Source organism: Vigna unguiculata, chromosome 1 (genome assembly GCF_037176805.1).
Source record: "Vigna unguiculata cultivar grain cowpea cultivar isolate G323 ecotype 2 chromosome 1, ASM3717680v1, whole genome shotgun sequence".
In the NCBI taxonomy this organism is placed as follows: domain Eukaryota; kingdom Viridiplantae; phylum Streptophyta; class Magnoliopsida; order Fabales; family Fabaceae; genus Vigna; species Vigna unguiculata.
In genome coordinates, this window is record NC_140792.1 from 45,122,967 (window position 1) to 45,264,613 (window position 141,647).

The following is a 141,647-nucleotide window of genomic DNA, read 5'->3' on the forward strand; positions in this document are numbered from 1 at the left end:
TCACTTCCCCTGTCGGTAGCCTTGCTACCATTCTGTACTTTGAATGGTTGTTAAATTTTCTGTTCAAAACAAACACGTATTCTTCTCAATTAGTATTATATTTATTTGATAATTAATTTTATGAGTTCTAAGAAGAAAGGACATTGAGTTACAAAAAAAAAAACACAAAAAGTTTACAATTATTTTATAATAATAAACTATGATTCTTTTTCGAAATATAAAAAATACTTGTATATGCTTTAAACTCATCATTATTTATGAAGTCTAAACTTCATAAAATAACTTACGAAAAATCAAAACACCGACACAAGATATTAAAATAATAAATTTATTGATTTTTACACGTTGATCTTGTTCCTAACCATGTGGATTGTCCAAATACAAAAACTAAAGATCTGGTTTGAAATTAAGGATATTGTAGAAAGGAGTCATACTCCATCCATTCATGGATGTAACTAAAGAGGTTATATATATATATATATATATATATATATATATATATATATATATATATATATATATAATTGAATCTGCAATTGATGAAAGATTCCAATAGTGACATAATTTTGTGGAGATACAATGATAAAGGAATGGTTCAATAATCGGAGTGAGAAAGTTTAGGACAATTTAGGGCCCAGGAAGAAGAACACCTACCATCAATCCTTATCATCTATGATGGAGATGCAAGGACATGTTTAGAGCCATCTCATAAATTCAACCACTCAATTTTTTTTATCAGTTTTTCTGTGTTATCTCCTTCTTTTTGTGGCTGCTATACCCATTTTAATTACAATATCTTCATGGGAACATAATTCATTCCACTGCAACTTTAAAACATTTCAACTTAGAGTTTCAGGTTTATTGTCATTTTTCATTTTTATTTTAATCAAATTGTCTTTTATAATATTCCACTGTTAGTTAATAATTAATAAAATATTTAATCTTCAAACAAAAATAGTAATAATTGATAAACTATACAATAGTTAAATTTTCCATGAAATGAAAATAGAAATATAATTTTCATGTCTTTTTTTTCTTTAGTACCAATTCATTTTTAACAGCTAATTTTATGATACACTTTAAAACAAGTTAATTTCATAAATGTTAACTTTAACTTTAACAAAGAAAGTGTTAAAATTTCAATTAAATTATGAATTATTTTTTCCAATTACAGCCTAGATAAAATTAATATCACCATTCATAATTAGCATCACGTGATACATGTCACATTGTTTTTTAGATATACTTTTCTTCTAAAAAAAAAATATCCAATTTAGACATGGTTTTTCAATGACCATAAGATATTGAAAGTTTGAGATATATTAAATACCAATTATGTACTGAAGTTCTTTTTAATAACTACAGAAATTTGAAATATCAATTGACTAGTATACTATCATTGCCTTTTTGTCTTTATCCTACGCTACGCACTTATATTAGAAAATATTGTGAAATCTTATCAACACTTACATCTTTAATTTTTGAATTTTTGTTTTGTTCGTGAAAATGCAGCTTATTTGTCAATATGCATCCGACCCATACTATACAAAATTAAAATTATTCAATCTTATTATAATTTAAATTTTTACCAATAATTTTAAAAACATATCTTATGAAACGTTAATTATGAAACACCACAATTTTAAACTTAATAAAATATATAAATTACATACAAATTACTTACATCCATATATATATATATATATATATATATATATATATTATTACGCATAAAGTATTAATACATCCTTAAATAAAAAAGTATAATTTAAATAAAATTGCACAAAAAATTAAAAGTGATTTGTACCTCAATAACACAACTATTTAAGCTCGTATATGGTGATAATACTCAAATCAATTCTTCGTTAATTTCTTATCATTTTTTATATTAAAAGATGAGATTTAGGCCGATGAGTTGTGGTATTCGTTCTTATAGTAGGCTTCTATATTTTTCTTTGTCATATTACTCAATTAAACTTTAGTAAATAACCACGGGATAGCCAATCTATATTATACACTCTCTAATATATATATATATATATATATATATATATATATATATATATATATATATATATATTTGAATTATGTAAAATTTTTGACCAATTTTAAAAATTGTGTAATCATATACTACTACCATCTAGGAATGGTAAAAATACTCGCGTTGGTATCCATTGATAAAATTTGCGGCACATAATTAGTACCTGTAGATATTTTTAATATTCGTTTATAAACGAATCGGATCGGATCGAATGTGAGTATCATACTACCCGTACCCGCAGGTATCCGTCATTTGCAAAAAATTAAAATTAAAATTTAATTATATTTTATTAAGTTAAATTTAATTAAATTATATTTTATTAGGTTAATTTTAACTAAAATTTAAATTTAAATTTAATTTAATTTATATTTTTTTTATAACTTTATTTAAATTTTATTAAAAAAATATAACTTTTTTTTTTATATTTGTGGGTATGCGGGTATCCACGGGTACCCACGGGTTCAACAAAATTTGCAAGTATTTTTTAAACAGATACGTGACGAGTAAACAAACAAATAACAAGTGATTTTATTTTTTTACAGATAAAGTTACATATAGGTACTATCCGTGTCCGACCCGATGCGTTGCTATCCCTACATCAATCTCTAATATTATGATAGCCAAATTTGATAAATAAAAAAAGTGAAGTAACATATTATTATAAAGAATTTTATAATAAATCCCTACCGATTATAGACATGTTATCCATACAAAATATATAATAATAATAAACATATTTTCAAATCTTTATATTAAGTTTGAACGTAAAAACTAACATGCATCATAATATAGATTTCATCTAGCAATATCTGATGACAATGTGGTCATGTACATATCTTGTTGAGCTTTAGTGACTCTTCGACATTCAATTTAGGGTCAGAAACCTCCATTGAATTTCATCATATGACCATCATTTATATGACTCAATGTATCTATGGAATATGTTATATTATCCCATATCATAACTTGATTTATCGATAACTCATTATAACTACAAAAACATGTATGTTTAACACATTGGTTATTACTCATAACATCATCCATATATGTTGCAAATTCTTTTTCAATAATAAACATCATAATTATGAATCACATCATCAACATATCATATAATGTTGTTTGAGTGAAATACTCTAGCTTGAACGACTTATCTTCTCTAAATAAGAAAAAAAATCTCGTTTGAATGAGAATGAGTCATTTAAGAGAAAAAAAAAATCATTAGATAAAAAGGAAATTTGTTTGAGTAAAAATATCTCTTAAGAAAGAAAAACTACAAAGAAAAAATAATTAATTGTTTTGACATATTTTCTTCTTAACAAATTAAAAAAAAAATAAGAATTAAAAATTGTAGCAAAATATAACTAAAACATCACTCAAAGGTTTTAATTAAATCCATTTTGAGAAATTAATATTTGTGAATAAATCCTAAATTCCTAAATCAGTTGCACCATAGATGTCCAACTCCCAAAATTCAATTATATTACCATGTTTCTTATGTATTTCCATGTCAGTTGCGATAAATATTATGATCATACAACCATTTCTTTAACCAAAATTCAAATTTTTGTTCCGAAAAATACAGCTAATTGGTAAAAAAATTGGAAGAAATGACAGTGGAGAGGGTTTGATATTTTGGAGGGAATACATAAAGTTATTCAAGAGCTTTATTTGACAGAAGATAAGGTAACAGACCACTTTGGATTTTCGAATAGTTCCTTTGCAATACAAAATAAAATAAAATGAAACATGTGACAAAGAACTAGGTTTTCCTTTCATAAAAAAGTTTAAAGAAAATTTTGATAAGAACCAGTACCCATCAATATTTACTTACACACACTTACGTTAAATAAAGTTATAGTATGTATAAAACTAAGGATTAAATATGTTTTTTTGTACTTTAATTTTTAATAAAAGTTGAAATTAGTTTCTTTCATGAATTTTGAACCAATTTAATTTTTTAATTCTGTAAATACATGGATTTAGTTTTTTTAACTAAATTTTATTAAGTTTAATTGACGTTTCAAATACATTTTATTATAATATTTTAGTTTGTTTACTTTGATACATTCACATCTTTATTTCAATATTAATTGAGAGACGTGTTTAAAATATCAAATAAATTTATAAAATTTTGATTTAAAAGACTAAATATATTTCCATATATAAGAGATTGATTTAAAATTTTTAAGTAAAAACATATTTAATCTTAAAATAATTAATTCATCGAATAACATATTTAATCCTAAAATAATTAATTCATCGAAGAAGGTACTTATCGGTGCTTCTTGTGCAGCCACGGTACCATTGCTTCTCGTTTTTTCTTTTTAATTGTATCTACAGTACTTAATGATGTTGAATCATTATTATTAAATAAAGGGAAAATGTTAAAATATATTCTTTTTATAAAATCAAATCATTGTTAATCAACCAACATTTTCATAATACTTAATTAGTTAACAAGACTTCTATCAGAATAAAAAAAATAATGTAAATTGTAGTGAGTTGAAATTTTGGGACCACAGTATTGACATCCAAACAAAAGCAAGAAATCCAGATGCAGCAATGAGGGGAAGTTCAATTTCTAGTTATAGCAACTGCATTGTAAAAATTTTCCTTAAATGCTTAAAATAAGGAAGAACCCTAATCATAATGATGATTAATTTATATAAAATTGTTTGCAACAGATCGATGTTGCGTAGTGATCCCATATTTTGATATTTTATTTGTGATTCTTAGAGCTTCTGCATTTCGATGTGGGCCGCAGATTCGACAGTTAATGATATGCAATAATTCAGAATGCTTCTCTTTCCTTTGTTTTTTTTTAATTTCCTATACATGTTTTTTTTTTAATACAAAACATATGATGTTGTTGATGAGTTTGTAGATGAGCTAGCGTTGAGTTGCAGAATATTCTTTTCCATTTTTTAATTATATGCAGAAGCTTCTTAATTCTTATCCACCTGAGTTTCTGTGTAAGGATACACATAATAGAAAAAGGTGCAGAAAGCACGAATGGTAAGCTATAAAGAAAAAGAAAGAACAGAACAGAACATGGAGAATGAAGCTGTTGTGCTTTAGTTTCATAAAATATAAATATACCTGCTTTTCTGTATTTTTGTATGTGTATATGATGGAACCAACCTAAAGTATCATCGTTATCGTGCTTTGTTCTTTCTCTTTTTTGTTTTCTTTTTACCTTTTGATTATTCAAAATTAATAATTTAATTGAACCAGAATATATTTCATATATAATTGCTTATCAAATGGGGCAGACCATTTTTTTTTACAGAACATATGAGGTTTACGCTTTGAATATCATGCCTTAAACAATATTAACCTTTAAATACTTTATAAAAAGTCTTACAAAAATCATTTTATTTAATACATTTTTTTTAATTTTCTAATAAACAATAAGTATCATTAACATGACAATTATGTTCCAATAAGTGATGAATACCTTTTATGACAGTTGTATAATTAGATTTTGAATATAAAAAGTAATGTAATACTTATTTAATATTTAATGACCCGATGCGACTGGTCAATATTAATATATATATTTAATAGTTTAAATACATTTTTGGCAGTTAATTAGAGAAGAAAAGCTAAGCACTCTCATATGATTTGTTCAAAGAAAAATTGCATATGTGGTGAACATACAACTGCAAATTTTTTTTTTCTTATGTAGGGGTCCGTAATGGTGCTACCTTATAGGATTAGTCAACACTCCAACTGTTTGTATTATGTACCAAGAGAAGTTGTATTGTAACTTGTTCTTATTTCTTTCCTTCCTCCTATAACTCTTGGAGTATATCCATTTTCATGCTTCATGTACAAGCATGAATTGTAGTAAGATAAGTCTTTCCCTTCATAATACTACCACTGAAATTGCCCCACCTTCCTAAAAGAGACATCAACATTCACAAGTCATACTACCGATATGACATCTTATACTGTTTTTCTGGGTAAGCCCAAATTACTTTAATTCAAAGTTAAAAACTATTTTTTCAAATATTAATGTTTTCTTAAGCAGATAACTCTTTCATTTTTCTATACATTGATTTAGATATTAAACATCTGGTACATGTATTGATGCTTGAGATATAGTCGTATGCCACAGTACTGTTTCTTAACCCCATTCTTCTGATTTTATCATGGAGCTAAAATGAAGCTTCCCTGGCTCCAAATCCATCTCAATACGTACACATACTTTTAAGAGAAAAAAGAACGAAATAGAAGGAACCTTAGCAGTAGTGAGTACTGATTATGACATCTCTTTGGGACCTTCCTCTTATATTAATTCAACTCCTTTTCTTAGCTGCCACTTCATTTTCCTGTCTTCAATTCACATAATCTCTCTCGCTCTCATATTCTCCCTATCACAGTCTGGCTCAGTGCCACTCCTGCTGACATTTCACCTACACCTACACACAAGTTCAATTCAAGAACCCATCAGTTAATTGGAAAGGTTCACCCCTCAGTGTTGTGGGGTGAGAAGCTACCAAAAACTACAAATGGGAAGACATTCCTGCTGTTACAAGCAGAAACTTAGGAAGGGTCTGTGGTCACCAGAGGAGGATGAAAAACTTCTGAGGCATATTACTAAGTACGGTCATGGTTGTTGGAGCTCGGTTCCTAAGCAAGCAGGTACTCCAACACTCTACCACCTCATCTACCGAAAAATCAAGGGAAGAATTTTTTGTAAATTTTCCTGTCAATGTCGTTTATTGGCAGGTTTGCATAGGTGCGGCAAGAGCTGCAGGCTTCGCTGGATCAATTATCTGAGGCCTGATTTGAAGAGAGGTACATTTTCACAAGAGGAGGAAAACCTTATCATTGAACTTCATGCAGTGTTAGGGAACAGGTAAATCCATTCCTTCTTTTCATGATTAAACTCTTCCGTTTTCTTCACGTTTAGTCTCTGGCTCTTGCCCAATCATACTTAGCCATAAAAAATAAAGAAAACTCTTCCATCCTGGATATGTTGACATGGACATTCTTTCTTTTCTCAGATGGTCTCAAATTGCAGCACAATTGCCTGGGAGGACTGACAATGAAATAAAGAATCTGTGGAATTCTTGCCTAAAGAAGAAACTGAAGCAAAGAGGTATAAACCCTGTGACACATAAGCCACTGTCAGAGGTTGAGAATGGTGAGGAGGACAAAACAAGGAGCCAAGAATTTTCCAATGAATTGAACCTCTTGAATTCTGAGAGCTTCAAGTCGGATGAAGGGTCCTATGAGCAGAGAGCATCTTCGATTGCCCCCAAAGCCTATGAGATGGAAGGTTCCTGCAGCTCTAAGATTAAGACCAAAAACGACACCAACTTGATAACCAATTGTTCCAACAAAGACTTGTTCCTAGACAGCTACACCACTACTTGCCAACCCTCAGATTTGATGGGAAATTACCCTCTTCAGATGACTGATACTCTCCCAACCAATTCAGACTCCAGCCATTGGTTCAGTCCAACTGCAAGACCCATTGATATAAACTCTGAGTTTACTTCCGATGTTATGTCCATTCTTCCACCTACAACAGCCTCATTTCTCCCTAGCACTTCTTTTTGCTACAAGCCATCACTTGCCGTCCCTCCAGAAGATATTTCAGCACCTTCTTTTGCTTTGAATGGACCCAATTACTGGGAACCCAGTGCCTCCAACAACAGCAATGGCAGCAACACAAGTGATGGCAGCAGAGAGTTCACAAGTAGCAAGAACAGTGTTCTTTCTTCGTGGGGACTGACAGAAGAAGCCAAGTGGTCTGAGTACCTCCACAACCCAATGTTGATGCTGGCAGCTCCTGAATCATTGTGCAACCAAACTAGGCCAGCCACACATTTGGTACCTGATAACACTTTAGGGTCCATAATTTCTGGTTCCAAGGAGCAACACCAGTCACAAACTTCTACCATCTTTTCCAAGGACATCCAAAAGCTAACAGCAGCCTTTGGACATATATAATAGCATCAGGATTTGATATAATGAAAAATTTTAGAAGGGGTTCCAAGGGATTTATTTATGTTCTCAGTACAGGTGTGTGAAACAACAGATTAATTTTGCTCATGTATATAAGCCAGGTCCGTCACAAAAACATTTCATTTTGGTAATTTTTATTGTGAGCCAACTCATCTGTCTTTTACCTTCTCCTGTTTGGGTGGAATATAATTGCAGAATAATAAGGATTGCTCTGCTTTGTTCTTTCTTTCTTTTGACTGCAATGCAATGCTGCATTAATTTCCATATCTATGCCATCACAAATGTTCACTACTGCACGGGAAGTATCACTTTATTTTTCAACGGGACTCACTTTTAGTTACTTTGCTTACACACAATTTACCGAATCTCTTTTATCTCACCCCATACCATCTCCTATTCTTCTCTAACCACACCACACCATCTTTTAGAGTACTAAAAATGACACCAAACCTAGAACTTTACCCTATCCAATATTCTAAGTGTTACCCATCATTTTCTTTACACAAGAAGGACCACTATTTTATCTCACTTCCATAAATAATAGCCTAAGCTCGAGACTTTCCCATCTAAGAAAATTTTAATTTTACCGGCACAAGGAGGAGGCTAGAGCTGTTCTCCCTATAAAACTATATAAGTGAATAATTTCCTTCACTCATGAGCAAGAAAGGGACAGGAGCAAAGATTAAATGTAGAAAAAGATGCCCCAGGATAACCTTTGACATTTGCGAGCATTTTGCTTACTTTTAATTGATTTCTTGAGACCTTGTTGGGTTCTCCCTTTCACAAGTTATTGACGCAAGGGAAGACTATAACAGGATCATGTGCGTGTAAGTAGTAATAAAGTGGCACCACTAATGCAATGAATTGAAGTTGAAAGTTGCTCACTTGGTTACGGTCCGTACGATGAGACATGGACAGCTAAGTGAAGGAGCACCTTATATGTGTGCAATGTCTTCTAGCCCTTTGAACACTCTTCAAAACATTATCTCAAAACAACCTTTTGTTTTGCAAGTGAGTAACTTGTAGTTCCTAGAACCGCTACTACATAATTCCAAGCCAGTTTCTGCAAAACTGGTTTGTGGCTAACCACATCCCCGCCACAGGTGGCAACATCAATGTCTCCTTGGCTTTCGTGTGCCAATTCACCTGGCGTGTAAAATATCTACTGCAACCATACTTTAATTATTGAGGGTTTCTCAAGATTTCATAATCCACAAATTTCCACAAGTTATTTCATTTATTTGTTTGTCTCAATTTGTTGGGAATAGTTTAAGTATGAGTCAAAAAAGTTCCACATTTGATAGAATAAATAAAGTTAAATACTATATAAGAATAAAGACCCATAATACCATTGTCATAACATTTTGGTGTAAATCTGATGTCAAATATCTTATATTTATAAGACTAATGTCATATATACAAAATTAGAATTTCTCAATGATTATGACTATAACTAACACATATATGAAAAAACATATATAACCCCACAATACGGAAGGATCCAATTTTCATTATCAAAACATAATTTCAAATAATTGCTAAAACTTGTTTCAGTGTGGATAAAGCAAATCCAAATCTATCATCAACGTTCAAATTGAAATTAATTTAAATAACTTTCATTCTTTTCACATTCGAAATGTCGAGGCGCACACACCTTTTAAGTGTTAATTGACTTCGTCATAAAATCTATTGAATTGTTTTAGTATGTATCTTTTTGCATTTTACACTTTTTTCCTCTAGTGCCTCTTCAACAAATTGATATTGTATAACTATGTGTTCTGTTTTGAAATTAAAGGTAAGATTCCTTCTATCGTGCAGGAAACTGAGTGTCACAATATACAATACTCATCTAAGGTTAATGTCCGAGTTTTTCTACTAATCTTTGATTTCAAACAACTTAGATAGTTTTGATGTTCTAAGCTTTGATAGTAGACAAAACATCGTGTAGCTTTGATAACTAATTTATTGTACCTCCTTCAAGTGTAAACACATAGCCATCAATGCATCTTATTTTATAAAGATTACTTGCAAAATATAAATTAACATAGCTCTTAGCAACAAATTCTAATATTTTAAAAGGCTAGAAAACATATGAAATTCATTTGACACATTTAAGGATTTTCTTATCATTATTCTAATATCTCCACTTAGATTTGTCATGAATCTACTTATTGATTCCATTGTTTATGTTTGATCTTGTACTAGTCATGACATAAAATGATCACTATAACGGATACACTTAAATATCAAATCTTTTAAGCATGTATTTTCACTACCATACTTTAATAACTACACCATTGTTTAGTACTTTGGTACTAGAATGATAATATTTGCTTGCAACTATAATCAGATACAGGACACGAAGAAAAAGAGTAACAATGAGCATGAATAAAATTTCACTCATACAATATTTTTTTAAAAGATTCAAGGTTGTAACAGTAATATTATCTTCGTTGAAAATAGCTCTCATGCACTAGTGTAAAGGAAAGAAGAGATTTTTGGAGTGATATTCAGAAGACATCATCAACTCTTTTGCATAAGAATAAATTGAGGCAAAAGATTCATCCTACCGATGTGCGATTCAACACTACTTTTGAGTACTTATTCCTTAGGTTTTGTTGGACCCACCAAAACAATTTTGGTACAATGACAATTGTAAATAAGGTGGAAAAACAAGTAGTTTGGTCTAGTTTAGTTTGATAGACCACTTGTCATTTGATGCAACTCATATTGTAAATGTATTGTAGCTTTTTTGGGTGTTTAAAATATGTTTATGTTTTTTTTAGATACACTTATATTTTTTTAACTTTAATTATATTAATGATTAATCTTTTTTATAAATGTAATAATTTGATGTATAAATAAAGTTATTGTTATATAGAATAAGTTAGTTCACAAGTTTTTTTAATGAATTTAATCTAATTATGAGAAAAAAAAAATCTACTCCAATTTAAGATACAACTTTTATTACCTATCCAAATCCATTGTTTAGACATTTTAGACCTACGTATTAAGTCTATTGAACATTCTAAAGGTATATAATAAGTGACAGCATCCCAACTAACCTACCTGAATACTTTCCAACTTTCTTTAATCGAAAATTATTTTTTAACCTTTTTTTTTATAAATGTTTGACAATGTCAACTTAACCGTATCTCATTGGATGAAAAAAAATTTAGCGTAGCTTGAAATGAAAAGAGAAATATTTAGTGTGACTTGAAAAGAAAACTTTATCAAAATTTATCAAAACATCATTTTACTTCTTTAACTGTGTTCACTGTAATATGAAGAAAAAAAAGAGTTTAAAACCAGTCTTTTGACTCTTACTTTGGTTCTGTTTTTCATTTTTTTTTTTAACTGCGTATGTGCAAAAAGCCCATCCAGGCAATATAAGAAAGGGCCTAGGGACACTGGCCGAAAACATTTGAAGAAGGGTCTATCTTCGTGTACTTCCAAAATTCTTTTTACACCTCCAAAAAAAGTTTAAAATAAAAAAAATACTCTTTGACCATTTAAGTAAAGTCATGCACCTCCAAAATTATTTCTGGATGTCGACTCTCGAAAGTTAATTTTCGAAAGTCAAAATATATTACCGGAAGTCGACTTTCGAAAGTCAAAATATATTACTTAAAGTCGACTTCCGAAAGTCAAAATATACAAAATATATATCCGGATATATATATATATATATATATATATATATATATATATATATATATATATATATATCCGGATATATATTTTGACTTCCGAAAGTCTACTTCCATTTATATATTTTGGAGGTGTGATGTTCGTGACTTTATTTAAATGGTCAAAGAATATTTTTAAAATTTAAAAAAAATATTAGGAGGTGTAGATAAAATTTTGCAGGTGCATAGAGAAAGATCCTTCGAAGAAAAGGCACCAAAATAAACAAAAAAATATTAGACAAAAAAAAGTAAAATATAGTACAAGCCCATATTATATCTACCGTCACCATATTATAAATGTATTGTCACTATCTACCGTCACCATATTATATTTCGAAAAGACAACGCGTGTTTTCCAACATTAAGATGAACAGAGAATTATGCACAAGATTTTGCATTTTCCTTTCACTGTCAAACAAATTTTCTATCCTTTGTATTCAAATAAAAAGTCAAAAGCCTTAATCTTCGGTTGCTTCTTAATTAAGCACTTTCTCTACCCGATAATGCTACTGGAGAAGAAAATTTCAGGTCAGTTTAACCACTTTTCATCACTGGTGAAACACAACAAAAAATAATATATATAATATAACAGTCATATGATAAATAATATTTAGGGTTTTCAAAGAAAGAATCTTCCATTGATATCAATCAAACTTTTATAATATTGTGAACAAATCTATATAAAAAATTGAAATATTATTTTAATTCAAAATTTTAAATATTTTAAAGATAATAATTTGTAGTTTTTTATTTATATATTGATTTTTATTTTATTCATTTACCAGTAGACTTCGAAACTGTTCCTGAAATACTGATATAATATGACCAAGAAAGATGAAAATTAAAAAAATATAAATAAGATTGTGAAAGATAAATTGTAAATCTTTTTCATCAGTTTCTTTCCTTTTCAACTTCATCTACATTTCTTTACTTACTAAAAGGTTCATTTTCTTTTAATCAAACGAAAGAAACTATTTTAAAATCATTTTTCAATTATAATTCGTTATTAAAAGATTAAATAAACATATAAAAATTTATTGAAATAAATAATTCTCACAGTTAATCGATCTATTTTCTACAAACCAAATTTGTTCTTCATGGTAAAAAAAAAGACTACAAAAAAAAGTATAATTAATGATTGATTTTAATAATAAAAAATAATTATTTACTATAATAACAAATTTAGATATTAATTTAGAAATTAAAAATTATTAATACCAAAATATTTTTTAAATTGATAATTATAATGAATTGATATTTAAATTAGTCACTCATATTATTAGTTAACAAAGTTTTAACTTAAAAAAATCATCTTTAAATCTGTTTTATTAGTGACCGATTTATATACAAGACTAAATTTCTTTTTATAACTAAAATATTGATAACTGTAACCAAAATTAATATCGGTCATCAATTTAGAAATGCAAAAGGTGCATGTGTGATTTACTGCTGTTTTCAGTAATCAATAATATTTTTGGCACGGAATGTATAACAAAAAATGTTGTTGATTTTGATGAGTTAGTTGAAATTTGGGTGTTACTATGTTGTAATGACATAATATTTAGGGTTCATGTTAATAAATACTATTGATTAAAGATCCAGATTCAACCACCACACATTTTTTGGTTGCTATCTATAGATCACAATTCTGATAAATTTCATCAATTCAGACAACTCCATTTATTATTTGACTTTATTTCTGAACTTTGTTGCTCCACCTTTCTTTTCTTTCTTTCTTGTCACTTTCTGGGAAGATACCAATGCTTTCATTAATTGCTTCTGCTTCTACAAATATCTATACAAGTACTTTCCTTCCTTAACTACCAATTAATTATCCTTAACTATAACGTATCAATTTTTGAGCATAGTTATTTCGTTTAGTATATATATTGAGTTTTACTAAGTAAATATTTAAATTAAAAAGTACTTCCAAATCTATCAATTTATGCTTCCTTAAATGAAGAAAGTATATGTCTTGAAAGAAGACCTTAACTACATTCAATGTGTAATTATTTTCAAATATACACTAAAATCACAATCCAAACACATGACTATATTCTTAATTAAATGGTGCCTTATTTTTCGGCTACAAAGAAAACATTACGAAGACTGAACTAAACCTAGTGGCACTAAGTCAAAAGGTTTCGACCTAAACATGACTTTATATTGTTCCAATATTATATATATATATATATATATATATATATATATATATATATATATATATATATATATATATATATATATATATATATAATATTTAGAAGTCTTGCCAAAGAGAATCTGTGCATGGGTGGAGCAAATGCAATGTTAAAAATGTATTGCATAGTAAAAATTTAAAACCCGAAAAAACTTCCTTTTTTTTTCTTCGTCAACAGTATATCACCTCATCCAAACACAGTGTTAAATGAAAAAACACTCATAGTTTCGAACAATATTAAGTCAACAATACATATATTTTTTATAAAACTTATCACGAGAGTTATGAATCTTCACTAAAAATAATATGTTTAAAGTAAAGGTAATTTTAATATATAATTTCTGTGTCAAATTATTAAAACTTGCACATAGTAACAAGATAGGGTGTACATCTCTCTTTTTCCTACATATTTTTTATATCACTCTTACTTTACATATGAACTAATAATATCAAAAAATATATTTTGTAATCACCAAAACATAAGTCTCTAACTTTACTCTCTTAAAAATATCACAAAATAATATGAGAACAAAGTTTGAAATTGAAGTTATCTCACTTAAAAACAGACTAAAATATATATTTTCTTATTTGTTAAAATTTGTTTTATTCTTCTATCATCGTTTATTTTAGAATTTTTTCTTTTAAATTCAGGTGAATAATATCTCTTAGCCAATTTTAAATAAACAGTTTAGTATTTTACTAATATTTAAAATAATTAATTTTAACAATAGTAATACTTTTTCGTCCATCTTATTCACTAAAAGTTACGAATATTTTTATGAAGTCACAAATCAATTTTTTGAAAAAATGGTGAAGGTTTCTTTTTGTCTCTCAAAATCAGTAAAAACTCTTCAAAGTATCTTAAAAAGGAAAAAAAAGTAATGAAGAAAAGAAAAGATGCAAAAATAAAATAAAAGAATAAGAGTCAAACACTATATATTTTTTTTATTAAAGAATGGGCTTGGTTGATAACTATAAAACTTATGCCATAATTTTACGCAAAAAATAAAAATGTTCTTCTTACATTAAAGTGTCTATATCTAAACAAGCAATAATTGTTTAAAGTCTAGCTAAGTTATAATTCAAAAAGACCTTTGGATTCATGAAGGCTGGATTATAAGTTGAGATGAAAACCAAAATTTAAGTGTAGCATTCAAAAACGGGTGAAATTAAAATGTACATCCTGGAAAAAAAATATATAAGTATAATCAAGAAGAATAAAAATATTAGTGATATTATAGTATAAAAATGTAATTAATTGATCAGTGACCGATAAAATTAACATGTGATATAGGAATAATAAAATTATTAAGAAAGCTGATTATGGTAAACATCATAACAATTTTAAGTTATATATTTGCTGTTATAAATAATTATTGTTTTTTTTATTGATTATGCTTCACTTATTTTTTATGTTCTGTTTTATTTATGTTGTTCTGGTAAGATATATAGTATTTATTTTAATTGTATACAAACAAACAAATTGATTTAATCAATAAACAATGGTAACATAATTATAATATTTTTATAATTAAAACATATACAGCAGAATAAGATCTTACTTTTTTTTTTGTCACGGTTAACGTATTTATTTAATGGAAAAAAGCAACAGACAGTCTAATATCTACTTCTGTTTGCATTTAGATCTGTAAGTACCAAATTTTCTAAAATAATTCATCAATTGTAGAGTACTGTCACTTCAAATCTCTTTTGTATTTGCAAAAATAATTTTAAATCTATATTTTCTCCCTGAAATTTCTTTTAGTCAAAGAAATATAACTTATGTGTGTACTCAATTTTAATAAAAGCTGTTACATGTTATTTTTATTTTACGTTTTTACAAACCGTTATTTGATTTAGGCAGCATCTTTAACTTAGTTAAATTGTTATATTAAGTACAAATAAAAATTTTGAATAAAAAAAATTACAAATTTAATGTCTCAAAATTTTGAATTATATTATAGATGACAATATCTTATATGAAATTTGAGCTAGATTTATTGTTGGGCACAATATTTATCTGACTAGTCGAACCTTAACAAATATGAGTACGAGTGTTCCTTATTTAGAGGTTATAATCATATTTGTACATGATAGAAATTGTTAATGATATAGTATGAGTGGTTTAAAAACTTTATGTTATACTAATCCTTTGAATAGAGGTGAATTGAGTTGGCAATTAATTTAAAGTGTTATTGATAGACAATGATTCTGACTCATCAAACGGCTAGGGACCCAACGTGTCCATCATGTCCCTTTACTCATCATTCTACCATGTCATCCAAATTTCAACCACCATTTTATCACCACACATTTCTTATATGATCATCCTGCAAATCTCGACTTCTTTCGTTATTCATTGTTTCTCTTTTTGAAAATAAAATAATATATATCTTTTTGAAAATAAAATAATATATGTATATTCTAAAATTAACTATGATATCTCTTACTAGTAAAGTAATAAGACAAGAAATAAAACTTCCGTTTTAGTACGGGGTGTCGTTGTTAAACTTGGTCGTAAAATTAATTTTTTATATATTTCAAATCTTAATATAAATGAATATTTAAATTTAAAAATTAGATAAATATAGTTTTTCTAATTTGATTATGTTAAATATTTTACATAAATTAAATAATATTTTAAAATAATATTTAAGTTAAAACGTGTTAGTCCAGGACAAAGTTCAATATGTATAAAAAATTAATGTTATTTGAATTAAAATCGACAGAGTAAAAAAATATAATGTTATCGAATTAATATTATTACATTCATTATTTTTATAATTTGAGAATCAAATTTCAATTTTACATTAAATTTAGAGATTGGAAAAACATGTTTAATCTAAAATTTAAAATAATTATTGGAAAGTCACTTTTAATAACATAATATGGCTATAAATTACTATAAATAAAGTATAGTAGACTAGATTGAACCACGTTATAAATATGCAAACATTGAAACTTAATTAAGTTGTTAATCATACAAAGTGTATTCTACCTGTTTCAACCAGAAACTGTAAAATTGTTCCTCATAATTTATAGGTATATACAGTTTTGTGCACAGATGATGTTGTAGGTTTTTCAAAGAAATCCTGCTTTCCAAAAACGGCATTGATTTTTTTAAAGTTGTTAAAAATTGTATTTAATGAATGATTGAATCTCCTAACATTCAAAACCTAATTGAATAGTTTTAATTAATTAATTAATTAATTAAACACTGACAGAGGAAGTATTGAAATATTCAGATGATTAAATTTTGCAGCAGAGCAACTTCTATACATATTAAGATTCTATAAATGTAGCATAATTATTTTAACATTTTAACATTGTGAATTGGAGAGAGCATACTACTATGTTTTTATTCAGTGAACCACATATATATTCCAACTCAATCACGTGATTCAATTTTTTAGTTTTTTTTTTTTCTCTTAGTACGTAGTATATACTTAAAATTTTACATGTCATTTCTCATTTTAATTTGATAATCTTAAATGAAACAATGTACGTTATTCTTTCAATACATTTAAATTTTATATTTAAAATGGTAGTATCATTATTCCAATTCTAGAATCAAGAGTAAAAATGGTTGTAACTTGTATGAATGTATATATTAAAAGATATTAGATAGGTAAGTGAGACTTTTAATATATTAGAAGAATTTAATTGTATATAACATTGATAAGTAAGAGCTGAAAATGTCTCAAAAAGAGGACGTGTAAACAAGTTAATGGCAGATTTAATACATTCCAACCGTCCAAGCTTCCTTCCATCACTGTTCATGCTTTATCAACGGTCGGTGAGCGTCCCTGTGTTAATCAACGTAGTCTCACCAAAAACCCCATTCAAATTCATTTAATTACTCACAAATCCAATTTTTAATATTCTTTTTCAATAGTTTGAACTTGGACAGTGACAAATTCCCTAAAAAAATATAAATAGAAAAGAAAATGGGTGGCTAAAGAAAACGTTAAAAAATGAATATCCATGATCTTATGGCCTGCAGGTTTGCCTTGTGCAACTATACCCCAACAATAGTGAAACTCAGGGACCACTTTCTCTATCACTCCTATTCACATCTTCTTCATAAATTATTCTATTTTGAATAACAAATTGTTTTTTAATATATATTTCTGGTTAGAAGGGGTTTTTAAGATCATATGTACCTACTTATATATTATGAATTAATCATACGTGAGACTTTTAATATATCTATTTACACCAAGGTATATTTATAACAAAATGTTCAAAAATGTTTATTATAATAGACTCTAACTTGATTATGATACCATGTTAAAAGTGAGTTTTAAATCTAACTCAATTCCACAAAACTAATTTATAAGATGATGATTACACCTATTTTATATATTGTGAATTGACCTTATTTCTTATTTTTTATTATTGATAAATAATAAAAAAAATTTAGAACCAGCAGAAAAATGATGAAATAAAAAGTTAGATATGCGGCATGATTATATTTGTTTAGAAATAGAAGGTTTCAATAATTTATGAAATTTTCTTGTTGTCTGGAGAATGAATCATTACGATCAAGCGTTGGATGCAGCGACGAAAGGGCACGTGGTGCAGACTCTGAGAGAAGGAGACAGGTACACAGGGTGGGTCTGTTTTGTTGTGCGACAGTGAGTGAGATTATCAGTGTATATCTTCTTTCCTTTTTCTTTCTATTAATTGTTTTTTGTTCAAATGTAGAAACATAACCCAAGGTGGTCACATTCATCCCATAAATAATTTATTATTATTTGTAACGAATAGTGAAAATTAAAAGCGTAATAAAACGTGGACAGGTGTCTCCAAATTCCCTCGGAACAAACGAGGAAAGGGTGAAATTACGTCACCGGAGTTGCACGTGGAGAAAAATTAGGTTTTTGTTTTGTTTGGGTTACACCGAAATAATTAGTTAACTAATTAAAGTAACATTTTAAAAAAATAAAGCGAAGGTAAGAGCCCAATTCCAATGGGCACCACAAAATTTCGAGGCTATTCTTTGTTTGTTGGTTGAATGATTGCGTCCCAAACCAAACAGTCATCACTTCAACTCCTAATTCTTATCCTTTTCCATCCTATATTACTCTTCACAAGTTTAGATTTGGATAAACCACTATTATAAAATCAATTAAAAAATCAAACTTTAAGCCTAACATTTTTTTTATTAATTTTACTAATTTAATGTACACAATCAACTCATTAAAAATCACTCCAGACATTCTTTGAGTAATTATACCAAAACTCAATTGTTTTAAAACACAAGAAAATTCGTTTTTTTTTTTACTTAGAAAGATTAGTCCAAAGCTTTTGGTATTGAATAACATTAACACGGTCAACTGATTTTAATTAAGTAATGTTGAGTAAGTGTGAGGTTGATGATCTGAAATCTCCGCGTAGTATGCGCGTTCCTCGAAAGTAAAAAGATGATGGTAACATAGAATAATGAGTGTAAATGGCACACCACACTACAGATAAGAATATCTGAAGAATAAGAATAAAATGGAATGAGAAAAAAAAATATGGTGCCACATAATGAGACGGTTAATCAGGTAGTCAATTATTACTTTTGCTTTAACTAACCCCAATCTCCTTCACTATCCATTCTTTGACCGCCAAATATCACCTTCTCTTCCTTTTAGTCCAAATTAAAAAAATACAGAGAGCATACGATAAACTAGTGAGGTATATGTATATAATTTAATTTATCGGTCTCGGAAAAATATTAATAATAATATTAAAAAAAAAATGTTGCGTACAAAGTTTTAGCATAAATAGGGTGGTTGAGTGAAGGTGGTGTTCTACTACTTCTCTTCTCTACCTTATCATAAAAAGCCAGAAACGAATGATTCACATTAGCCAACACTAAACGCCGCTCTACAACTCTCTCTGTCTTCTTTCTTACTTACTAATATATGGCTTCGGATGAGACCATGACCTTTCTCTCTTCCTTACACGAAGAGGATTTTGACGATGACGATGACGATGATGGATTTGATGACCATCATCTCCGACAACCTCATCCCCACAACTTGTCGAGGCTGTCAGTGTGTACCAGCAGCACCTTTGGCGTAGACGACAACGACGATGATGTTAACAATCTGGCGTCCATGTGCGTGTCACAGTTGTCCATAGAGAGCTTTGATGCAGACGGGGAGTTATCAGACGGGAAGGAGTTATCCTCGGATTCAGAAAACGAATCGGGAAGTTGTTACTCTTTGCCTTCCACGCCCCCTCAGAGGAGGAAAGAGGTTAAGGAGTACGCGAGTGACAATGGAGGAGAGGGAAAGGGCACGAAGAAGAATGATCCTCGGAGGAGGAAGAGGAGAATGAGGAGAGAGAGATGGGGGTTTGAGTTTGAGGAAGTGGAGAAGAGTAAGAGGAAAGAGGAGGAGCATGTGGGTCAAGGGTTAAGTGGAGAGAGTGATCAAAGTGGGGTGATGGTAATAACCAGGCCAAAAGGTGGGAAAAGGTCTCTCTGCATGGATTTGGAGGAAGTAAAAGCTTGCAGAGATCTTGGGTTTGAGTTGGAACACGAACGCATGCTTGAGATCCCTTCTCGTCTCTCTTTCTCCAATTCAACTTTTGAAACTAGCAGTGGTAGCAACTCTCCCATCGCCAATTGGCGTATCTCTGCTCCAGGTATAAACAAACATATATGTGCTTCAAATCATACAGTTTTGTCTTGTGTTTAATTGGCTTCTCATGCGACTTATATCAAACATTGTGTGTGCACAACTGTGTTATTAGATTTGCATTGTGGGTGTTGATGGTTGTTTAAGGAATTGAATAGTGAGTGTTTGTGAATTAGGTGATGATCCGAGAGACGTGAAGGCTCGGCTGAAGGTGTGGGCGCAGGCGGTGGCACTGGCATCTGCATCAAAATACAGCACATGAATTCGATTTTCCCCTAATTCCTATATACTCGGTTCCTCTCAGAGACTATATAATATACAATAGGGTACTATAACACAAGTTTTTTAATTTTGTTCTCACTATGATTATTGGTTATATAATTTTGTTGTAGGAGTGTTGAGGTTGATTTGAGGTGGAAGTTTCTTTTTTGAGTGGTGGTCGCTTTTGCTGTGTACAGTAGTGTTTTAATGAGATGAAAAGGCCTTGATGAAAGAAATTAGGGTGTGAATAGCCAATAAAAATATGTAATACAAAAAATGTGAATTGAGAAAGGTGGAACTTTTATGGGAATTTTGGATTCATATACACATCTTTGGTTGTTATTTTATTTGTCGCCGAGTTTCGGAAAAAAGTGGTCAGACAAACATACATTATCGAAAGATTTTTCTTTTATCTTCAACAAACCGACAAATGGTCAATTATTAAACAGTGTTAGTGCCGTAACCAATACTTATTTGGATGTGTTTGAAGCGTCAAAATTCAAATTCAAATCAAGTTTCGTGGTTTAATTTTTTGGATTAAACATGCCTCAAATGTCATTTCAGAATACTTATGGTTAGGAATTTAAATGTATTGATCAGAAATGAAAAAATAAAATATTATATATAAAATAATTATAAATTCATTGTCTCAATATTTTAAATTAAAAATAGTATCAATATCAATTCAGATCTTATTGATATTATATTTTTTAGTAAAACTACGTGTGTAGACCTAACACTTTTATAACATCATAAGTTATTTTATTATTTTAAAAAATCTGAGTTTAGACAAAATCTTCATTGATTTTCCTTTCCCAGACGTTTTCATGGGATACGATTCTATTCTTAAATTATTATTGTTCAGCAAATAAGACAAAATGAAATAAACTGTTCCCTTTTTTTTTTAACATTCTTTTCTTAGTTTATTGAATATAAAATAGTACGATTCTCTTTTTTAAACAAATAATGACATCCAAATGATTAAAAAAACATTAAAAATAAACTTGGATTTTAAAATTATTGTGTTCATTTACCCTGTCGGCAAAGCAACTTATTAGTCGAGGGATGGGAGTATGTGATTTCATTTTTAGAATATTATCCATTTATTTGTACATTGACAAAGTATAAAAAGTTACCTCATTATATTTTTCAGACAAAGAAATTACGGCAACAACTATAATGATGGTATATCACAATGCATAAATAGTGTGTTACTAAACATTGATATACTAATCGGTAAAAAAAATATATTGTATACATATTAATCGAAGTAGAAGTTTTCTTTTTATTTTATATTAGTATACCATAACTAATATAATTCTCAATTTTCTCATATTCACAAATAAATTATTATAATCCTAGAGTTAAAAACTATAATATGTTACCATGTTTTCATAAACATAATTATATTGTAAATGTAATACAATCATATCGTAATATATACCTATAAATAAAACCGTTAGATACTTTTATATGTGCAGCAAATGTAATATTTAATGTTTTTATTTGAGAAAGTATTTATATACTTTTTGATACATTGTTGTTTTAATGTTAAATCAAACATTATTAAAAAATATGTTTGAAATGTCAAATAAATTTAACAAAATTTAATTTAAAGTACTAAATTCATGTATTTCAAAAATTAAAGGACTAAATTAGTTTAATATTTTAAAATTGACTAATTCTAAAATTTATCAAGAACAACAACATATTTAATCCTATTTTTTTAAGACGTTTAATATATGAGAAATATGTTACAATTACGGTGGTGAGTCCTGTACACCCACTAGTTATGGGTTGTGTTGTTTTATGTATTGACCACAGATTCATGTCTTAACTAAACCCACTAAACACGTTAGACTTTATGTGTCAATGTTTGATCCGTGAGTCCAAAAAATTAAGAAAAATAGAAAATAAATAGCATTTGGCACTGTCTATGGAAAATAACTTTAATGAGTGATAATGATATTAATTAATTTTTAGGACAGATCTACTCAATAGAATACCAAATTTATGGCGCTTCATTGATTTGACATTAACAAGTCGCCAACGATAAAATTATTGAAATAAATGAATCTAAGATTACGAAACCAAATCAATTGTATTTGGAAACACCAATTTATTTTACATCAAATTGTATCAAACGCAGTTTTCAATTTTTTTTACTTTATAAAACAAAAACGAAACCACCATTAAAAACACGTTTCAGTTTAATTATAAATAATACTATAATATGAATACAATAACACTAGATGATATTGGTTATCCAAATTGTTATCGTCTAAACAACGTTACATCACTAAAACAACATATGATACTCTAATAAAATACTACAAATCATTGGAGCCATGTAGGAGTAATAATTATACGTGGTTTAGTGGTTTTTCCTCAACATTCATTACGTTATTTATTAAAGTGCTAAATGCCTCTTAGTAATACATCACTTTCATTTCCATTTCCATTCTCATTTTTTTTTTCAAAAGAATCTATGTTTATCGTTGATATAATGTACCTTCATGCCAAATATTAAATTTATCACTCTTAGATCATGTTTAAATATGTACTGCTCCATTGTTCTATCGAAGACGTTACATTTTTTTGTCTATATTTCTTTATTTTACATTTGATGTTTTTGACTAACTCTAAAAATTTCTGCAATAAGTTACGAAAATAATTTTTTAAATTAATCTAGAATTATATATATAAAAAATATAGCTGATGCTTCTATTAAAAAAGTGACTGCAAAACAAACTGAATTAATGTACAGTGTGGACCTTGCCGGTGGTCCATTGGTTTGCAAAAGAAGCATAGTTGGCGGACTCTGTAAGGTGGGTAGGTGTACTGCTTGCCCAACTCATTCAATCAGCCCACTTCATAGGCCCACCTGGTCTAACTACTTATATATGATCTTAACTACTACTCATCCATATTTTTGTTAAATATATTTTTAATTCTTAAAATTAGACGTAAAATTAAAATTCATCTCTATAATAAATTTTGATTCAAATTGATATTTAAACTGATTACATTGATTGAAACATTCTAGTTCAAGTGTCCGTCTCTTGAATACTGTTTAATTATTTCAAAAAGAGTAAAAATAATAGAAAAAAAATATTCATTTATTTTTAAAATTTGAAAATAAGGACAAAAATATATAAAAGTTTAAAATAGGGACAAATTTCAATTTCTTCGTACATAAACCTTTTTTTTTCATCACCATACTTTACTAGTATCTCAATGCTGACAACAAACTGGTGCAAGTACAAATATGTCAACCATTCAATACCCGTGAAGTCAAACATATGGTAGGGAACATATCCAAGTTTGGAAAGCGTGATTAATGATTGTGATGAACATTCACAATAAAGAGGTCAAGAGATTAATGAAATTTGAAAAATTTAATCAGGGGATGAAATGGTATTAGAACAAAAGATAAAGGTAAATTTTAAACTAGTTGTTGAATTTTAGAACAAAGTGAACTGTGCAATTTGCTACAAGTATTTGAGGAGGTACCACCATAGTTGCAGGTTGTTCTTCCTTAACCCAGATTGGTTGTTCGAGTCCTAAAACAGCTATTGCTGACTCTTAACGTGTAACTAATAGCTGACAATGTCCATAGACGGCCATAAGTGACTTAAATGTAAGATTGAATAAGGAGTGGTAAACTGACCATAGTACAGTAGGAGTAAGTAAATAACAATAAAATACTCAGAATATATAGGCTAGCACTACGAGTCAGCCTCGTGGAACGAGAATATGTCATGGTCATGGTAGATGTGTCATCACCACTGCAAAGGAAGAATATGAGAATTTCAGTCTCACTGAGGAATTGCAAAGATGGCATTCAGAAAGGAAAGGAGGGTGAAGTAAAAGTCAAACTAGAGGACTGGTAGTCCACCACAGTAGATCTACCAGCTCTGCAAAATCAGGATATTGTCAATCTCAATGTCACAGTGGAATTGAAGAAAAGACAAAGGGTGCAATTTTTTTATACTGGAAAGGGACAAAATAGGAAGACAACGAGAATGGTTTTTCTTCCTCTGCAGATGACATTGTTAGTGTGTCACTACGCAGTCAGGACATGATGGTAGTGGTGGAAAGGACTTAACAACAGTGAGTTACTCTGGGATTATGAGGCTAAAGGGAAAATTATAGCAGGGCACGAGACATAGGAATTCTCCTTGTAACGAATACAGCAACCGAAATTTATTCCATTTACGTAATTTCTACAATGAGATATATCAGTTTATCATACGTAGAACCCTATCAGGAAATTGATGTTTCCAGGAATCATGTTTCAATCTTTTTTTTTTTTAAAACAAACATCAATCCATCACTTTAAAGGAAGCCTGAAAGGTGGTGTGATTAGTTTAAAAGGGAAACACCCTTAAGGCATAGGTTAGGGGTCCCTGCTAGGCATTAGTACGAGAAAAATATCGACAATATTCAAAAGGTAGCAGTAGAAGCACAAGCTCAATTGTTAATTTTAGGTTTTTAATCGAAAGAAATCTTTTCGACTTATTAATAAGCAGATAGATCTAACTAATTGCAACCTCAATGAAGAACTATATTTATTTTCATTACAATTGATCAATGTTACATACACATGGCAATTACAATGATTACATTGATAAAATATAAAATTGCCACATGAAAAATCAATAAACTTACACTCACTTGAAAACCGAATTATGGCAGGTTTTGTCACAGGGGTAAGGACAGTCTATAGCTTTGACAGTTTTCCGATCAAAATACCATTGTCCAACAGAAATTGCAACTGGCTGCAGGAAAAGAAATATCAACTTATCAGATGACGTTTCTGTAAGAACAATAAATAGTGAATAATTTCACCCAAAGGCATTAGCTTCACTTTGTCTTAGACCTGATCGAAACAAGCGTTTTCAATGAAATGAAGGCTAGATATATTTTGAATGACTGTTTTCCTTTTCATGAAAGGGTCAGACTAAATTGTCATATGTTTAACCATGAAATACATGGATTGAAAATGAAAAAACAACAATATTGAACTAATACGTAATTAGTCAATGATTCTAGCTCCCCAGAAGATTTATCCGCATATAACTTTAAATCTTTATCATTCTACTTTTTTTATTCTATACAGAAATGGTAGCCTCATGCGTTTGATTGTAAATGAATCCGTGCTTCATATGAAGACAAGATCGAACCATAGAGATGCAATGCTTTTTAATTCCTATCAAGATAGTTAGTATTAACGAAATTTTTTTGGATTCTCCATACATGATCTCTCACTGGTCTTTTCATTACTCCCAATTAGAAGAAAAAGTTAGTCTAGAAAACTCTAATGTATTCCACCAGCACAGTTTTAGAAGCATAAAAATCTAAAGCATGCATACCGTCTTGCCGATAGCTGGAGAGTCATCAGCAAACCAAGTATCTTGTAATTCAGAGTGGCAATGAGCAAAACAAGAATTGATGAATAACCCAGTACGAGGTTCCCCTGAGAAGCCTTTGATGTAGTTTAGCATTTGATTTCTGAAGTCTGATTCAGAGAAAAGATATATTATATTATATTATATTATATTTCAATGAAATCAGATGATTGTAGATATATAAATTCACATACACATTAGAGATCAAAGTTACCTTGGAAAATGTGAATTTGAGATGAGTTACAGAGTGCACGATCATGTTTACAATCATTCCAAGAGCCATGGGGATCTGCTGAACGAGAGACCAAACTTTCTTGGACCTAAAGGAAGAAATAAGACTGATTTAGTCCATATCATAAAGAATTCAGATCTAATCAGGTTGCCACAGGTACATACAGGGTAATCATCGATAATCACAGAGAATATATGTTTCTTGCTTAGCTTACCCTATGGACTTTTGTTTACGCATAAAATAACTAACATTCAAAACTAATTAACTGAATGATGTTTGAATTCAACGTGCCTACAGGGCCAAAGCTTTTACTATGGATTGGGCATTGGTAAGAGTCCAAATTAAAATTATTTTTCCTGTACCAAAAAAATGAGAAGTAGAAAAATTCCTGACAGTACTAGGAACGTTTGTGACAGGAAAATCATAGACCACAAATTAGTTAAACAAGAAATCACAGCATCCATACGATAGCATTTTGAGGATAAATGAAGAGATACAAAACATATAATCAGGCACTTTATTAACAAAAAAATTACAAGAGAGTGTATCCGTTAATATCACCTGCCATGAATCATAAGCTGCATTGAGAAGAAACAATGGAGTCTGAACATGGTTGATCAAATTTTGAGGAAAAAAGCACTACAAAAAGAAAATTTATGTTTAAAATTTGCAAGTTTTACAATTTCAAGTTATCGAGACATTCAAAATAATAGAAAAATACCGAAGTTGGGTCCAATTCACTGAGACAACTTTTTGGAAGATTTTTTTGCACTTCCTGCAGTTTCAACAACATCAATGTAATGGCATACTTATACATGTTTCTGAAATTAATATAAAGTAAAACCTGTAACAAGAAAGTTATCGCAAGATTGAACCAAATGACTCTTGAAAATTGAGCTCAGAACAACATATCCATAAAGCTACATTCAATTTCTTACACATTTTTTTACGACATCAAACATTACCTGTAACTTAACTACACCTCCAAAGAGATTCCTCATTGTGCGAACCCCAGCAACATCAACCCTACATTATTGAACAGATAATCAATTACATCAAGCTCTATTGATGATGTGCGCCAGTTGTAGCAGTATAAAACAATACAAAACTTACGCATCCAGGAAAAACCCTGCATCACTCAAACATTTCACTTTGGTAGATGGAGGAAATAAGGTCCGGAACTCATCACAGTGTATTATAGATGCTAGACCACCAGCAGAGCATCCAGACAAAAGAGCCTGATAAAAAGAATTAATTAGCATCCATGGATTTTGAAGATTGATTATTGCGACAAAAGGGACATGGTAAACCTGGTTGGCCTTCTTCATCCCCTTTGACAACAATTCCTCCATTGCAGCTTCCCAGATTTTTTGTCCTCGGAATTGAAGCTGTGCAGCCTGAAACAAATTCACATTCCAATATAAACATAAATTCAGAATATTTCCGTGTGCAATCCACCAACTCAGTAACACACATTGGAAAATTCACAATTCAGTAACACATTGTGTCAGTATGTCAGTATGTCTACATTTGAAAAAAAAAAAAAGACATGTCAGTATGTCTATTTCTTTCATAAAAAGCAAATCAATTTTGACACTAAGAAACATTGTGTCACAAAAGTTGCCTTCAAGAGATGCAAACATGGCATATATGAGTGGAAGAATGAAGTAACACTAGGACCATAACTGTGATTCTCCCACTCTTGCAAGGAAACAAAACTCTGCTTCTTTGCCATTGATGAGTCAGACGATGTGAAAATAGATAGCAAAGCTCTACTTACTTACTTACTTCAAGTGACTACCAATTGACTGAATGTTTCAATAAGTATATAGATACGAGGGGAAAAATCTATACTATTATACTTTTTCATACTCTCACTAACCTCGTCTTGACTATCTCCACTGAAAGATGCCCCATCACAGTACCGTACTTTAACTCTGTTCCAGTTAAAGAAATCTGTGCACACACGAAAATATCCGTAAAAATGGGAGCACACAAGACTCGAGTAAGCAAATCCTGTAATCTCAGAAGGAAATAATGCATGAATTTGTAAGGTAAAGACAAAAACCAGGGTTTTCTTCAGCTTTGTTGCTCAATATCCCTGTGAATGCTAGTTGCTTTTCCATGAATTTTGAGGAACCACGACGAGTAGTTTTTCTGAAGACACAACTTCTGATGGTATTACACCATCCTCCACCCTAAGCAAGCCGGGTAGGTAAACATTTAATGAGGTGTACATCATAATAGCGTTATGCCGATAAATTATCACAGTTGCATACAGATTTGAATTTTTTTAAGAAATTGTAAAATCTTTAAAATATTTTTAAAATTCTGATTGAAACTCAGTGTCATGACACCTGGATATTCTGTTACATACCTCCAATTGAATGAGCCAACTATTTGCCCCAGATCCAAATCCAGGATGAAAGTGGTAACCAGGCAACGTTCCATCTAAACAAACTGGCAATTCAGGACAAAAATTATTACAAATCTTGAAAATGCAACTCTAGGTAATGTTTGCGTTCATTTTTTTATACAGCTCTAACATTAATTTGCTTGTAGAATAAAAATAACAAAAAATAAAAATCACTCCACTTATCAATTCCAATCAGAATCCACTATGCAAAATCGACTCCATTAAAAATTATTTTTGCAAACTCTCATCTAAACCCACGCAGTAGAGACAGTCTTTATTAACCTAAATTAACCTAAAAAGCATGCACAAAAATTATATCCATCATACTCGTACAAGTACTATCTTAGTGCATAGACATGCATAGTCCCGTTCAGTGACAGTAAACTAATTACATAACCAGAAAGTGAAAAAATTACAAAGAGAGCATTTGGGGGCACAAGGAAAAAAATGCAATGCCAAGTTCAGAGGATCTTTTACAAAGTGGCTTAATGGTGAAGCCAGCATTCAAATCATTTCAGAGAACTAGCTTTAAGAATTGTCGAGGCAAATTACAAATAATTTCATTCATTCAGAGAAAGAGAGAGAGAGATACCAGCTCCTTTGGAATCAGCTCCCGGAATAAGAGTGAGAGGGACCATGAGAGGCCTTGCAGCCATTGAAACGGCATCGTTTTGGTCCAAAAACTCATACTCAGATCTAACATTGATAACCACAGAAACAAAGGTAAATACTATCAGAAGGAGCACCCTCATTCTCATTTCTGAATCTACTCACTGAGTTAATCACTTGTGTTGTGATAATTATTGGTTTGTTTATACAGAACACAGAGTGTGGGTTTTGGGTATTGGTTTACTCACTACACTACTGCTGAAGTTGTTATATAGGGCTTTTAATTTATCGCCGATAAAACGGAATCAGACATGTATCTCGTTTAGCTGGTAAGTCACCAAGGATACCTCTGTCGGTCCCTTTTTGTTTTTGTCTTAATTAATTTTCCATGTGCTGTATGATCTGCATTTGTTGCCAAGTGGGTGAGGATGTTTTGTCCAAACCATTTTCTCCTTAATGTGGAATGTTCAAGACAATAACTGGAAAGTAATTAAAGTAATGAAACTGTCTTGTGATTGATGAATGTTACCTGCAAGCATTAAAAATAATGAAATCTCAATTTAATATTCTCTTAATCTTCCTAAATATCGATGAAATCAGTTCAAAGTCATAATAAATATATATTTTTAGCAATTTTTTAATTTTCATAAATGTAGATGAATGCTTCCGGTCGTCATTTCAAAATAAAAAAATATATATTTAATAATTATTTTAAACATCCATCAATATTTTATTCTGTTGAAAAATGTAATGGGTAACTTTAATAGACTTTTGGCTGAATTATTCTTTTCACACTTTAAATTATTTTGACGTTTTACTTTTGATGTTTAAATCCTATTAAACCTATTAAACTAATTCTTGAAAGATAGTAGATTTTGATTGCTGGAGTGAGGAGTCTTTATTCATCGGTTCTTTAATAGGACGTATTTACGTTTTATGACCAAATGCACTAAAGTTAATTTACGTGATAAGGAGTTTCTAAAACATTAATAATGACAATTAGTGATACTTTATAACATCTCTTAGAAGTCATTGGAGTTGGTATCTCACTTTGAATGAAATGTCTTGTGAGCATTATTTTTACTATATTTTTATGAATTTTTCGTTAAAAAATTTAATTATAAAAGTCCTTCTACTATTTTTTTTTTAATTTGTAGGCAAAAATAAATGTTTTTAAAGATAATTGTTTTTATTTAACACGAAAATAAAGTTATGTCATATCATATACCAAGAGAAAATATTTTATAAGAGTCGGCTTTTAAATATTTGGCTACAGGAAAAAGAATAATATATACATTCATATTCTTATCGGTATTTATTTGTAAATTTAACTAGTAGATGAAAATAGGAAGATGAGTAATATATAAAATAAAAAAAATTATAAATTTATTATATTTAGATTTTAAGTTGAAATAAAAAATTTATAAATTTATTATCTTAAGATTTTAAATTAAAAATATATCTATTCTTTATTTAAATTTTAATCAAGTTTTATTAATGTTAAATATTTCTGATAATTTTCTTTATAAATGGTGAATCTACAATCAATTTTAATAACGAATTTATACGAATTCAGTATAGTCTCTATATAAAAAAAAATTACACGAAAAAAATATTCAAGTAAGTGCATTCATTAATATAAATTGGAATATGAAAAGATATTCTCAATAATTAAATATTCATAATATATATATATATATATATATATATATATATATATTGTAACTATGTAGTATGTGAATCTCGTAATTCTTTTGCATTTTAGATATATTGTGGAGAGTACTTGAAAATAAAAATATGAAAGCTTATTAAAATATTGCTAAACATTACTCATAAAAAATTTAAAATAATAAATACTTATCAAGCATTTTTGTTTTATAAGACATATTTACTGTAATTCTTCTTTTCTAGGCTCCGTTCATGTGAGATTCTTAGCTCACCAAACACTTAATACATTATTATTTTTACTCGCAATCTATAAAAGGTTGTAGGCAGTAAAATCGAAAGTAATCAATTTTTAGTTCTTCTAATAATATGGATACGATATAATTATTTTTTTTAAAATTTTAAAATATTTATAAAATATCTTTGTAAAGGCATCAACTACCACCGCATATGAATAAATACATGTACTAATATTTTTGAAAAAACAATAATGTTACATAATCTATTGTTTTGGATCATCCAATCAGTCTCATATTGTTTGAGAGTTGAGGTCAAATACAGTTTAAATATTTATTTTTGTTTCCATCCTCTGACATACTTTTTAAAAACAAAACTGTGACAAAAATTCACGTTTCAAAACGAACAATACCTTGAGAACATAGTGATTATTAATGTATAATTTCATCAATATTTTATAAAATTTTATATAGACTAGATAATATATAATTATAATTCAACCTACAAATTAATTAATGCTACATTCTCAATTTATAGTATTTATGGAAGTTAAATTATTTGTATTTGATATTTTCAAGCTACCATATTAAATGCATACATTTGTATGTAATATTATTAAATTAAATATACTAAATAATAGTATTGTGTGTATTAAACATGTAAATTAAATAGTGCAATATTAATTATATGTTATATTTATAGATATTAAAGTTAGTATGTTTTTAATATTTAGATAATGCTATCTTAATAAAACATATGTAATATTAATTATATATTATGGGCAAAAAAGAATATTAATTGTATATAGTTTTAAATAAATAAAATTTGCATAAGATATATATTAGTAAAGTGTGTACAATATTAATTATATATTGCATATTTAATAAGCGTATTTATTTAATGACTAAATACATGTGTGATTTTGTAATAATTACATTTTATTTAATATATGTTTCTAAAATATGTAAAGTTCATAATTTTCTTAAAATAAATTATATTTAGCAATATCATTGACTTAGTCCTGTACTATATTTCATTAATGTGTTAAATGATATTATTTAATGTTTATGAAAATGCTGAATTAATAACTTTAAATAAATAACACGTTAAGCTCTATCAAGTTTAACAATAATATAAATGTATATGCTAAAGACTTGTCAATTTTATATTTCAAGACAAATCATCGTCGTTTGGAGTGTGCTTTCCAAGGGACGTTGTCCAATTTACAACTTTAGATTTTTTGTTTTTTTGTTTTTGTTTATAGAAACCAACTTTAGACTTTAAAAGCACTAACATTCTAGAAATAATAATTTTATGTGGTCCTATAACTATTTTTAAATGAAACACAAGACAGGTATATTTCTGTTCTTTGTCCTTAACTTTATGCAAGGGAAAAACCCTTTTGAAACTATTTTTGGTAATTTGGGTAATTCAGTGTTTGATGAAGGATTTTGGACTGAAATTTAGATCAAAATTTACTATTTTGCACACTTGTCCAAGAAAATAAGTTTGGGGGTAGAATTCACCTAGGTGAATGTGGCTCTAAATAGGTTAAAAGAAGATTGGATATGGGCTGGTTGCTATGCTAATTCGGGCCTGGTCCATAGGACCTTATCCTTGTGTGGGTTGTTTCTTCCTGCACCCCACAAAACCTAATAACCCAATTTTACCCCTACTAAAATTATATTAAAAATATCAAATTATATTCCTAATCATTCTCCTCCCTTCCCTCAGGCTATGGTTTTCAGTGTTTGGATCATCTTTGCATTTCATTTATCCTTTTTTGTCTGGATTTGGATTTTTTAACTTAGAAAAACTGCACTCATTCGGGTTCATGGTTGGGCTCTTTGTCTTCGCATTACAATGTCTCCAGCAACAGTGTCCGTTGATGGTTGGATGTTGATTGGACGCTTGTACTACTAAGCTCCTTTTGAAAATCATTATGTGCAAAAGCTTTTAATGGTTTGAGGGAGAAATATAATTTTTTTTAATTGTATAATTTTAAAGTTATTTTGATTTTGAAAATATTTTTCAAAATACATATTTTGGAATCTATTTTTTAATGTATTTTGGAATGCATATTTCAAAATTTGAAAATATTTTTCAAATGTATATTTCAAAATATTATTTTCTTTAAATATCTTTCGGATTTTGAAATCCTATTTCTGGATCGAAAAATGCATTCTAAATTATACGTTTAAAAATGTACACTACTAAACAAATTCATATTTCCTGCCAATTTCTTTTTTATTTTTTTTAGAAAATACTTATAAATTTTGTTATGAAAAAAATTTTACAGGAAATTGCTGTCAATTTTTTTGTAAAATATTTTGTATAAAACACTTTTCACAACAAATTTTGTAGGAAATACTTGCGAATTTTATAATTTTGTAAAAAATAATTATCTACGAAAGAATTACCTCTCAATCAAAATTCTTAGAAAAAATAACAGAAAAAAGTCTTTTCTTACAAATTTTTTAACAAATTTGCAAGAAAATTTCATATTTAGTAGTGGTATTTTGAATACATCGAATACAAACATGTTTTTAGTTCTAGAAATATCTTTCAGATTAACAATGTGTAAGTATTAAAAAAAATTCAGAGATAAATTTTACTTTTTATAATATTTTTACTTTTTATAATAATTTTAATGAAGGATAATTTGGAATTAGTGAATTTTATGGATGTGCAAGAAAAAAAGAGACATAGAAAGAAACAACCATGTGTGTGTTGTAATGAAAAAGGAAAAAACACCGGATAAATCCTAAAAGGATCTCACTATTCCTACACACCTATTTATAAGTAAGGATGGACAAAAGATATAAATTGTAAAATTCAATATATAGAAATCTAATCCATATTAGTTAAGTTTATTTAAATAGATTTTTCCAAAATCAAATCTTTATTTTTGGATTTTAAATTCAATCCACTTAATTTGAATTAGATTGAATTTAGATTGAACTATTTTTTAGATTTGAAAATCCAAAATCAAAGTGTGTTTAAATCAAGCTAAAGTGGTTGAGAATTAGTTTTAAGCAAGTCAGTTCGAGTCAAAGGTCGAGCAGATTCGATATGAGTTAAAGGTTGTGCTAAGTCAACCTAAGATGAAGGTTGAATCAAATCAGCCAAAGTAGAGTCAAGGTCGAGCCAAGTTAACATAGATACAGACTCAAGTCGAGTCAACCTAGAATGAACACCGAGATAAGTTAGTTTGGATCAAAGATCGAGACAAGTTGGTACAGGTTATTAAGAAGTGGACTTTAAGTCTAACTCAACATTATTCACATCGAGGCATATACATCTTGTGCGTAGAACTATAAATGGGTGGTCCGATAGTGGGTGATGTTGAGGTAAGGCGACCCCGACCCAAGTCAAGCTAAGTGAACCAAATCCATGTCGAGTTTAGTTGACCCGAGTTCAAGTCAAGACGAGCTAGTCTGATTTTATGACAAACCAAATTGACCTAACCAAATCTAATAGACCTAATAATCTTATATATTTATTCGATCTTCCTAAATTTAATTTAATTGACAAAGTGGATTCAATTAAATTTAATCCAATTTTATTGAAAAAAAGTTCAAATAGAATTCATCTAGCTAAAATAACGAGTTATAGATCTAATTTATTCTATTATATCTATATGGAATCTACTCTTAATTTTGGAAAATCTAAGACTAACCTTATTTACAAGCACCATCAACTCTATAACCTGTCTTATTCAAATACACTAATACATTTTGGTGATCTTTATATCTTGACAAAATCTTAGTATTCAAAGAACGACTAACTCTTTTTTAAACATTAGATGAAATAAAAATAACCGCTAATCTACAGCATAAAAATGTTAGTCAATTATCTATATAGTAAGTGTTTTAACTATAATATTTCTTATAATTTACATAAAATTTGGTTTTTGTTTTGTTGTTCTTGTAGACTTCTTTTGTTCATATCAGTTGCTACAAATTTTCTTGGCCTAAGATTATCTTTTTTGTCAGTGCTCTTAGGAACAAAATGTGTGGCTCAATCACTGGCTAAGCTCGATACATAAAACACAACGAATGGGATGTTACCTAAGCCTCTTTTTCCTTCTAAGTGGGAATCAACGAATATCTTACACTCTCTAGTAAGTAATGTACTTTGGGATGAATTGTGAAAAGGAAACTTATTCATCATTAACTTCAATTTTAAATAATATCTGTGTTACTAATTTTCTCTTAATGGTTTTTTTATCAGCAATTTGCTTTTAAAGTATTTCATTTAATTGAAAGTGATTGGACATTGTTATAAATCTTCATATTTTATGTACTCAACTATAAGCTTAAAATACGGAAGGTTTTAACTGACAGAAACCAGATATTCCATAAGAGAATAATCTTTACAAGGGAGTCAACTAAAATTTGAATTTTCATTGAAAAAAAAAGGGTTTTTATTTAGTATTTGTTCTGTGTGGATAACTGTCTATGAAGGAAAGTACATACAAAAGTAAGAAAAGAGAAAGAAAAATTCCACGCATTTGGACAATTCCTCAGGAGTTTCGGTATCTGATTTGGTTGCAAAAGGCATAAAGTAAAAAACACTGTGAGGTTGATATGCTTCTTAGGGTTACAGAAAACAACGTTGATGCTTATAATATTCCTCATGAAAAGGAATAAACCTCATCTTCATCACCCATCTCTACATCCAAAGAAGAAAAAGATTATCCTATTCGTGTGACAAAATTTATATGCATAAATGGAGAAGATTGATTGCTGCCTAACTGTGCTTTTGATGAGGTAGCACACACATGGGCCACATGCATTGGACCATATATTTATCATAATTAAAAAATACTGAGTCCTAAGTTGAAAGTTGTGGACTTGATGAATGAGAGCAACAAAATTACAAGTGGTGCAAAAAATTCCACCCTTTATCGTCACCTCGCACATTCTCACTTGGTGGCGGGTCTTTCTACAACTTCATGCACGCATGCTCTCGTATAAATAGATTCACGTGAGTGTGCTACTACCTAATTAATTGTTCCTGCTACCTTCAAACACACCACAGCACAAGTGTTGTTTCGTTTCTTTGCGAATTATTGTACTTTCTTATTCTGTTCTCTAATTAATGTCTTGTCCTTGATTCTCCTCCTGTGCGTAGCCTTCATAATTATTTTTTTCATTATGCGGTTCACATCCATGATTGATGTTTATCAGTATCCGACCACATTAAATAACTCACTATAGGCTCTTGTTTTTATATTTAGGTGGAACCTGTTATACTGAGCTAGAAATTGAGGTTTGGATCATATATATACCTCTATATACTCACTTCATCTTCTTCATTGGTTAACCAAGTAAGTCTTCAGTACATATACACTATAACACCTCTGGTAACCTTGTTCTGAAACTTGTTTGTTTTTGTATGTTTCGTTTACCTTTATGATCGATCTCACTTAAACTGAAACCATCAAGTTACCGGAAGTGATGTATTTGCATTTCAAATTTAAATGGCAAAAGGAAAATATAATATTAACGCTTTTCGATCCACTCCCATATATATTTTTTCATGTTTACTGAGATGTTAACAGTTGCTGCTTCTGCATGCCATACTTAATTTCTTACTTCTCAATGGATTTCCACACATATTATGGTTTAGTGAGCAGGGTTTTTGTGAACATTGGAATTGACACATTTATTGCATGTTGATGCAGATTATAATTTGTTTGAGATGGATGCTTCTTGCGGGATTGTTGGATTCAAGTATGATTGCTTGCTTTTCGGTATGAATGATGCTACTCTACTACTGCGCTCTTACATGTTTCCCGAGCTGTACAATTTAACGAAACTGCACGTGAATTTACTATTTTTTGAATTTTTGTAAGCTCTGTAAACATTATGATGGTAATGATATAATCAAACAAAGAGTAGGGACGCGAAAGTGTGGAATGATAACTCAAGATTTGGATGAATTTTATTTGATTTTGAGAGAAAAAGAAAGAAGGGAAAGTTTAATACATTGGATAGTGACAGTGCGTTTTTCTCCTGCATAAATTGGAAAGAGAAAATTTAAGAAGAGGAGTTTCGGAGAGACAAACAAGCTATTATTTCCCTCTTACAATTTTAAAGGAAAACGGGAAGTGTTATTTATGTATGGCTCCAACTTTTCCACAGATATGGACGATACTCTCTACCCATTGAGCTCAGGTCTCAATTTGGCATGTCGGAAGAACATAGAAGGTACAAACACTAACCATGAAAATTACAATACCTCTAGTGTCAAGATAATATGCAAAATATGTACCTTAATCAAACCAATATTGTTTACAGAGTACATGTTAAAACACTTGCATATGGAGGAAAGTGAAGTACCAAAGATTTGCCTGGACTTCTACAAGGAATATGGGACAACTATGGCAGGACTAAAGGTAGAGAAATATCACCATTTTTCTCGGTTTCCTCTTCATCGTTCTTTCCTTACTAGAGTATCAATTTCAGGCCTTTGGCTATGAGTTTGATAATGATGAATTTCATGCCTACGTGCATGGAACACTACCATACTGGAAACTGAAGCCAGATCCAGTGTTAAGGAACCTTCTGCTTTCCATGCCTCAGCGTAAAATAGTATGTGTAAATATTATATATTAGTCTGTTCAGCGGAGAGCATTCCGTATAATTCTAACTAGGAAATGGTCATCTCAGATATTCACCAATGCAGATGAAGCTCATGCACACCAAGTGCTCAACAGATTGGGCTTGATCGAATGTTTTGACAGTGTCATATGCTTTGAAACGCTTAATCCTCCTGATCACACAGATAATCCCGTGCTAGCATGGGGTAACTCGTTGAACAAAGAAGGTTGTAACCAGGTAGAGAGTGGATGCTTTAACAAGACACAAATCCTCTGCAAACCCTCTGTTGAAGCCATTGAAGCTGCCATTCAGATTGCAAATGTAGACCCAAGGAAAACGGTACAATCAAATTACATGTGTTTTGTGTAGCATATAGTGTAGAAATAAGCATGCATCACTTAAGCATTTACATGTCGCTTCTGCGTCATTTTAACCTATATGACATGAAATTATTGACGGATGCACGTTTTAACAAAAAAAGCAAACACACTATATAAACTAAGTGACGCATGGAAATTATGCCTTTGTGTTTATTTATATTTATAGAGTTTGGCCATTTAGTCTTGGAATCATCTTACTATAGTTATTTGTTGTTCTCTCTTTTCCATCCTATGCAGTTGTTTTTTGATGACAGTGCTAGAAACATTGCAAGTGGGAAAGCTGCTGGACTTAACACGGTTATTGTAAGCTATAATTTATTATTCATGATTCCTCTTGGGAAATTTTAGAAATCGAATAGCTATATGATTTATGCACATATCTAACTCAAGTTACCACTTTGGCGGCAGGTGGGACGCTCAGATTTGGTGCCAGGAGCTGACCATGCACTGAACAGCATTCATAACATCAAAGAAGCATTACCCGAGATATGGGAAGCTGAGGGAGATCAACAGCAAATGATCCAATCTCAAGCAGTTGAAACCATGGTCCTTGCATAGATTTTGCTTTGAACAAGCAAATTTTTACTATCTATCAATCCCAACCATGGTGCATAGCAGTTGGCTCCCCACTAATAGTGATGCTTAAAAATGTAAATCATGTTGTTGGGAGCATGTGATGTAAACCCAAATAACAATAGCATAAAGAAATGGAAATGAGAATATTATTGTTCTAAAGATTAAGCACGAGTCTTGCCATACAAAATATGGGTAATTAGGCAGCAGCTAATGACAATCCAAACCCATTAACATGACTAATAAGGGATAATCAGAGCATTGGGAAATGAACTCAAAATCAGATGAAAAGTAAAGGAATTCCGGGTAAGGATCAGCCCTCTATAGGCAGTTCTCCGCAATTAACAATTCTGCAAGGCTTCCGAGGGGCATCTAACCTACTCGTCTCCTGGGATTCAAGTGTTCTCACAACATCCATGCCATCAATGACATGTCCAAAAACAACGTGACGATTGTCTAGCCATGGAGTCTGCATAAAAAATAAAGACAGTTAATATTTTATAAAATTCAACAATTTAAAGATTCATGCATTTTAGTTTAATAATTCAGTACTGAATACGATAAATAACACCACAACGAAATGGTCCAGATCTGTGAAGAAAACATATCTTAGATCAGGAAAAAGACTTGATAAATACATTCCCTAGTGACTAGTGAGGCTTTTCCAATGAACAACCACTCAGTGGATATTGATGTTACGCTTGATTTTGAGTTTACTTTTATTGAAGTTTATCTATCATTAACTTGAAATAATCAGGAGGGGCAGTACATGTCTCTCACCTTTACAGTGCAAATGAAAAATTGACTACCATTGGTGTTAGGACCAGCATTTGCCATGCTTAGAACTCCAGGACCCGTATGCTTCACTGCAAGAAAGTGTTGAAACTAGAAATGTAAGCAGACTAATTAAACTGAATTTTAAATACCAATCAGGCAATCACTATTAAAAATTTATAATTAAATATTACTATCCAGCCAGAATAGAGAGACATACAGGCAAAACTCTCATCTTTGAAACTTGGACCATAGATACTAATTCCACCAGTTCCCTGCAGCAAATAAAAGCACAATGTAAGCGAGAATAAAACTCAGTAGCCTCTTTGATGCATATACATGGCATGTCAGTTGGAAAGTAAACGCACTCATCACTACATATATGCAGGCATACAAACAAAAAGTAGAGCTCACATTTCCTTCCGTAAAGTCTCCTCCCTGAATCATGAAATCTTTGATTATACGATGGAAGGAGCTTCCTTTGTAACCATATCCTTTCTCACCTGTTAAAAGATTATTTAGCTTGATATATAAAATTCAAAGTTACACAATCCATTTCAGAGAAGAAATCCAACGGCAGCAAGAAAAATGCTGCAGAAAAACTTGATTGCTTGCCTGTGCACAAAGCACGGAAGTTTTCAGCTGTTTTGGGAACATCATCTCCAAATAGACCCAAAACAATCCTACCAATAGCCTCACCGCCAACTTCCACGTCAAAGAAACACTTAGTTGTCACCTTGGCTTGAAGCTCAATAGCCTAAAGAAAACAAAAGCATGCAAGAAAATCACGTTAATCACAGCAGAAGATAATATTGAGCATTGTCCAGACTTTTTTACATTAAACCATTGAATATGATTCCAAACATGGCGTCGTGAGTATGAACAATCACAAATCCAAATACTGAATGATAATTCGATCAACAAAAGTTCTAAATTTTAAAAACTATTCAGGGTCTACTTGGTTAAGAAAATGTTTTCTCCTTCTATTTTCTATTTTTGATAATTACAAATACCACCTTGTTTTGTTTTCACTTGGTTTGCTATTTTCAAAAATTTGTAAAGAAAGTGTGAAAACCATGTTCTTTTCACAGTCTTGTAAGGACGTCCAGTGGAACAGAGAGTAAAGTTTAAGAGACCCTGAAGGTTTTATCCTTTAGCTTCTCCACTGTCTTGTAATAATCATAGTTATTCTTTCAGTAAACACAATCCCAAACCAGAAATTTCAAATTAGAAACTTACATTGTCTGTGGCGTTGACACATGTCATGCTCCGGTATCTAATTGACCTTGCTCCAGATTGTTGCCTCACAGGGAACCTCAAGGCATAGTGCGACCTAGATGCCAATGCTTTACCGTAACCAAGCTGTGACCCTGTAACGCAACAGACCACACGTGGCCTTTGAACCTTTGACACATCTCGGCTCAAATTACCCTGAAAAAATGGTAGCAAACTTCCATCACTGTTAACAGTTGACACCTTTGCAATCCAAAACCCCTAATAGGCAAAGGTGTGAAAAATAATCTCTTTCATACATTACATCGAACAAAAGCGATTTGGGTGCTTCCAAAAGGGAAAGTCAAAACGGTGCACTTAACGGTAACGCATTCTTGATAATTGTTAGTATTATTGAAGGATAAAGAGAAGGAGAAAGGAAGCAGAAGAGACCTGAGCCCGTGGAAGTGAGTTCTGACAGTGAACAAATTGAGCTGATAATGAAGACGCCATACTCACTCGAACCTTCCCTTGCTGTGCTGAGCGGTGTTGATATTGAAGAACAAGACCCAAAGAGATAAAAGGGTTATAAGGATGTGTACCATTTTATATGTAAAGAAAAAACTGAAAGTATATGCAGTTTTACATTTTAAAGCATATTTTTTTTTATTTTAAAAATAATATTTTGTCAATTAAATTAATTATCTTTTAAGTGTGTATTTAATCGTTTACATCTAATATGTTCTGTATTCTAATATCTAATAAAAAAAGGGGGAAACTAATAAAACAAATAATAGGCATGCTTGCCTTCAGATTTTTTTACGAACAGTCTAGAAGAGATATTGAGGGATTAATAGAAATAAGAGTATAACATTAGTTTTTTGTTTTACATAATGAAATGGAAGATAAAAGGAAGGGCATGTTTATGTTTATGTTTAATAGTCTCCAATTTTACTAAAATTTACAAAAAAAAAAAACATTTTAGATGTTTTTATAGAGTGGATTGTAAATTTTCGTCAACGGTGTTGGGTTTGAATAATTTCTTTTGACTATAGTCTATATACGAATTCCACTACTATTATATAGTATTTTAAACCAAAAAATCTTTCTAGTTTTCTATACAATTATGACACTTTGATTTTATTAATTATATAAGATATGATATTAATAATAAGTATAATTATTGTTTTGCTTGCTGGTGCTGGTCTTATCATCAGCTGCACTCACCTTGATTTCTCAGCCACCATTTGTGAATTTAAAATGTCGGAATGATTAACGGACAAAAGAAATAATCAGCAAATAATTTAAATATGCATAATTCTTATTTTTCTTTTTGTGGTCCATTCTAAACCAGATTTTATATTTGGGCTTTCACCAAAAACAATAAAAAAGAATTTCAGCCCATAAAATGGGCCAGGCTTTGAATACAAACAGTGCTTCTGTTAGAGCTCCAGAACAAAAAACTCCTCCCAGAAAACGTGTCTGCTTTTACATTGATTAATACAGAAGAAAGAAAGTTTTATATAGATGTTAAGTTAAATGAAAAAGTCAGTTAAGATATTTAATTTATTTTAAAAAAAATTATGTCAAGTATTTAACGGGTACTTGAAAGTTATTGGTCCTAGTTGTTAGGTCTTTTAATAGTTTTTTTTTTTTTAATTAAGTCTTTTCTTTTTGTTATTAATGGTTCAACATCTAGAATGGAGTGCAATTCATTCTCCATAGTCTTCTTTCTCAAAAACAAAATACATATTTTCAACTTTCTATATTCTAACAATCTAACATCGTTTTTGACGAACTTTCCTCTGCAGGGGAGCACAATTTTATAAACATTACTAGAATTGAAAAAAAAAGAAAAAAAAGGTAAACCCTAAATGGATGAAAATGGTATACCAAGGATATCCATGTGACACAGCTCACAAAAAGTTGTGATTTTTCACCGTATTTACGCATATACATACATATATATAATAATAATAATAATAATAATAATAATTTTTCAAACATAGAAAGGACCACCTACTAATAAATACACAATAAAACTTTTGATAAAAAAAATAAACTAAAAAATTTTAAGTTCCACCGTCAATTTAAATCCGTCTAAAAAGGAAAACATGTGCGTAATGCAACCAAAATGTTGTTGGATTCACATTGACAATAAAATTGACTATCTTGTACCAAGTGTGGATACATAATGATGCGGAATTATGTTGATTAACCCTAATAAAAGACAAATGTAATAAGGAATATATATATATATATATATATATATATATATATATATATATATATGATGATCGAGCGTAAAAAATCAACATGCCTTTAATATTCCTGATATAAGTTTAACACAGTTTAAAAATATATTTTTAGTCTTATACTTCGATTAAAAATTGGAAATCGTTCCTTTTCGAAACTTTGATCTATTTTGGTCTCTAAGTTAAAAAATAAATAAAAATATTTTTTGTAACCTAATTATGTTAATTTTAATTTTACATATTAAGCACATTTCATGTTAATAATAAAGTTATTTACACTGTTTGACATATTTTCGATTCAATATTTTTTAAAAGATGTATGGACAGTTAAAAAAAATTAATATAATTATGTTAAAATAACTATATTAATTTATTTTTAAAATTTAATGACCAAAATATATAAATTTTTTGAATGAAACAAAGACGAATTTTAATTTTTAAATCAAAATTTAAGTACTAAAAATAGTTGACCCTCCAAATTTTTTTAACAAAATAATGAGAATTAAAGGGTTTGTTGGGTGTATTAAAAACGTTTGTCTCACACGTAACATAGCATCCATTACATGTCATGTTTCGCATAAAACAAATAAATGAAAGTTGAAACCTGGTTGGATCAGTGACGTACATTGTTTCATCCAACAGCTTTAATTAGTGTATTCGTTCAGACTTTAAAATAAACTTCAACACCCGTTCCTCACAAAATATTTATTATACGTTTAAAAGTCGCAGCAATAAAAAATCAAGCAGGTCCTACTTTTTTTAAGACAATGTTTCTTAAAATTTCACTAAAAGATAAGACCAAATTCACTTGAGACAGAATGTACTCTCATTGTCTTTTCCCTTTACCTCATTATTTTTCACAGAGCGTTGACTTTGTTTACGCAAAAATCATTTTTGTGTAGGCCTTAAAATAGATATTATGTCAAATAATTGATAGATTTTTAGAGAGGGTAACGTTGAAAAATATAACAGTAATGAGACCTAAGCTTAATCATTTACTGACATATCATTTTTAACTCAAAATCTTAAGATAATTAATTTATGAGCTTTAATCTTTGTATGATGTTCTACTTTCTCATTTATAATTAATGTGGGACTTAGACTCACACTTAAATTTCTAACAATAATATTTCGGATAATTCTAGGAGGGATTAAACTGCAGTTTTATTTTTTGTTTTTCTTTTTTTAATTTCCCTGTTAGTCAAATAATTCTTGAAGGGATTAAAGTGTAATCCTTCTTTTTTTTTATTTTAATTTTCCTGGTAATCAAATAATTATTGGAGGCATTAAAGTGCAGTTTTTTCCCAAGCGAAACGTGAAGTCAGATATGTGTTTTGTGTTGAATGTTTTATAATAATAAGAAAAGGTTTGAAATGATAGCCACTGAGTTTGGGTCATCCATCGTCACTGCACAGTGCTTCATAGTGGGTTTGGTTAGTAGTGATCGTGGAGAAGTTGGTGCCTATGCTCGTGGGAATCAGTTTTGCGTCACTTTTTATTTAATTCTCTATTTTTTTTTTCTATTTCACAACGGTGTTAATAATTTTATGTTAAAATGAATTAATTAAAACATATCATTTGATATTTTTTTAAAAATGGATACAAATTGACAGTCTAAATGAGAGAGCGAGTATTATTAAATTCTCGTTATTATTATTTTTTTTCTGTTTCACAACTGTAACAGTAGTATTTATTGGATTTCAAACTGCACCAAACTCAATGATGACAGTGTTGGAGTAGTGCCAAATCTCCACCCATTACATTCAATCCTCTTCTGCTACATTTTGGTCGTCACACCAATTATGTTTATCCAAATGCCCCTTCTCAAAAATATGCTTAAATCATAGTGTTTCATATTTAACCTAAAATATAAAATACTCTGTTTATTTAACAATTTCAACAAAAAGAAAAAACTGTAGCTAAAATTGTGATTTGAAAAGAAAACATGCGAAAGGAAAAAGCTTACACGGTTATTATGAGTTTGCAACTTGAAGACTTTTTTGTTTTCACCTCACAAGTGAGACAAAAACGTAACCCCAACATTGGGGCCTTACAATTAATGAGGAACAGTGGTAGGGTAAAGAATTTAACCACAAATTGTGTAATTGGCGAAATTTTGAAATAATGGAAAGAAATATTTTAAATTTGGTATAAGAGAAAGAAGATCTAAAGATCCTGGAGCAGAAAATGCATTCTCAATTATATGAAGCCACAAGTCAAAGAGATAGAAAATTAAGAGTATCATTGCATTTTGTTTTCAAAGTTTTTCGGATTGATTGGTTCATGTCTGCAATTAGGAAACTATTCTCCTATTATGTCAAACATTGAAAAATACCACACCTACACATTTATTTTCACTACAAGTTTAGTGATTTTTTTTCAAAGATTGATGCTTAAGTGGTCAGATAAATAAATAAGAAAAATATTATTTGGTATATTATATATTTTGTAAATGTGTAAAAGAAATTATTTATTTTTCATATAATAAAAAGTGTTTTGAAAGAATATAACAAAATAAAAGCGACGTTAAAAAATTGTTGGGTATGTCCCACTTGATTCCCACCCATCCAATTTCATTGATGAGAGTGATGATGGGCATAGCTAATTTATTGACTTCAATGGCACCAAAAACTAGCAATCATTTGGAGGAAATTATGTATATTGTATATTAATTAAAGTTTGTATTAAATTATACAAAAAACTAGCAATAATTTAATACAAAATTTGTGATTTAAAAGTAATAAATCAGATTTTTCAATAAAAATTATATATAAACTTGTAATATTGTTTTATTGAAAGTTTGTATTAAATTTACCTCCCAAACCATTCGAAACGCAATGAAAGAGACCCTCCATGTTTGAGTCTTATTTCTCATAGTCAAACCAAATCCCTACCAACAACAATTTATTTTATATGTTATATCTTTTTAATCACACACAAAAAAGTTTTTCTTAGTTTTCCATCAAGTTACAGAGTATCTATGGATAAAAAAACAACTTTTTATTTTACAAAATCAAGTGTATTTTTTGTTATTACATTAAAGTTTTTTTTCTGAAAGAAAAAAACTTATATACGCACTCTTCGATAAAAACAAACATGTTACATCAATTTCATATAATTTGAAAGGAAAAAGATATATAAAGAGAATGATATATCTATCTTTTAATCGCTCTTAAACTTATAAATATGACTATTATAACATTATCAGCAGTCATGCTCGCGTATTAGTAAATGCAATTAATTATTAAAAATGTGCGAGTTGTCATATAGAATTAATGCATTTATTTTCGATTAATTATTAAAATGTGCGAGTTGTAATATATAATTAATGCGTTTATTTTTGAAAAAAAAAATATATTATAAACTTAGTTGATTTTAGAATGAATATGTCGACATTTGTTTTTCCAAGTTTAGTATTATCTGTGTAAACAAAATATTGTTTTAGTTAATAAAAATACTTATCACTGTTAATGTATTTGTTAAAAATGAACATACTTGTCATACATTCATACATGGCAATATCAATATTTGTGACGGGATAATAATTTTATATATTCTCAATATATGCGTCTTCGGCTAAAAATTATTTGCTTTAAAATGATCACTAATAATAACATAATATTTATAAGTTTGTAAGTAAACTTAAATGTGTCAGTGATCATTTTATTAAGTTAGTTTTTAATCTTTGTTTGTCGTTAATATATATATAACATCATGCAATTATAGCATACACATATGCGCTACGCAATTTTTAAATATTATAAATGATAGTATTTTTAATAGATGATAATAGTGTAATGTTATTAAGTTAATATATAAAATAAATTTATATTTATTAAAAATGAAATGAGATATTAAAAATAAAGTGAAATGAATAGAAAAATTAATTGTTGATGAATAAAAAAAAATAATTTTATAGAAAATAGATAAAAATAACCATTCATTTTAAAAAAATTAATAAATAATTATATTATAAAAAGTAGAATTGGTATTATGAAACGTGAATACAAAAGAAGAAATCCTCTTTATATATTGTTATAATAATGTAATGTTATTAAGTTAATATATAAAATAAATTTATATTTATTAAAAATGAAATGAAATGTTAAAAGTAAAGTGAAATAAATAGAAAAATTAATTGTTGATAAATAATAAAAAGAAATTTTTTTTATAAAAAATAAATAAAAGTAACCATTAATTTTTTTAAAAAATAATAAATAATTATATTATAAAAGATATAATTAATATTATGAAACATGGATAAAAAGAGAAAAACCTCTTCATATATTATTGTAAATATCATTACTTGAAGACATATCTCAACATTCAAATCTATAATATAAAGTTTTATATCAGAATGAGAATGAGAAAGACAATCCAATTTTATATCATAAAAATCACAATAAAATAAATAATTACATTAAAAATATAAACGACCTATTTAGTATGAACTATTTTACAGATTAATCCCTATTATTTTAATTATATTTCTAAAATACAGTGTCATTTTTGCATAAAAATGTTTTTTCAAGAGTGAATAATTTATATAATGTTATTAATTTCATTAAATAAAAAAATACAAATTTCAATATACATACAAAGCAAAAATAATCTACTAAGTCTTTTTCAATGTTATTATTCTCCTAACAATTATATTTTAAGGTAACTTAATAATTTTAATTATATATTCTGTGAAATCAAAAATATTCAATTAAGTTAACCACATCAACATTTTTAATTGTTTCGAAATTTGGTATTAAATAAATAAAAAAACTTATAAATTATATATTTTTCAAAATACTTTTGTGTATACACGAAATAACATTTCAAAAGCATAATATAAAACAATAAAATATTTTTTGTAAATATAATTTTATAGCAAAATAATTTCTATCGTCTTTAAATATAATTTTTTGTCTTTAAATACATTACGTAGGAAATGTTACATTTCTGTGGCACACGGGTCATGTCATGTATTGGAATGTCATGTTCTATATATCATTTTATTATCTAACTACAAAACTTTGATAAAAGCATTAAACCAGTGGAAATTAAATTTTGAGGGACTAACATATTAAAATGAAATTAAAAACTAAAGTAATAAATGACTATATCATACCCACCCCACCAGTAACATATTTAAACCTTGTATGTGTGATGAAAAGAAAAGATTATATTTATGAGGTATTCTAAAATAGTTTCAGACTACTGGTTTAAAAATAATATTAATAATGAATTGTGATTAAAGGATGATGTAGAATATGTTAGAAGATGATAAGTTTTTATGAGGCATTAATAGTTAATTTATGGTTTAGGTGAGGAAAAGGAAAGTGAAAGAGTAAAAAGAAGAATTAAAATTGGATAGAAAAACAAAAGGCCACACCACACTGCTCTCATCTTCTGCTCTTGTTGTCTTCTCCCTCACTCAGCTCTCCACGGTTAGTCAAACACACACTCACTCCATTTCACACCTCTTCTCAATTCCCCTCAGAACCCTCTTTTCCTTCGTTCATGATTCAATTCGGCCACGCCTTCCTCCATGTTCATCTGTCAGATTCCGCGCCGAAGAAGGAAAAAAACTCTCTCTTCTAAAATGGGTCTGCCTCTCTATTCGCCTCTCAACTCTCTTTCACCGCACCTTCTTTCCAGTTCTTAGATCTGTTTCTCCACCACTGTCCACCAGGTTAGATCGCAACATTTTCCCACTAAAACTGCGTTTCCTGCTTTACCCCTTTGGCGCTGTTTGAGGGATTTTGTTTTTTGATTCAGACCCACTTTGCAGGACAGTGTTTTGGTCTCTTTTTATGTTACTTTATCCCCAAGCAGCAAATGGGTCGCATCGCTTTCAGCCTCGGAATTTGATGACGATGATGATGATGATGATGGTGCATGTTGGTGACATGTGTAATCATGGGGTGTTTAATAATTAGGGCTATATTAGGTTTTCGTCTGGTTTGTATTTGTATCTGGTAATGGTGCTTATGTTCAGAAGCCTTGTGGTGTTGGCATCTCTGTGTCAGGGGTGTTTGCATTTGTTGGAACAATAATGGGCAACGGCACTTCTCGTGTTGTTGGCTGTTTGGTGCCGTTTAATGGCAAAAGTGGGGTTGATTTGGAGTTTCTAGAGCCATTAGATGAAGGGTTAGGCCACTCTTTTTGTTACGTGAGGCCTTCTATTTTTGAATCTCCTGCCATTACCCCTTCAAACTCTGAGAGGTTCACTGTTGATTCTAGCACCCTTGATTCTGAGACATTGAGTGGTTCATTTAGGCATGAGACCATCGAAGAGAGGCCTGGCAAGAATGTTCCGGAGACAACATTCAAGACAATATCAGGGGCTTCGGTCAGTGCCAATGTTTCCACTGCCAGGACTGGTAACCAGAATGCTCTACTTGCTAGTGATGTTCTAGAGCCTGCTGCATCCTTTGAGGGAACATCGTCGTTTGCTGCAATCCCTTTGCAGCCTGTTCCCCGCGGTTCTGGACCTTTGAATGGATTCATGTCGGGGCCATTGGAGAGATTTGCTTCCGGTCCCTTGGATAAGGGTGGTGGTTTCATGTCTGGGCCGATAGAGAAGGGAGTAATGTCAGGACCTCTTGATGCCACTGACAAGTCCAACTTCTCAGCCCCCCTTGCACGTGGTCGCCGAAGGCCACACCTCCAGCGCCTCATGAGAAGTGTGAGTGGTCCTATGAGAAACACTTTTTCTCGGACTTTTTCCAAGCACTCCATGGGTGTCAGTTGGGTGCAGCGGTTATTCCTTCATCCGGTGTCCCAACTAGCTTGGAATTCCAAAGAGGCGAAGTTTCGGTCTGAAGTTTCTAGAAACTGTACTGAAGTTGGATCGTCGGAGTTGGAGTATAAACATACACAAAATTTGCAGTGGGCTCATGGTAAGGCCGGTGAAGACAGGGTTCATGTTGTGCTTTCTGAAGAACAAGGGTGGTTGTTTATTGGGATATATGATGGTTTTAGTGGACCAGATGCACCTGATTTTCTGATGAGTCATCTTTATAAGTTTATAGACAAGGAATTAGAAGGGTTGCTCTGGGATTATGAAGATAATCCTGTTGATCCACTTAAACCTGATGTCCTTAATAATGGAAATGATGTAGTTGCTCTAGAATGCGGTAGGGAGGAAATGTCAGATGCTCATAATAACATTTCAAATGAAGAAAGATCCTGCTGTACAGAAACTTCTTGTCCAGTAATGGTCAAGGATCAGCCATCTAATAGTGAGATAGTGGAGGTAAATGCTGAAATTAAGGTAAATGTTGAACAGAAAAATTGTGGAAGTCCCAGTGTTGACCATCCTGTTCCTGTATCTGTTCCAATTGGACAATTGAGTGGTCAATGCAGAAGAAGTGTGCGACTTTATGAGCTACTTCAGATGGAATCTTGGAATGAACAAGTGTCAGAACAAGGCAAGGATTCTATAGTTCCTGCTGAACTAAAACAAGAAAGGCAGTTGAGGTTCTGCTCATCTGATGGTAAAGAGGATAGATCTGGACACCAGGACGAATGTCCTACTACTTCAGGGGAAAATGGACGCCCTGGGTTTAGTTCGACTAATCTGGAGCCTATAGCTCCCTTTTCTGTTTCAGGACAAAGGCAGAATACAAGAAAGTCATATATTGGTACAAAAATCAGAAAAATGTACAGGAAACAAAAGTCCTTACGTAAGAAACTTTTTCCTTGGAGTTATGATTGGCATAGGGAGGAAACTTGTTTTGACAAGAAATTAGTGGAATCCGCAGGACCCATTAGAATATGCAAGTCTGGAGTAGATCATAATGCAGTTTTAAGAGCAATGGCTCTGGCACTTGAAAGAACAGAAGAGGCATACTTGAAAATGGTGGAGAATAGTATGGATAAAAATCCAGAGCTTGCCTTAATGGGATCATGTGTATTAGTGATGCTGATGAAGGATCAAGATGTCTATGTTATGAACCTAGGAGATAGTCGTGCCATTTTGGCTCAAGAAAGACCAAATGATCGTCATCCTAATCCTTGTCTCGTCAAAGATGACATGAGGCATAGGAATCGTTCTAGAGAGTCATTAGTAGGCATGGAGCTGGACAGAATTTCGGAGGAGTCCCCAGTGCACAACATAAATAAACATGTCAACAAGATAAACAAAAATCGAGAGATATCCATGTGCAGATTGAAAATGAGGGCTGTTCAGCTTTCTACTGATCACAGCACAAGTATAGAAGAGGTGTGTTTCTTTCTCTTTTTCTATTGATGAACTGTAGGTTAATATATTATAATCAAATGTTCTATTTCTAAATTGTGTTCAGATAGTCTTACATGGTTTATTGAATTGTCATGTATATTTGTTGATTTATCTTGTCTCTACATATGTTCTTAACTACCTTTTTGTATTTAAATACCTATGAATGTTCAAATTTGAATTTATGTGAGAAACCCATTTGTGAATAATCATTGGGCATTTGCTAGAGTTTTTTTTTTTCTTTTCTTTCTTTATTCTCATGCTTTTAAACAAAATGAGGAGTAAGATATGGTTGGTAAATGGAGAAATCCATGTTGAGGTGTAATTCTCTGGATGAGATGAGGTCCGGTCAGACTTGTTGGCAATTTTTCTCGAGGAATTTTTTTTTTTTCCAATTTTAAACTGAGTTATCTATCTAACAAAAAATTTAAGCAAATACCTTGAGTTTTTCAAATATTACCTATTGAATACAAAGTACTTCATTTAGAATCACCTTTTCTAAATCTCATTTACCCTTATTTCATATTTCATCAGTAAGATCTGGACCTAGCATATTTTTACTTATATCTTCTGCCTATATTACATCTAGTATTTACGCATACAACATACAGTTGTCAAGTAGCAGTGCGAGTTTCTTATTATTTATATTTGATGCTTTCTGAAATTCAAGAAAAAAAAAATCAAACTGAATAGAAATTTTGGGTAAACAGAAGACTTGGGTAACACCTTATACAAACATTGAATTATTTATATTTACTGTAAAGGAGACTTGATTGTATTTGTTAAAATAGTTTACCAATTTTTTCAATTCTGGTGGCAGGAAGTTTTTAGAATAAGAGCAGAACACCCTGATGATAATCAGGCCATATTTAATGATCGAGTGAAAGGACAATTAAAAGTGACCAGAGCATTTGGTGCTGGATTCCTGAAGAGGGTCAGTTGATCTTCTGACTTTAGCTATTTGAATTTTAGTTTCCTCCAGTCCTTTTGTCCATAGTTTTATTGGTGGGATTCCACTTGTGTTCATATTTCATCCGTTTTTTTTTTCATGACATGGACAATACCCTTTCAGATTTTGAACATAAAAATATACATATTTTCAAATTCATGCTGTCTCCTTTTATATGCGTCTGTATCCTTGAAAGAAAATGCATAGACATTTCTCTTCCAAGGACGAGTATCTCCATCTCCAATCACTGCATTAAGAGGGTTCTTGTTCATTAGAAGCCGATCATACTATCTGATTTTCTCATTTAACCGTCAAAATGTTAACCAAAAAAGGAGTTGGTGGATAACCAGATGATGGAGTCAATTGTGAATTATTATATTTTAGCTTCTCTAGTGTAATCTACTTTAAAGGGTAGGTAACACATATCAGAGATAAAGCATATTCTTTGATCTTCTCTTTACATTTAAAATTTTTAGTGTAGTTTGTACGGGGTGGTCAATGATAGATTTGTCCCTAAAGAATAATAAAGAGGTAGCATGTTGATATGCATCCTTTAACATTCATTTACTTTATGCATGTTGTGTATCACCGAATTTGAATATTAATTTTCTCCCTACTAGTAGTAGTGACAAGACCAACTTTCGGGCCTCCAGTATGCATGATATCAGAGATGCAGAGTTTATGACTTTGATATTATGAAGTTCGTAATCAAATAGTTTATGATAACTCACATTCAGAAAATAATTTACATCTGCATTTTGGCTACTACATTTTTATATATTAAAAAACTCCTACATATTCATCATTGTTGAAACACTTCTACACCAAACTCTTTGTAACACCTTACACATCAATGACTACTTGGGTAACGAATTGAGTGTATGTTCTTTTCTTTCAATAAAGTCTTTGCATTTTCAGTATATTTAGTTTATTTTCAATTTATGTTTATATTCTTGCAATTTACGCTACAAGTCATTATTTTTTACTTTGTTTCTCTTTTCATATTTCTCTTTTATGTATCATTTTACATTTCCATCAATTTACGCTAAAAGATATTTTTGAATATTGCATGTTATTTTCTTTGACTTCGCAATTACTGATTTGTTATCAATTTGACGTGTAATTTGATTTACGTAAGATAGAAACATACATGGTTCATTGTTATTTGCTTAGACCCTAGTTACAAATGTAGATGTCAATAGGAGCATATTTGCTTACAGACACAGTACTAATCTTTTTGATGGTGTGAATAAATAATGAAATGAACAATACTTGTTGTTTTCTGAAACCATTTCTAACTAAAATTGTATGATTTAGCCATGTTTTAACGAACCTCTACTGAAGATGTTTCGAGTTGATTATGTGGGCAACGGTCCTTACCTGAGTTGTGCTTCGTCTGTTGTTCATCACCGGCTATCTTCAAGCGACCGGTTCCTGGTGCTGTCCTCAGACGGGCTTTACCAATATTTCAGCAATGAAGAGGTAGTTGCCCATGTCACCTGGTTCATGGAAAATGTTCCCGAAGGCGATCCTGCACAATACCTTATAGCAGAGCTTCTATTCCGTGCTGCAAAAAAGAATGGTCAGTGTCACCCATGTTATGTCATTATTGTTATTGTTATGGCATTCATTTTTGATGATGAAGATTTTTGCAGGAATGGATTTTCATGAATTGCTGGATATTCCTCATGGAGATCGCCGTAAATATCATGATGATGTTTCTGTCATGGTCGTTTCCTTGGAGGGAAGGATTTGGAGATCATCCGGATAATCATTTTTTTATATTTTATTTTAAAATACGACTCTTTCATTTTTGCATGTTCCTTTCATAATGTAACAATTTTGGGTTAGAAGAAGTAAAATTATTTTAGAAATCAAAATTAGCCTCTCATATTTTTAAAAAGAACCTCTTCTTCCCTTTAATGTCCTTTTCGCTTGACCATTTCTTTACAAAAGTAGTCAATTTAAAAGTGACATTTTTTGTTTAAAAAAGTTCACATTTGAAATAGTTCACTGTTCGGAAAATATTAGTTAGGTTTTGGGTAAAAGGAATGTATGTTGTGGCTTTATTTGAAATGAATTTGTGAAGTGAAAGATTGAAGTTGACTGAGTTTGTGGATGGATGGCGATACACATACTTAATTGGGAATTGGTGACGTAAATTTGACTGACAGCAACGCCTGCCGCGTGGCACCCAATTCATTCTACAATTTATGACCTTTGTGTCCAAACCATAAAAACTATACAAAATCTGGTCATTTTTTCATTTTTAAGTCGTAAATGTTTGGACCTAGATTTCTGAAGGCTAACAATAAAAAGAAGGTACAAATTCAACTTCGATATAGATCATAATTCTGATTTGAGTTTAAACTTGCACTATGATAAGTTGTCCCATTTTGAGGGTGATTTTAAAGTAGAAAAAATATAGCAAGAGAATAGATGATAAACATAATAAAATATTCAAAGTATACGTAATACTAGCATTTCGCACGGGTCTTGGAATTTTAAATATTTAAAATCAAAGTATATTTATTAAATTAATTTGAAATTATAAAAGCATAATTAAATTTAATATAAATATTTTATTTTATAAAATTAAATAATAATATTTTAATTGATCTTGCGAAAAAAATGTATTTAAGTTATTTATATATATCTTTAAGAAAATGTATTGTAAATTCAGTTTTAGATAAAATATTGAGTAGACAATGTAGAAAAATATAATAGTAGATTCCTTAATAATAGAAATGATAACCATATAGAAATTGTTGAATAGATCTTATAAAAATATAAAAATTAGACAATACAAAAGATGTGAAAAGTGAACAACATAAAACTATAAATGATAGATCATGCAATATAAATGTAATTAGTAGATTCTTTAAAAAAATACAAATATTAGATGATACGAACAAAATATAGTAAACGATTGAAAACTACAAAATGTAGACCATGCAAAAAGATATAAAGAGTAAATTATACAAAAGATATAAAAGTTAGATGTCCGGTGGACTCTTCTATTAAAGTCATTTTTTCACAATTTTTTGTATTTTGAATTTTAAAGTTAAACTTTGTCATCATATTTTTATATAGTTTTTTACAATTTATAATTTTAAATTCAAACTTTAATACTTTATATTTTAAATTTCAAATTTGCAATATATATCTTAGTTCAAGAAAAAAAATATTAAAATTAAAATCATGATTTTTATATCTTTAAAAGTTTTAAAAGTTTATAATTTTCACTTTGTAATAATACATTAATGTCCATGTTATAAAAGATATTTGAAAATTATTGTTTAAACTTTTGTGAAATATAAAAATATGTGAAAATTATTTTAAAATATTTAAAAATTCGTTAAAAAGACTTTAATATTTTACAATTTTTTAGATGCTGTATTTTAAATTCAAACTTTGATATGATATTTTTACCAATTTTTTACTATTTTTAATTTTTAATTTAAAGTTTATTACCATATATTTTGAATTTTAAATTTTCTGTATTGTTGACAATATAAATGTTAATAAAAAAAATTGATTACTTCTTTTTCATAGTTTAAATTTCAAATTATAATGTAAGTTTTAAAATGATTATAAAAATGTAACTTATCTGTTTTTTTTTTCTATTTAGTAATAAGAAAGTGATTCAATAACTTAGAATGATAAAAAAGATAGAGCAGTATGGTCATTTGGAAACATAGTCCCTGATTTATTAATAGCTTCGAATGATAAAAAGATAAAGCAGTTGGTCGTTCCACAATTCACATCTTAGATGTAATAACAATCGAATTTTGAATGATTTTTTAAGAATTTCTATTTTTTTATCCATTTCCGAATTGCTTTTCTCTGGAAACCTGTAATAATATCTTAGTTGGAAGCATGCAGACAATTAGATTTAACTTCAACTTTCTTTGGTACCAACTGTTAGTGAATTTTAGTGGTTGAACTGTATTGAAAAGTGAGGTGCTGCCTTGTGAACGATAGAGGAAGGACTGAAAATTGTGAATTTATTTTGTACAGACAAAAATAAAAATAATTTTTGTTGGAAGGACTATACTTTTTTTAGCCCTGTAGCTGATTTTCATATTCTTGTCAAATTTGCTTTTGGATTTGTTAACTCCTGATTAATTAATTGTGTTTGTCTATGCATATAAAATAAAAATGCTTGAATTTTTAAGCCAAAAAATTAAAGGGCTGTGTTAGGTTGATAATAATCTTCTGCTCAAACAGTCTTGTTATCTCTAATTCTAAATCTGGAGTTCTTCATTTGACTGACAATACGCTTTTAAATATTCAGTCTATTTGAATAGCTACCCTTATGAAACTGTAATTAATCAGTTTGATTACACAGATCATAGAGAGTTGTGAGGGACGTTTTCCAGATGAAGAGGTGACCGAAATAGTTGATTTGGTGACAAAATGAGTTTATAAAGTGAAGTTTGTACCTCACTTATATAATACAAAATTATTTTATTAACTATTTTATTTCTAGTTAATGTAGAACTTTCAACATCGGAGAGTTGTGGATATACTTTGAGCAAAGACATGGAAGGATAGTCTATAAAGGTATAAATTTTCACATCTAAATCTTAATTTTTTCTGTGATGATGGAGTTTTCACGTTCTTGTGTTTCTTGTTTTTACTGATGATGCGTTTTTTTCGACAAGAATCTAACTCGATAGTTGAGTTTCTTGTACTATTTGGTCAAATTCACTTTCTTTCTTAGCTTCTTAGAAGGACCTTCCAATATTATACTTTTTTAATACAATAGGTTTGTGATTCTTTTTGCTGTATACTTTTCATCTTACTCTCGCTGCCCAACGTGTAATCTTCCATGTCACTTAACATCAACTTCTTCAAAAGATACATGCATCCTGTTGGAGTGATAATTTTAAGCAAAATTTTCCTTTTCTTTTTAACATAAGTGATCCAAGATGGCTTATTTCTCTTCTTGGCATTAGTATTTCAGAAAATCATTGGCAATTAAAGAAACAATTGGCTATTGAAGAAGAGTGTGTTTCTCAGGTTAGAAATTCAACCATATTGTTTCCTGTTCTATGTCTTAATGTTAAGGATCTGCAGAATCACCATGGAAGAGGAATGTTGTTCCAACTAAGGCTTGGAGCGATGTTACCCCAGCTTCTCTCTTGGTTTTTGGATCATAAATTCATCACCTACTACTTTTATCATATAAGCAAACACCTAATCTACATTATTTAAAGGTCTTCATGGCCAACAAAAAACATACACAATGTGCTGTTCTGCAAATAACTATACTTGTGAGGGTAAATACTTGATTCCCCTTCTGAAGCGATTCGGATATGTCGGTGTTTTATACCAATGTCTAAAATAAATAAAAGATATCAGAAAATGCTAATTAAGATATATTAGTACGTCATAAGTAAAATGTAAGCTTCCAATATAAATTCGTGCTTATGTAAATAATACAGACCAAAGTTGGTAGGCTTCATCGCAATACTTAAATTGCTAAGCCACAACCACATGGAATGGAACATTTATAGTAGTAATTATTACAGGCGTAGGGAATAATAGAAGAAGAGTCAAACACTAATATTGATAGGTGCATTAATTTTTCCGTTTTCAGAACTGAACATTGGTGATGAAAGACTGGCCAAATCTCCAATTGGAGGGTACTGCATTGTTTGCGGTGCGAGTCTTTCCATTGCTGAGTTGAACTTTGAAAGACAAACTCTGAGCATTCAGATATCTCAGGCTTTGCCAGTTAGCACCCCAATTTCTTGTCATGCTTTCCCACTTGTTCATTTTCGACCCTTTGATCCAAACTCCAGAAATCTCTCCTCCTCCACCTACGTTGCTTATAAGCACCAATTCAAAATAGTCTCTCCCGTTCATGCTAAATCTGATGCCTCCACTTCTTTTGCACCCAACTCTGCATAATACCAATACCAGTTAGCAAAAGTTTAAGACTTTTCACAAACACATAACATCATAAACATACTTCCTGTACAAAATTGGCACAATCCCAGCTTTGTACTTTGCTATTGTCTCGAATGCAGGTTGAGACATGTCAAAGTGTGGTCTTGGAGGATTACACCAACCACCATTGTCATTAGGGAGAGCATAGTTTGGGGGACAGAAATTGGTGGCAGTAATAGTGATGGAAGTGCCTCTAAGGCACCATTGAGGCACTTGGTTTGCGTCACAAACTATAGTATAACAACCACCACATGATTTTCCCTCATTAAACAAAACAGTGCTCAATGCAGCTGTTTTTATACCATAACCATCAGTGTTCAGATTTCCATACCCACATGCTCCTCCTGCCAATCAAAGTTAGTCGTCATTATTTGTTTGTTACACTTATGAAATGAAAAAACGAGACAAGAAAATGCATTTTAATTAATTACCCATTGTTCCTGAGGCATCACTTCCACCATAGAATGTTGCATGAGCTCGCAACCAAGCAGCTGATGCTACTCCAAGTTCTGTGGTGAATAGCACCAGAAACCATATGAGACCACTCACAATGAACTTTTCCATCTTCTCTTTCTCTAAAGACGAGGATTGTTTAATTTGATGCTCTTATGGCATATTCCTATGATCATTTATAGCAGCAGCAAGGACTTTTAGCCCATAGAAACAGCTAGCTGAAATTCAAATTGTTGGAAAAGAAATGTTGACCAACAAGTTTGTCTCCTCTTATCTTGAATTGAATATTCTCTATTAAATGTATTTATTAAGAAACTAAAAAAGATGACATGAATCCAAGAGTAGTGTGTAACGTGGATCTTTACAATGCTAAGTATAACAGGGTGTTATACCAATATAAATGAAAAAAAAAAATCATCTTAAAATAAAGTACTTTCTAAAGTTAATGATAAATGATAATGAGCAGAAGGGAAGTAGAAGTGAGCAAAAGAGTGTAGTTTAAAATTAAAATTTTACTTTATTGTTCAAATTAAATTTCAAAAATGTTATCCAATGATTGGGTATAAGGTTTTTAACCGAATTGTGGTGATTAAGGAAATCCATGTCACAGATTGGATGATTTAAGATGTCCGTAGTACGAGAGTGGTACAGCACATGCAATTCCCACAAGCACACAACATGCATGATATTATAATGATAAATGGTATAAATTATAGGGCATTTCAATGATAGGTTATCAAAGAAACAGATAGAAGGTACTTCAGTTCCGTACTTATATGTATAATATATGAAAAGTCAATTGGAAGATGCAAATGAATGAAAGAAACTATGGGTATTATGGATGAATATTTAATTCTTTCATAGTTGTAGTAACATGCAATTCCTAACTACATGCCATCATCATATTTGTTTATATATATATCAAGAGATGGGGTCGCATGCAGCTTCATGGCTAGATGCCATGTATTACTGCACCCATCACATGGCACATGGCTTTTTGATTTATTAATTATTATTTTGGATCCATTTAAAAACCCCTTTCATTAAAAATAATCAATCTAAAAAATTGGTACATATACTTCACATTCATTTGATATTCCGTAGTATATAGAATCACCTCAAAAAATTAAATTTGTTCTTCATTTATTTTTTTATACAACTATTAGATCGTAACCCTGAGATAATTATCGTGTAATGAATCCCTGGTATAATAATGGTTTTGATCGATAATGTTTTTTTTTTTTTTTATATTTGTAACAAATTTCACATTTTATTTAATATTTGTATTAAATTATTGAAGTTACAAACAATAAATAGTTACAAAGATACTTTTTTAGATTTGTTGGATCATAGCATATATATGTATATATATATATATATATATATATATATATATATATATATATATATATATATATATATATTAAAAGTGAGATGCTAAAAACTAACAATAAGACTAAAGTTATCATATTTTCAAAATTGCAGAACAAAATCGAACAATTAAAACCAAAATTATCATTACACTTCAACTAAAGGAACATAATAAAGTGTATTTGTAGTAAAGTATTTGCTTGAACGTTACCTTGAGAATTCTTGTTAGAAAGACCATTTCTTAATTAATAATGAATAGTATTATGTTAATGCCCGTAGAAACAGTTACGCGTTGAGAAGTACATGGGCCCAAATAAGAAAGGCCCACACCAAGCAAAGCAACTCAGGAAAAGTTTTCTTTCAGTCTAAACGAATCCTACCAGAGAAAAGAACCTGTGTTGTGATGATTATATTTGTATTAATTGAAAATAAAAAGATAGACCATGAAAAATAAAATAATATATATATATATATATATATATCTCGAAACACATAGAAACGCCTTTTTACTTTTACGTTTTTTTTTTAATTATTAACGTCTAATGATATTACAATAAAAAATATAAGAGTTTTTTTGCAGGAGTCATGTCATAAATATATTTCCCTTAAAAAAGTTAGGTTAAGAAAAGATAATTACAAGTTTTTGAAGATGCTGGGACCGTTTTTGGTTTGGTGTTAGATGATTATTGAAATCGCTTTTGGAAATGGCTTCTCGACATTATCTCTTAAGGATAACAATGGCTTTAGGGGTGTGTTTTATTTTTCAAATTTTCGTTGTAAGGGATAATAACGAACTAATTGGTGGATGTTGTTAAACTGACCAATCGATGTATGCTTACGGAAAAGACGTGCTGAACAGTTATGACAAAAATAAAAAAGTTTGAGACAAATATCATAATTCGCAGACATATATGTTGTATTATGAACTTTTGTTTACGTTTTTAATTAAATCAACAGTTTTAGGGTTCAGTCATTAGCATTATCCATGTTATTTTCATTTAACCGTGTCGCTAATACGAGAGAACCGAATGCACATTACCAATCAAGAGTCTTAAGAAAAGGGTTATCTGCATTGTTGGGTGTGTATTAATGGGTTTTGGTTTGGTCCATTCACAATCCAAGCTGTGGGACCAAAATAACCAGCTGTTCACAACTGCATCTCATCTTCTTTTCCATTTTTTCCTTTTTCTCAAAGGAAATTTATTGAAAAAATGGCATTTCAATTAAGCTGGTGGGGCTAGCTTCTCCTCTTATCCTTCCAAACACTTGTTTCCATTTTTGGACGTTACGCAACGCAAGTATCAACTTTAAAAAAAAAAAAAAGAGTGTATTCTTATTTTTCTCTATACAAAATAGCATCAAATTATTTGACAGAGACACAGAAATTGAAGAGACTCCTCTGTAATGGATATAAGGATAAGTATTAAACGATGTGTGATTATTCTGGATAGACATCAGAATAGTTCTATTTTTTGTTATCATACTATATTTTTTCCCTCTTTTTTTTTTCTTCTTATTTTTGTTTTCTCTCTGGATATAAATAAAACCCCATCAAGGCGTGAAAAAAATATCATTCATTATATGAAAATACGTTTAACTGGTGATGTTGATGAACACTGTAACGAGTTACTCTATCAGAATTTTAGGATACTCTCTGTAATAATATTGTTTGTTGATTAAAACTGTCAGAAAACAATGGCACATATATCCAACTCTGACTAGTTCATGACGTGGCCAATTCAAGATAAAACCAAGATTTTATCATGCATAGTTTCGAACCACTTAATCTAAATAAATCGCATGTTGTTGTTGTTTCTTTTATAAGACAATACAGGATTTGAGTGTGTATATATTGAGTACTGAATACAAAATTTATCTGGCGAAGAAAAATGAATAGCATTTGAATTAGTTCTTATTTTAATTTACTCTTTTAAGAAGTTAACTTTTGACTACCAATAATTGTAGAAGTTTTCGTTTTTATATCTATCAGAGTACCCATTTCAATCAGATGTGTTTGGTATGCATGAACTACATCGTAACTCGTATACTTACAAGGGTTTGCGTAGAATATAGTCATAAATATATATTGTATCTCTTTGAAGCATGAAGAGAATTAAAAGAGTGTGCATAAAATAAATTACAAAATTCTAAACTGCTAACTCAAACTTAAAGTTTTAAAATAATGACATGTACCTAATTATTTAAAACTGTTTCAATTCATATCTGGAATAGTGAAACCCTTCTTCTGTTGTGTATGTGTCTCTTTATAACTATATAAAGCCCCAAGAATATGCCATTTCCCACAAACTCTTCTTCTTTCTCTTTTCAATAAAGCTTATGCTCTGCCGTCCTAGCTACTCTCTCTTTCTGTTTCCTCACACTCTCCTTGGTTAGTTACTTTTAATAAATAAATCATCAATTTTACTACTAGCCACCACTTTCTTTACTAAATATCTTTCAAAGTATTTCAATATTCATTATTTAGCTTTTATGTCAATATATTTTTATACTTTGAGAAATATTTAGTATGCCGTTCAATATTTGAAAATTTTACTTATTTTATTTATTTATTTATTTCGGTGAGTATCAGGAGAAAATAATACTTTAAAAATGGAATTGATTACACTTAGTTTTATTAGATGTGGAATCAACGGTCACTATTTTTAGTGAATTGCACTGCCACTGTTTTATTATTTTAATGCTACGTCTTTATAACAAATTCTGCATGAGAGAAAGGAAAAGATGAAAGAGAATTTATTATAAAATAAGTAGAGGTGATAAAATATGTTGTTGTGTCTGTCATACATTTGAAACAATAGCAGGTCAAACAAAAAAAAAAAAACTAAATTTTATCTGGACTTGAGTTCAAGTTCCAATATATTATGGTATTTTGCTTTCTAAAACTTAAAAGTCTAAAATTTAATTTTTATATTTCTTAAACTGAGGGGGTTTGTGACCTCTAAACATAGGTATATTTCTTAGAAGTTTATTGCATAAAAAATACTGTTTTTTTTACTTAGCTGATTTAAAAACCATTATCATAATATGCATATATAGTTACTTACGTTAAATAGTATATATATATAGCATTGGTAGTGATGTATTTTATTGTCATGATCAGGAAGCGATAAAATGGGTTGGCATGGAGGTCTCAAAAGCATGGTCTTGATGGGTGCTGTTATGGTGGCCATGGTGGTTGTTCAAAATGTACAGTGCGAGGAAGGTGTTGTTAATGTTCATGACACAACACGCAATTTAGTTCAGAATGGTGGCTTCGTTCGACGAAGCGGCACCAACTTTGTTCTGAACAACAAGCGTTTCTACTTCAACGGATTCAACGCTTACTGGTTAATGTTAATGGCATCTGACCCATCAACAAGGCCAAAGGTCACTTCCGTTTTGCAACAAGCTTCCAGCCATGGCTTAACCGTTGCCAGAACCTGGGCTTTCAACGACGGAGCTTACGGAGCCCTTCAGGTTTCTCCTGGTTCATACGACGAGAAAGTATTCAGGGTTAGTATATGTATATATATATTAACTGAATCCATCTTCCATTAACATTTCTTTGTAATGAAATTTCATGGTGATGAAGTAGTGCATGCGTGTTGCGTAGGGATTGGACTTTGTGATATCTGAAGCGGGAAAAAATGGAGTACGATTGATACTGAGCTTGGTGAACAACTGGAAGGATTTTGGTGGGAAAAATCAGTATGTGGAATGGGTGAAGGAGCATGGTGAGTACGTGAACAGTGAAGATGATTTCTTCACGCATCCTTTAGCCAGACAACACTTCAAAAACCATATCAAGGTAACCATATCCAACCATGCATGCACCACCATATAGTACTGCTGGACCACCTAATTCTTTGCGTGTAGTTTCTGCCGTCGCAACCATAATTACGTTCTATAAACATCTACATCACCATTTCACTGTCAAACTATATATTATTACCAAATGACACGTTTAATGCTTTCTATCGAAACACTAATCAATCTAATAATTCACTTTGTTAGTTAAATTGGTAATTATTTCTGTGGTTTACAAATATATATGCAGGCCGTGCTGACAAGAAAAAACACAGTAAGTGGGGTGGCATATAAGGACGATCCTGCCATATTTGCATGGGAACTTATGAATGAACCCCGTTGCCAACACGACAACACCGGAAAAGTTATTCAGGTCCTTTCTCAGTTGCTCTCGTGCGATACTACTATATAGTTTAGATATCACCAAACATCATAGTACATGTGTGCACAATAACTGGCCACATACGCAACACATATGTGATTGCTTTTGTTTGACAGTATTGCATGTATATAATTACACTTGTCTCATCTTATTCCTTTCCTTCAATTCAAGATTCCCAAATGGAACAGGCCACCGATTTTGGAAGAGCCAAATTCAATACTATCGCTGCGATGTGGACATTGATTAACCGATTCTTTAGAATATATAAAAAGAATTATACTTGATGGTTAATTATTTCTAATATAGATCATATATATAATTATATTATATATGGTACTGAGAATATTACTATATGCGTTTGCAGGAATGGGTGATTGAGATGGGTGCATACGTCAAATCCATCGATAGCAATCATTTGCTTGAAATAGGACTGGAAGGGTTCTACGGTGAAGATAAAAAACAAATCAATCCTGGGTACCAACTTATTGGCACTGATTTCATTTCTAACAACCTAGTTCATCATGTCGATTTTGCTACCATGCATCTCTACCCTGAACAATGGTACGTACGACATATAATAATGATCATGTTTTCACTTATAAATGAAGAAAAGTGATAATAAGTTATAATACCACGTACTTGCAGGATGCCCGGTTCAAATGAAGCTGCTCAGGTTGCATTTGTTGACAAGTGGCTAGAAACACACATTGAGTATTCGAAAAATGTTCTTGGGAAACCTGTTGTTGTTGGTGAATTTGGGAAGTCTTGTAGGTCATACAGTGTGGCTGAAAGGGACAGTTACTTGAGCAAAATGTATAATGCAATATACAGTAATGCTTTGAGTGGGGGACCCTGTGCCGGAGGGCTTTTTTGGCAGCTCATGGCTCAGGGAATGGACAATTTCTATGATGGTTATGAAGTTGTCTTCCAGAACAGTCCTTCAACTACCAGAATTATTGATCAACAATCCCACAAAATGTCAAGTATTTCTTAGTTCATTAAATTCCACCATCTTTATATATGTTACAACATATATTCCCCTTACTGGAAGTGTTCCTAGGAAAATACCATGTGGTGTGAACAAATTAAGCGAGTGAAAGAATTATAACATATATGGGTCCAATCATATATCAGGGACAGTTTGTAAGCATTTTCCTTATTATATACGAAAGTGAATGTTCATTTCGTTGTGACTTGTACAGCATTCATGATTTTGAATCACGCAAGTGCCTTTCCTTTTTCAATATTTCTGTGGTGGATATGTATATTTGATTATAGATATTAAGCAAAAAATTAAGCTTTCCTTCGGCTTAATTCTGGGGGTAAGATAAAAAAATTATATACTGATAATTGTTTACTCCAGAACAATTTGAGTTTAGCGACCAAATAAAATCATGTTTCATCAATTCATTTCTAGCTGAGATGTCGTAATACACGGAAATACAAATTGGTTTTCTCAAAATAAATGCTACAGAGATCAATTCTATCAAAATTGAAAACTCAAACGGACCCTTTTAATTAATAAATGAGGTAGCTAAACTGAGTTTTGAGCCTAATCAATTCATTACATGATTAGGCGAAAAAATAAAAAATAAAGTGGTTGCAAGTCGGTGATGATGGAAACCCTGCATTATTCTTATTACTAGCACAAATATGCAAAGGGGGAATAATTATGGGATGGAAATAAATGGGAGATGGAGCGTGAATCCAGAAGAAATTAAGGAAGTTGTCTGATGTTTTTTACTGAAAAGTTTTCTGGAGGAAGATGATGCTGTTAAGGACAGTGATGACTCCAAAAACATGAATTAAACCTTCACTCTATAAAGGATGATGGTGTTGAATTTTAACATGATTTTTTATGTGAAAGAGAATATGGTGAAAGGGACAGACTAATGCATGCCTTCTGTTACTGTCTTTAATGGTAGATTTCCAGTTAATTGAAATTTTGTAATACTAATGAAAAGTGCTTCAGTTTCTTTTGGTTAATGGAAGTCTCCAATATTCAAGGCGGAGAGATGAATACAGTGAAAATTGAGATAACACCATTCTCTGTTCTGTGATGCTACTGTACGACACAATAAAGCAATTAAATTTAGAAGTCTGTGTTGTTTTGTATTAGTATTGATTCAAGGTTAACTATAGTAAAAGTCAGTTCATAAAGGATTAACACTGATGCATGCAGATTCAAGGTTCATTGCTTTAACTGCAAGATTGCTTCATAAACAAATTTTGTGGCTAATAGAGAAAAGTACAAAAGGATCTTTATATGTGGGTGAGATTTGGTAAAATAAGGATAAAGCATTGAGGTGTTTGTAATGGACAAGCAAGAAATGTTAAGAAGTTGTTAGCATGGAACTGTACCCTGCAATGTAGACTAGAGTGGTTGCAAGGAAGATTCCTAAAAAAGTTAGAGATTGGAAAAAATGAACTCGAAAGTTGTTGATTAAACCAGAATGAGATATGCTTCTTTTATTTCTGTGACCGATTTCTTTTGAACTAAAAGTAATATTCAATCTTGCAAATAATCTGAACTAATCTTTAACCATTTGGGCTTATATGAGCCATACAAATAAAGGTATAAAGAATTTGATTGCCGCACAATTTTGTTGGGTGTTCTATTGAATGAGCCAACAAAAATGTTGAGGGAAGTGAAATGAATGTGTAGTTTCTTTGATTCCCATGATTGAAGATTCAAAAATTGATGGTTGAGATAGCCCTTTATTTCCAGGACTGGAGAATTTATTCTGAGTGAAAAATTGAAGTGATGCTGTAATTTGGGAGCACCTGGGAGTGAAGTGGTGATTAAATGATTGTATCATTGGTTATTTCAGAGTCTTTTAACACCACAACGATTCCTGATCGAATATAAAACCCCTCTGATCCTCTGTCTGCTTCCTGCACATTCTGCATCACAACTACAACTGTCACTAAATCTTCTAATCAAAAAATAATAACACCACCTTTCGCTAAATCACCCTAAACTATGCAAAGCTGTTCTGAAAAGAATGATTAACATTCGAGAAAATTAATTGTAAGTATAGAAGCATATCTCTTTTAGAGTTATGTTCAAAGTAACTTCATTTAGCTTTTCGTTGAAAACATATCTTGAAACAAACGTTTAAATGACACAAAGATTTATTCTTCAATGTCAACAACTTTACATTTTAAATATGAATAAATATATAATTAATATGTATAGTATTAATAAAAACGTATGTATGTTTTACATAAATCGATGACTTATTAAACCTAACATATTTTTTAAATAACCTAAAAGCTGACTTATTCTCACCCTAAGACTTTGGAAGATATAATTAAATTCTTCACACTTTTATTATCAAATTTAAAATTTGATAATTTTTATTTTATCTTTTAACTCCCCTAATGAACAAAAAAATTGCCAGAGAATTGTGAGTTGCAAAAGCAGAAGAAAAAAATTGCATTTAAAGACATAGTTCAGATTAAAAGAAATTAAAGTGTAACACGTATTAATTCATCAGAGAATGTGATTTTTTCAAAAAGAGTACAAAGTCAATAATTTAAACCATTCATAGAAAAAGGTGTTTTCTCTTTCACTGTTTTTTTAGCGGTATCCCCTCTCTTTCTCTCTTTTCTTTCATGATGATTTTACATGGTATGGTACTAAAGACAATTTCTTTTATACCAAACAAAGTATATATTCTTAATCATTCTTTTTCTAAAAAAAAGAAAGAATACTATTAATAATTTTTTAGAACTATTCTTAATTATTCGTTCTCAAAAGGATGCTATCATGAAATTAACCATAAGTGAAGGAATCATTTGCCCCAATAAAACATGAAGAATGAGAAGAAATAACTTCCAAAAGTAGAGAACTTTGACAACTAAGTTATTACTTACGTCTTTGTTTGCAATAATTACATTGTTTCCAATTCTTGCGTTTTTGTCAATTATACAATTCCTGCATATAAGATTCGCACAAGAGTTATAAAAAGAGTAGCAGGCAAATGTAATGATTAGTATAATTCAACAGCATGCAAATTTTTTCATGCAGTATGCGGTAGAATGTGAAAATACTTGAAAGCATTTTCTGGATTCTTACACAATTTTTGTATTTTTCCCAATGCCTATTGGAACATTTCCCGCTGCTACAAGAGAAGCAATTTCAGCTTCTGTCTGGTAATAGTCAGCACCCATGATCATGGTATCCTGAAAAGTGTTTGTAAATGTGATTCATATGGTTTCATGTCAGGTTAAGAGAAATTGAACAGGAAAAAATACTGATTCACTCCCATATGAATGTGATCTCAATTCTAAAAGAAAAGGAAGATTACCTTTATCTGCACTCCAGAATCAAGCCGTGATCGAATTCCCACAATGGAATGTTCTACTGTGCACTCTTTCAAAAAGCAACCATCTGAAATCAAAGAGTTAATTACCTACAATTGAAGTTATTGCACAGTCTCATTAGTTTCTGTCAGAATCACGTAAATTGAAGTATATGGACTAAATTTAATAGTTTTATTTACCTCACACTTCTCCATTTTAGTTGGTGGTAGGAACCGAGGACAAGTAAAAATAGGCTTGGACTGGTCATACAACTGAAACTTGGGCGGCTTCAACATGGAAGAACAATAAATTGCAGCTTGTGTAAACTCAGTGGATTTTGTTTTCTGATTCAGACCTATAACTTAAACACTAACAAACCTACCTGGTCCATAAGAGCCAAATTCGCATCAAAGAAAGATTTTATAGTCCCAATATCTTCCCAATAACCACTGAAAAGACATGCCTGTCATAAAATCCAGGGCCATTCCTTCATCATTATGCATTCATCAAAAACTATATTCATAGAATATTTGGAAAAATTCTTCAGCTAAAACAATTTTTATAACTTTTGTAGTTTTTACATTGTGCAGCTACCTGGACATTAAAATCTCTTGCAGCCAATGGAATGACCTCAGATCCAAAATCATTTGCATTAGGATAACAGCCCCTGCGAATTTGTCATAAAAAGAAGAATGAAAACCACAATAATAGATTACAAGTTTTTCTTGAAGAGTCTAATGTGATTGTTGGATCTTGCCCATTAGAATGAGGCTTGGTTATTGGTTATTGCACAAGGAAGGAAAACAGGGAAATTTTCTTTACCTGAGAACTTTTAGCAGAACATCTATTTTAAACACATATATACCCATTGATGCGATGTATGGAAATTTTCTTGCTTCTTGAGCTGATAGTCCAAAAATACTCGTATCTACATGCTATGAAAACAAGTACTTTAGTCAGAGACAGGTGATATTGACAACTGCAGTAAATTATTATTCAGTCTTTTAACAGGAGATTGGAAAAGTAACAACCATAGATCTTAACAATTCTCCCTTGGGTTTTTCCAAGAACTGACATATCCGTCCTCTTTCATCAACCTTCACTAATCCAAAATCAGAGGCCCGACTACCAAAGGAAAAGAAGAAAATATAAATATTTCAGAAACCAATATTGTACATTGGATCAGAACAAGCTTTACATAGAATACCTGCCATCCACTGGGAGACAAGATACTGATATATCAGCACATGAATTAACATGCTTCTGCAAGTGTGAGATCAGTTGAAATATCCATAGAAAGTGAATTAGCAAAAAGCATAAAATTAACAACTAATACCAACCTGCACAATGTCCATGTAATCCATTCGATATAGCTGATCACCACACAATATCAGAACGTTCTCTATATTTTTATGATCAGCGTCCTATTCAAGTACCACAAACTCAAATGTAAGAAGGGCATAATCTTTAAACACCTGCATTTCTGTGGCCAAACGGACTACTCTGACAAATCTACAATTTTATGAACTGGAAAAAGATTTATACAATACCTCAAACAACCAAAGGAATTGTCTTACAGCATCGGCTGTACCCTGAAACCACTTTTTTCCTGATTCACCAGGTGTTTGAGTTGCAGCCAATACCTATCATAACAAAATTTTAGTAAAGACAATGGTGTATGCATACAGTGTCATATTTTACACTATCTACCTTACAATCATGACTACCATAATTTCAGATATATTAACAATGTAAGAGTACATAGAAATTAAACTCTTTGTAGTTTCTGCATACCTTGCCAATAAGTGTGTTTAATCTGAGACATAATTAAAAAGGAAGGTAAAACATAATGATAACGATAATAAATTAATAATATAAGATTGAGTACCTCAACAAAACCACCTCCAAAGTTGATGCAACCTCCCAAATTATATGTTCGAGCAATGTGTCGGTTGAGGGACTGAGAGTTATATTGCGTGAGGACGTAAATTTTGTTAATTCCACTGTTAATGCAATTACTCATGGGTATGTCAACTAGTCTATAGCATCCTCCAAATGGTACCTGAGAATCACATACAGGTGAATGAATTTAAGCCTAGGCCTGGAGTAAAATATAAAGATAAACACAGATTAGTGAAATTAATAACTTACTGCAGGTTTAGCCCTTCTTTCAGTAAGGGGGAACAGACGAGTTCCAGCTCCTCCGCCTAATATGATCGATGCAACAGTCTTTGGGTTGGCTTCTCTTCCTGTTAGTATCGGTGATTGAAGGGCCTGAAATGCAAAAATATCTGGGTAAATTAATGTACACTTTCAAGTGTACTGGTTAGAACAAATAAAGAAGATTAGACTCACAGGTTTAACAAAATTTCCGTCACTATAAAATTAACCCAAACTAAGACATCGCTCGCTAAGCAAAATGAAAGTTAAGTTACCATAAAGTCATTTGCAACATCTGCAAGAGTAGACATAGTGATAAATCTTCGGGTTGTGTTTCTGTGTGTGACACTAAAGAATTTTCCAGGCGGAAAACCAGATACTACATTCTTTGATTGAAGCAAGTTCACTCTGCTACCGGAGAATGAGGAACACAAATCCTTGTCACGGTGGAAGGTTGGCTTCTTTGAACCCAGGGACATGGAAAGTCCTTGTAGCTCACTTGACACCATCATTTCTAAATTCAGTAAATTGATAAACACTATGACAACCGTCTTATTTGATTCTTCCCACTGGCGGTTGATTGAACAATCAGATTATTATTCAGAGGCGAAGTTTAATAGCAGCGAGCAGAATTAATTCAGGTAGATTATCTAGAGTATAAAATATAGAAGAAAAAAAAAAGGTGAATAAATAGAAATAGAAATGTACGAAAACATAAGAGAGCTTTTGCTCCCCAGTACCTAATAGTCCATTAACGGGAAGGAATATAAATGGAAACAGAGATGAGACAAGACCCTTCTGTTTAAGCAATGTACAAGGGAAGAGGAAAAGGGGGGAAATTAAAGCAGCAGCATATATGTCTTGTTTGGGTATCATGTTGTTTTATGAAATATCTAAAAGAATTAAAGCAAGGTGGGATTTCCTCGAGGTAGAGCAAGGAATGGCTTATTAGTTAATAGCTTCAAACCAACATGGAAACCCACCAAACTTTTTTTTTTTTTTTTTCTTTTTCATTAGAATCAGAAAATCTCTTGAACAACACAAACCGAGCTATAAGTTTCTAAAGATTCCCAAGCAGCTTATACCACACTAAAAGCTAAAATCGCATCCTTATTCCCAAATGCACGCTGTTTTTGTCAGATCATGTACGCTGTTTCCCTCCTCTTTTGAGGTTTTGGTCCGTTAATTAAGGTGGGTGCTTTTGGAATCTACCAAACAGCAATTTACGGTTCTCTTTTATAATCTTTGTCGTAGCATTAATAATGTGTTCTATGCCAAGAATCCGATTTCTCACTTGCTGGCTTGCATTGCACTGATGAAACCAGGTTACTAAGACAAATATAACGTCCATGCTGCGTCTTTCTAATTTAGCTTCGATTATGAAATGATCCAACAAAAACCCAGAAAGTGGATTCAACTTTAACCCCATCGTCTGGTTGGCTCGCGAAGCAAAACGAGCTGTCAGAGATCAGAAGCATAAAAAAATTGAGGAGCCATAAGACATGTGCAAATACTCGCTTTCATAGTAGTTCGGTCTACAAGAGAGTAAACATGATTTACAGAACACTACGTAATGTGAAATCTGTGAAACCTATGAATTCTATGAATTTAAAAAATACTACTATATGACACGTCAATTTCTCTTATATATGCTTTGCTATAAAAAAATACTTTTACATTCACCGTATATTTTTCTAATATCTTCTTTTGTTTTCAGCAGAGAACTTTTCCGGAAACAAGACAACCACAATATGACGCTTATCTTTTTTACTTATCTTTTCTAGAGAAGAGACTTCTTTCTTTATTGAAGAATAATCGACGCTCATTTTATTTTGTAACCTAACGCTTCCACCTTACTTCAGCCATAGTAACGAAATTCTGTCTTCTCCGTTGCAGTGGTATAAATGGTTGTCTTTCGGGCCTCCAGTATACATGATATGATGCAGAGTTTATGACTTTGATATTATGAAGTTCGTAATCAAATTGTTTATGACTTTGTCATTTTTATTATGCACTTTTGATTCTAATCCTGATCGCTCTTGAAGATATTTTTGAATATTGCATGTTATTTTCTTTAACTTCGCAATTACTGATTTGCAAATTCAATCAATTGGACGTGTAATTTGATTTACACAAGATAGATACATACTGGTTCATTGTTATTTCCTAATACCCTAGGTAAAAATGTAGATGTCAATATGAGCATATTTGCTTACAGACACAGTACTAATTGTTTTGATGGTGTGAATAAATAATGAAATGAAGAATACTTATTGTTGTTTTCTGAAACCATTTCTAACTAAAATTGTATGATTTAGCCATGTTTTAACGAACCTCTACTGAAGATGTTTCGAGTTGATTATGTGGGCAACGGTCCTTACCTAAGTTGTGCTTCGTCTGTTGTTCATCACCGGCTATCTTCAAGCGACCGGTTCCTGGTGCTGTCCTCAGACGGGCTTTACCAATATTTCAACAATGAAGAGGTAGTTGTCCATGTCACCTGGTTCCTGGAAAATGTTCCCGAAGGCGATCCTGCAAAATACCTTGTAGCAGAGCTTCTATTCCGTGCCGCAAAAAATGAATGGTCAGTGTCACCCATGCTCTTTACTACTCGTACGATTATTGTTATTGTTATGGCATTCATTTTGATGATGAAGATTTTTGCAGGAATGGATTTTCATGAATTGCTGGATATTCCTCATGGAGATCGTCGTAAATATCATGACGATGTTTCTGTTATGGTCGTTTCCTTGGAGGGAAGGATTTGGAGATCATCCGGATAATCATTTTATATATTTTATTTTAGAGTTCAAATGCACTTCGGTTCGTACCTACCATTTTAATTAATTTTAATTATGTTCATTAGGAATTAAGCATATAGTTTGTTGCATTTAGTGTAAGAATAGGTTTTGTAGCTCAGTGTTGCATGACACCAACTGCACTCACTCGAATCAAACACCTAAAGTACATTTAGGTGTTTGATAAAATGGAATCGATGTTCTCTTACTTTTTCATTATCACTCACACAAATCATTTTTATCTCTCTTGAAGGAAAAAAAAAAATCTTAGAAAAGGAGAGAAAGAAAAGAGAAAAAGTAGTTATAATATACGAAATGAGAAGGTGAGATTGATATAAAACAAAAGATATTGAATTTTTTTGAAAGTACATCACTTCTAATTTCTTTCTCTCTTTTTTTCAATTTTCATTATATATATATATATATATATATATATATATATATATATTCTTTTTTTTTTTAAATCGTAACATATTTTTCCACATTTCTTTGGTGTTTGTCCGGTCGCCCCTGACATCCATCTTAAAATTTTACATTTTTTTCTAAAAAATGTATAAAGATCTAAAAATAAAAAATAGCTTTCTTTGTTTACTCTTTAATATTTATCTAGTAGCTCAATCACATTCACATCCACCTTCAAATAAGTTTAAAAAAATATGAAAAATTATAAGATTAAAAAAATGAAAAAAATAAAAGATTAAACAAAAAGAATTTATTTTCAATGTTTGTTCGTCTGTTCGCGTCGCATTGTACCAATTCTAAAATAATTCAAAATAGTAAAAATTGAAATAAAAAGGTTTTCAAAATTATCAAAAAAAATCAAATCATTTTTCAAATGGTTTTCGGATAGCTTTCCCATAAGAATTACGTAACCTTGATTCTTGATTCTTCATTGTAAATGGAGATACATAGATGCGAAGATGATTATTGATTCTTCATTGTAAATGGAGATACATAGAAGCGAAGATTAATCCTTGTTGGGTCCAAAAAACCAAAAAATTATTGGCTTAAATGGTCTTTTGGTCCTAGTTTAGGACGACTTTTTTCACTTTGGTCCTACTTTTGAAAATGTTTTCAGTTTGGTCCTACTTTTGGTAATTTGTTTTCAATCAACTCCTTTTCGTTAACTCCGTCAAAATCGTTAACGGAACAGTGCCAGCGTGGTGATTTTGTGTGACGTGGATACTGTTCATTGACATGTCCGTTTGCACTGTCATTGCCCAGATTTTAAATTGAATTTTAGGGTTTGTGTGTTCATTGTAGTTTAGGGTTCCATTTCAGCTGAAAACCAATGTCTCGTGGGGCATCTTCATCTTCTTGCAACAGTTGGGTTAATCGGACTTGCAATTCCTGCCATGGTGGTTCTAGGGTTTCAGGGTCACCCCCAATTTGCGATTGCGGAGACATTGCAGTGGTGCGCACAGCTAGAACTACAAAGAATTTGGGTAAACAATTTTGGGGCTGTGCGAACTTTAAGGTTTGTTTTCCACTGTTCGAGGGTTTGGGTGTTTCTATCACTTTCAGTCTTTCAGTTTCATGTTCATGGTTTTTTTGTGTTGCAGAGATGTGGTGAAGATGTGTTGGGATGCAACTTGCACTGTCTTCACTATCATGGTTTTGTGAACTAGGACCAACTTCGCCTTGACCATAATCAACATCTATTTCTACATCAACTACGCCTTCAGTACCTCCATCACCACAACCCCATTCGTCTCCATCACTATCTCCTATACAGTCTGCATCAGAATCAATCCAACTATCAACCTCAACCCTTTCATCATCACAATCCCTTTCATTATCCAGCCCTTTATCAACTCCAACTTCTGCTTCACCTGTACCCACATTCTCAACTCCAACTTCTGCTTCACCTGTACCCACATTCTCACCTCCAACTTCTGCTTCATCTGTACCCAGATTCTCACCTCCAACTTCTTCTTCACCTGTGCCCACATTCTCACCTCCAACTTCTTCTTCACCTGTGCCCACATTCTTAACTCCCACTTCTTCTTCACCACACCTCCTTAAACTGTCAACCACTTCACCTTCATCTGATCCAATTTCAGTGTCTTCGTTCCTAGCATCATCAACTGGAGCAGAAGTTACATCTTCAGGTGGAGCAGACCAGACTACAATCTCAGTTCCTAGTACCTCAAATTCACTAACAGCATGACTGTTTTCTCCACTCTCTACAGGTCTCCCATCATCTCCTTCAGGTTCCACTATATTATCATCTACCTGGGCCTCATCAACTCCATGCACAACAAACATATGCACTTCACCGTAATGTCTTGCGATATGAAGCATATTAAGTGCACCCTTGTCATCATTCAAAGGGTGCAACAACATCTCCACACAATAACATAATCCCTTTACGCTATGATACCCCATTTCCTTAAGAGACCCCAATATTTCGAAATAACTCCAGTGGTCAGGATCGCATGACCAATGAGTAGTTTCTCCACCAACATACTTACACCACTCATTTTTAGCAAATTCACCACGGTGGTGGACCACAACCTCAAACCTTTCATCAGACATTGGAAACACAAAAAAACACACAAAAAAACCTGCAAATGGTAAACAATGTTTAAATGGGGGGAACAAATACGCTTTCTATAACCGACAAACCGACAAACCGACAAGTAACCATGAAACCCACCCACCACAGATAGCGACAACAGAAGCAATTAAAAATGGTGGGTCACCAGCGAAAACAATAAACAATGCAGCACCAATTATACAAAACCCTAATCATTAACATTAAACCCAATCAATTCTGACAATCAGTAATAACCTAAAGCACCACATACCTTCACGATGATCGCTTTTCCCTCCGCAGCGATTGAGCAAAGATGAGCGACGAAATTGGATGCCAGAATCCCTAATGCGAGCCCCAAATCCACAAGTTCAAAGAGCGAGGACGAAATCCCTAATTGGACCCCCAAATCCACAATTTCAAAGTGCAACGACGAAATCCCTAAACCAAACCTAAACCCAATTTAATCAGAGATTAACCCTAAACAAATCCACATTTTCAATTAAATGGTCAGCATAGTGCAAACGGACACATCACTGAACAGTATCCACGTCACACATAATCACCACGCTGGCACTGTTTCGTTAACTATTTAGACGGAGTTAACGAAAAGGAGTTCATTGAAACAAAATTACGAAAAGTAGGACCAAATTGAAAACATTTTCAAAAGTAGGACCAAAGTGAAAAAAGTCGTCCTAAACTAGGACCAAAAGACCATTTAAGCCAAAATTATTATTGTTTCTTTTATACTATTTTTATTATTATTTTTTGGGGAAAATAAACATTTTGAAAAAACTACATCTTTTTGCATGCACATTAAATGTATGATGAACGTTGTGGAGTGCTAATACTTTTCCTATATGATGAACGTTATGGAATGCTAATACTTTCTTTACGCATGACTGACTCTCAGACCTAAAATCATTTTTTTTAGATCTTGTCTTATCCTTTTGATTTTTTCATAATCTTTTAGAATAAACTGTTACGTCAACTCCAAATTCTATTTTTTTCAAGTTTTATTTTTTATTTGTCATTCCGTCACAATTTCTGCAACGAAAGGAACCTAAGAAGGGTCACTGATGTTCTCTGAAATTATTGTCTTGAATCTTAAGTGTGGTTTTGCAAGTTGTGTCAATAATATGTAAGTGTTCTGATGAAACCAGGTTACTAAGACAAAATGTATAATGTACATGTTGCGTCTTTCTAATTTAGCTTCGATCATGAAATGATCCAATAAAAATCGAGAAAGTGGATTCAACTTTAACCCCATCGTCTGATTGGCTCGCCAAGCAAATCGAACTGCCAGAGATCAGAAGCATAAAAAAATTGAGGAGTCATAAGACACGTGCAAATACTCGCTTTCATAGTTCGGTCTACAAAAGAGTGAACATTGTTAGCATAACATTACGTAATACGTCATATAAAAAATATTACTATATGACATGTCAATTTCTCTTATATATGCTTTGTTATGAAAAAATACTTTTACATTCACCGTAATTATTTTAATATCTTCTTTTGTTTTAAGAGAAAACTTTTCCAGAAACAATAAAAACCACATGACTCTCGTCTTTTTCAAAGAGACTTCTTTTCTTTATTGGAAGAATAATCGACGCTCATCTTATTTTATAACCTAACGCTTCCACCTTCATTCAACCATGGTAACAAATTGTATTTTACAAAAGCACATCAGGTCAAAAACTACAAGAGAAGTAAAGAATATGACGCACATGTACAGTTTATGACAGAGAACCAAACACACTGATATGCAAGCACAGACATTGAGAATCAATGGGAAAGAACACGGGATAAACAGCAAATAGTTCTGCTGAACTATGTTAAGCCAGGAGAGAATTAACTATTCGATAAAGGAAGATAACATATAAAATACAATTGAATTTGAGTGAAATAACTAAATTCTTAAGGACATTAAATCTTGGGCTTACAGAGAAATAGGGAAGTTTCCTCCCTCACACTAAAATGGTATCTTTTCCAATTCTATTGAAGCCCTACTTTTCATCCTTTACAAACCCTCCCAAAACAACATGACATAGAAATACAATTTTGGAAGAGTTACTATAACATTCCTCAACAGTGTAACCTACTGTCCTACAGGTCTCGAATGAACACTTGGGTTCACCAATATTTGTGCCTTGTGTCAGCCAGCCTCTCGTAACATACAAAGCTAGATAAAATGAGTGCAGGATGTTGCTCTGCCTGAGATTGCAGTTCACAAAGTAGCATGCGTGCTAGTGTACTACATTTGAAGGCTTTGTAGCAAAAATAAGATATTGTGCAGCATGAGGACAGGTTACAGGGTGGCTCAAACTGTCACTGTAACAGCAAACGCCCACACAACAGTAACGACATGATTATTGCCATGTTATTTGTCAATTCTTAGATTGTTACATAGATGACCAAGCTCTGGTCTTGCGTCCATCCATGCTGCAAATTTCACATTGGCAGGAGAAGTGCAATAGAGATAAGATCTGAAAGTGATAAGGTAAAAATATCGCCTGCAGATGGTGGGGAAAAACAGAAATGGTTACACAACAAAATGGTACGTCATATCCAACATACATTATATATATATATATATATATATATATATATATATATATATATATACATATATATATATACATATATATATATACATATATATATATATATACATATATATATATATATATTTAAATGCAGATTTCTTAAGCTGATTATCATTTTCACATTATTATAAACTCATTGTGGTGAAGATCATGAAATGGTAAGTCCTTATATTTAAAATCCCTTTTTTGTAATAAGTTTTCATTATTTAAACTACATTATGTGTTTTACACTCATTTAATTGATGATAATTGTTATAGGAATAGGAGAACAAAAACAAAGGCATGTTAGACTAGATCATGCATAAGAGGTATACAAATGATTGTCATACTAATTGATTCAATTTTTATTTATGTATTATATATCAAAATCTAAATATTAAAAATTTGATTGTAGATCTGTGAAGTTAAATATTTTTATAATGAGTAACTTATTGTGGTCAAGGTCTTCAAATAGTAATTTCTAATATTTATCATTCTCATATTTATAATATTTGATTTTGTATGTAAACTATAATTTTTTTACAGTCAATCTATTACTTATACTAAACAAAATTTATTTAGTATGTTTTGAAAAACTCATGTGCACGGGTGTGTGTGTGTGTATATATATATATATATATATATATATATATATATATATATATATATATATATATATATATATATAAATGGTTAATAACTTCTTATGCGATGACTACCTCAAAAAATTCAATATTATGTAATATAAACAAATTATCCTTATTTCTCCCTTTCAATTGCATGCGAGGGCAAGATCTTAAATTCAAAATGCATGGGTGAAAAGAAATGTAAGTAAAAGTCAATCTTACACCACCCATGAGTAACTCTTATAAGATAAAATTCTTTTTACAGCAATAATATAAATTTTCTAATAAATTCATTGTTGAATAAAAAGTTTGTAAGTTTTAAATTTGTAATAAGTAATTCATTTCACTAAATTAACATAGAAATTACTTTTCAAAGAAATTAAATTATCGATAGACTAGTAGTGTTTTAAATTCTAAAATTTATCATATACTTGGCTACAATTCTAGAATTGGATTGATCAAAATCATATACTTAACTACATAAGCACATCCATGTGCAGGTGCACTCTCCACATGTTTTAGAGAAAATATATCAATGGGATTCCTATAAAATATAGAAAGGACGTTCCTATGTGTGAAACAAGTAAATGTACCTCAAAGCTTTGATACCCATGTCCATAAGACATGCTCGTTCCTCATCATCATCATCAGTGAACTTCTCAAATTCTCTTTTGTAATATAGAATATCTTCTCGTATATGCCCTGCACCTGAACATCTATAGATAAAATAGAAAAAGTCAGTATCTTCAATGGAAACCCCATACTAAAGATCAAATTTTACCGATCGTTAGAAATGATGCAAAATTTATTCTAGACCTACAAAAGTGAAACATAATATATTTGCAAAAGTAACCCTCTTCCTCTCACCCGAGATTATGCATTTCTAAATCAAGAGCAACATAATTCATTCACTTTGATGTTGAACACTCTTAAAAGTAATAACACATGGCTTGTAAGCAAATAAAAAAAATTGCTAATAACCTTTCAATGACAAGGTCAACGTCTGCTTTGCTTTGGGGACCATGTATGAGGACCCTTGTAAGGTTCAAAATGTCACTATAGTCACCCATACTAAGTGCCGTTTCATTGGAAGCTTGAGAAGGTAAGTTCTCTTCAGTCACTGCATATATATGAGGTCCAAATAATGGTTGTGAGACTTTGGATCCAGCATCAAGTCGGATACAGATTATGGCCATTGCATATGCGACACCACCAAAACCTGTGTGTGATACAAAAAGGTAACTACCTGCAGAGCTACAGCAAAGCAAGAGTTTAGGAGTACTTTCTATATTGAAACAAAAAATGCCTCAAAGATTACTATAAAGGGATTACAGCATCTAGAAAATTTGGATAGACACACAGGGAATAAATGAAGACTGCTAGGCCGGAATTAAAATGATGAGCAGTTAACATGTATTGATTAGCAAGACAGATTTGTATAGGCATTTACGAGGTATGAAACCTGTGCCTTATATGGAACTATTACACATATTTATTTACTACTAATATAGTATGAATCTCCTATGCTTTTAACTAAGAAAAAGTTTGTTTATTTAGCTTACTTCAAAGATGTAAAGAGTCAACTTCAACAGAGGAATAGAGTACTATAAGCCAAACTGTAACGAATAACCTCATGACTGCATTTCAGTAGAGCTGTCAAAGGTCAAAGCCCATGAGTCAAACTGGCTTCACCATGGGTTGCCGACTAAACAAATTGTAAATTAAATTGTAAATTTTTGTACGGGCTGAAATCGAACCCAGCCCATTAAAGAACCAGCTCACCAACCTATAATAAAAAATTAAAAAAACCAGACACAGTCCAATGAAAGCCCAACACAATTAAAAAAAATTGGGTAGACAAAATATACACTGCTCACGAGTTCCAGTTCTCCTTCTGTCTTATTTTCTACAGGTTCTTTCATATATATTAATGTACGTCACGGTCATAATATGCATAATATAATGAATATTTTGTCATGGTTATTGCAGTGATTTGGACTGTTTCCAGTTTTCATATAAGAAAAAAATAGCAAAACTAAAAAGCTGCATTTTTTTAAAATTAAGTGAGTTGGTCCATTTAACTCACCAACCAATGGTAAACCAGACCAGACTCATTTTTTTGAAGCTCACTAATAAGTAATCTGGGCCGAGTAGTCCATTTTGACAGGACTACATCACAGATAAAAAGATGAGCCCTATATTATTAGCAATCATAGGTTGGTCATGATTCTAAGGACATATTTGGTGTGTTGAATATTCTTATACATACTAACCCCCAAATTATAATTGATGCAAACAGTACAAGAACAATCAAGTCACGACACTTTACATGACCCTTATACTGCAAAGTAGGGGACACTTACTCATCTTGACAATACTGTATTGCGTCAATATCAGATGCCAAAGCATCTCTCTCTCTTGTTAAAGGTATCCTCTGGTAGACAATATCATATCCATCACCTTTCAGAGCAGAATAAACTTCCGCTGGTGTCTTCACATCATCTGCTCGAATGTTTTCCCAGTATCCAACCACACCTGACTGATTTGTCGAGGGGTTATATTCTTCACGGTGTAACAGCATTCGCCCACCTGATTGTCTAATCTCAGCTAGTATATCTTCTTTTAGCCGTGCTTCCATGTGTTCAACCTGCATTGTAATTACCGTGAGTAGGACAACACAATCAATTTTATGAAATATGCCAACATCCAACTGACAAACTACAGTAAAGATGACTCACCACAGGACCAGTGATTCCCACGTACTTGAGTGTATTAACTGGTTTGTTTAACTCCCTAAGGACAAATGGAGTATAATTGATGTAAACAACTGCCTCTTCTCTCAGATCAGTCAATACAACCTTTTGAGCAATGAATGAAGGTTTAGGCTTAGCACCCAAATAGTCTAGCATCTCTTTGGCACCAGAGATGGTTGGAGTTGCCATGCAATAAACAGGGTATTCATCAACCTGAACAAGTGAAGAATTAGATAATGACATTCTCACAGTCAACCGCATTACATTGATAAAAACATAAGATAAAGCTTTCAACAATTACAAAGAAAAACGAGAATTAGAATATAATGAAAAGAAAGTTCTCAAAGTCCTTCAAACACCAAAATAATAAAACAAGCTACTCTAAGCAAATAATGATGTTTCATCATTGCAATTCTTTTCCAGTTCTCGCCACCTACATAGACCACTGGTCATTTTCTTGTATATTATCAGCAGTCCAAACAGACAAACCATGATGTCATAATTGCATATAAACATTTTAAATTAAAAATAATGATACTATAAGTTATAATATAATAGTAATTATAAATATATGATAAATACAATTATTGTAATATGGTTATTATGTGTATGAAAAGTGTAAAAAGGAAGCACAAAATAAAATGAGTGGAAGAAAAATAAACTAATTAGTAAAGTATCAATTAATGGTAACACAATGTATTCTACTTGAACAACTATTAGATAACAAGATTGGTCATTTGTTAAATCAAGTTTTCTGCAAATAAACTCACACCAAAAACATGTTAAAGATGCTAATTCTACCTACAATTGGATGATCCTGTAGGTCACCACTGGACGTGTAGCCTTACCCTCTGGCATCACAAATTTGATGAGTTAGTTTCTTTAGTAGTACTTGCAAAGGTAAATGTACCTTGAAAACATGAGGTGCGCCATGAATTTGTATATGACTGGAAGTTCTCTGACCAGGAAAGAAATACATTTTCAGAATGGAGCCTTTCCCCAAAACAGAACCATTTCTGGCCTTGACAATGGCCTCCATCACAGCATCTCCATGTTGAGACTCTTGTGGCTCTCTCAACTCCTCCTACAATATAATTGACATTCTTGAATAAATCATGCTTCAAATTGGGGAATGTAGTATTGCAAATAGAAAGGTTGAAAAATATTTACAGGGACAGTGAAAAAACGCCCCGGTCTTAATCTGATGCTCCATTTCATAGCCTGCACCTCTGGCCTTTGATGCAACCAAACCTTAAATGTCATTCTGGATTCTCCTTGTCCACAAAATCCATCAAATGCTTCGCTTCCAAGATATGCTGCAAAAGCAATTAGACGAAAGTAACGCTCCAAGTACTCAGCACCACGATTTAATGCCACCCTCCTTACTCTAGGCTCAACATGCTGTTGATTGAATACTTTTCTATACTGCAAGACTGCTTGGCGAATATTTTGAAGTGCAGAACATCTATCAATGATAGCATCTAATGCCTCTCGGCATTCAACACCGTTATCAAATAATGTTGTTATCTTCCATAACAAAAGGATGTCATTTATACCAAAAGCACGATTTTGTTTCTCGTCTGTCTTTCTTGACAAAGTACTTGAGGTTAATGAAGTGGTATAAGCCCCAGCTTCATCTCCACTTGAAGAACCACAATCTGATTCTTCACAGATCACATCATCACCTAGTATTTTAATGGGCCTACCATAATCGATTCGAAGTTTCACAAGGCAAGCTATGACAGTACCCGTGGTTGTCCTGCCCCTGCCCATCTGTTATATCAATAACTGCAGTAAGAAATGGATAGGAGAAAAAGACAAAAAAAAATAGACCGACTCAAAATGAACAAGGTCATAAAAAAGTACAGCGTATAAGATAAAAGATTAAGAAATTACCTGGCAATTGAAAACAAAAGCAGTGTCCTTGGCAGCAGAAGATATATTAATTGCCAAAGTGTCAAAATCAGAGCTTTTAGGAGCTTTTCCATCAGTGATGGGCACACGTGCATACTTAACAGGGAACCCCTCAGCTTCCAGACTTTTGAAAACTTCAAGTGGGGTTTGAATTACATCAGGAGTAACTAACTCCCAAGCATCAAATATATGTTTGTCATCTGTTTCATGAATAACCATTATGGCACCACCATAGTGCTTAGCTTCTCTTAGGATATCTTCTTTTAATCGGGCTTCCATTTTCTCCACTCTTTCACGGTCAATGCCCTGAAAGAACAAATTACAATTTCCTATTCACCAACAATTGAGGGCCAATTTCCAAAGTAACAAGAAATTCAATGAGTTCTCTAATGGGATTTTAATTTCAACAAATTAGATAAGCTTCATTTTATATATACTTCAGCATTTGTTGATCACTATATATTAACACATGACCTTCACCAGAAAACATATACGGGGTGGACCAAATCATTTGAGCAGACCTTTAATGAATCAAATAATGTTTTTAAGACATAAACATATTCAACAGCTGAAGCTTTTAGAAGAGTCACTCCTTGACAATATTCATCCAATGGATTAAGAACTTCGTTGGCTTTAATACTTTATCTCAAAGAGTAATATTATACTTCAGTATGGAACAGATACCTTTGCTACCTTAAAAGACACTACTACTACAGCAATAGCTTTATAACTCCATACATCACATTATGTGCAAAAACCAAAAGAAAAAGCACTTTAAACACATCTCGTTGCCTGTATCACACTGCTCATCTAGATACATTTTTTTCACAATTCGATCACTACATTCTTTTTGTAGTATAGTTCTTGCCACAAATTAAAACCAACTTGTTAAATATCCATACTAGTGGTAAACAACTGGAGAAAAATGGGAAAGCCAATTGCTGGTATATGATCTAGTGGGCTCCAAACCAAAACCCAGTTATTCTAACATATACATTTGATTTACAATCCCCCTTAACTAAAAATTGATAGAAAAGATACGTTAGAAGCATTTTTTACCGTGTACTCCAGCATGTTTTTGTATGGCCTTTCAACTTCACGAAGAACAAATGGCTTCCCATTGATGTAAATAACAGGCTCTTCTCTCATATTATGCCAAAGTACTGGGCGTCCACCTTTAGAACTTCCAATCCTCCGGATGACAGATCGAATACCATCAATTGTTGGATTTGCCACTCCATAAACTGGAAATCCAGGAACTTCTCGGAAATTAGGAGCACCGTCCACACTCTCAAGTAAACTTAGGTTTTGAGATCCAGGACAGTGATCACTTTTGAGAACAGTTTGACTACCAAGAACCTCGCCATTTCTCAAGGCAGCAACCACACCCATTTCAGAAGGGCGGCCATCAGTCGATTCGGCTATCATCTTTAGAGATGGCTTCAAACTTGAATAACCAAGTGCACCCATTGGATCTCTCCTAAGTAACCTGCAATGCTAATTGTCATGAGTCATGCCAAATGTTAATAAACATAAGATCAAGCAAGCTAATGAATTAGATTACAATAAAAATCTATTGGACTTGGATTGTGCCAAACTCAACCCCAAAAGTCAGTTCATGGGGAGAGGATTGCCCAAACCTTTATAATCTCTACTTTGGCCACATCTATAGTCAATTTGGAATGTCAAGACAACCCAATTGGTAAAAATGGTCCAACTACATGATGAAAAAATTTATGTCAAGGAGGAATATTAGATCAACAGAGATATCTAGCACCTTCAAGTGAAAATTAACTAAGAAAATTGCAATAAACTACAAGTTTAGCAGATATCACAAATGAAGTAAATTCCTTGGTACCTCTTTCCAGATTACTGATGTAAAAACAAAATAAGGATGCAATAAAAGTGATATCTTTACAAGGTAAAAAGGTAGAACAGAATCAAAGCATGATGTCACAATCAATAATAAAATTAACTCCACGATGTTTTATATACAGAATTAGAGCCAAGTTTAAATTGACTGCCTTAGAGAATCTGTCTTGGAGCCATACAAAGAAGCTTTTTTAATTACACAAGCATCACCATAATGCAAAAACAAGAGATAACTACTGCCAGAAGTGAATGCCAATCTGTGTCCTAACTAAGCACCAACGTAAACCTTGTTGTGAGCTACAGACAAGTTACTAAATAAACCCAAGGATTTTTTTAATAGCAGTGCCAAGGCACAAAAGCAATCAGGACCTCAGACCAAATAAATATAAATGAAGGTTATACTTGAAAGTAGAAGCTAACTCAGTTCAGTAACATTTATGAATATAAAGTTTTCATAGCAAGATATATGGGCCAAATCTATCAACCAGTTACAATTTGACTAAATAAATACCGTGCCATTTTCCACAGACAAATGAACAAAAATAAATAAAAATTAGACTAAATTAAATGTTTGACCTCCTTTAAATTTTTTATCCATAATTTTGGCCAATTTTATCCCCAATTTCAGCTTAATTCTCAATTTTGCAAACAATTATTTCTCTTATTTTGGTCCAATGGAACCTGAGCTAACATATTTATTCAAGGTATCTTTAAAAATCAATTTAGTTAGTTAAAATGTAAAAAATAAAAGAAATTAAAATATGCAGAATCAAGAATTCAACCAAAGTTACAGATTTTTTAGAATCAAGGAGCTATAATCGCTGAAAAAAAGATAGGGAGATCAAAATTGCAGATCAATAATCAAAGGGTAACTAAAATGGCAATTTAGCTCAAATTAAAAAATACATAAGGCTTCGTACAATTATTAAAACTTTAACCTGCGAATAATGCTGTAGAGTTCAGGCCTTGCTCTCATCCAGTCAGCAAAGCTACAGTTATCAGTAGTATTAGAACGGAGTGCAGCCCTTTCTGAATGAATGTACACAGCAAAACATATTAAAAAGTAGTATCTCTCCAGGTACTCAACAAAAAATGATAGTGATGCTTCCCTTTTCATCTCATCAGGCTGCCGCAAAATACTATTGCGATACGTGGCAATTGCTTCACGCAGGTTCTAAAATTAAGACAAGGATCAATGAGACAGTTAAAGAGGAAATACAAAAATTCAACCCGCAAGATACAGGTGAATAATTCAAGAACATTGAAGAATAGAAACAACCATTACAATTTATTTGAATAACACAATAATAAAATCATTAGAAAATAGAAACAGATATACCTGCATTGAAGCACATTTGTCAATGACTTTGTCCACTTGTCTTTTCCCCTCAACACCACCCTGAAACATATCTGATAATTAGGACAAGAACATCTTTTTATTTTATAAAAATAACATTAAATTCAATACCAGTACCTCTAACACCCGAATCAAACTTCTAATGACTGCATACTCTCCTCTGCGAATTGCTTCTTCCGTGTCAGGCAAATGATCAGCAACATTGGTCATACTTTGAAAAATTCTCCCAATGGAATTGCTTCTTGGAAACCCTGTCATTCAATGACAAATACGATATCTAGTTAATGGCAATTCAACTAGTACACTTAATGAGAATAGAGTAAGAATAAATTAAAGAAATTCAATAATGCTAGGCATAATTCAATTTTCTTCCAAGAGGCTCAATAATTTTACATAAAGGTTACTCAGCATATAAAATAGTTATACCACATTCATGGAACTAAAGTCTTACGCATGTATGCATGCACACATACCCACTGAAGGTAGTGATATGTTGAGAGAAGAATGAAACTAATCACATTTATTGAATAAACTATGGATGGCAATAATTGAAAACAAGTAGACAAGACCTTCATTCTAAAGTTTCTCTCACTCAAATAAATAGGCTAGTGCTTTCATGACATATGTTAGACACATTTGCACTTACAAACCAACATGCAACATTCCCATGATCACTACCTGGACTGAGGCCTTGTAACCTAGCTATAGATATGGAAAAAACTGGACCCTTTGGAGATGAACTAAAGAGATTTCTTACCATAAGATATGTTTTCTTTTTCAAGAGATGATGAAATAACCAGGCCATAGAAATAAGCAACCAGATCCTACTCGATTAAACTCAAACTAACATCATAACCAAGGTAGATGCTGACAGAAACAGAAAGGAATGATGTAGACATCTTCTATATGTTGTCTTGGTATTAAAATTCAACATTTATGGACGATCCAGACATTTTATGCTAACTAAACACTGGAATGTGTATTCATATGCTCCGGTATTGTGGAAGCATAGTAATGAATTTTGAAGAAAAAAAACTGTTTTTTATAATAAACAACAAAACTAATAGTCCCAAATCTGTTTCTGAATATACAAGAAACCGTTCTTAGATTCAAATTTCTTCGAAGAACAACTATTTAAATAAAACAAAAATAAGCATTAAAAAATCAGAAAAATTAAAAAATAAAAAATAAAGAGTACCAGAGGCTCCTATTCTGTTGAGGTAGACCAAAGTTGCAATGACCATTCCAGTTGTGGTTCGACCACGCCCCATTTGACAATTAAAAATTATCTCCGTGTCTACATCAGCTTGAGAAATTTTATTAACCTAAAATAAAACAATAAAAGTATGAATTTTCAATGTCAATAAATATTGTATGATTGTATCAAATACAAAATCTATGAGTTCTAACAATTAAGCACTGTTCAGCAGCAGCAGCAGCTCAATGACAAGACGGTAGAGAAGGAAATTACATTACCCAACCCCTTGATTGCACCAAAAGAATATGTATGCGGAAAGTGATACCAAATGTGATAGAGCATAACAAATCCAGACAAAATACTAACCAAAATATCAAAATCCATTTCCTTTGGTGATTTTTCATCGGTTATAGGAACGCGTTCATAATCAACAAGATATCCAGCTACTTGCAATTCCTCATACACCTACGGCAAAGAAAATAACCTTGATGCATTTGTATCAGAAAATTGATCGGCAAGTCTCACACGACCATCATATACTAGTTTCGGCCATACCTCTAGTGGTGTCTTCACAGAATCACAAGACACCGGCTCCCATTGGTCTACCATCTGCCCATCTGGCAGTTCATCAGTCACGAGAATCTTATTTCCATATCTGTTGTATCCATGCGCAAATAAGATAAACAGTAAAGCACACAACCACAAATTCACAGGACAAGCACGGAGCATCGCCACAGAAATACCTTGCTGCCTCCACCAGGATGTCTTCTTTCAAACGAGCCTCCATTTGCTCAACCCTTTCTCTGTTAATTCCCTAATCAAGTACAGACAGAATGCCCCACAAGTTAACGGACTCAATTCAACCCAACTTGTAAAGTATGCAGTATGCATCACGCTAAATTGAAAGTCAGCACAAAAGCTGATATGCCCCGAAACTACATACCGTATACTCAAGGTTGGAGAACGGCTTCTCCACATCACGCAGAACAAAAGGACGACCATTAATGTAGGCAAGCTGATTCCAACACAGGAAGGAAATAAAAAGTAAGGAGAAAGCATAATCAAGCATCCATCATCAAACTAACCGATACTTAGCCTAAACTTAAACTCCAAGTACAATACAAGAATTAGTTTCAAAAACCTAAACTCCTTGAAGTCAGCCATAGGTTAAATTAAAATAAAAATATAACACACCGGTTCCTCACGAAGGCTAATCCACAGAACTTTCAATCCAGCACCAATGTGGTTGAGAACGTTCCGAATTCCATCAATGGTTGGTATGGCAACACCGTGAACATGCAACGAGTCCGATGCCTAACCATAACAACAACAACATTAACTACCTGATTCATTTTTTGAAAAGGAAAAAAAAAAAAATATATATATATATATATATATATATATATGAATTGACAGAAGATGAAAAGACGAAGAAGACCTACCTGGCGATAATTGGGAGCGCCTTCGATCTGAGGCGACAAACGTTTGTTCTGGCAACCAGGGAAATGGTCGCTCTTCAGAATCGTTCTCTTCCCCAACACACCTCCTCCTCTCATCTTCATCACCTGCTCCGGCTCCTTCGGTATCTGCGACATCGAACCAACTCACTCACTTCTCTTCCAATTGCAAATCCAAACGCCCAACTCTTCACCACGCTTCTCTTCTCGTTTCTTTCTCCCCTCTCTCACACACAACAACACTTGTTACACTTGCAGCTGATTTTCTCTCTCTACCTCCCGCGGATTTCCAATTATTTATCTCATAGCTTCTTACTTACGACTAACTCAATTTCTGAAACCAACACCAACAACGTGAAAGACGTGAACGAGTGAAGAGTGACGAAGAAAGGCGTGTGAGCTCAATGTGATCGAGCTCCCAAACAAGAATCTTCTCCGATTTTATTTCTTTGTTAATCAACCTGTTTAGCGTGTTAGCTTTTATTTAATCCTTATTAATGTTATTGTCCTTATAAAATTAAAAATACAAAAACACTTTTTTATCTTCGGAACCCATTCTTATTTCTCAGGTTGCGATTAATGCTTAACTTATAGCTTATGCCGTGGATATTCTCTTCCCTCCCTGTCTCTGTTGGCTGCACCATGCGCTTTCTCTCTCCATCCACCGTACCACCTTTTTCCTTCTCAACGACCCCTTTTATATTCACCACACAAAAAATTCTCGCCTTCGTAAATTAATTACGGAAAGGAATAAAACATACCTTCATATCTTCTGGATAATGCTACAACTCAACAAACTTCTTCCTTATTCATCTTCATCATACACACTTATCTATGTTCAACTAACGTATAAAAAATTAAACTAACTTTTTCTTTATTTCATCAAGCTAGCTTTATAAATTAATCAAAATAATTTACAAATTCTTAAACTCTCTAACCTAATCTTATAAGCCAATAAAAAATAATTAATATATGTATAGACACGCACACACGTGACAGAAAAATCCACAACTTTTAAATTTCCACCAGTTGGACTAGTCCTTATATGTATACACGTGGCCGGATGAGTTGTCCATTAACTATATAAAATAAAATAAAAATTCAAAATCGTTTTTTTTATCCGAAAAAATATATATATTTAATAAAGCATTTGGATGCCAAACCCTTTACCATGTATGAACAAAGAAATAAATTCAAAATCGATTGAATTGATCCACAGCAAATAAAAAAGGGGATAAAACCTGTTCGAATGTATTTTCCAAAAACAACATTGTAAACTGTTAACTTCATTTAAAATGTTCTTATTAAGATAAAGAAAACTTCATATTTAATATAGTTTATAAGTTGGTATAAATTATTGTGTCATTTTCTTTTTCCAAAAGAAACATATAATTTAGTTACTTGAATTAATTTATAGTTTTCTTTCATTTTGATTTCTTATAAATTTACGTAACTCAAATTTACTATTTTGATTTTTATTTTATATGAAAAGTCGTACTTGTTAATGGAATTCGATGTATTTTATTAAAATTTAAATATAAATATTACGACATATTTTATTTAGATTTTTTTGTTTAATTTGAATGGAAACAAAACCTCAAATAGTCTTTTTTTTTTATTTTAGATGTAAGTTTGTAATTATTGATGGAATGATTGATTGTATTAAAGTTTAAATTTAAATATTATAGCATGCTTGATTTATATTTTTATGGTTAATTTTGAATGCTAGGAATTTAAAAGTTGTATTATATTTATTTAATTTTAATTAATTATTAATACCAATTCGACTATTAATATCTTGATCACGTATTTAATGATCAAATGGATTTAAAAAATTATATATATATATATATATATATATATATATATATATATATATAAAGTAAAATAAGCTTTGTAAATAAAATGCAATCCTCCAGCAAATTTTGTTATGAGAGGAAGTCTCCCGCTTTGCATAACTAACATCTGCGCCACTGCTTTCTTACAAAAATGATTTCTTACATTAATATTGAAGAAATACAAAATAAAAATAAATAAGACTTGGAAAGTGGTTTTTTATTTTTTTAATATAGAGTTAAACTAAAATTAATATCATTGCATAAAAATGAATCATTAACAAAAAGAGAGTCACTATGAATTAATTTATATATTAATTTATAAAATAAAAAATTATTGATTACTAAAAAATATTTATTATTATAAATAAAAAATTATAATTTATTTTTAAATGATTTATAAAATTTAGTAACTAAGATTTTAGTTAAAAAAAAATTAGTAATTAAACACTAGTTATCAAAATTCGTTATTATGAAGAATTAATTTTTAAATTAATTTCTCATTAATAATCAATTAATTTAACAACTAATTATAATTTTTTATTTTTAACAATAGTTATTTTAATAATTAATAATTTTTATTTTATAAATTAATATCTAAATTGATCATCGATTACTAAAATGATATAAGAATATATTTACTCGCGATGTATGAATACTAAATAGTACTGATATTAAAAATAATTTATACATCAGTATTTTGATATATAAAAAATGATGATAAACAGTATTTATAAAGTGGTGTTGTTTATTTTTTTTACATGGAATTAAACTCAGTTTAATTCAATCTTTTAATATCAATATTTTAAACTTCAGTTTGACCAAATTCAACTTAAACAAAATTATTAAACAATATCGATACTAATATGAATAATAACATAACCATTATTTAATTTACTTTCTCGTTCCAATAATTAATGTATTTTTAAATATGTAATTGTTAAAATACTAAATAATACAGTGTATTTTTTTTTAAATGATTGTTCTAAAATATGTAATTGAAAAAATAGTACGAAACAATATTTCTTTATGAAAAACATTTGAAAACGTTGAATACAATAAACTCATCCTAATATAACTCCATTAAGAATAAGTTCACTCGAATCAAGTCTAATAAAAAATTAGATAAAATAAATCCGACCTAATTCAATTTTTTATTGGGTTGTTTAAACCCACGTCATTCGCATTCAAAAAGGTATATATATAATATAAAACGAATAAAGAAACGTGGAAGAAATGGCAAATTAGTGGGTCCCGAGATTAGTTGGTTGGTACAATGGTCAACCACAAGTTAGAGGGCCCAACAAACATGCCTGTTAATTACTTTCAGAAAATAATATCATAAAATATTTAACCTAAAAAAATAAGCTGCGCTCTCTGATTTTGAGTAACCCTAAAGCCAAAATGGAATTAAAATTGCACGTTTCTTTCTGCCTTAAACCGCAATGCATGTTGTGTGTTACTAGGTTTAAAAATACGAACAAATTAAAAATAGAAACATATAAACGGGGGACAGTTCTTATCTTGTAAATTTATAACTGAATTTAAACTAAACCCAAATTATAATGATAGATATTATTTTGTTTTGTTTACCTAATTTAGATCATGGTAATCAACATTTGCATATTTTTTTTATTTGCAAAAACAAATTAGTTACTTCTGTTGTGTATCACACTATCTATAAATAATAACACAACCCAATTAAATAATGCGCGTGTGAAGGGGCAATGAAGTAAAATAAATTAATGGAAAATTATAGAAAGAGAACGTGAAAGAGATGGTGGAGAGCAACTGGTTTATATAATTACTCTGAACTGCTTTCACCATAAAGAACATTATTAATGGATGCTTACACAGAAATGACAGAGGTTTTTTTTTTCTGAGGTGAAGTTGGGTTTTACTTGGAATTAATTAATCTTTAACAACCCATTTGCTGTGTTGTTTCAAGAAAGGAGCGTGATTTGATGCAGCACACAGATTCTCTCACTACCTTTACGCTCTCTTTTAGAGCACTGTTCCATCACTTTCGTTCTTTATTTGAGAAAGCAACGTGTATGAGAAATATTGAGAAAAGAAAAGGTAGAGACAAAAACAGGTGTCACGTCACTCTCATTCTTTCAAAGGTTGTGCTATTATCCTATTCATGGCAATTAGCCAAAAATGGTGGCACTTTGTCAAGAGTCACGTATAAGGAATAGTGGCATCGATCTGGTGTTAGAATGAGGTAGGTTGCGTTGCGTAACGAGGAAGAGGTCTTGGTTGTGGAGATGTGATTTGAGGAGTAGAGTAGGGTGGAAGAGAGTAGAGAGAGCCATTTTTGTTATGTTGTCAACTTCATTTCCCTCTGCATGCAATCACGTTGTGTTATATTTATCTGGATAACTAAGGGAGACAACCACACATGCACATCTAAAGATTTTTCTGAACCAACATTTGCTTTTCCACATGAAAAAATAATGTATTTAAGTGCTCAAGTTTTTAAACATGTGGCGTAAGTTGAGTTAATTTAATTAACTCCGAGTATTAATGCCTATGTGTATAATTGTTAAGCTTAAAATCTGTCTTGTATAGTTCCTTTATTCCTTTTTAAGATTGCTCAGTGTTTTTTTTTTTTTCTTGGGTGTGTTTATTTTTGGGAATAGATTTAGGGAGGTGAATTTGAGGAAAAATAAGGTGAAAGTTAGATCTTTTGGATTGAAAAAAATATATGAGATTTGAAGAAAGATGAAAAAAAAGTTTACGAAAATTTAGTGAGTAATGTGATAGTTGGGATATATATATATATATATATATATATATAACATTTAATTGATAGAAAATAAGATTATTATTTTATTTTTAATATAGAAGTAATTTAAATTAAATTGTAAATATTATAAATTATATTATAATGAGATGTGAAGATTATTTAAACTGAAAAAATCAATATTGATAAAAATATATTAAATTAAATATGATTTTTAGAAATTGAGATGAATAAAATTTTGAAAAATTAATTTAAATAAAATTATAACAATTTGACTGAAAAGGAAAAAGTGAAAAAGCACATTGGAAAAAGTAAAAGAAAAACATTTCTATCATGGACCGTAGAAACAAACAAAGACTTAACTACAATTTTTTTTTATTTAGATATCATTTTCAAACAACATTAATTATTCTTTTACTAACTATACTCATAATTTTTAGTTAGTTTATATATGTATATTTATTAATAAATTAATGTATAAAAATAAAAAGAATAAAACAAAAGATCTTATAAATATTTTATGAAAATAAAAAATATATATATTTTGGACGAGTAACTGATCTTGTATAAAAACCCAACCTGCTGTATGGGATAAAGTCTAAAAAACATTGGACTTTTATTTTTCATATGTTTGGAATAAATTTTAAGACTTGTATAAAATCTTGGTATTTTTAATTAAGTTTTTTCTTGAAAACCTTTTATTTAATGAGTATTCAAAAATTGTATGATTTTTAATTAAATTCTTAATCACATATTTCACTTTTTTTTAATATGAGAAGATAACTAAATAAGGTCCATCACATCATTCATATAAAAAAAAGAATAAACATTAAAAATTCAATTAAAAAACATTAAAATTTTGAATACTCAATAAAAAAAATAATAACTATAAATTAATTGAAAATATACAGATTTATAAAAATTTAAATTTAAATTAAATATAATTAAATAACAAAAACTTAATTAAAAAATATAACAATTTTAAAAACAGAATAAACTAAGAAAAGTTAATAGTCATAGAAATTGATGAAATACTTAAAACTTAACAGAGTATATGTTCAAATAACAATTTGAAAACCAATCTGACCACATAAAAAACCAAAAAACACAAAAGATCGGGGCTTGTAAACCAAGAAACACATCAATACCATTACAATTAACATGACTTTGCACATTATAATCATAAAAATAGCGTGGTTCAGCCTACAGGCAAGATTTAGTGCAGATTTTTCGATTTCAATACCCATACATCATATAATTGGCAAGGTAACGTATTTACATTCAGAATGAAACAGCAACGCCATCATCCATATCAGTCACCTCTCTTACGAGGTTTTTGGTAGAAGGCAAACCAGCAGTTACCTCCTCTTCAATCCCGCATTCATTTGTCCCCCTTCGGATTTTGAAGTAACCATCCTGCGATTAAGATTAAACTAGTCCATCAGCTAAGACACATCATAAGTAACAGATATTCAAGTTGAAGAATAAATCAAGAAACATACATCTCCCCATTCTCTGTTCCACTGATTTGCAAGAAGCTGAAACAATGAAAAGTACCCAATCAGTACAAAAATCTGAATTTCAGATACTAGACGCCAGGCCCCAGGCGGCTGAAATGTAAATCAAGAACATATCAACATACCCAATAGTCATCGCCATCATCAGTTGTTCCCCACCCAATTAGCTTCACTGCATGACCGCCTAGTACATAACCTGTGACGTGTTTGTAAACTCCTGACTTGTAGTGAGCAAAATCCTGCGAAGAGGTCAAATTAGTAAAAGGTTAACTTGTCTTAAAGCAACCAAGAAAACTGCTCAATATGCTTGAAACTATTCACACAAGAAAACAAAGGCTAACGTAATCTATGTTTGAGGTCTAGACACTACATGCAAAATGATGCAGGTAATAGTCACGGATGCTTTAGTTCATTGAAAGGTCACTGGCAAAGAGGGGCCCTTCGAAATGCTTTAACAGGAAGGATGCTATTATATATTCAAGTCATGCTCGAATGATGGGGACAAGAAAGTGACATAAGAAGTTGTAGTTGCATGTATGAGACCAAACAATAAATAAATGACTCCTAAAGGTTGATGCTTTTAATATAGAGAATCCAATGACTCAAAAATCTGCTAAAGGGGCTTAATAGCTAGGGGTTGACCAGTGCAACAATAGGGCGAGGTTGTTGTAAGGCCTGTTCTGTTTTTGGTAAGATAAAATTGTATCTCCTCCAGTTATGATTGATAATAATAGTTTCTGATTTAAAATTGTTACTTTCTATCCTAATGTCAATCCACAACCTAAAGTATAAAAGATGACAACTTCCCCCATTTTTGTTCTGATAGAGAGAGCACCCAAATAAAGGGGGAAAGAAAGAAAAAGAATAAATCTTTAATGTTCAACCATTTCTATTGTTAATGCATAACTCACTCGTATTTTAGCAAACTGATTGCTGAGAAATGAATCCTAATACGAAAACCCTTGCACAGAATCCTTGTCCTAATATGATCCCTTAATGAGCATCATATACACTTGAAAAGCCTACTACTTTTTAGTATTAATCAAGTGTAGGAATGGAATATGATCTTAGTTTACTTAGTATTTTTGGTCCAAGACCTTTACAATGTTATTCATACGACCATACGCAGTTTATTCCACCTTTTTCTCATTTGAAATTTGATATTCTATCTTTATCTGTAAACATCAAACTTAAACCCTCCATGAAAGCCAGTAGCTCCAGACATATGGGCGATTGAAAACCAGCCCCAAAGGAACCATTAAGGAGGAGTATAATATACCACCGAAGATGATAGCTATGACACCGACTAGCTAATGCTGGTGAAAAGTAAAGGGATTGATCAAAAGCAACAGATCCCATTAGAATCGACATTAGCCATATCAAAGAAAACAGGGCTACGTACATGCATTTGCAAGTTTAAGGAGCAAACTTAAAAGATAGGTAAATATGGAAAACATATATATAGACTTTAGAGGCACAAATCAGGAATGCGTGAAGATCTATGAAATGATCAAATACACAAAATGAACAACATGTAGACAATGAGAGACTTGCGATTGAGTATGAAAAACCCAAAACACACGAAAAGAAAAATTCCCCGCTGGTGATGTTCAGGGAAGTTAATTATAATGTATTAAATCTCGGTGCAGATAAACGTAAGCACCAATGCCAATATGACAGTTAAGGAGAAAACATAATAAGGAAAAGTTCATAATAAAAATTGAAAATCGCCATGTTATAAAAGATTGTTTTTACAGACTATAAACCCAACAACTTTATTACCCACTAATTATCACTCGAGTCCATTTATCTGATCCCCAACCATTCTCCCTTCACATATCTTGTTTAAAGTTTTATACCCAAAACAATCCTCAATCGTAATATTCAATTTGCACACCAACTTGAAGCCAGTACCAGAGTCGGCAGGCCCAACTAAATGTTACACTTACACATTATTAAAAAGTATTTAGCATGTTCATATCAAAAGAGCTGTTCTGTTTTGTACAACATCGTTTGATTAGAGCCTTTTAAGCAGCATTTCTGTGATTAAACCAGGACTAAATAGAAACTCCAAAATCTGATTAAAGTCATTTGGAAAATCAAGGTTTTTTAACACTTTTATCCGTTTGTGAAAAAATTTGTAGCTTTAAGATCATTCGTAACAAATTATCTCCACCCACTACTTTGTCTCATTAAGTTCTGATTTCATTACTGACTCAACCTTTCATATAGTTAAAATTAAAATACTGAAAATGTTTACATTAATAACCTCTCTTAATAGATAACTCTAAAAATAACCTCTCTTAATTTTTGTGACAAATGCAATCAAGCTTGTAGAAATGTCTATCTATGCAAATATATAATGGGTAAATTTCAAACATTTCGTTGTGAATTCTGCATAGCAGTTTATATATTATGTATGGTGGTAACTGGAATGGCAGTGCCGCCAACAACAATAATGTTAATAGCGGTGGTATTAGTATTGATGGTTGTGAAATTATTGTTGCCATTGATGGTGGTAGTAAGAATGAAGGTGATAACAACAACGAGAAGGGTCTTCACCAAAATAGCAAGGGTAGGTTTTGCCCAAACTAAACCAAATTTACAAATAATTTTTCTTGGTTTTGAAATAGAATGTAAAAAAAATTTGAAATTGAGTAAAAAATCATTTAACTCCAATTTCACCAACACTTTCTGTTTGAAAAATGCATTTTAAGACCAAAAACTCAATCATTCCAAACAGAACCTAATACGTGTACTTTTTTGTTGTTGTGACATTATTAACAACTCACACTGCTACCCTAAAATGAATTTTCAACTTTCTTAATTCATTTTATTACAACAACCTAGGTAACTGCACAACCTACTTCTCTTGCAAACACTATCCCAACATTGCAATCAAATACAATAAAACAAGTACTCTCAATAAAACAGATATAACAAATACCTTTAATCTAAGGAGAAATTGCATGAAATCTACATAAATACACTCACACTCCCTTGAAATCTTCTTAAATGACATGCATACTCCCTCTAGATTTTAATCAGACACTCGCCTCTACGATGTTTTTTAAAGTAATACATACCCTTTATTTGATTAATAAAGTGACACATACAACCCTTCTTTGATGCTATGAGAAGGAGAGTATTTTTTTAGAACTAGAGGGCTTAAGAAAGATATGTGCACCTTTCCCTCAATTCAACAATAATTCTTTAAGAAATGGCCTAGGGTTAAAGAGCAGTTCCACTACCTTTAATGTTCCCCCTATAGCAAACCACTATTTTTCAACTCTATACTTCATGTAAAACTTTGAAAGAGTAATATATCTTCAATATTCCAGAAAAAAAGTCAATCCACAATTAGTTAGAGGATCCAAAATAACCACAAAAGAGTTCAACATAGATATTTATTCTAAAAAGGTTTAGAGTCAAGCATAATGGAAAACAACAAATGGTCAAAGTCACTCAGTCATTGAGCCTCCAACAATAGAATATTCACTTCAACCTCCCCACTAATTCTTCTAAACTATGAAAAGCTGCTACTGATTTCCCATTCCTCTCCACGTATCCATAAGTTTTTATTTTGTAACATGTTTTCCATGTTAGATCACATGCACCAATCTCAAACACTCTGAATCAATTGTTTCCAAATTATTGTCATATAATTATAAATTACAGATAGGATGTTTTGAGTTTTTAAAATTGACCATTAAAGTTGCAGAAGAATTAATTGCAAGGCGTGGATAAGAGTTCTCATTTACCTCATAAACAGTAAATGCGACCTCAACTGGCCCATTTTTGTACACTTCTGCCATGATATCATGGGGATTAGATTTGACCTTGTAGGCACTGACACTATAGTGCTTTGACTTCTTCCACAGCTGGTTCCCACTTACACACTTTTTAACACACTTGGGAGTCCGATAAGCTGGCTCACATCCAGGATGAGAACAGCCAGTTTGATCAAAATATGGGTCACACTGCCACATAAAAGAATTTGCCGAGCGTAAGAAAGTTTGGAGGAAAAAACAGATATAGGATAAGTTGTGAAATGAGCCTTCAGAAAGATAAAATTGCATCAACTGGAGGGAAGATCTAGGTGACAGGGAGCTTAGGATTTTCGTCCCCAAGCAATAACCGTTTTTATGATACCCAAGTGGAAACCGTATTACCTCTTCAGTGACAACACCGTGGTTGGATAAGTATCGCCATGCAGATAAGGGATATCCCCCATTACACCCAGATCCACACAGAAAGCCACAGCATGCGAGAAGGTCATTGACAGAGAGAGAAATATTCTGCAATTACACATATAGTACATAAATTCCTCTTTCAAGCAACTAAGTAGTTGTTACCCAGGGACAAAGGAAGAGGAGAAACACTAAAAATTGTCGCGAATAATCACAATCACGCACAATAAGCAAAACAAAGTTCAACATTAATAAGAAACTTGACTTACAACATCAAAATGAATGCAAAAGCGATCTGACAATGATTCTACAGCACCAAATGCCCAACAAGAACCACAGTGACCCTGAATCATCATACCAGCACAAGGATCACTTAAAAAGTCTTTGAACCTCGAATGTGTTAAAAGTTGTTAGACTGAGAAAATTGAAGGAATACCTGATCTTTAATGCGAAAATTGGTTTAGCAATTCATGTCATAGTCAACAACAAAAACAAGAGTCAGCACCTCCTTCCAAATGCACAATTTAACTAAAATAAATAAAATAAAGGGAAAGGAGAGAGTAGGTGGCGACCTAGAATTCTTCCAATAGTGCTACACTGCGACCAAGCTGTCCTTGCATCAAAATTCACCGGCAACTTCAATGATTTTGGATGAGAAATAACAGGTACACTCCCGAGTACGGCCTTAGGCGTTTGTTTGGCTCCAAGGAGGCGCTTAAATTGTTCAACCTGTAGGTCAACGGACATTATATAACTAATCATCTGAAAGTAAAACAGTGAAATCCACACTTTAAAAGGGTGGAAAACAAGTTCAAGACTAACTGTATAATTGGAGAAACGAGGATTCATGGCAGCCTCCCATCCCGCCTCAGGATTTTCGTTAATCTGTTTAGCAATAGATTCCTGCATCACAAGGTTAAAAGCATGATCAATCACATGACACAGATCGTATGTTCAAATACTCATCCCACATCATCTGAATGAACAGGATGGAGCGAAACTATTAAAGCTCAATCAACGTTTTGCATATACATATGCTTCAAACACTAGTAAAAATACATACAATCTTAAACCCCAAAAAAAAAAAAAATCATCCCAGCCAAAATTAAATAAATAAAAATATAAGCACAGACACTAGCACAGTAAAAAGATTAAGATCACTCATGACTTTGCCACAGTTTCATAAATAAATCGACCCTAGAGATTGGCATAAACACGTGTGAAACGAGGAGAGTTAACGAAACCACCTGAAGAATTGGAGAATTAAGTTTGTGAGCAGTCAACGACTCAGCTTCCGCCCCAAGAATCTGTGAATAACAAACCGATTAGAGAACTAAACAAGATACTAATCATGATTACAGAGATAGGGTTGGAAAAAGTGGAACCTGGAGATAAGAAGCGGAGAGAAGTAAGAAGAAGGTTGCTAGGGGGAGCCCAGTTAAAGCCATATTCTGTTGTTGGATGAAATGGTAATGGAAAGTCGGAGGAGATTTTTATAGATTAGTTGTACTTTTCTTCCCAAACACTGCAATTGGGTTTGGTGGGGCACACAGTGAAAGAGAATATCCTACTTAACCGCTTTATTTTAGTTTTCATAGATATTAATAAGAGCGGTGCGGCATCGGAGTTTGAACCTAACGGAGGCTTGGGATTGGAGACTGTGTTGGGCGGGTTCGATCAGATGAACGCTGGCGTGACACGACAAAGATCACCGCACCCAACATTCCCAAGACTTCAGATTTTTTTCCTTTTTTCCTATTAAAATACGCATAGGTCATGTTCAACCAAGTCTCCCTCATTATGGCCTGCGTGCTGCCATAAGATTCATGTAACGTGTTTGACGAAAGTGCATTACGAAAGCGAATAGATTGTTTTAATAATTAGTTTTAACTTTTCTAATTTCTGAAATTTATGAAAATAGTTTATTTTAAAAATATCCTAAAGTTTAAGTAGATATTTCAGATACCAAACTCGTTTTATAAAGAGCTTGTTTTTCATAAAAACAAATCCGAAACAGTCGTCAAATTATATGCGAGAGAAATGTGGAAAATAAAGAGATATAAGATAAGACTAATATAATTATCCACGTCACACTATACGAATAAAGAAAAATTAGTGTTGGATATTTGTTTTTAGTTTTCTTTTCCTTTTGTTTCTCAGGTTGTATTTCATTCAATCAATTTTCTTTCTGTGTTTCTTTTACAATTTTGTTGCGATACTGTCTCTCATTACAGTTTTAAAAAGAGCAAGAAACGAATCCAAAAGGTAGTTAATGTTATTGATGATAAATTTTACATTGATAGATAGTAAATGAAGTTAAAATAAAATAAAGGAAACTAATTGAATAAGGTGTAGATTATATAAATAATTCAACCTTATTAATTTGAAGCGTTTTCCCACCATTATACGTAAGACCTTAGAAAATAATTAAGTGAGATATAGTTTTTATAAGGACATACGAATATTTGATTATTAAAAAAATTAGTATACACAGAAATTAGTTTAAGTGAGTTATTTTTTATAAAAACTTATTAATTTTTTTATCTTCTCTCTAAAGTGTTTAATCTTTTATGAGCTTGGTTGAACAGGACTCGCCGATAAAAAGGTTTAATTTTTGTTTGATTATTTTGTTGAAGAAAGTAATAAGTTCTTTTATTATTTTTTTAGAGGAGTTGGTCTTGAGATTTGTATGTGCTGTTGTTTGGGTTGTATGTATAGTACAAAAACTTTTGATGAATCTTTGTTCAGTTAAAGTTATTAGGATATGATCAGATTATTGATCTCAGTCTTTTTTATATAAATATTTGATGTCTTTATGATTATGAGTGCTTAAAGATCAGGGAGATGGTGTTGTGTTTTAATGAGCTAAGGAAAGTTAATTATTTAAAATAGATTATGTTTTGGTATGACATTATAGTTTAATTCTGAATTAAACTGGTTGAATTTGTTGTATGATATGAATGGGTTGGTTTGAGGATGTGTTTTGGTTTTTGGATTGAATTGGAGTTTATGGTAAAAATTGGATATGTGTAATTATGGTTGATGATGCTTCAAAGATGGTTAAGTCTTCATTTAATTGGTTTTTGAGGCTACATTTTTATTTGGAACCATTGGTTTTGACTTGTAAGAGGAAAGAAAAAACACTCTTTGCAACCAATGATACAAATTCACTGATATGATAGAATTAAGAATTTGCATACTAATTGGATGAGTGTTCTACTCACTGAGCAAGTGCATAGTAGCAAAGTTAAAGAGGCAAAATTATTTATGCAAATTACTCGTAGTAATCTCATATGCTAAACAAGTGAGACCTTCGTTTGGTAAACATTTAAAACTTTCTTCCCATATTCTTTCGCCTTTCGCTACGTGAGACAATGTTACTCGTCGAAATGAAAGACTTTAACTAAGATGATATATTAATTTTAAGGAAATTGAAATGATTTGAAAAATATTAGAGTTAATGATATACTCAAGAAATAAAAAACACCAACAAATACAAATATGAGAAGGACTATCATGGGTAAAGGGAATGTAAGGTTAGGGTAAAGGGAATGTAAGGTTATAATGAGAATAATAGGAATGAGTTTGAATGTAAAATCATTTTAAGATATTTTAAAAAACAAAAGTAACATTTCATCGAGATGACCTTACTCGTAGACTTACTGTCATAGGAAGCTATTAAATTATTGGTTTAATTACTCTTTTGATCTATATTTTTGTCTAAAAATATCAAATTAGTTATTTAATTTTTTTAAGTTTCAATTTGGTCTAATTTTTTAAAAAATTGATGTAATTTGGTTATTTTCGTTAAATTACTTGAACCAAATAAATGATTTTTTATTAAAATTGACACTATAATTTTGTTAATTACATTAATAAAAAAATAATCCTTATTAATAACTTAAATTTTGATAAAAAATTCAGGATCTATTTCAAGAAATTTAATAAAAATAACTAAATTACGTCAATTTTTTAAAATCGAGATCAAATTGGAATTTAAAAAGATTGGAGAACCAATTTGATAACCAAAAGAATAATTAAACATAAATTATTTTGCATTGATAATCATGCTTTAAAATGCAAATTCATTTTCATATATTCTTTTAATTTAATTTTGTTAAAGTCGTGTGTTTTATACTCAAATTTAGTTTGACGTTCATTAAAAATGCATTTTCATTTAACGTATTCTGTAAAAAGCCATTTTTATATAAAATCATGAGATAAAACATGAATTTTATTGTAACTAAATTAAAATCACTTTAAATTCATTAAAGTAAATCAAAGAACACAGAAAAGTCTTGATTGAAATCACCATTTTAGAAGAAAGAAATTAATAAAATTGTGCTTAATAACATCAGTTAAACATAGCAACAAACCAACTACCCCTGCTTATTTGTTGATGGAATCATCTGTTCAAACTCAAGATAAATGGAAGCATCACTCCTCTGAATAAATCACATTGGATCGACTTCAGATTTAGTTTCTGCATGGGTGAACACAGGTGAGTAATTCTAAATCAAATGAATCAAATTTGGAAAACATGATTTTATTCTTCTGGGAGAGTTTGGAGGATTTGAAACAAATAACGTCTAAAAATTGGTATGACCCTATTGTAAATGTTTCCTTTTAACTTCATCAAATTGTTGACGGTTTAAATCGACAAAAATATGCCAAAGAAGTAATATATATGACAGAAATGATCATAATACCTGAAAAAAAAACATAAAACATGAATTTAAAGTGTATTTCAGTTCGAAGGACTGAAAAGAAAATGAAATTAAAAATAATAAAAGACTCAAAATATCTATTTTAAAAAATAAAAAGACAAGTAAAAAATTTGAAGGCTTAAACATTACAGAGCAACAAAGAAGCACCGGAGCAGAGATCTTCGTCTTTATTCTTTGTACAATCGCAATTGCTCGAAGACAATTCATTGAATCCAACTTCGAGCTACCGAGCCAATCAACCAGTGAAAGTATCACTTCATATAGGGCGAGGTTTTGCTATTCCATGTTAGGCCACTCGGAAAATAAGAATGGAAAGGGGCATGGTTGTTGACCACTGAGGAATTCTCTAACTCCTTTCTATTAACGGGCGCTCAGTGAACGCACATTTTCGAAATTTACTCGGAGTTCAAATTCTTAACAGATTTGAACTAATCCGATAGGCGAATCCGATTTCGTCCACTTCCGAGAGCCATTTTTTCCCGTCATCGCTGTTTTATTTTATTTTTTACTACATTTAGCATTCGAATCAGGAGAAGATGCTGCGTCTGAAAGCGTTTCGGCCTACGAGCGACAAAATCGTTAAGATCCAATTGCATCCGACGCATCCATGGATGGTTACGGCCGATGATTCAGATCGAGTTTCGGTTTGGAACTGGGAGCACCGCCAGGTATAGAACCCCCTCGTTCAATTCACTGTTTATCGTTTCGGTTCGGTGTTTCCGCTTTCTGTTGTTTGCTGTGTTTTAATGGAAACCTCATTCAGGTGGTGTATGAGTTGAAAGCTGGTGGAGTGGACGAGCGGCGTTTGGTCGGCGCCAAGTTGGAGAAGCTGGCCGAGGGAGAAATAGGTTCAATTCTCTTTAATATTTTATCAGTGAATAACCAGAGTTGTTAAGTTGTTCTATTACATAGACCTGCTGCATTTGCTTCTGTTGGAGGTTTTGGATGTAAGTCTCGTGATCCGTAAATGGTACTGTGTTACGCTGGTCTTCAGTGACGATTGATGACATGAATTTGTTGATTTTTGGCATTGATATTGTACTTGTCATTTTTTGTTTTTTGGAATTAACTAAGTATTCATTGTTGCCATTTTGTTACGTTCATTGTAGTGAAAACCTTCAATTATGTAAATTTTCTTTGGGTCTGATTGCTATGATGCTTATAGTCTCCATCCATGATACTGTTCTTGGTTAGTTTCACCGTATTTTCCTGGTCTCTCAGTGAGAATTGCTTAAATTTCTTCTTATGTTAGCACTTAGCGTTTGGTTAGTTTTGGTGATGTAACCGTGTGGTTTAATTTGTAGCTTGGCTTATTAACATTATTAGACTCTAGGAAATTTTAACAACTAACCAGTGAATTTCATTTTATACAAAATGAAAAAGAGCATGATAAACTGTTTGTGAACCAGCATTAGCGGTCCACATTTCTGTGAAGATCCGGTAACAGAACTTTAATGATTTGTTTTTTGTTTGATAGAGTCTAAAGGGAAGCCTACCGAAGCCATTCGGGGAGGAAGGTACCATGCGTTTGCATTTCTTTTTCTAGCTTTTATTTTGTGAATCATTTACTTACAATGATCCTTTACCGCCTCAAAGTGTTAAGCAGGTGAATTTTTATGATGATGATGTACGCTTTTGGCAACTTTGGCATAATCGTTCTGCGGCTGCTGAGGCTCCAACAGCTGTCCACACTTCAGCTTTTAGCTCTCCTGCCCCATCAACAAGAGGGAGACATTTTCTTGTCATATGTTGTTTAAACAAAGCTATATTTTTGGACTTGGTGACAATGCGGAGCCGTGATGTACCAAAGCAAGAGCTTGATAACAAGTCCCTTCTGTGGTAAAATTTTATTACATTATTCAATATTCTTCAGCTTGCATAGTCATTGATACAAAAATTGCTAGCTATCTCTTAAGGCAATATTTTTAGATTCCTGTCCTATAGATGGTGCTAGATTGTGTTATGCATATCAGGGTCATTCTTTTATTAGTTCCTTCTATGACTGCGAAGTTGTCAATGATATAATGTGATGCTCTTCAACTTCTGCAACAATTTTATGTTGTATCAAACTTTGCAAATACTTATTTGTTAGCATCATTCTTTCCTGGCCATGCCGCAACCTTATACAGCGCACAATCAAGGAATGAAAAAGTTGCATTCTGTTGGGTTCCTTAAATTTAATCATTTATAAAGATATGGTAATTTATTTTTGGGTAAAATATTTTACTTTAAATTAAAATTTATTGTTCCTTAATTGGTCTCTACTGTGAGATTATTGCCTTACCCACTACCCAATACATTCATTTCACAAAAACAATCATTAAGACATGCATATAAGTATAGGGGTGATGCCTTCGTGGGCATATGCATGGATAAATGGCCAGATTCCAAAAGATGATTTCTCTTCCTAGACAATAATTTTTCACCACCTTTTCTTTTGGTATTCTAATTCTATTTTGCACAAATTAAAGTCCTTCGTATGAAAAATATTCTCCTTTTCATTTAAATGTATCAAACAACTGCATTACCGATTTTCTCAATTCTCGATGGAAATTTGTCACCACATGTTGTGTGACATAATTCTGCATCTAAGACGTAAATTAATTAATTGTGATGAATACATATCTTGTTTGCATATTATACTTTGCAGTACTTGTGCACACTGTATGAGTTCCAATTTTGCAATTTCACATGCTGTTGCAGCATGGAGTTCCTTTATAGAACTGGTGTTGGTGATGGTCCTCTTGTTGCTTTTGGTTCATCAGATGGTGTCATTAGAGTTCTCTCAATGATGACATGGAAGGTGGGCATATGAAATATTAATATTAATCTGTATGAGTCTTCTCAAGTTTAATATTACCATATTATGTGATATGTTTGTTCCTTTCAGCTTGTGCGAAGATACACCGGAGGTCATAAAGGATCGATCTCTTGTTTGATGTCCTTCATGGCTGCTTCTGGCGAGGTAACTCTTGATTCCTTATCGAAGAATAACTTATTCTACTTTATCGAATTTTACTTGCATTAACTTTTGGGAACTTAGTTAGAATCTCTGTCATCCCTCTCATATGTTCTAACAGAGTATTGTTGCTCTAACCCCCTTATCCTTTTCCTATATCCCGTGTTAGTAGCCATTGGATCAGACTTGTGTTAATGACATTTCTAATGGCCACCTTACCAAGCATGGTTATATAGAGTAACATTAATTTTCAGAAAAAACAGAGATTTGAATGGACTTATTGTTGTTGTATATTTTGCCAAAAATTTCAAACTTAGTAATTTTAGGCTGTCTTGAGTACTACTTCAAAAGAGATTATCTCATTTGAAGGGAACATTTATGAATTTGTTCTTTCATTCCAATAATGCAATACCAAAGAACTTAGAATAGATTCCACATTGACCCGTCTTTATATTTTTTATTTACATTTATCTCAATCTAAAATATTAACTTATTTGTATTTTAACTTGCACATTTAGTTTATATTTTGTTAATTCACTCTACTTCATTTTGCTTGATTGTATTTATTTATTTGTACAATAGACAAACCCTTCTTAACCCCCTAAAAAAAACTTCACATCCACTTATCTCACTCCTCCGTCCACTTCCTTCCTCTAGCAGCACCACCCTCCTCCTTCTTCCACCCTCTCATCTGCATGAACCCAATCAGCATCCACCCTTGTTTCATTCCTATTGGTTTCCAATAAGAGATTTCTGGTTGAAGATTCTCCTATTAGTTTATTTCTACATATTTCTATTTGATTGCACACTCAAGGATTTGAGGTGGGTGTTTCTTCGGGGGATAGTTCCGGATTATTGGATGCTAATACTGCCTAGCTATAAAGGTCTCTCTTTATCTATTTTTTAATCTCTTTGGGTTATATTTATATTTATGTTGCATTTCCAACACTATTACAGAAGTTGCATTTTGTGGCAGCACCATGTCCATTAAGATATTTTATTGGGAAATTACAATTGCTAGTTAATATGTTAAATTCATGTGAAGGTTTTGCATGACTGGTTACCTCTATATATTGTATTTATTATTGGAAGTTGCTTTTGTATTTTGTATGAAATTTCAATTGGGAGTTGGGGGTGAATGTCTGTTGGCTTTCAGGCTCTTCTGGTGTCGGGTGCTAGTGATGGATTGCTCATAATTTGGAGTGCTGACCACGGACAGGATTCACGTGAACTTGTACCCAAGCTTAGTTTAAAAGTACAGTTCTTTTCCTCATTTTAATTCCTCTTTGTCGGTTCAATAATTGGTGAAAAAATAAGTCAGTGTTAGTTGTGGATTAGTTACAGTTGCAATTTCCTCTTTGTTGTTCAAGAAATGTCATTCCAAATTGGAAGGTGAGAATGCGATTCAAATGAAGTATAAGATAAATAACAAATCATAATAGAAAAGGAACATCTAAAATATGTGCACAAGGCACAATGCAAACTTACATTGAGGCAAATAAAATGGTTTTTTTTTTTTTATCTTCTGAATTTATGTGGATTTTTTCCCTTCTCTTTTTCTACCTTGTTATTCTTTTCTGTATGATCCATGCTGATTCTGTGCATGGACATTTCATTGGTTAATGAAACCTCTTAATGCATCTAGGCACATGATGGCGGGGTTGTGGCAGTTGAGTTGTCAAGGGTAATGGGAGGTGCTCCTCAGCTAATCACAATTGGTGCAGATAAGACATTAGCCATATGGGACACTGTGTCCTTTAAGGTGTGTTGCTAATACCTGGATATTTTAAATTTTGTTAAAATTCTCTTGGTTACTAGAAAGACTTAGCATAAGAATATCTTTGACCCTCAGGAGCTACGGCGGATAAAGCCAGTTCCCAAATTGGCTTGCCATAGTGTGGCTTCTTGGTGCCATCCTCGAGCTCCAAACCTTGATATTCTAACCTGTGTCAAAGATTCTCACATATGGTAAGTAGTTCTCTTTCTTCTTTGGTGTCTTTAAGTTTCTTAATTATTTTTATTTGATAATGTGATGATACACTATGTTCATTATACATAAGAATTTTAATTTGAACTTTTTTTAGGGCAATCGAACATCCCACTTATTCTGCTCTCACGAGGCCATTGTGTGAATTGACCTCAGTTATTCCTCCACAGGCCCTTTCTCCTAATAAGAAATTGAGGGTATGTTGTTTGATTAGTTGGTTACCATTCATCGCCTATTTTTATTCAAATTTCTGAATTGGCATAATATTTTTTGTTAAGGTATCCCACTTAGAATGGTATGAATATATATATCAAATCATTAAAGGATTTTGAGAACAACAATTTTGAATGGTGGCAAGGACAGATAAAAATCAAGTGTAACAAAATCTGTGGAAAGCTTTACTTCAACCCTGTCATCAGTTCTGTATGTTGTAGAATATGCTTATCATACCGCTGGGCAAAAAATCCTTTTTAACCAAGAGGAAACCGAATTTCCAGCCCTCATTACTCTCTCCCGAATTTCCCATTCTTTGTGTTTAGTCTAGTCAAACTCAATCTTTCCTCTGATTTTTGTGGCAGGTGTATTGTATGGTTACACATAATTTGCAGCCACATCTAGTTGCTACAGGAACCAACATTGGTGTTATTATCTGTGAGTTTGATGCTAGATCTCTTCCACCTGTAGCTCCTCTACCAACTCCAGCAGACAGTAGAGAGCATTCTGCCGTATTTGTAATTGAAAGGGAATTGAAGCTATTAAATTTTCAGTTAAACAACTCTGCAAATCCATCTCTTGGAAATAACAGCTCCTTGCCAGAAACAGGAAGACCCAAGGGAGACTTTTTTGAACCATTATCTGTCAAGCAGGGGAAGAAGCACATTAGTACTCCTGTTCCACATGATTCGTACTCTGTTCTTTCTGTCAGCAGTTCAGGAAAGTAAGTTGCCTCTGACAAAGACTTTTGGCACTGCTCTATTTTTTTCTTCTTCTAAATTTTTGTAATTAAAATTAAATTAGTATTTTGTTCTGCAATATAATTTAATGGCTTTGATTTTTTCTAAGAATACAGGATGGATAAAATTCTCACTTTTGGTATTCCATATATATATATATATATGTATATATATATATATATATATATATCAGTGATAACTCAATAAATGCTGTCTTTACTGTGTGGTTTTTTGCCTGGGTTTTTCTATGATTATGTTTCCTCCTTTTATCATATATTTTTGTGAAATTGGAGTGTGCTGCTTACTACCTCATATGTTTACAGGTATCTAGCAATTGTTTGGCCAGATATTCCTTATTTCTCTGTCTACAAGGTTAGTGATTGGTCAATAGTTGACTCTGGAAGTGCAAGGCTTCTGGCATGGGATACTTGTCGTGACAGATTTGCTATATTGGAATCAGCATTACCTCCTAGAATTCCTGTAATCCCCAAGGGTAGTTCATCAAAAAGAGCCAAAGAAGCTGCTGCGGCACAAGCAGCAGCAGCAGCAGCAGCTGCTGCTGCTTCCACAGCTTCTGTTCAAGTCCGCATCTTATTAGATGATGGTACATCAAATATACTAATGAGGTCTGTTGGCGCACGCAATGAACCAGTAAGATTCTTTCTCAGTCTTAAATTTTCCTTATAAGAACTTAAAGGTTGTCACAATAACCTACTATTGAATAATTTCTGTTCATTTGAATAAAAGTTCTGTAAATTTTTATAGTGAATCAATGACAATAATTGAAACATTATTTATCTCAGTTTACGTTTATTTTAATTGATAGCCACTACAGAAAACATTCTATTGTTGTTTTAGATGTGCATATGAAAAAGGGGAAGGGGGGCGTGCACTCTTACATAGATTATTGCTCACTGATAAATTATGTATAGAAACTTATAAAATGATTCTCCGGTAAAAGCTTTTTGTGTTTACTGTTTCATGTAAAAATGTGGTGTTGAAACTTTGTATGAAATTGGCTGCAGTATGTAAATGAATAAAGATTTAAGTTTTTTAAGTCTTCTAGATAAATCATTTTCGCTTCTGTCAATGATGAGTAGTTTGCTTGATTTTCCCTATGAAGATATTATTACCTTTTATGCATTTTATTCTTCATAGAAAGTGCCAACGGAATCAGGAACCAAAATTTGAATGTTATGGTGCCTTTTTTTAACTCATGTATCCCTTTAGGTCATTGGTTTGCGTGGAGGAGCTCTGCTTGGTGTTGCCTATCGAACATCTAGGAGAGTCAGTCCTATTGCTGCCACAGCTATTTCAACAATCCAGTCTATGCCCTTATCAGGCTACGGAAGCAGTGGTCTTTCTTCTTTTACTACTTATGATGATGGATTTTCTTCAAATAGACCTCCAACCACAGCAGCACCTCAAAACTTCCAGCTATACAGGTGAAACTTATATATGTTGTACAGTAAAGAAATAATTTTTATTTGAATATATTGTAGTGAATGTTGGACTCTGAAGGGTCAACAAGAAAAAAAGGTGATAGTAGAAATGATGAGAATGCTAAGCACCTATTCAGGAAAACATGACAGAAATTTAGTTATAGTGATTAGGACACATTAAGAAAGCCACTGGAAGAGTAGATTGTATGGTTTTAATTCTGTGAAAAAGGGAGGGAGACCCAGCAGAACATTGGATGTAGTTTTTAAGAGGAATTTCAGGGTGGAAGGGACTAGGGTATTATGGGTTGCCCAAGTCCCACATCAAGTGGTATGGGATGCTTGGTGAAGTATTTAAGTGTTTGGTTTACCCCCATTAATATCTAGTCTTTTAGGGTGGTATCCTAAGGGCTCTACCAATGATTTTGATCAATGAGGGAGTTGAGTGATGTATCGAGTGAAAGTCTCTTAGACGTCTCTTAGGGATGGTGCTATGATAGAGACTGATATTCTGTGTTTGTCACACGGTAAATAATATCTTTGAAGCTTGGTCTTTAACTGAGTCAAATAATGTTGTGTGATCCATGTAACCGACCACATCTAATGGGATAAAACTTTTGTTGTTATTATAAAGGAATTTAACATGGTGTTACTACTTCCTATGACATTTTTCATAGCCGTGTAAAGATGGGAGGCTCAAATCAGCAAATTAATGTTAGGTTCTAAGTAACATAGTCCAATTGATCAACTTCTACCCCTTTAAAATTAAACCAGCTTACAATATGTATCATCTCTCAGTTTGCCAGCTATATTCCTCTTCTCCAGCTCACTGGAATGTATTGAGAATAGTTGCTAAGGTCTACAATTATTCACTTTGTAAATGTTATTTTTTTCTTTTCCAAAATCATTGTTTGAGGCAGAATTGTGACCATCTGAACTAACAAAGTCCCTTCAATATTTTCTTTTTCTAGACAGTATTTAAACTATCACTTGCTGTTGCCAGCTCTCTAACAGTTTTGCACTAACCCATAGGTCTTATTTTTTAACACTTTATAAAGTCTCTATACTAGAAATGCTACATTTTGAGAGAGGCAGCTAACCTTTTTGTTATTTATCGGTTAATTAAACTTGAAGCTTTTTGTGTTTGTATTTTTGTTTGATAGAGAAGCATAGACAAAGCCTCTTTTACTTGAATTCCTATATCTATACCTCCTTTTTTCAGTTCTTTAGTTGAAACCCAACTCTTAAAAGAAGTTCCCTTCATGAAAGTCTCTCTTTAGAAGGTTAAGGCTAAGCTCCCTCCAAGATGGAGAGTTGTTGCTGTACAATGGCACAATGGTAATATGTGGAATTTGTAAGATGCATATTTTATGAATTCGTGCCTCACAAGACTATTTCAACTAATGATATTGTTACTTGTTATTGGAATTAAGAGAGTGCACTCTTCTGCTTTTACGCTCAGGTTGCTTGCCAGTAAGGGTAGAAACAATTCAGATTTTTGGCGGGTTTGTATCACTATTATGAAGCCCAAACCTAGCCTATTTATTTATTATAAGTCTTTTTTAAGTCTTAGCCTGACCTGTTTAAAAGTCTTACTTGACCTGAAAGTGTAGCTATGTAACATGTTTTGTAGAAAAACCTATAAACAAACCAATGTGCTTTATCTAGACCACCAAGCCTAAAAAGACAACCGAACCTTGTGCATTACATAAATTATTCTTTATTTTCTAAAGACTAATATTAAAGGAAATAAAACAATTTTAGCAAGCAAAAGGCCATTGTGCTAAAAATGGATAGATACACAACATACATAGGTCCTGAGACACCTTGTTTGACACTCTACAATGCTTCATTCTTGTACCAATTGAAGATTTTGCTTAAATTACACTTCTGAAGCTGAAAATTATGTTTATTTGTTAAACTTGTGATTGCATTTCATTCGTACAAAGTTGAATGCTGGCATTACTTTAAGTTCTATTTTGTTTTTGTGAGGTTACAAGTACAAGTGCACAAGTTTTCTTGACATTGACATTGCTATCATAATTTTGTTTGTGATTCAGTTGGGAGACATTCCAGCCAGTGGGGGACCTTCTTCCTCAGCCAGAATGGACTGCTTGGGACCAAACCGTTGAGTACTGTGCATTTGCATACCAGCAATACATAGTCATATCTTCTTTGCGCCCTCAATATAGATATTTGGGAGATGTTGCAATCCCATATGCTACCAGTGCTGTTTGGCACAGGAGGCAACTGTTTGTGGCTACCCCAACTACTATCGAGTAAGTCTTTATATATTGGTCCTTTTTATAATTTTTTTGTTGACTGCTCCATTATTTTTTGTCGGTTTACTTTAGTTGTTTTGAAAGTGGAAATGACAGACTGTGTCTCATACATTGTCAATTTGTCTATCTCCCAGTTGGCCTAAGTATCATCTACTCATCACAACCAAAGACAGAAAAGGGAGAATCATGATTTAGGAAATGTTCATGAATATGTATACTGTTTTGGAAAATGCCTTAGAGTGTGTTTGCTTTTCCAATTCCCACTTTCCCATTCACCTTCAATGACTCCTGCAGTGATTTGGCTTTGAATCTGACCCAACAGAGTTTCAAACACACCCTTAACAGAATATTAACTAGATTAGTCTAAACATCAACACTGGTAAAATTTTCCCTACGGGATTTATTTGTTTGGATTTCCTAAATGGGATTCATTCCCAACAAAAACAACAATCTAACCTGGATTCCAATTTAGTGGAGTTTCATCCTTATCCTTCACCCGCTTCTCCAACAACCAATAATGATAGTAATTAAAGATAAGACAAACTAATTTATTTATTTGTTTTCCTGACGACAATGTTTTATGTGTTTCTCTTGCAATGTGGTATGGGTTGTATTCATTTGCAAATGTTTCTAATAATATTTAAAGTTTAAGCAATGTTGAATGTCGTAAACATGTTAAAGAAACTAATTTCAATTTACAACTATCCATGGCTAATAAATTGTTTAGGCGAAGATTTTAAAATGGTTAATGATTAATATCTGCAATGGCCATAATTCATATTCATTTTACCTTTACTAATAAGTTTTGGTTTTCAGAATCGTTTTTGTGGATGCTGGGGTTGCTCAAATTGACATTGAAACTAAGAGGATGAAAGAAGAGCAGAAAATGAAAGAAGCACAGGCAAAAGCTGTTGCAGAGCACGGAGAGTTAGCACTAATTACTGTAGAAGGTCCTCAGTCTGCTAAGGAAGAAAGAATAGCATTGAGGCCACCGATGTTGCAGGTTACAAAAGCTTCAACTTTTTATCATCTCTGAAAATGATTGCAAACATTCAGGGCCTTTTTTTTGTCTTCCTCAGATTTAATATTTTGTTTCTGGATATGATTGATATGGGTTGGTGGAAGAAATTGACATTTTTAGATGGGAGTGTTGAATGTGAATGTCTGCTAATCCTTTAAACCTTCTTCTGTTAGCATTTTGGTGTGATCTAAATCTTGGACTAGCTATTAATTCTCGTCAGTTTTGAAGTTTGTAATGAATATGTCTGTTTTTTCTTAATTCAATAGGATGTTCCTGGTTTTATGCTGAACTATGCTCCAAACAATTCAAAATAATGTTTCATGTGAAATTTGAAAGCGAGGCAAATCGTTTTTGTTTCTCTGTTGGTTATATATGTCCTGGTTAGAGATCCCTGGTGTCTAGAAGTCAATGCAAGGATACAATATTCAAGTTTTTCCCTATAAAAAATTATTGTTAGAAGTAAAAATATCTCTAGTTTCTCTTTGGAATTTGTTTTCTCTCACAAAAACGTAAAGGTATTTGTTGTTCTGGCTGTAGGTGGTTCGGTTGGCTTCATTTCAGCATGCTCCTTCAGTGCCACCTTTCTTAACATTACCGAAACAATCTAGAGTTGATGGTGATGACTCTTGGTCGGCAACAGAAGAGAGAAAGACAGGTGAGGTGGCAGTTGGTGGTGGGGGTGTGGCTGTGGCAGTTACCCGCTTCCCAATGGAGCAGAAACGTCCAGTTGGGCCTCTTGTAGTTGTAGGTGTCAGGGATGGAGTTCTTTGGCTAATTGACAGGTAGTTAGTACTTCGCAGTTACACATGTATGTTTAAAATTGGAAACGGGTTAGAGAAATAATGAATTAAGTGATTTGCACTCAACAGACTGTATTTATATGCATAAAAAAAAGAAAACAAGTTCACTCAGAAATTAAACTATTTTCTTTGATCCCAAATTTCTAATCTTTCATCAGCTTTGCCGTTTATTATGTCCACTAGTTGCTATTATAACTATAGAAATAAAGAGCAGATCCTCATGTAATTAAGATTATAACTATTATAACTATTAATGAATGCATTTGAGTTGTCTTAAAATCACACGATTTTAGCTCAATGTCTCTCTTTCGTGTAGTTTAATAGTTACTATTCAATGATTTCAATGCTTTTAATACAACCCTGAATGTTATAACTGTTTACTTTCAATCATCACCAACACTTCTGCCCCTCCATAATCTAAGTGAGACCTTTATAACATTTAATTTGTGCAAACGTGTTGTACATACGTGCAGTTAGTGTGATGTGTTTTTTGTGGAGTTTTCAGTTATGCTTTCCCCTTTAATGAATAAATCACTTTAATGCAGTGTCTTTTACATTAGGGTAAAGTATGCCTATATATCTTCCTCAAAGTGTAACAAAATTACTCTGAATTCCTATGAAATCCACCCTTTTAAATTTTCACTTGTTACAAGCCATTTGAATACTTATGTCCTTTCCAATTAGATTAAAATGCACCGAAAAGTAAATGTCTAAAACTCAGGACGGTTTTAATGTTGTTTAATCAAACCTTGAGAAATCAACACCTAGTTATCATGTTATGTACTTGTTAGAGAATGCCACGGTGAATGAAAAGCTACACAAGAAATGATGTGATCAAGAATAAAGTGTATTAAGGAGAAAGTTGGAGTTGCACTTATTAAATGTGTTTAGTGGAATACTAGATTTTATGCCTTTCTATTTAGAGCAGCCAACTGATTCCAATAAAGTTGACTTTTTTTTGTCTTGGCTCTGGCCTCTGGTTAGCTTTTAAGTGGCATAGTTAACACGTGCATGTCTTATAGATGTCTAATTTAAGATTATTCGTTTGTATTGGATACTGGTTTCAAAAAGGATGTTATTGATTTGTGGGTTGTGGTAGGTACATGTGTGCTCATGCCTTATCCTTGAGTCATCCTGGTATTCGCTGCCGATGCCTTGCAGCTTACGGAGATGCTGTTAGTGCAGTAAAATGGTATTTTGATTTCTTTATGTCCCTCTTTCTCCATTATCATTGCTTATTAATAATTCAGATATATCTGTATATCTCATTATACTTTTTGGAACAGGGCAAGTAGACTTGGAAGAGAACACCATGATGATTTAGCACAATTTATGCTAGGAATGGGCTATGCTACTGAAGCACTTCATCTGCCTGGAATATCAAAGAGGTATAGCTATATGCTTAGAGACAAGAGGCTGCAGTTTTGATTTTATTTATGATTTTTGTGTACTCCTTATGGCAAGGTATGGTTCGACCAAAAACATATTGATATTTATGTTCTGCAGGTTGGAGTTTGATTTGGCAATGAAGAGCAATGATTTGAAAAGAGCTCTTCATTGTCTTCTTACCATGAGTAACAGCCGGGATATAGGACAAGATGATACTCCTGGTCTTGGTTTGAATGACATTCTTAATTTATCAGATAAAAAACCAGAGAAAATATCAGATAAAAAAAAAGATATGGTTGAAGGTTTTCAGGGTATAGTGAAATTCGCGAAAGAGTTCTTGGATCTTATTGACGCTGCAGATGCTACTGCACAGAGTGAAATTGCTCGTGAGGCTCTTAAGAGGTTAGCTGCAGCAGGTTCAGTGAAAGGTGCTTTAGAAGGTCATGAATTGAGAGGATTAGCATTACGTCTTGCAAATCATGGAGAGTTGACTCGTCTAAGTGTAAGCAGTCTTTCTTAATATTGCACTCTCTCTATCTGGAAGTAAATTGCCTTACATTGATTGGGTGCTTGCTTTTATAATTGAATGTGGCTGGATTAATTGTGTTTGTGCCTAGCAGTGTTCCTCACTGATTTTTTAAGATAACTATTAGATGTTGTAGTGATAATGTGTATACCTGTTCTTCTACATGCATACTACCGATGGTTAGAAGTGATTTGAATATGACAAGGCATTAGTACCACGGTCTTGTATTCTTTTGTGCCAAATATGGTCAAGTCTGTTAATTATTTATTCTTACAGAAGTGTGTGCATGATAACATGTGTTTGTAAGAGAGAGATAGAGAGGTTTATGATTACTAATAAAAGAAATTTGAATGAGAGCTCGATTTTATAGGAAAAACAAGCACTGATGGAATAAATCATGAAATCAGCGAATGGTGGGTGGGGGTTAGGATGTAAAAAATATGTGGAAGGAAAAGTGGGTTTTTACATAGTTTGGCTATCTGATTTATAAGATTTGCCCCTACAAGATACATATAGTTTATTATCCATTTTTACCACTGTTTTTGGTATATTTAGTGTTCAAATACATTAAAGTGGGGCTGCGATTACTTTTTGTACAGGTTAGACATTGAAATATTTATATTGGTTCTTCCCAAAAAGGTTATTTTTGCTGGGTTTTTTTCTTATAGCGAATAGATAATATGATCCGTGATTCGCCAATAACAAAATATGATTCATGCACAAAATGGAATTTGTTAGGATTGCATGTCAATATAGCTACTACTCATTGTTCTCTACTTTTTGCCATGCTCATCACTACTACTTTTGGTTTCTAGTCAGTTCATTGTTCCATTGATGTTCAAAATTTCCCTTTCTTTTTAACATCTTCTATCTATTATAAAACGACTACTTGAAATGGCATATATTCATCTTTCTTTGGATTAACTTGTCTGCTTCGGCTCTTTAGTCTTAATGTTGTTTTAATCATAAACTTAGGAATATGTTCTTGCACTGCAGGGTTTGGTTAACAATTTAGTCACGCTTGGCTTGGGAAGGGAAGCAGCATTTGCTGGTGCTGTTTTGGGTGACAATGCTCTGATGGAGAAAGCATGGCAGGATACTGGAATGTTGGCAGAGGCTGTGCTTCATGCTCATGTATGATTTATTACTTACAACCTCCTGATCCCTCAATTTAGTACTATAGTCTGACCTTAGTATTTCCAGGCACATGGACGTCCAACTTTGAAGAACTTAGTGCAGGCTTGGAACCAAGCGTTACAGAGAGAGGTTGAACCTACCCCATCCCAGAAGACAGATGCTGCAGCTGCGTTTTTAGCTTCTCTTGAGGAGCCTAAGCTCACAAGTTTGGCAGATGCTGGGAAGAAACCACCTATTGAAATCCTGCCTCCGGGGATGATGTCTCTTAATGCTCCTATTTCCATCCAGAAAAAACCAGCTTCTTCTGCACAGAATTCCCAACAACCCCCAGACAAGCCATTGGCACTGGAAGCACCTCCTACAACCACAGCTGCACCAGAGAGTGCTACTCAGCAGCCTGAATCCACACCAGCATCAGTTAATGAGCCAACTCCATCAGAGTCTACCTCAGAGTCCACGCCAGCTCCTGTAGCTGCTCCACCTCAACCAGAATCAGGTGAAACCACCGTAGATAATGGGGTTCCTACCCCTGGACCAGCTAGTGACGGAGGTCCAAATGTTAATGGTGAAACTGGTCAAGCAGAAACGTCTACTGCCAATCCAGTACTTCCAGAGGTTCCCCCACCTCCAGTAGCAGCAGAGGTTTCGGAGACTTCTACTCCAAGTATAACTGCAGTTCCTACAACAACTACAGTTCCGGCAAATGATCCCTTTATATGATCGGTATACCCACCGCTTGAAAAATGAATTCATTTATAATTCATGTTTTGTAAAGAAATCGTTTTACAGATGAAGGAAATCTAGTATATTAGTTTGTAACAAGCCTAAACTCCAAAGCTAAATTGTACCGAGCAGCTGTGTTTCCCTTTTACCTAATTTTTTTTGTAGAGAATGGTACCGAGCTGCGATGTTGTCTCATATTGCTGTGATTGTGACATGTCGAGGGTTTTCTTTTCATTTTGTTTTGAATTTTTTGTTGACTGAATTTAAATTTTTGCTGTTTTATAATTTACAAGTTGAATGTCAACCTGTCTAGTTCACTGGGTAGTAACAGTTCATGAATTTCATATACAGTTGTACCCATCCACTGCATGCTATATCCATTTATTTATATTTTTTTACTCACTTGCCTTTTGTTGTGATTTTCCCCTTTAATGTGGTCGTTTCTGACTGGTTATCTGACATTTTTTTATTTATGAATCAATATGATATTTTGGTTGTCCCTCCATTGCGGAAGAGCTGGTCTTTCTAGAATCTTAACTTCAACTGTTGCTTCCTACTGTTTATTCCATGAAACTTAAATACGATTTTCTAAACTTATTCAATACACTTTTTTAAATCAAAATAAAGACAAGTTAGCACACTAGCATCTATATAGAGCCGGTTTTGAGCGCTAATACATCAGTCAAATCTGATATCAATCCAAAAACCAAAGTTTCATAAGATGATCTAAATAAAAGTACAAAAGTGATGATCTAAATAAAATTACACATAATTGCTTACAATCATAATATTTTTTTCTTTTATTGAATAAATTTCACCTTTGATATCTTCACATATGTCAATTCTTCAACAATTGTTTTAAAATAAACAATTTTTTCTTTATCAGAAAGTAATTACAAACAAACACTGCCACCACCATTGTATTTTTGTTTTGCATGATGATTACACCGAGTTTAGTATCTATAATCCCATTCACACTACTCCAACCAAACCAATACCATATCTTAAAAAACTTGATATTACTATTGTCAATCATTTACTAATTTAATACAGACTTCAGAGCGTACCAATACTCTATCTTTAGGCTCGGGCATGCCCTAACCTTGCGACCACCAAAAGTCCAAGAGTGCTTTCGTGACAGCAAAAACAAATAGTATTCAGCAATGACACAATTCAGTAATACCATACTTACCAGGTTTATAAAATTTGAATTCATTACAACAGGAAGCATCATCTCTACTCACTAATTACAAACCATAACATAAAAGTAAATGAAACTTCTATTCTTGACCCAAGGCAAGATCGTGCCAAGCATCCACGTTAACTTGTTGAGTCTCCTGATCTGTGATACATAGCAAAGTACACTGTTATAATAGTCAAGAAAATTAGATACGACCCTTCTATAGAGTCATCTTGCTAACAATGAAATTTTAACAAACCCATTATCAATAATATCTTTCGCAAACCAATTCCATAGTTTCGTATCCTCTTCTAAGAACGCTGTTAAATGTCAATTCACAAATGTGCGATTAACTTTAAAAAGAAAAAACTTTTCAGCACACCAGTTTGATATAATTTGGTATCTTCTGATGTTACTAAGTAAATGTTAATGCACAACTGAGGGTATCTTTAAAAAAACTATTCAGTGTGTGACTGGGTCGATTTTTAACTCAATCAATTCTTCACTTCAAAACCAACCCGAACATATAAACATTTGTCTAAATTCACGATAACCAATATTCCGATGTAGTTCTAGATAATGCAACATAAATCCAAACATGTAGTCAGTATAATAAGTGTTCAATTAAAACTGTTTTTCCAAACCAAGTTGAAGAAATGGATAGTCCACAAAATATTAGTGAAGTAGTGAACTACGAGACATACTTGAGTCCTCAGTATCATCTGTCCTTACAACCAGTGTTGGGGGCAGTGGAAGATCTGTAATAACAACAAGAAAGGTATAGGCACATCACATACCCATGTTGATGTAAAGATGAACAAAAAGATCCTTGCCAGAGGGAGGAAAGGAAAATAAAAACGCAAAGTAGAAACACATACCGTCATCAGGGAGAGTGTCTCTCATCCATTCTTCATCAACAATGTCAATTAAAATTCCCAAACTCAATTCTGCCATTTTCTATTTTCAATTTTCACCAACGCAGTCGGTGTTCCTGTTCAATGTCGAATACTCATTGTATAAAACTAAATAAATAGATTTTTCACACAAATAGATGTTTGCGTATGCAAAACCTAAATTTTAATTACCCACAGCTAAGATGCAGAACAATATGAAGTAATAAAGAAATTAAAAAAGATGGTAAAAAGAAAATGAAATTGAAGATTCAGAAAAAGATGATGAAAATGGAGAAAAGGAGCAGAAGGTACCAACCTGATACTGATAAGTGGATCAATAGGAGGTTATCCCGTGCTTGCCCCCCTTCAGTCAAGGCTTCAAATTATTATTGTTATTAAATACATTTATAACGGCTTTAGCGAATTGCTTACAGTGAACCATTTTCAAACTTTCTTTATATATGTTATGTACTTATTATGAAAATTATATCTCTTTGTTTTTTAATGCTTAGTAATTGGAATGCTGTGATTTTATCCTCAAAAAATAATGTGTACAATTTTTATGTTATAATATTTTTTAAGAAACCTTTTTTTGTCACTTTTCTTTATATAAAATTAGAAGCATATAATACATATTCAAATGGTTTTATAATACATAAGAGTTATTTTATGCTTGTGTTAATTCAAATACACGTATATTGCAAACAAAACAAATGTTTTTATTTATTCTTAGTATAAAGATTTTTATACTATCAATTAATATAAAGGTTCACATTATAAATGCATCTTAATTAAATTGTTTTAAAATATTATATATATATATATATATATATATATATATATATATGCGTCTTTTTTTTTTCTTTGAGTGCACATTTATTCCTATGCATAAATTTAATAAGATTTGAACAAAAAATCTAAGTGTCACAAACTATAGAAAATACTAGTGTCTTATTTTGTATATTATTTTTTTTTTCCAAAAAACATTCTTTATGAATAAAGCAACTAACATTACTTAATAAACAGTTAATGGTTCAATTAGAACATATATGTTTTGTTTATGAGAAAAAAAATACTAACTACTAAAAGCTGTAACTATCTATAATGGCATTTTAATCAATTTTAATTCATATTAATGAAAACATACTCCCATGTATGTTCACTCTTACCTTATGATAATAAAAGATGATTAATTTAAATATGATGCAGAAAAGGTGAACGCATGTTTGCATAAACCTTTAGGATTTCATCTTTCATTCATTTTTCCAGTCTGTTCCTAAACCGGGAAGGTTCAAAAAGATGTTAAATAATAAGTTGAGAAGAATACAGGACCATACAACTAACCTCTTAAACCCAACCCGAAAAAGAAGATACAGCACTATTCTTAAGCCCAAACAAATACTAAATTTCATTGAGACACAAAAAAGAGGACGACAAAGGAGGTCCCCACGGAGATCACGCCAACACGTGAGATGCAAACTAATATTGCTTCTGTAACTCTTTTCGGTAAGCATGCTTCAATTTTCCGGAACCCATCAGGCCAATAACAGTGGCACAAGTTCATGTCCGTCATGGTCAAAGCGGCGCCCCAAAAAAATGTGGGAACTTAAAAAAAGCTTCGCCGGTTTGAAGAGTTTGGACAATCTGATGCACGATGACCAGATTCCCCACAATTGAAACAGGCCCCTCCGAATCTGCAATGCACATTCATGCCAATAAAATCACATGAGAGGGTATTATAATTCGCACAGGATGAAAATACTAAACAAAATTTAAAGAATTATTTGATCATTGAATGCTATTATAACCTGTCTGATGATGAAGGCCGGCTTGATCGTCTACCCCCAATTAGCCAATCATCTCCACCACTTTTACCTCCTGCTCGAGACCAGCTATTGCCGCCAGATTTAAAATTTCTACCACCTCTCCTACTAGATCGATCACTGAAGTCGTCATCATCAGAGTCTTCCCCATCCCATCCCCGTGAGGATTTAAAACCTCTCCGGTCCCTAGAAGCAAAACCACCTCCCCTAGAACTAAAACCTCCCCTAGAAGTAGATCCTCTTCGGTTACCACGTTCTCTGTCAGAGAACCTTCCATAGAAATCACTTGGAGGCCCATCGTCTTGCAAAGGAGGTAGCTGCCAAAACAAAGATGCAATGCAATGCGTTTATATAATTATTTGTACAATAATTTTAGTGCCAGTATACGAAGAAGAGAACAGGCAGAGACAACAAAGAATTACAATTCAAATATTGTAATATACCTTGGTGATCTTGGAAATGGTGTTACCAGGTGGTATGTCCTTAGTAAGCAACTCTTTAGCAATCTCCTCGGGAAGATCAAAAACGGCTCCTTGAACCTGATGTGAAGTATTGGCACAATGTCAATTCGTTTGAACTGTGTGGGTGCGTTCCCAGTAGGATTGAAGTTCCGAGTAAGATAAGTATAGAAAATAAAAAAGAGAAAATAACTCGGATACAAACCCTTTCATCTGCAATTATATGGATTTTTCCAACTTCATCGGCAGCTGATGAAAAAACATCAGAAAGAAACCCAGTGACTGATCTTGCTGAAAAATATCTACTATTCTCCGAATCCCGAATTAGTTGCAACGTAGTCCATCCCTGAAATACAAAACAGTTTAAGAAAAAGCAGTTAAAGATCAAGAGAAAAAAATCAAGCATCCGATAGTGTTTGTTCCAGGTGGTATGTCCTTATTTAGATAATAATCGAACAAATAGTAAGGCAATCGAAATATCCACAGGTCATGCTTTGTAACCTCCATGAACTAGGGAATGACCCTGCCGACACTATTTTTAAATGCTTTAAAGGTAAAGATACACTGATTTGGATCATGGATTAGTATTATTATCATTTGGAAAGTCTTTCCGGAGCAATTGTTATGATAAAAACCCTGGTTCGATGGCAAGTATTACGTTACTTAAAAATCAAGGCAACATTTAGAAAGTGGTTACTTGTTAGACTGGATAACAAGGGATATGCAAGATTCACAACACCTGTTCGTGGGTGATAAGAGACCGGGATGATGGAGGTCGGGAAAATCCACTAAGTTGTGCAAGGGCAGCGGCAAGGGCAGTTGTTCCTTGTTCTTCGATCAGTTTTTGTGCAGTTGGGGTGAAAAACTGGATAGATTCGGGATGAACTCCACCAAGTGTGGCAACAACCTGCTCCGCAGATGACTCCAAGACCTCTTCCATAGCTGGCGGACTAACAAATTCAAACTTGCAGCCTACATCACGTTCAAGGGATCTAACTGTTCTCCTCTGGCTACTGGTGTACAACAGAATGGCAGTACCTTGTTTTCCAGCACGACCAGTACGACCAGAGCGGTGTACGAAAGTCTCAGGATCATTGGGAAGCTCATAATGGATAATCTGAATGAAAGAGGTAGCACCAATAAGTTTTCAATACGTTGAGAAAAGATAGCGTTTTAGAGCAAACCAGATCTGAACAGTTTTATGTCCGAAGTTTATCAAATATAAAATTATAAATCCTTAGTCAGATGAGACAGTGAACAGTGGAAAAGACTGAAGAAAAAGCCAAATGTAATCATTTTAAAAAAAATGGGAGACCTTAATTTTACTATGGCAATCACCCAATAAGACTAGACAAATCACACATCAGAATAGGCAATAAATTTCTAGTCCAATCTAGGGATTAGACAACCCAAACTATTTAACCCTAAATTCCAAAAAAATGATAACTAGATCATGAATCCGCCATTAAAAAATATAAGTGCCAGCATAAAATTACTCAAGTGATTTGCTTTATTAATTCACAAACTCATCGGCATTAACTCTAAGCTAATAAATAATAAGCCCATGAGGGAGATCATATGGTTAAAATGCAGACTGGGAAGCATCCTTTGGACTCACCAAATCAACATTGGGAATATCAAGTCCACGAGCTGCAACATCAGTAGCAACAAGCACTGTGAATTTTCCTTGCCGAAAACCATTCAATGTTCTTTCTCTCTGATGCTGAGATATATCACCATGCAGTGCTTCAGACGTTATACTATTTGTTAATGACAGTGATACTTCATCAGCATCTTTTTTTGTCTGTGTAAATACAATAGTCTTCCCACCCTTTGCATAAACCTGAAAGACAAAAGAACAGTAAGAAAAATTATTGACTCCTGCCCCCAAAAAAATCCTCGAGAAATAGTAGATTGTAAACCATCAGAAATAGAAAAATTAACTGATTTAATAAGTTTGTTTTGAGTGCATAAAATCCAGAAATTAGATAACTTGGTAGGAAGTAATGGATTTGATATTTTAAAAACAAACATATAACGAAAATGATCAATTTATTTATTATAGAGTTAAAAAAATTTGGTAGACTATCTGTTTAAATACATATTGCATTAAATATTCAACAAAACATTTGATCTTATTAGATTATATCTGTTTGTTATTTAAACTGGTAACTAGTTATATAACTCAAAATGATGTAAACAGAACCCTCAGAATGTAAACTGAAGAGAATAAGAACATCAAGGTAAGATAGAAAACTTTAACAGATAACTTACAGTTACGAGATCAGAGAGAATTGTCCGCTTTGAAGTGGCAGTGGCTGATATAGCAAAAAGTTTTATCCCTTCAGCGAGCTTTTCTTCTTCATCACCAACCTGTTTGAAAGAAAAGAAAAAGCATTATAATCATAATAATGATTTTTCACATTATAATGCATTGTAATTAAGATTCAATTCCCATTATACAACAACTTAAACATTAGTATGCACAATTATGCCAGAATCATTTGAAGATAGGGCCAGGAAAACTAAAAGTAATTGAGGCCAAGGCTAATGTTAATGCTAAACAGAACGAATTTGAAGACCAGAGAGCAGATGCATATAGATTATGATGTAGTCCACACATGAATATTTCCTTTCTTTTCTCTCCAAATCATAGCACAGTGTGTGCCAAGACAAATGACCGAAATTTCACCACATCACCACTCACTTTAGGATATTTTGAACAAAGACATATGTTTGTAAGCAATGTAAGTTGGGTTAAATATGTTTTTGGTCCCTCAAGTTTCAGCGAAATTTGGAATTAGTCCCTCATCAAAACTTTTGACCAATTTAGTCCTTCATCTTTCAAAATGCATGAATTTAGTCCTTTTAACCAAATTTTGTTAAGTTTATCTAACGTTTCGAGCGCATTTCATGATAGTATTTAAGTTAACATTGAAGCAAAAATGTGTTGTATAAATAATTTAAATACTATCATGAAATGCGCTTGAAATGTCAGATAAACTTAACAAAATTTGGTTAAAAGGACTAAATTCACGCATTTTAGAAGATGAAGGACTAAATTGGTCAAAAGTTTTGATGAGGGACTAAACCCAAATTTCGCTCAAACTTAAGGAACCAAAAACATATTTAACCCATGTAAGTTCGACAAGATGAATATGGTAATCATCTATTTTGTCACATTTAGTTATATGAGCATCTAAACCACACTGTATAAATATTTAAAGTCAACTACCGACAGCAGTAGACAATGTCCTTAATACATCCTTTCCAACCAGCTTGCATAGAACAGCATATGCAGATATACAGGCCAAGATCACATATGTACGTAATGCTCTCCACAACAAAATGTTTGTAAATATAATATATTTCTGGCACAATCATATACTATACTATCTGTTTGCACTGCACTCTATAAACAGAGTCACCAATAGACTAGTGCGTATGCTTGTGTGTGTGTGTGTGTGAGAGAGAGAGGGAAAGATTATTAGAGTGTAAGACAAAAGTAAAAAAAATTCACCAAATCAATTGTGAGTGGGTTGTTCAAATATTTTCTCGCCAACTTCTTCACCCAAGCAGGCATGGTGGCAGAGAAAAGCATGCTCTGCCTCTGAGAAGGGAGGTTCTCTAAAATCACTTCCACATCCTCCTCAAACCCAACAGCAAGCATCTGATCTGCTTCATCAAGCACCAAATACTGAACCTCATTCAGCTTAAGGCTCTTCCCATTAATCAAGTCAATTATTCTCCCTGGGGTCCCGACCACCACATCTACACCTCGTGAAAGAGCACTCTGCTGAGTAACATAAGAAACACCGCCATAAACACAAACAGTGCTGAGATAAGGAGCAGATTCCTTTATCTCCTTCTCCACTTGCTTCGCCAACTCCCTCGTAGGGGCCAGCACCAAAACTCTGGGAAGCCTACCAGACCTCCTGCAACAGAGAAACAAACAACCGCATCAATATGGCCACGAAAAGTTCCATCATGTATAATTTATAGGTTTATTCAATCATTTGATCCCTATGCCTAGTTAACTTTTTATTTTAGCTCCTATATCTAAAAATCAAACCATTGAAGTCCATATACCAACTTTTTTTTATACATTTTTTGCCCCTGTGCCTCCATTTTGTGGCGCCACAAAACTAACAACAGGGTCTAAAACATAAAAAATTTGCTTGTGTAGGGACTAAAATGAAAAGTTGACACAGACCTAGTATACAGAGCATAGGTGCAGCAAATTAATCAAACCAATACTCGTTATACGAAACAGAGGGAAACACATAAACAATGATTACCTGAGAGAAGGCTCATCTTCAACTTCAGTGAGGCCTTTAATAACTGGAATTCCGAACGCTAGCGTCTTTCCAGTACCGGTCTTCGCTCGAGCAATGATATCTCTACCTTGTAGTGCAGGTACTAACACCGCTCTCTAATCACGCACAAAAATGAAGGTAAGTGTTGGGGATAAACCGCTAGTGTAACCCTAAAAGGTAAGAAGATAAGAAGAGAAAAAAACCTGAATGGGGAAAAGGTGAGTAATCCCACGGCTCTTGAGGGAATCAACGAGGCGCGAGGGCAAGTCGAGCTTGGAAATGTCGAGTTCGTCGGAGTTGGGGGGTTCGGCGGAGTGAGAATCGGAGGCGTGTTCGAATTGGTCGAAGTGGCGGCCGAGTCCTTTGAAGGCTTCTTCGCTGAGGAGGGAGGAATTGGGCGTGGCGATGGCGGAGGGGAGGAAAGTGGGAGTGGGCTTGAGGCCCGTTTTGAAGGTGGGCCCAGGGGAGTGGCGGTGGGCTCGGAGGAGGTTGTTGAAGTGGGACTTGGAGTCCAAACTAACGGAGGAAGTGGAAGTAGCGTTTGGCCTCTGGTAGAGTTCGAGCGCAGGCGTTTGGTAAATGGAAGAAACGCCTATGAGAGAAGCCATTTTGGGAGAGAAAGAGATAACAGAGTGAGTGAGGAAGATGATGATAAGGGGCAGTGGTGAGAGGCCACGTCGTGTGAGAATGAATGAATGGCCTTTCCAACCTCCACCTTGCTCTGCTTCCTCCAGATATATACACTCTCCATTATTAGATATTTTTACATTTTCAAAATTCGCCTTATCCTTTCATTCTTTCAAATTTTTCCTTCTTAAACAAATGTAAAATATTCTAAGAATTTCAATATTTTATATTTTTTAATTTATATTTTGTTATATCATATAATAATGTTCTTGGTACGAAGGTATGTAAATATTATTTTTTATTCTGGAGAAATAAAAAATATGAAACGAGAATTTAAATGTTATGTCAGATCAGAATGTTTCTTTGATAACCACCTCTTCTAAGCACTCCATAAGCACGTGTTAGGGGAAATGTTTACTGAGTCAGTATATTTAATCAAAGTTCTAAGTTTTTTTTTTCTCAAAAATAGTTATGCGGTATTTAGTAAAAACATATAATTACGTATGAAATATATGTTGTGATCATCAAGGATAAGCTAAATTTCATTGTATTTAAAAACTTCGAATACTGAAAAACATCTTAGTACACGTATCAATACATTCTTTTATTTAATATGTCTGTATAATTTATTTTTGTCTGTATAAACTCATCACATCAATAAAAAAATCTCTCCTTAACTTTTGAAATATAAGAAAAACAAAGTGAAATATTATAAGTGATTTTTTTTCTTTTACTTCACTTTATTTAATTATTAGGTTTAATTATTGAGATGATATACATTTGATACAAGTGTGTTAATTTAGTATTCGCTTTTAAAAAAATATCAATTGCATCTCAACTCTTGAAAAAGTGTTTCAATTAGGTCTCAAATGTTGGAATACAATTCACACTTTTTCAAAAGCGAGTACCAAATTGATATACCTCTATTAAAGTGGGTATCATCCAAGTAATTAAACCTACTTCTTATATTTAAGGGTGGTAATATAGGCTGAGTAAGTGCGGGTCCGCGGAGCCCGCCTTTAAAAAAATTATCAGAAAGTTTTCATTGTTCAACAAATTTAGAAACTTTAATAAGTTCACAAAATGAAACAAAGATTTTGGATGATAAAATGATAATTCAACTTTCGTACTTTGACATGCACGATGTATTCTACAAATATTAGCACATTCAAAAATACATAATTCTTGTATTTTCAGTCATACAAAAATTTGGAACATTCATACAAAAATTATTAAATAAAGTAACAGTTATACACAAATGTAAGTTTTTTGTTTTTTCTTTTATATATGGGTCAGCAAAGGCCAACCCACACAGGTTGCAAACTTTTGTAGGCCAGCAGGTGCATTATCCTGGTTTGTCCCACTTTTTTTGGCAGACCTGTGGATTGATCGTTGAACCAAACCCACATTATCATTCCTACTTATAACCTTAAATTACCATATTTGAAACAATATATATTTTTATTGATTATTAATTGTTCAAAATCGTACCATTTTAAATTTTAAATTAAATAAAAATAAAAAAATTTTTATGATGTAAATCTAAACTTATTTATAAATGGACACACATAATTAAATACTCAAGTATCTAAACCAATCAAAGTTTATGACAAACGACCTTTTAGAAAAATAGGAATGTGACACTTTTTTACCTATTTTATTTTTGCAATATTTTATCTTTTGACCAATTTTTTAGTTTTTATAATCTCCAATAAACTACCCACGACAACAATCAAGAAAAAAATAGTATTATTTTTTGTTGTATTTTTATGTTTTGATAATATTTTTTATTATAACAATAGTTATATCACATTTTTTATGATATTCATTATTTGTATTGTAAAAAGGGACATCAAAACACAAAAGTAATTTTATTTGCACCAGTCAACATAAAGTGGAAACTAGTCCATCCATTAAATTAAACGGCTTTGTCTGGTGTCTATTCCATTGACATAGGATAGAAGAAGGATGAAAAAATGGTATAAAGATATTTTGAATTTCATGAGGGTGTAGATCAAATATATGGGATGAAAAAAGAAATAGCCTGTGGGTGAGCAAATTGTAATGTTACTTTCCGACATTACTTTTGCCACCCAAGTACAACATTTAAGTAAAACTTTAATATGAAGCATGCACAAATTATATTAAACATGCGTAGGTTTATAGCTTCTGTTACTCGAGTTCAAGCGCCATTTTCTTTTTGCTCACCATGATAATTGTTTTATTTTAGCAAGCATGCAATTTTGTTGATTTCTACATTTAATGTGTTTATACAATTGTCTTGTTGAATTAGTGCATATTTAATTTAATGTTTAGATATTTGAATTTTAAAAAAATAAATAGGAATCTTAAATAAAATATTTGCATAATTTTGTTTCACAGTTTTGTAAAGCATTGCAAGTTCCGACACCACAGAAATCTCCCAACATGAATAATTGACACAGTTTCACTTTCACACTCACTGCTTGTGTTATTTCTATGGAAAATTGCGTTATTATCTTTTACCTAACATAACCATCGATTTTAATTGATCAATGCAGTAAAATCATATCATTTGCTTTTCTCCGAAGTTTGTACTTTTCCAATAGTATAGTAAATTATTTGATATATTTCATTTTTTCATATGTATAAACAATCAAGCTGGATATTTTACATATATAATAAATATTAAAACTTAAAATTATCATTTTAAAATCTATTTAAGCAAATAATTTAGTCGACCACTAATCAACGCCTTTTCTAAAATCAATTTTATTAAATAAAATAATTATAAACTGAAACAAGTATTTGTCATAGATAATGAATTTTCTCATAGCGTGTTGGACGGAAGGGTCTAATGGAGAATCTCGTGACGACGGCGTGTGATGCACGCTCCGCGTATTAGTGGTGAGTAATACGTAAACAAATTTTAATTAAAAAACTAAAATTATAATATTACTAAGTTAAATGTAGAGTTATCGTATTTGAAAACACAATTACGATAGTTAAATGAAACTTAAAAACGAAAAACGCAATTAATTGTCCAAGTAAAAAACAAAAAAGCATTGTATTTGAATTGCTGTTATGATGAGTTTTCAATTTTGATTTTCCTTGGGAAGCCAGCAGTCGCCATTATTGGTGACAGTGAAGCATTCATCTTCTTCTCTTCTTCTCCAATTATTCGCTTCAAACTCAGCGGATCCTCCCTCGTTGCCTTTTCTCCCATTCCATCAATCTTTGATTCTCGTTAGGGTTTTCGCTTGAAGGGAACCCGGAATGGGGGTTCTGGTGCCTTTGTTCCTCTACGTCGTCGCTTTCTTTTGCACCGTTGCAGCTATCGCTTTGGCCGTTCTTCACATTTACCGACACCTTCTCAATTACACTGAGCCCACTTATCAGCGCTTCATCGTTCGGATTGTTTTCATGGTCCCGGTGAGTTACTTTTTCATTTCACCACAACCACCTTATCAATTCATTCATCTGATGGTTTCAACTAGGGTTTCTTCTCACTGTCACGATTTAGTCGCTTTTCGTAATTGGACTAACCGTTTCACTTCATACAAAAACCTTTGAACTTCTCCACTGGAAATATTGGGGCAGAAATGTTAATTGGGTTATCAGATTGTGTGCTGTTCTTTATTCATCGTCTTAATGTAGAGAGTTTTTGTTTCCGGGACTGGATTTTCTTAACTACAGCTTCGTGACTGGCTGACCTAATTGTTTAACTATTTGGTTCTGTGCCAACTACGAGAAGTGGGTTTGCAAACTTGATGCTAAAGGGCCTTGATTTTGTGTAATTGCTTTTTGGTAAAAAAATGAGTTTTAGCCTGTAAGTTAAGTGGTTTGCGTTCGGAAACAATTTCTCTCTAGAGTAATTCTATAGGGAAATTTGTTCCTCAACTCAAAAGCTACATTTTCACACTTGATTTTAGGAGCAAACTTGATTCCAGGAAATAACGATCGAACGTGATTTTTTTTTTTTTGCACAATCCCATTTTTCACTTCTGAAAGCTAGGTGAGGGAGCATGGAAACTCCTCCAGACACAGTGTTAGTTACTTTGTTTGATATGCGTGAAGACCGAATTTTTCTGTTTCTTGGTAATTGCAGTTACCTACCACCACATGTTTTTGTCTGTGTGTTTCTTGACATTTAGGTTCTTTACTTTCATCTTCATTTTCGTTTCATTGCTCTCTTGAAATTTCAATGGGAATACCATCATTCTGAGTTATATAACATTTCTTTTACAGGTTATTGCACTAATGTCCCCATCATTCATTTCAAACAGTTATTAATGTATTTTTCTTTTACAGGTTTATGCACTAATGTCATTCTTGTCCCTTGTATTACCTGAGAGTTCAATTTATTTTAATTCTATCCGGGAAGTGTAAGTTCGTCTTTCTTTCATTCGTTCTCTATTTTCTTGATTCTTGCTGATGTATAGTCTGAATTCCTTTTTTTTTTATGTTTTGTATGTGATTAATGGTTACCTGTGGTACATGAATTGCATATTGTTATTTATTCTACACTGACTGTGACATAGGAAGCCTTAGAAGTAGGTATTGTCTTTCTATTCAGAACTATCTGCTCAGGTACCCTACTCTAGATAGGCTCAAATTCCTAGGAGTAAAACATTTGGGTAATTCTTCAACAAGATTGATTTTTCCTCGGAACATATATGAAAACATGTCAATGGTTTGCTTAAATTTTTACCTTCTTAGACAATACCATCCAGCAGGATGGCTAAAATGGGTGTGTCATTTGTAATTGCAAAGTACCTACTAAGCTCAAAGGCAAGCTTTATCATATCGCCGTCCAGCTATATTCTGTTAATGACAACGAATGTTGGATTTCAAAGGGATAATAAGAAAAAGGGTGAGAGTAATAGAAGTGAGAATTTTAAAATGAACGTGTGATCAAACAAGAAAATAAGTGATACAAAGTGATTACATGCTAGTAGATACTGATGTTGCACTGGTTAAGGTATTGTAAACATATAAAGAAGAAGATTGGATCCAATGGTGATGAGAATTGATCGGTCTTGTGGAAGGGGGAAGAGAGATACACTGTTAAGGATATTGGGAGAAGTGGTTAAGAGCTATGTTATGGTAAATAATATGTTTGAAATTAGTCTTTAACCGAATCAAATAACCTTGTGTGATTCATATAGTGGACCTCATCTGGTGGGATAATACAGCCTTTTATTGTTACAGTAGCGAGTGGCTTCCAATTCTTAAGAAAAGTTACATCCTTCCATTGTTGATGTAAGTAAGGTGGTATAGCTGCTGCAGAGTGCTTTCATATGCAAGCACAATAGTGGGAAGGCAATTCCTTCTCCTCGCCCGCATCTCCATGCACTCTGCTTTGTACTATCTAGTGATTTATATTCAGTACATTATATAGTGTACTTGCCTACTATATTTTAGTTTGGAAATTTAAGCGCACATTGCAATTTTTTTTTTGTCCTAATATTATACTGAATTTTACCTACTTATGCTTATTAGACTGGTGCAGTTTCATGATTGATTTCTCTTGTCTTCTGTTTCAGCTATGAAGCTTGGGTCATTTATAATTTTCTGTCATTGTGCCTGGCATGGGTTGGTGGTCCTGGAGCTGTTGTAATAAGTTTGAGTGGTCGAGTTCTGAAGCCATCATTCTGTTTGATGACTTGTTGCTTTCCTCCTGTACCACTGGATGGGTGGGTTTATGTCGGATTCATATTTTTGGATTAAAAGCCTTTGTACCAGAATATAGTTATATATTCCTTGAAAACTATCCCCTGAATTTTATAGGTTTTTTTTTATTACCTATTTTGTAACTTGTAAGTTCTAGGATGATGCATTTGCCACACAATATGCATAATTATTTTTAGGGATTATTTATTGGAAAATAACATAGACATATCATAGGGTTTTTTTTTATTACCTATTTTCTAACTTGTAAGTTCTAGGATGATGCATTTGCCACACAATATGCAGAATTATTTTTACGGATTATTTATTGGAAAATAACATTGACATCCCAGAGAGGTGTTGGATTGGATTTTAGTAGAAGCTTCTAATATGGTAGCATGATAATATACATTAGTTTCTCACTTCTAAAACTTATATTTCAGGCGTTTCATTCGAAAATGCAAGCAAGGATGTCTGCAGTTTGTGATATTGAAGCCCATTTTAGTTGTTGTTACACTAGTACTTTATGCAAATGGGAAGTATAAAGATGGAAATTTCAGCCCAAAGCAGTCATACTTGTATCTTACGATCATTTATATGATCTCATATACAATGGCTCTCTATGTGCTTGCTTTGTTTTATGTGGCATGCAAGGATCTGCTTCAGCCATTTAATCCAGTTCCAAAGTTTATTATAATAAAATCTGTTGTATTCCTGACTTACTGGCAGGTGATTTTACATCTCATTCATATTTATGGTTATTATTTTCTCTTAATTTTGACTGTATCTTGTTGCTGGTTATATGGTAATATAGGAAAAACAGAAAAAAGAGTGTCATTTTTTGGGTACATTATGAAGAGTAGAATTTGTATTTCTGTTTTCTTGTGACCTTCAGAAAGGATGTGACTGTAAAGTAAAATGAGGATATCCTATTTGATCTTGAGATGAACTGTAACTTATTTGGAGCAAAAGCCTCCATCACTTTAAAAGAAGGAAAATAAGTATTTTGCGTCTTAAATCTTGGGATATAAAGTCATATATCTTTTATTGAACAGACATTGAATATACCCTGGATTTATAACATCTTTGTTTATATATATATATATATATATATATTCTAAATGTTGGATTTGGTGCTAGTTTCTTCTAACACACCAGCGTAGTTTAAATTTTAGGAATTGATTTGTTTGTGAAAGTCTTCAGTTACCTATAATTTTCATCTCCCTCCTGTTTTCTTTGTTTCTCTAGTTTTTCTATTTTTCTTACTTCACTTAGTGGTATAAACTTATTTGAGGCCACTGGTAATAGACATAACAATTAAAAATAACAATAAAAGAGAAATGACACTTGTGTATGCGTGTGTTTTGACATTTATTTAATAGCTTCATTATTTTTGTTGATTTCACACAGCTTGCAACCCTGTGGGGATTATTTAGAATTTAAGAATGACTAAGTGTTAGTTTGGTGTTGTTTCGTTGTAGTGATATTTTCTTTTTACTTTTGAGGGTTGCAGCAGGGTGACATTTATTTATTTATTTTTATTTCTTAGGGTGTGTTATTCTTCCTTGCTGCAAAGTCCGGATTCATTGAGGATGCTGATGAAGCTGCCCTGCTCCAAAATTTTATCATTTGTGTTGAGATGCTTGTTGCTGCTGTAGGCCACTTTTATGCATTTCCATACAAAGAATATGCCGGTGCTAATATAGGTAGATCCCATGGTTTGACTGCTAGCCTTGGGCACGCTTTGAAGTTAAATGATTTTTACCATGATACAGTGCACCAGGTGAGTCTTGCTTTCTATGTTCTATCTGTAACACTGTTAACACGGCATTTGCTTCAGGCTTAATGCATTTCTAGTTCCCCATATTATTGTTGAAATTTATGAGTCTCCTTTGCTTTCATATTTTCTCTGCGGATAATTTGATACTAATCAAACTTGTGGCAGTTTGCACCAACGTATCACGAATATGTTCTCTATAATCACAGCGAAGGTGAGGAGGGAACTAAGAAGTACAGGTCACGAACTTTTGTTCCAATTGGCCCTGAGATGGATTCAGCGAGAAGAAATAGGAATATGTATGGGAACAAGTTGGATGACATACAACTCTCAAGTTTGTCTTCTTCTACCAGTAGCAGTTCAACAAATTCTGCGCCCGATGATTCAAATTCTGTTGCAACGAAATCTTCCTTGCTTGTGGATTTGTCCAATTCTACTCCGGAACCATATGACTTGACCGTTATTGACTTGGATGTATCCAGTTACCCTGAAAAAGTTCCTGCTGTTGATCAATCTGGTGGTAGGTGATCATGGGGAATAATCAGATGTAGGTTTGATGGGGGACATGTTATGGCTGGAGGAGATTAGAGGCATCCGGCATATTTTCCGTGCTTGGAAAGAACTATGATTTTGATTTCTTAAATTCTGGGAAAGGAATTAAGCAGATCATGTGCGAACATACATTTGTGTAAACTAGTCGGCCTCACTCTTAAGCAAAGCAGTCCTTGATGTTGGTATCGGTCTTAATACTGTAATTGTCTCCAATGGTTGTGTCCTGTGTGTAAATTGTAGATACGGAACTTCTTGACGTGCCTCAGAGTTTAAACATGAAAAATACTAAAATATTGGTTTAGAATTAATTGATTCTTTTCTCCCATACACCATAAGATATTGGTTCTTGTTGTTTTTTATGCTTATAGCAATGCTGTTGTCATTATTTACGTTTATGGAATCTTGTTATATTTATTTCGAGTTTGGCACTAGATATTGTAGATGATGAGGGTTTTCTCAGAATCTCAGTTCCCATTTGTACCATTTCTGGGGGTGAAAATGCAGTGCATTTTATTCGTTTGTGAAGCTTCTTGTTAACCATCCTTGGCCACGTTTAGTTTTTTATAATTTTCGTGGGTTAACTTTTGTAGCCATATTTTCTACTTCATGTTTTAGTAACTTTTCGCTCCTGGAAAATTGCTTTGAATGATAAACTATAACACCATGTGACAGACCTCTAATTCCTGAGTTCTGTATTTTCTTTTTGTTTGTTTTTAAAGCTTATATGTTTGACGAGGTTGCGGTAATGTCAAGATTAAGGATATGAGAATGCATTGATCAAATTTAAAATTGAACGTTGTCGACAGAAATCATGCTGTGGTTGAGTGTAATGATGCTATTTTTTGGACTTAAATCATGCTAACAATTGAGAATTACATAGATTTTGCGAACCATGTTTTATGAAAAGTGAAAATATTCAAACTAAGTTATCCATGAGTAATTAATTAAAAGAATTACATTAAAAAAAAGTTTGATAAAAAATAACTCCGTCATTGCAGAATTATTTAACGCATTCGTCCTTCTTATTCTCAAAATGATTAAAATTATTTACTTATTAGATTAGTTAGATTTCAAAAAAAAAATAATAATAGAGATAATATTTTCTTTTATTCCTCACATATATGAAAATTTATAACTTATACATACTCATTTGTTAGAAGAAATCAATAGTTCTATATTTTAAGAAGTTGTAATTATAATTTACTGTTATTTTATTTATAAAATAAATACATACAAGTTAACAAATATTTCTATATATAAAAGAGAGATTATATATATATATATATATATATATATATATATATATAATTTATCTTTTATTTTTATCTTTCATTCTTTTTTAGTCTAATTGTTAAAAGTGTAACATTTTTTCTAAAGAAAAATTATATATGGACAACTTTCAATGTTTCTATTTCTATTCAACGCATAACAAAAACTATTTTTGTATTTAAAATAAAAAATTAATTTATTTTTTATTAGAATTAAAAGTTGGTTTAATTATTCGGATGATTTCCACTTTGGTAGGTGTGTGTCAATTTGATACCGTTTTTAAAACATTTTAGATTGCATCTCAAATTTTGAAGAAGTGTTTCAATTATGTCTCTTTAAAAAAAAATGGTATAATTAGTCGCATAGTACCCAGTTTGGTACTGAAGTTTCTAATTGGTACCCGGTTTAAAAAAAGTCTCAATTACGTACCCAAATTAGTTTAAGTGCACCAATTGAGTCCATTTGACTTGACGCCGTTAGAAAGGTTAACGTTGACTGATAGTGGTTGGTCTCTGAATTAAATTTGGAACACGTGGTGATCAATTTTGACTGACGTGGAAATGTGGGGCAGAATATTCAATATGTCTTGTAATGAAAAAAAAAGAACGAAAATAAAAAAAGAAAAGAAAGAAAATAAGAATTAGGGGCGAGAAGTTAAAAAGAAGTGGCAGAATGCTGGGAAAAAAGGTGAAATTGGGGAAAGGTGAGGTAGGGGAGACGAAGTGGTGCTCGATTGTTCGCGAGTTGGTGGAAATTGAAGGTGCATTTGGAACACTGAAGCGGAGAGTTTAGAGCTACTTGTCGGCCATTGATAACGAAAGGTTAGTATTGTGTTTTTGTTTGATTTTGTTATTAGGGTTCTGATGTTAGGGTTGTTTTTTGTGAAGATTTGTTATTTACGTGTTTAGGCGCTATGTATTTCAAGCATTTTTACTTTCAATGTTGTCTATTTTTGTTGCCTTTGAGTCAGTATAACTTTATTGGTTTGTCCGCCATTACATGTGACGGTGACGGTGTTGGGCATGTGGTGTGGTCCCTGTTTCTTAATTATTGTCGGTGTGTTGGTGTGTTAGTGGTATTGAGTGTAAATTGTGTGTTATTGTTTGGTTTTTTTGTATATGTGGCAGGGATATAAAGTTAGGCATATAGTAGGTTCCATGAACGACGAAAATTTTGAAGTAGTGTTTCACCATGGGGGAAGGTTTGTGAATGAGGGTTCACTGAAATACGTGGGAGATAGTAGTACTTTGTTGTGTGACCCTGACAGATGGTCTTTCTTTGAGATTATGTCAATTTTGAGGGAGATGGGTTATGTGAATGTGAAGGAATTGTGGTTTTCGGTGGGTGGGGGGTCTGTGTTGGAAGGAAGGTTGGAGTTGCTCAATGATGATAGAGGTGCGTGTCATATGGTGAACATAGCCACCCTGAATGGTCAAGTGCACCTGTATGTGGTCCACTTTGTTTGTGAACCTCAAGTTGTTCATATGATAGAGGACCAACCTGCTGTGGAGGGGGATGGTGGGGTTGCTGGGGAAGAAGTTGCTGTTCAGACTGAAAATGAATCACGTGATGGGGATATTGGAGTGGCTAATGAAGATGTATGTGTTGGGGATGGTGAAGAGGAGTTGCCTGATAAGGAGAATGGTGTGGGTAATGAAGAAGTATGTGTTGGGGATGGTGAAGAGGAGTTGCCTGATAAGGAGAATGGTGTGGGTAATGAAGAAGTATGTGTTCGGGATGGTGAGGAGGCCTTGGCTGATAAGGTGAATACAGAAGTTGGTGAGGAGGATGGTGAGCATGAAGTTGGTGGAGAGACAGGCAATGAGGAGGATGATGAGTACGAGGTTAGTAGTTGGACTGAGTCTGAAGGTGATGTCATGAATGAGGACGAATTATATGATGTTAGGATTGATAGAGATGACATGGATGATGAACTACACGAGGTTAGTGTTGGATGCCATGAAATGCCTAGTGCAAGTGCTAGTACTGGGACAATGTCACAAGATAAAAATGTGTATGCCAGAGGGATTTCTGATAATGAGTGGGAGTCTGAAACATTAGATAGTGGTGACCATAGTGATTCAACAGATCAGGATAGAGACAACTACGGTCACTTTGGGACTTTTTCAATGCCTAAAAGCATGGAGGACTACAATTGGGAAGTTGGAACCTATTTTGCTGAAAAGGAAGAATTTACAGATGCAATAAGAACTTATGGTCTCCATAGTGGGAGGAAACTAAAAATATTCAGAAATGATAAAAGAAGAATATGTGTGAAGTGTCTAGGTGCCAAAGGTAAGTGTAAATGGTATGCGTATTGTGCTTATAAGGCTGCACAAAATACATGGCAACTTAGGAAGATTATAAACACCCACACATGTAGTAGAGAATTTAATGTCCGTTTAATGACTTCTAAGTGGTTAAGTGGGAGACTAGAAAAGACATTAAAAGAGAACCCAAATATTAAGCTAACTGATCTGAAGAACAAAATAGGGAGGAAATGGAATATTGGTGTGTCGAGGTCTACCACCTTTAGGGCTAAGAGTATGACATATGCTAACATTGATGGATCATTCAGAGAACAATATAAGCGAGTGTATGATTACGCTCATGAACTGCTAAAGTCAAATCCAGGTTCAACAGTTAAAGTTCATGTGGATGAGAATGAAGGCAATCCCATATTCAAGCGGCTGTATGTTTGTCTTAAAGCTTCAAAGGATAGCTTCATTTCTTGTAGACCTATCATCGGAGTGGATGGGTGTTTCTTAAAGGGAAAATATGGAGGGGAATTGTTAACTGCAGTGGGCAGAGATGGCAACGATCAGATGCTACCATTAGCATATGCGGTAGTTGAAGTAGAAAATAAAGAGACTTGGACTTGGTTTCTCGAATTGCTCATAGAAGACCTTGGTGGGGCTCAGTTCTGTCAGACATTCACATTTATGTCTGACCAGCAAAAAGTAAGTAACATATTT

The 141,647-nt window shown here is 32.3% G+C and overlaps 15 protein-coding genes and 1 long non-coding RNA gene across 25 annotated transcripts; 8 read left to right on the top strand and 8 right to left on the bottom strand.

The window, feature by feature from the left end:
- The first annotated feature begins 6,371 nt into the window (after positions 1-6,371).
- LOC114175525 (transcription factor MYB61-like) lies at positions 6,372-8,246 on the top strand. The gene is made up of 3 exons (XM_028060284.2): positions 6,372-6,688; positions 6,776-6,905; positions 7,054-8,246. Exons 1-3 carry the CDS (start codon positions 6,556-6,558, stop codon positions 8,003-8,005), a joined length of 1,215 nt encoding a protein of 404 aa, XP_027916085.2. The 5' UTR covers positions 6,372-6,555; the 3' UTR covers positions 8,006-8,246.
- An 11,456-nt stretch (positions 8,247-19,702) lies between these two features.
- On the top strand, positions 19,703-21,115 carry LOC114176482 (uncharacterized). The gene is made up of 2 exons (XM_028061909.2): positions 19,703-20,551; positions 20,721-21,115. The coding sequence occupies exons 1-2, from the start codon at positions 19,825-19,827 to the stop codon at positions 20,804-20,806; spliced, it is 813 nt and encodes a 270-aa protein (XP_027917710.1). The 5' UTR covers positions 19,703-19,824; the 3' UTR covers positions 20,807-21,115.
- Positions 21,116-25,363: 4,248 nt separating this feature from the next.
- Positions 25,364-29,790, bottom strand: LOC114175079 (Pectinacetylesterase family protein). The gene is made up of 12 exons (XM_028059838.2): positions 29,457-29,790; positions 28,826-28,908; positions 28,517-28,646; positions 28,331-28,404; positions 27,759-27,845; positions 27,562-27,686; positions 27,414-27,474; positions 27,170-27,223; positions 27,010-27,087; positions 26,431-26,536; positions 26,181-26,326; positions 25,364-25,586 (listed from the first exon to the last, which is right to left on the bottom strand). Exons 1-12 carry the CDS (start codon positions 29,620-29,622, stop codon positions 25,479-25,481), a joined length of 1,218 nt encoding a protein of 405 aa, XP_027915639.1. The 5' UTR covers positions 29,623-29,790; the 3' UTR covers positions 25,364-25,478.
- A 6,583-nt stretch (positions 29,791-36,373) lies between these two features.
- Positions 36,374-39,104, top strand: LOC114184192 (Haloacid dehalogenase-like hydrolase (HAD) superfamily protein). Of its 2 annotated transcripts, XM_028071469.2 has the most exons (9): positions 36,374-36,451; positions 36,618-36,707; positions 37,065-37,133; positions 37,525-37,590; positions 37,681-37,778; positions 37,849-37,974; positions 38,053-38,322; positions 38,601-38,666; positions 38,772-39,104. In XM_028071469.2, the coding sequence occupies exons 3-9, from the start codon at positions 37,082-37,084 to the stop codon at positions 38,919-38,921; spliced, it is 828 nt and encodes a 275-aa protein (XP_027927270.1). In that variant the 5' UTR covers positions 36,374-36,451; positions 36,618-36,707; positions 37,065-37,081; the 3' UTR covers positions 38,922-39,104. The 2 variants fall into 2 exon arrangements, with proteins under 2 accessions (XP_027927270.1, XP_027927286.1); XM_028071485.2 differs by lacking the exons at positions 36,374-36,451; positions 36,618-36,707 and adding an exon at positions 36,712-36,743.
- Positions 39,064-41,538, bottom strand: ROC4 (rotamase CYP 4). The gene is made up of 7 exons (XM_028071496.2): positions 41,376-41,538; positions 40,950-41,141; positions 40,326-40,467; positions 40,125-40,213; positions 39,931-39,985; positions 39,717-39,802; positions 39,064-39,405 (listed from the first exon to the last, which is right to left on the bottom strand). The coding sequence occupies exons 1-7, from the start codon at positions 41,433-41,435 to the stop codon at positions 39,250-39,252; spliced, it is 780 nt and encodes a 259-aa protein (XP_027927297.2). The 5' UTR covers positions 41,436-41,538; the 3' UTR covers positions 39,064-39,249.
- Positions 41,539-48,551: 7,013 nt separating this feature from the next.
- POL (Protein phosphatase 2C family protein) lies at positions 48,552-54,239 on the top strand. Of its 4 annotated transcripts, none has more exons than XM_028071442.2 (5): positions 48,552-48,860; positions 48,947-51,395; positions 52,231-52,344; positions 53,677-53,941; positions 54,015-54,239. In XM_028071442.2, exons 2-5 carry the CDS (start codon positions 49,224-49,226, stop codon positions 54,128-54,130), a joined length of 2,667 nt encoding a protein of 888 aa, XP_027927243.1. In that variant the 5' UTR covers positions 48,552-48,860; positions 48,947-49,223; the 3' UTR covers positions 54,131-54,239. The 4 variants fall into 4 exon arrangements, with proteins under 4 accessions (XP_027927243.1, XP_027927250.1, XP_027927258.1 ...); XM_028071449.2 differs by having other exon boundaries at positions 48,960-51,395; XM_028071457.2 differs by having other exon boundaries at positions 48,965-51,395.
- A 3,515-nt stretch (positions 54,240-57,754) lies between these two features.
- On the bottom strand, positions 57,755-58,931 carry LOC114162773 (putative expansin-A17). Its single transcript, XM_028046750.2, has 3 exons — positions 58,749-58,931; positions 58,340-58,661; positions 57,755-58,270 (listed from the first exon to the last, which is right to left on the bottom strand). Exons 1-3 carry the CDS (start codon positions 58,879-58,881, stop codon positions 57,961-57,963), a joined length of 765 nt encoding a protein of 254 aa, XP_027902551.1. The 5' UTR covers positions 58,882-58,931; the 3' UTR covers positions 57,755-57,960.
- A 3,443-nt stretch (positions 58,932-62,374) lies between these two features.
- Positions 62,375-65,523, top strand: LOC114173696 (mannan endo-1,4-beta-mannosidase 4-like). Its single transcript, XM_028058241.2, has 6 exons — positions 62,375-62,530; positions 63,263-63,654; positions 63,755-63,949; positions 64,199-64,321; positions 64,695-64,891; positions 64,976-65,523. Exons 1-6 carry the CDS (start codon positions 62,479-62,481, stop codon positions 65,322-65,324), a joined length of 1,308 nt encoding a protein of 435 aa, XP_027914042.1. The 5' UTR covers positions 62,375-62,478; the 3' UTR covers positions 65,325-65,523.
- A 1,109-nt stretch (positions 65,524-66,632) lies between these two features.
- On the bottom strand, positions 66,633-71,668 carry LOC114180408 (glucose-1-phosphate adenylyltransferase large subunit 1-like). Of its 2 annotated transcripts, XM_028066736.2 has the most exons (16): positions 71,539-71,668; positions 71,074-71,367; positions 70,790-70,912; positions 70,527-70,700; positions 70,189-70,281; positions 69,979-70,062; positions 69,846-69,901; positions 69,670-69,763; positions 69,461-69,573; positions 69,233-69,305; positions 69,021-69,101; positions 68,839-68,925; positions 68,644-68,748; positions 68,412-68,518; positions 68,210-68,270; positions 66,633-67,234 (listed from the first exon to the last, which is right to left on the bottom strand). In XM_028066736.2, exons 2-16 carry the CDS (start codon positions 71,308-71,310, stop codon positions 67,133-67,135), a joined length of 1,590 nt encoding a protein of 529 aa, XP_027922537.1. In that variant the 5' UTR covers positions 71,311-71,367; positions 71,539-71,668; the 3' UTR covers positions 66,633-67,132. The 2 variants fall into 2 exon arrangements, with proteins under 2 accessions (XP_027922537.1, XP_027922530.1); XM_028066729.2 differs by lacking the exon at positions 71,539-71,668 and having other exon boundaries at positions 71,074-71,532.
- Positions 71,669-71,808: 140 nt separating this feature from the next.
- Positions 71,809-73,818, top strand: LOC114165308 (uncharacterized). Of its 3 annotated transcripts, none has more exons than XR_014995740.1 (4): positions 71,809-71,989; positions 72,124-72,768; positions 73,117-73,382; positions 73,466-73,818. It is a non-coding gene; the product is annotated as an uncharacterized LOC114165308 (long non-coding RNA). The 3 variants fall into 3 exon arrangements; XR_014995739.1 differs by having other exon boundaries at positions 72,124-72,368; positions 72,516-73,382; XR_014995738.1 differs by having other exon boundaries at positions 72,124-73,382.
- A 4,120-nt stretch (positions 73,819-77,938) lies between these two features.
- Positions 77,939-90,669, bottom strand: LOC114164775 (metal ion-binding protein). 2 transcript variants are annotated; one of them, XM_028049541.2, is made up of 19 exons: positions 89,883-90,644; positions 89,635-89,754; positions 89,384-89,455; positions 89,184-89,254; positions 88,996-89,095; positions 88,807-88,905; positions 88,441-88,567; positions 87,360-87,493; positions 87,225-87,284; positions 86,824-87,059; positions 85,073-85,502; positions 83,996-84,319; positions 83,270-83,872; positions 83,010-83,183; positions 82,085-82,312; positions 81,710-81,993; positions 80,328-80,600; positions 79,940-80,062; positions 77,939-78,648 (listed from the first exon to the last, which is right to left on the bottom strand). In XM_028049541.2, exons 1-19 carry the CDS (start codon positions 90,033-90,035, stop codon positions 78,516-78,518), a joined length of 3,744 nt encoding a protein of 1,247 aa, XP_027905342.2. In that variant the 5' UTR covers positions 90,036-90,644; the 3' UTR covers positions 77,939-78,515. The 2 variants fall into 2 exon arrangements, with proteins under 2 accessions (XP_027905342.2, XP_027905349.2); XM_028049548.2 differs by lacking the exons at positions 77,939-78,648; positions 79,940-80,062 and having other exon boundaries at positions 80,328-80,592; positions 89,883-90,669.
- Positions 90,670-95,600: 4,931 nt separating this feature from the next.
- Positions 95,601-101,875, bottom strand: LOC114178665 (cathepsin B-like protease 2). Its single transcript, XM_028064706.2, has 11 exons — positions 101,571-101,875; positions 101,433-101,492; positions 101,008-101,088; positions 100,758-100,914; positions 100,622-100,626; positions 100,455-100,529; positions 100,168-100,293; positions 99,757-99,975; positions 96,121-96,234; positions 95,981-96,016; positions 95,601-95,894 (listed from the first exon to the last, which is right to left on the bottom strand). Exons 1-11 carry the CDS (start codon positions 101,631-101,633, stop codon positions 95,760-95,762), a joined length of 1,071 nt encoding a protein of 356 aa, XP_027920507.2. The 5' UTR covers positions 101,634-101,875; the 3' UTR covers positions 95,601-95,759.
- A 3,143-nt stretch (positions 101,876-105,018) lies between these two features.
- On the top strand, positions 105,019-120,432 carry LOC114168787 (Transducin/WD40 repeat-like superfamily protein). 2 transcript variants are annotated; one of them, XM_028053768.2, is made up of 21 exons: positions 105,019-105,580; positions 105,676-105,760; positions 106,390-106,429; positions 106,509-106,751; positions 107,616-107,715; positions 107,803-107,877; positions 109,028-109,126; positions 109,517-109,633; positions 109,724-109,839; positions 109,956-110,055; positions 110,437-110,795; positions 111,135-111,462; positions 112,042-112,256; positions 114,311-114,529; positions 115,349-115,535; positions 116,091-116,335; positions 117,453-117,545; positions 117,640-117,741; positions 117,860-118,244; positions 119,265-119,402; positions 119,472-120,432. In XM_028053768.2, the coding sequence occupies exons 1-21, from the start codon at positions 105,449-105,451 to the stop codon at positions 120,123-120,125; spliced, it is 4,032 nt and encodes a 1,343-aa protein (XP_027909569.1). In that variant the 5' UTR covers positions 105,019-105,448; the 3' UTR covers positions 120,126-120,432. The 2 variants fall into 2 exon arrangements, with proteins under 2 accessions (XP_027909569.1, XP_085530688.1); XM_085674562.1 differs by lacking the exon at positions 105,019-105,580 and having other exon boundaries at positions 105,673-105,760; positions 106,519-106,751.
- Positions 120,433-121,128: 696 nt separating this feature from the next.
- BNS (bonsai) lies at positions 121,129-122,655 on the bottom strand. The gene is made up of 4 exons (XM_028085024.2): positions 122,518-122,655; positions 122,187-122,299; positions 122,013-122,066; positions 121,129-121,470 (listed from the first exon to the last, which is right to left on the bottom strand). The coding sequence occupies exons 2-4, from the start codon at positions 122,260-122,262 to the stop codon at positions 121,409-121,411; spliced, it is 192 nt and encodes a 63-aa protein (XP_027940825.1). The 5' UTR covers positions 122,263-122,299; positions 122,518-122,655; the 3' UTR covers positions 121,129-121,408.
- Positions 122,656-123,426: 771 nt separating this feature from the next.
- Positions 123,427-129,515, bottom strand: LOC114184979 (DEAD-box ATP-dependent RNA helicase 3, chloroplastic-like). The gene is made up of 10 exons (XM_028072430.2): positions 129,002-129,515; positions 128,781-128,914; positions 128,003-128,417; positions 126,757-126,855; positions 126,101-126,325; positions 125,222-125,599; positions 124,688-124,828; positions 124,468-124,563; positions 124,010-124,341; positions 123,427-123,895 (listed from the first exon to the last, which is right to left on the bottom strand). Exons 1-10 carry the CDS (start codon positions 129,404-129,406, stop codon positions 123,808-123,810), a joined length of 2,313 nt encoding a protein of 770 aa, XP_027928231.2. The 5' UTR covers positions 129,407-129,515; the 3' UTR covers positions 123,427-123,807.
- A 2,968-nt stretch (positions 129,516-132,483) lies between these two features.
- On the top strand, positions 132,484-137,711 carry LOC114191529 (uncharacterized). The gene is made up of 6 exons (XM_028080748.2): positions 132,484-132,836; positions 133,716-133,789; positions 134,951-135,100; positions 135,518-135,803; positions 136,624-136,857; positions 137,020-137,711. The coding sequence occupies exons 1-6, from the start codon at positions 132,681-132,683 to the stop codon at positions 137,377-137,379; spliced, it is 1,260 nt and encodes a 419-aa protein (XP_027936549.1). The 5' UTR covers positions 132,484-132,680; the 3' UTR covers positions 137,380-137,711.
- Positions 137,712-141,647: the final 3,936 nt, after the last annotated feature.

Excerpts from the sequence above, each read along its gene's own strand:
- LOC114162773 (XM_028046750.2), bottom strand. The coding sequence starts at position 58,881 with ATGGAAAAGTTCATTGTGAGTGGTCTCATATGGTTTCTGGTGCTATTC. Across the intron at positions 58,662-58,748 it reads TGATGCCTCAGGAACAATGG|GAGGAGCATGTGGGTATGGA; the intron begins GTAATTAATTAA and ends TTTGATTGGCAG. Across the intron at positions 58,271-58,339 it reads GTGCCAATTTTGTACAGGAA|AGTTGGGTGCAAAAGAAGTG; the intron begins GTATGTTTATGA and ends GGTATTATGCAG.
- LOC114184979 (XM_028072430.2), bottom strand. The coding sequence starts at position 129,406 with ATGGCTTCTCTCATAGGCGTTTCTTCCATTTACCAAACGCCTGCGCTC. Across the intron at positions 124,342-124,467 it reads CCATTTCCAAGATCACCAAG|CTACCTCCTTTGCAAGACGA; the intron begins GTATATTACAAT and ends TTGTTTTGGCAG. Across the intron at positions 123,896-124,009 it reads CGGCCTTCATCATCAGACAG|ATTCGGAGGGGCCTGTTTCA; the intron begins GTTATAATAGCA and ends TGTGCATTGCAG.
- LOC114180408 (XM_028066736.2), bottom strand. The coding sequence starts at position 71,310 with ATGATGGTGTCAAGTGAGCTACAAGGACTTTCCATGTCCCTGGGTTCA. Across the intron at positions 68,271-68,411 it reads GGGAAAAATACAAAAATTGT|GAATTGTATAATTGACAAAA; the intron begins GTAAGAATCCAG and ends TCTTATATGCAG. Across the intron at positions 67,235-68,209 it reads TAATTATTGCAAACAAAGAC|AATGTGCAGGAAGCAGACAG; the intron begins GTAAGTAATAAC and ends GTTGTGATGCAG.
- BNS (XM_028085024.2), bottom strand. The coding sequence starts at position 122,262 with ATGGCAGAATTGAGTTTGGGAATTTTAATTGACATTGTTGATGAAGAA. Across the intron at positions 122,067-122,186 it reads AGACACTCTCCCTGATGACG|ATCTTCCACTGCCCCCAACA; the intron begins GTATGTGTTTCT and ends TTGTTATTACAG. Across the intron at positions 121,471-122,012 it reads AGATGATACTGAGGACTCAA|ATCAGGAGACTCAACAAGTT; the intron begins GTATGTCTCGTA and ends TATGTATCACAG.
- LOC114184192 (XM_028071469.2), top strand. The coding sequence starts at position 37,082 with ATGGATGCTTCTTGCGGGATTGTTGGATTCAAGTATGATTGCTTGCTT. Across the intron at positions 37,591-37,680 it reads ATGTCGGAAGAACATAGAAG|AGTACATGTTAAAACACTTG; the intron begins GTACAAACACTA and ends TATTGTTTACAG. Across the intron at positions 38,667-38,771 it reads CTGGACTTAACACGGTTATT|GTGGGACGCTCAGATTTGGT; the intron begins GTAAGCTATAAT and ends CTTTGGCGGCAG.
- LOC114178665 (XM_028064706.2), bottom strand. The coding sequence starts at position 101,633 with ATGGCTTTAACTGGGCTCCCCCTAGCAACCTTCTTCTTACTTCTCTCC. Across the intron at positions 101,493-101,570 it reads TCTCCGCTTCTTATCTCCAG|ATTCTTGGGGCGGAAGCTGA; the intron begins GTTCCACTTTTT and ends TGTTATTCACAG. Across the intron at positions 101,089-101,432 it reads TTAATTCTCCAATTCTTCAG|GAATCTATTGCTAAACAGAT; the intron begins GTGGTTTCGTTA and ends CTTGTGATGCAG.
- LOC114173696 (XM_028058241.2), top strand. The coding sequence starts at position 62,479 with ATGCTCTGCCGTCCTAGCTACTCTCTCTTTCTGTTTCCTCACACTCTC. Across the intron at positions 63,950-64,198 it reads ACTTCAAAAACCATATCAAG|GCCGTGCTGACAAGAAAAAA; the intron begins GTAACCATATCC and ends ATATATATGCAG. Across the intron at positions 64,322-64,694 it reads ACACCGGAAAAGTTATTCAG|GAATGGGTGATTGAGATGGG; the intron begins GTCCTTTCTCAG and ends ATGCGTTTGCAG.
- LOC114176482 (XM_028061909.2), top strand. The coding sequence starts at position 19,825 with ATGGCTTCGGATGAGACCATGACCTTTCTCTCTTCCTTACACGAAGAG. Across the intron at positions 20,552-20,720 it reads TTGGCGTATCTCTGCTCCAG|GTGATGATCCGAGAGACGTG; the intron begins GTATAAACAAAC and ends TTTGTGAATTAG.
- LOC114164775 (XM_028049541.2), bottom strand. The coding sequence starts at position 90,035 with ATGTCGCAGATACCGAAGGAGCCGGAGCAGGTGATGAAGATGAGAGGA. Across the intron at positions 85,503-86,823 it reads CTCTACAGCATTATTCGCAG|GTTACTTAGGAGAGATCCAA; the intron begins GTTAAAGTTTTA and ends TTAGCATTGCAG. Across the intron at positions 80,601-81,709 it reads ATACAGTATTGTCAAGATGA|CTCTGCAGGTAGTTACCTTT; the intron begins GTAAGTGTCCCC and ends GCTTTGCTGTAG.
- LOC114191529 (XM_028080748.2), top strand. The coding sequence starts at position 132,681 with ATGGGGGTTCTGGTGCCTTTGTTCCTCTACGTCGTCGCTTTCTTTTGC. Across the intron at positions 132,837-133,715 it reads GGATTGTTTTCATGGTCCCG|GTTTATGCACTAATGTCATT; the intron begins GTGAGTTACTTT and ends TTTCTTTTACAG. Across the intron at positions 135,804-136,623 it reads TATTCCTGACTTACTGGCAG|GGTGTGTTATTCTTCCTTGC; the intron begins GTGATTTTACAT and ends TTTATTTCTTAG.
- ROC4 (XM_028071496.2), bottom strand. The coding sequence starts at position 41,435 with ATGGCGTCTTCATTATCAGCTCAATTTGTTCACTGTCAGAACTCACTT. Across the intron at positions 39,803-39,930 it reads CAAAGATGAGAGTTTTGCCT|TGAAGCATACGGGTCCTGGA; the intron begins GTATGTCTCTCT and ends ACTTTCTTGCAG. Across the intron at positions 39,406-39,716 it reads TTTTCATTTGCACTGTAAAG|ACTCCATGGCTAGACAATCG; the intron begins GTGAGAGACATG and ends TTTTTTATGCAG.
- POL (XM_028071434.2), top strand. The coding sequence starts at position 49,224 with ATGGGCAACGGCACTTCTCGTGTTGTTGGCTGTTTGGTGCCGTTTAAT. Across the intron at positions 52,345-53,676 it reads GTGCTGGATTCCTGAAGAGG|CCATGTTTTAACGAACCTCT; the intron begins GTCAGTTGATCT and ends TGTATGATTTAG. Across the intron at positions 53,942-54,014 it reads CCGTGCTGCAAAAAAGAATG|GAATGGATTTTCATGAATTG; the intron begins GTCAGTGTCACC and ends AGATTTTTGCAG.
- LOC114175079 (XM_028059838.2), bottom strand. The coding sequence starts at position 29,622 with ATGAGAATGAGGGTGCTCCTTCTGATAGTATTTACCTTTGTTTCTGTG. Across the intron at positions 28,909-29,456 it reads AGCTGATTCCAAAGGAGCTG|TTTGTTTAGATGGAACGTTG; the intron begins GTATCTCTCTCT and ends CTGAATTGCCAG. Across the intron at positions 26,327-26,430 it reads TCAAATTCACATTTTCCAAG|ACTTCAGAAATCAAATGCTA; the intron begins GTAACTTTGATC and ends TCTCTGAATCAG.
- LOC114175525 (XM_028060284.2), top strand. The coding sequence starts at position 6,556 with ATGGGAAGACATTCCTGCTGTTACAAGCAGAAACTTAGGAAGGGTCTG. Across the intron at positions 6,689-6,775 it reads CTCGGTTCCTAAGCAAGCAG|GTTTGCATAGGTGCGGCAAG; the intron begins GTACTCCAACAC and ends GTTTATTGGCAG. Across the intron at positions 6,906-7,053 it reads CATGCAGTGTTAGGGAACAG|ATGGTCTCAAATTGCAGCAC; the intron begins GTAAATCCATTC and ends TTCTTTTCTCAG.
- LOC114168787 (XM_028053768.2), top strand. The coding sequence starts at position 105,449 with ATGCTGCGTCTGAAAGCGTTTCGGCCTACGAGCGACAAAATCGTTAAG. Across the intron at positions 107,716-107,802 it reads TCTCAATGATGACATGGAAG|CTTGTGCGAAGATACACCGG; the intron begins GTGGGCATATGA and ends TGTTCCTTTCAG. Across the intron at positions 119,403-119,471 it reads AGGCTGTGCTTCATGCTCAT|GCACATGGACGTCCAACTTT; the intron begins GTATGATTTATT and ends TAGTATTTCCAG.